Source organism: Melanostigma gelatinosum (genome assembly GCF_949748355.1).
Source record: "Melanostigma gelatinosum genome assembly, chromosome: 3".
Lineage (NCBI taxonomy): Eukaryota > Metazoa > Chordata > Actinopteri > Perciformes > Zoarcidae > Melanostigma > Melanostigma gelatinosum.
In genome coordinates this window covers 15,504,932-15,626,827 of record NC_136636.1, presented here as the reverse complement: position 1 = coordinate 15,626,827, position 121,896 = coordinate 15,504,932, and the positions used below count along the sequence as shown (strand labels likewise).

The window sequence follows — 121,896 nt, the reverse complement described above, 5'->3', positions numbered from 1 at the left end:
TTATAGTTTATAGAATAAAGAGTTTTTATGAAGAGAACTTGACATATATATACATATATAGACATGACTATGTAAGCACAAAGAGTAATCACAAATAATATTTGCTTAAAGAAACGACTCATTACAAACAATGGTTGCAATGTATCTTTTTGTTTGTCTGTTTAGAAAAAATGAATAGGAAGACTGGGCCGGTCTCCAGCTCCACCTTAAGACGGAGGGCCCGTCAAGATGTTGGAAAAAATACTTGAACAATTTAGGGATGACTGCACAGATTTGACTGACTCACCAGCTAGCTGCTCAACCCCATATGATGACCTTAATGGAGAACATGAAACACCAGCTAGACCAATTGATTGCCAGCGTGAACTGTCTCGCCAGTAAGCAACACACAACTGACCAAGAAGTGGAAGTGACTGACGACCCAGTGCAGTTTCCATTTACCTCAGTGGAGGAAGTAGCGCTTTTTGAAGAACAGCTTCAAAATCCCTCCAACTCTCAGCTGAAGAAGAGTGTGGTGAGATTTTTTATTTTTTTTATTCAGCGTCTCAATCAAATCTGATTTAAAATCACTCTTGATTTGAACGATTGTATTTAATTAACACTGGATAATACCCTGTTTGATGAAAATGTATTTTAAAACGTTCTGTAAAGTATCAGATATTAACGGTACTTTTTAATCCTTTTTAGATTTCCTCCCTGGCAACCATCGGAGGACATGACACAAAACGGGTAACGTGGAACATCCTTGCCCGCAAGTTCAGCGATGTTGCCAGGAGGATCAACTGGAAGGGGATAAATGGAAAAAAGTCCTTTAGCCAGATGACGTCGAAGACTTTGCTCCTGCATAAGTAACTGAAATATTTAATGAAAACAATTTTAAGTCACCCAGAGGTCTTAGTGTTCAAACTTACAAATTAGCATGTTTCCCAGCTCTTCTCCTTTTTAACGGTGCTTAATTCAATATTTGAACAGCAACTTCATTCTCTGCTCGGGTAGATATTACTCGACTGTATCTTTACATAGATAATAGTTATATGATATATTAGCTCTGACTATAGCATAGCAAACCTTTTAAATGCCAGACAGCCACACGCTTTTAGACTGCATGTCTGTTATATGTTGCACTGATCATGAGATTTTGTATGATCTGCTTGTGTGACTACAGATGCCGTCAGAAAGAATCATTTTACCTGTGCAGCCACAGACAATGAGATTCTGAAACACACAATTAGGTGGTTCAACCTAGCAGCAGACCGGGGAAGCTCCAGGCGGCGTGCCACTGTCAACATCCCCCCCCCCCCCCCCATGTGATTGTGATCACATGTGATCCCAATCCCATGTGATTGTGTACTGTTTCCGATATTATTTATGGTTGCATTTCTTTTTTCCATTGATGCATATTCAATATATATGCCACAGTGACCTTTTTTAAGATATTCTTTTGCCTTTTATTAGATGGCCAGGACAGAGCTGTGATTAGAACCCAGGGAGCTGCTGAAAGGACTGTTTCTGTTTTTTAATGGTGGATTTTATTTGTACTTGCAGAGTCCATTGTTTGATATAAATGCACCCGGGATTTTACACAAAGTATGTATTTATGTTCTCCAGTGTAATTGTAGATTTTATGTCTTGAATAAATTCAAGATTTTATTATTAATGGAGTATTCACACTTTTATAGAGCAACCTATAAAAGAATCACAAAGTTATAGCTGTTTTATAATTTAAGAGAAACTGATTTGTGAGTTGGGATTCAATCGTGGGATGAAACTCGTTGTCAACAAAGAGGAGGATGGAGTTTGTCCAAGTGATTAGCATTTGGTAAATCAACTGAGTGTTTTTCTTACATCTATCTGAATGGCCCTCGAGTGTAGCAGAATGAGTGTTGCTGCTGTTTCCCTGTTAAGCTAGTTAGCGTAGCGTCCCAGAACACTTACAGTGCGCCAGCTGTTTTTTATTGTAGTTTTTTTTTTTTTGTTCCGGTTCAGAGGTCACACAGACTGCTACATGAGCGCAGAAAACATATTTCCCACAATTTAAGCTTCTGCATTTTCCAAATGAACTGGTATTATTCAAACCTAATGTTCGCTTTGTGAGCCTCATACCGAACGGTTTAATAAGAATACGTATACAGTTACAGCCTTACTACTATCTATTATATCACATTTTGTCCTATAAGGTAACGAGTGCGATATTTTTTTTTTATGTGCACTGGGAAAAAAAATGAAATGCGACACAATCAATGTAGTTGCTTTTCATTGATATTTCCCAGTCTGTGGTGAAAAATAGAATTGACCAGGACTGAAGTTGGTTGATAGATCAACTCAGTAAAAGTGTAAAGTAGCTTAATATTAATACCTGGTAGTTTTTTTACACCGATATTTTTGTCATCTAAGCACATTAGAACAAATTTCTTAGGGTTAATTTTACTCTGTGATGTGCACAACTCTAAAATCATTCAATAAAAGTGAATCTGTAAAACAGCCTTGCTACCAAAAGAGGTCAGCAGAATCCTTTTTATGGCCCAATCAATGATCATTAGAAAAGAAAATGTAATTAAACTACAATGATTACAATTCAGTAATCTACACTACAATTGTTACGTCTATTTCATCACATTGAGCGTTGGTTAATTACTATTTCAGTCACAATATTAAGTGCTGATTTATTACAAATATTAGCTGTATTATTTGAAATCATATGATTGTACTTGTCTGTTGATGCAGCTAATGTATGAGACACAGTTCAATCATAGTCTGTCTGTGTCAACCAGATGGTTGTTGCTCGAGTGTTCTTGAGGATTTCATCATATAGGCTCACAGGTTAAGTCATTTTAAATGAAACATATCAACGTAATGAGAAAAGGTTGATACAATGTTGAAGAAACACACTTCAGTTACCACAGCCACACAGGTTTGGGGGAGGAAATAGGTTGGTGTAACGTACGTTCAAATAAATCCAATTAATTAGCTCACATTATTATACACCCATAAACATTGTACATGAATTCAGATCAGTTGTATTTTCCTACTGACTTTACGTTCCCAGTCTGCCACAAACCAGCAACCTGGCAAAGGTGAACAAAGGTAGAAAATAAAAACAGTTGTTTCTCTTACTATTATTATTATATATTAGGATGACAAGTGAAACACAAGTTCAAAAATCATGTTTTAAGATCAGTTCTATTAAGTGACTATGTGCTGAAATCATTGCTGTTCTGGGAAACATGCCTGTTTTCAGCTTTTTTACATACATGTTTGAGATAATCCAATAGGTTTTTGAATAGTTCATATAATTTAAGAAGTATGACGATTTTTTCATTTCTCAAAGCAACCCCAAATCCTTGTGTTTATCTTAAAAAATGTATAACCGCACAATTACAAGTATTTCTATTTGTTTAATAATTCTGATGAAGCCTTATTAAGAAAAAAAATAATGTCCTTATGGTGTTACTATAGAAAGTAAAAAAAACAAAAAACTGTTCACACATTCTTCATTGTATTTACAGTTGATTGCAGTGTTTGTGAACAAATTGTAGGGGTACAGTCAAATCTCAGACTCCTCCCTGGGGAGGAGGTCTCCTGTCAGCCCTCCCCTACGCTGAAACAGTGGCTCTCTTTTTCCACGTCTACGTCAGTGGCATTTCAACCCCGATGATAAAAGCTGTCGACACTGTGTGGAGTAGGACGTGACATCTGTGATTTTTAAATGTGTATGGTTATATTTGCTCCGGTAAGTGTCATTTCTACATTTGGCTTATTGTGATTTCTGCTTCTAGACACTGCATAATACATTGTATGAATTACAATATCAAGTCGGATCTTGATGTTTTGACTTGCTGATTGGTGAAATAATTTGTCAGGTTTAGACTGCAGCTTGTTCCACACACATAAAAGTAAAGAAAAATCGATTCAAAATAGTGAACACAGAGTAAATCTCTCATTCTTGATATGAATATTCTGCATCAGAACTATAAAGATAAAACCACTCACATCTTCAGATTCAATCTGTACTGCACTGCTGTGGCCCCCCGTCAGCACACAGTAAGCAGCGCCGTTAGTTGTCTTCCAACCTATAAATTATTCACGTTTTTCAAACCAATTATAGATGTTAATAGCAGTCCAGTAATGTATTGATGTGTTACATTATGCAGACCTAATACTGGATCAATCAAATGTATGAATTATAAACTGATCCTGATCCTTTTATGACGTTTTTCTTCCTAGATTTTTGCCATCTGTGCTTTTGCAACATGTGGAGGATACTATGGTCACCTCCAGGTTAAAGTGGACTGTGCAGACAGGAGGCAGAGTAACCTCAGCATCAACATTGATTTCGGCTATCCTTTCAGGTAAGGTACTTCATTGTGCATTCCTTTGCTTACATCCTTTGATTAGGTTAACTTGTGAATATAGAAAGAACAAATATTAATTGCCATGAAATTGGGTTTTATGACATTTTGTATCGTTTGATCTTTCAATGAATCTATGAACACGCTTAGATTTATTTAATTTCAAAATGTGAATTAACAGAGTTGACAAAGAGTGAAGATTTTACTGGCCACCCAACAAGATGATTTCAGACTAACCAGACACAGACAATCATCATATTGTCATCAGGGAAGAGCTGCTCTCTCCAAACTCGCTCAATTTAAAAACAGGAAACCAGACAGCTAAGCAGACGGCCCAACAATAATAAGATGACGACAAATGTGAAGATACACTGTTTAACTGAATGTCTTCCACAATTAATTAATAATTAATATCCTGAAGAGCGTCTGGCCACCATTACATCTGGATGAGGAATGGTGGGGTGTGTCTGAGCTCTTTCATGTCGTACTGCAGCAGTGCAGTTGTGTAGTCGACAAAACCCAAACTCCATGCCTCAGAGTAAGTGATGGCCACACTAAACTGTTAATTAATTGTCCAATTAGAGTAAGCTGACTCATCTGACTTGACACTGGTGTCAGTGTGTTAGTTCAGTGGTCATTTTTTTTGTTCATTTATAAAAAGCAGATAAAAACGGAGCCCCACACTAACCAGTAATGAGCAGTTTTTAATTGACTTAGATCATGCAGCATGTATAGACTCCACGCACCATATGGCCAAAGAATTTATCATTTATAAAACAAAACAAGACAAAAATATATGTATATCCAAAGATAAATTGTTGTCCAGCAGTTGCAGTACAAAGTGGGAAAGAGTGGTGCAAATATTTTCATAAAAAAATGAATACACTACAGGAAAAATAAAAAATGCCAAAAGTGTGTATGTATGTAGATATATATACACCTTTAAAATGTTTGCGGAGGTGTATTTATTTTTTATGTATATAATCTAAGGTAAAATGGCCAGGAAAACCCTGCCATTGAATGTCATGATTAATCCTGTGTGACAAAAGGAAAAGACAAGTTGCAGAACTGCTTTTTAGTGCCAGTGAACAATGGGCGGCTAAAGTGACGACTTTCTTCCACACTGAAGCTCCTCACATGCCAGTTTTAATAGCAACCTGTTTTTATCCATTCACTATAAACCTCTTCTTTCTGTCTTGTAGATTACAAGAAGTGCATTTCCAGGCTCCCTTGTGTGAGGGAAAAAGGGAAGAGGTTCTCTTCCTGGATGGCAACTTTTCCTCATCTGCTCAGTTTTTCCTGACTGTGGGTGTTTTTGCTTTCCTCTATTCTCTGCTGGCAACCATCGTCTATGTCTTCTACCAGAACAAGTACATAAGGAACAACAGGGGCCCGCTTGTGGTCAGTGAGTTTATACCTTCACCCAAACATTCCCTTAATGTCCACACCTGAATCAGACCCAATATACTGTGATAATGTTTCCTCTCTACTCTTTTGTCCTGAGAAGGATTTTGTTGTTACAGTCATCTTCTCCTTAGTGTGGCTGGTCAGCAGTTGCTGTTGGGCCAAAACTGTTTCTGATATCAAGACAGCCACAAACCCAACTCAGGTGCTACTGCTCATCTCAGCTTGCAGAGCCCAGGAGAACAAATGTACGGCCACCCAGGAGCCTCTCTGGTCACGGCTTAATACATCTGCGGTAGGTGTTAAGTCTACAAATGAAGCATTGAAACACAAAACTGCATAAAACAGGCTATTCACGCCTTCTTCTATCTCCAGGTTTTTGGTTTTGTAAACGTCGTCCTCTGGGTTGGAAATATTTGGTTTGTCTTCAAAGAAACAGGCTGGTACAAGACAGGTCAGAGATATCCAACCAGGAGTGCTTCTGCGAAACGCACCAGTGAAATGCGACAGCGGCTCTACAATGAGAGCAGTTTCGAGCAGCCGGAGGAGGGTTTTGGTCCACAACTCTACAGACAAGACAGTTTCAATCAGCAGGTCGGCAGACAAGATAGCCTCAACCAGGCACAAGTAAGCTTGAGCTTACCGCCCGCATATCTTGGCAAACCGGTAATTTATAACGAAGAGAATAAAGTGGCTTCTCAAGTCCCGATGATATTTGTCAACGAGATGTGATTTAGCTGTTAGTATAGTGCTGTACATGGGGAATGAGATGGGGGAATTACTATTACCTAAAATGAAAATAAAACACCAGTGGTAAATATTTGGCAAATATGGCCTTCATAATGTGATGTAATATTTGTAGTATGACTTTTGAAATTAAGAAATTTAAAGTCATTACTCAATGCTTTGTTTGTTCGTATTTATTTTCAAGATGAGCTTTGTAAATAACCAGACATAGTCAATGCAATTAAGACAATTAATAAAAGAAAAATTGTAAAAATATGTTGTAATATTATTGCCATCAAACATTATGTCCCAGTCATTGATAAGGACATCACCAGGACAAAAGGACAAAAATCATTTCACGCTGTTTCTTAATATATAATAATTATGCTTGATGAACAATGAAATATTGACATGATATAAAACAGCAGTGACATAGTGGTTGCAAAATAAAATAGAGCCTATAATATAACTGCTGTAGTTAAGAGAAAATGATACAACACCTAATGATGATGTCATATTTTTGTGTATATTATGTATGTATATTATGTTGGTATGGTGTAATACAAAGTATTTACAAGTATCCATTGACTGTGTTAAATAAAGGATTTACTCAAGTGATGCAAAGTATTGTGGTACTCGGTCTGGTTTGCAGGAAAATGCTCTGTGGTGGTGCAACTTAGTTTAATTATCTACGTTATTCATTATTTTTAATAAATAGATGATTTATAGATGATTTTACAAGCTAATCGTTTTATAGTTCATTAGTATTTCCCTGTGTCACAGTATGATTTTATCTTGACCATCAATTCCAAATCCCTAAAAAGCCATTAAAATAAAATTTCAACGAATAAATGCCCAGTGATCTAGTCGTTTTTTGCATGGTCTTAGGACTTAAACAGTGTTGATATTTAACTAATTTCACTTGTTTCATTAAACATCTTAATTTCTTACCTCTACATCAATGACCTTTTTCTCATTTCCTTTTTCTGTTATGTTACACATTCCGCACTACAAAGTTTGACAGAAAACGTTTAGTATCAGTATCAGTTTGGAAATATCTCGAACCAAAGTGTTCGAGTTCTCTCTATACATATCTAATGTTTGATTGTAACAATCCCTTTGTCATTACTGATGGATTATGATCAATGTGGCACTCCGGTGTCTTTATTAGTCCTTACCTTTTTTTTAAATATTGATTTCAAATGGATACTGAACTTTTTATTTTGTCCGTATTTATATGTATTCGCATTTTATGATACATAGCTGAAGAATTATCTTCTAAAAACATATGTTGCATGTTGACGCGCTCGTGTTACACTCAAACCTTTTTTGTCACAGTCCTCTGCCCACTGCGGGACGAATAAATGATTATTTTATCTTATCTCATCTCATGATAATTAAAACTATAATGTCATACAAGAAGATGATGCCTGTATAATTCATAGAATGCAGCTCAAAATATGAACAGTATTAAGCATTTAAGTTCATGTCAGGTATTACATTGCGTTTGTTGTTTTAATTGTAGTGTGGGTGAAGTGTTGCTTTGCATGCTCTTTCAGTGATTCTCTGGTTTTCTGTAACTGACATCAAAGTGAGTGTGAGCTGGTGTTGCCACGGTTTTTCCTTTATGGTGTCAGCCTCTTAATCTCCATGGAAAAAGGAATAGAGCAGAGGAGACTGAAAGTGAGGAAATGCTAAAAAGAAATGTGGTTAACCGATAGATAGAGAATGAGTAATGAGTGTTGACTTTCATGGAGACACCGGCATAGACGTTAAAGCATGTTTCACACGGTGTATCATGATTGTCTCAAAGGCTGAAGGGATAATCCCTCAGAGTGTCCTTTCTAAAACAGTTAACATACTAATGCACAAAACCTCTTGCCGCTCCAACTATATCGTACAACCTGTAGAGTTTGAAATGAGTATGGTTTACTTACAGTAAGTGACAAATGAATCATCAGTAAAGTAGAGAAGTAATTCAAGAGTTCACAAAACATGAACTAAAAGTTCTCTATACGTAATTCAGAGCATATGTATTGTCTCCACATGGCTCTCAACATGGAGACGAAACATTAAGTTTAACACCTTTAAGGATTTTATTTTGATCATTTAAATTTGGAATGAACAAATGAGAGGGGGCCACAAATCGTGGCTTTATTTAGTTACATTTTTAATGTTAAAAGTCAGTATGGTTCCAAGTAAAAATATTTCTCATTGAATGAAAGCTGTGTTCATCATCCTTGGTGACGATGATTATGATTATGAATTATGAATTTCTCATTGACTTAAAGGGGCTCTCCACCAATTACTCATCATGAATATTGCAGAGCCGGTGAAAACAGTTGTGTAATGTCGAGGGTTAATGGTTTTCAGGGTTTTCTCTCATCTTTTTTTAGACTGTCCTAGTCGACGGTCTGAAGATGTACAGATTTTAAAGATGCCTGAGGAAGGCAAATTTATGATTTGAGGATATATAATAACATTTGGTTGACTTCTTTGAAAAATGACAGTTTGTTTTATTCTCAACATCACCTGCTGCTGATGTTTAGAAGCTTGAACTGAATTTCTGTAGCAAGCTGATATCAGACAATTGTTTGATATCTGTAATCTGTAATAATCAGACTGAATTTGTTGTTCTCTGAATTAATTCATTGTTCAACAAAGCTTGGACTTCGTGTCCAAACATTTCAGTTATTGGATGACATAAAAAGAGGAGGACATCAAATCACACACATCTAAGAACACGTGAAGGTAAACTGACTATTTCCATGATGGACGTTAACGTTTTACGGAAAGCTTACATTTGCAAATTTCCCAAATGTAATAATTTGACCTTCTTTATGTGCATTTTAAATGATTATTAGTATTAAGCCCCAAACAACCAAAATAAGTAAACAGTATTGACAACAATTGCATATTTATTATTAATATGAATAGAGCTCATACATGATCTCATCAATAAAGCTTCTTGTAGAAGTGTATCTGTCTTCTTCCAGGCTTTTCATGGTGAACATAAGCCTGGAAATATATCCAGAGCATCCCCAAGTTTGTTCTTAAAGCTTCTGTTTGTTCCGATCTGATCTGAGCAATTAGAACAAAGAGAGCCGACGCTTGTCTCAGCCCCGCCCCTTGACAGAGACACTAAGCACATGCAGGTGTCCAGAGCAGGCTCTTTAAAGAAAATTACAGTGCATGTGCCCACTGCATGACAATTAGGGTCAGGTTACCAGCAGCAAATAAAGGGTTACATCGTGAGATAAATGGCCTATCTGAGATGGAACAAGGGTGCATTTATATGTAATTAATCCATATGAGCAGCAACATGTTACACACTGGTGTGTAATATTTATCTTTGGTTATGTCTGTATTTCCCACCAGCAGAGCATGAAGCAGCCGTGGCTTTTATTTACAAATGGAGGACAATCTTGAGCATATAAAGCAATTGCTCACTTCTTTGCTGACACCTGCAGGGGGCATCATCTGCCAGTCGTATCATCTGAAAGCGCTCCAACTGAGGATTCAGCTTGTTGAAAAGGATAAAAAAAATTCACTAAGCTTTTGTTCACTTAACTTGACACATATGTCATAGTTTATTCAACTATAGAGCAGAAGCTATGTGTAGTTTTCCACTTTTTAAAATGTATGCTTACACCTGAAACCGCATGCTGCACTGCAGATATGATGTCCGGGTGAACGTAATGATGGCCTCAAGGGGATGATGGCATAGTGTCACACCAGAAATGCAGCATACATCAGTTTGTCTCTGGATCTGCAGGATAGCAGATGTAGCATGATGAGGTGTGATAAAATGTCTTCCTTCATGGACTGCAGGACGTTTTCCTTTAAATTGTCAACATATGAGCTTCCCTTCTTTACACGTTCTCTTTAACTCTGAGATGAGAAAGAATCAGTTGTAAACTAATCAGTATTTATTTCACATTTTGGAATTACACGTAATTCTCTAAGGTATGTGGTCCGCAGAGGTGAGAGAGAGTTAGTTATTTACAACTTCAGATGATGTCAATTTAACATTTGGCTGTTGTGAATTAATAATGCTGCTTTGCATTTGCAGGATATGACTGTTAGCTAAATGTGTCCTTGCTCAAATCATAACTCAATTAACTAAAATCGCAGATAAAACTGTATGTCATAATGCCTAATCCCACAGGACACTGGGTATCTAGAAATGTGTCGAATCTAACTGCTATATATTCTCAGAGGACCCTGTACTCAGCTTTGAAAGAAAGGTAAAATCAGACCTTTACCCAGACATATGATTCCACCTGTAGACCTGTGGGAATTTTCCATGAGTGAGATACTTTACTTGAGAATATTGAATCATTCAGTGTCTTGTGACTCTGTGATGTATCTAAACAACGCTGAAATCAATATGCATGTAAGAAATGCATCACTTTTCTTGATTTGTGTTTTCCAGTGCGCTAAGAGTTTAGAACAATTCAATTTGTATTTAATAAAGTGTTCAATACTAAGCTTTCACATACTGTCTTGTGCATTGTCATAGCTCATGACATTTCTGTTGCTTTAAACTTGCGTTCATGTTAACCAAAGTGACAGTTACTGTCAAGCAATTACTCTAAATGTTCAAAGGATTTACAAAAGATCATAATGAGGGATTAGAGTGGGATTACACACTGTAACGGGATGCCGTCTGAGTACTTCTCTATCGTTTGAGAGTGACACTGACTGCGAAATATTTTACATTCCCATTCAAAGGAAATATGACATTTGCAGATGAAAAGGAATCCACCAGCGGTTTTTCTCCAATTCAACGTGTGTGGAAATTGTATTCTGTAGATATTCTAAAGCCTTTGAGGCTGACTTTTTGGTTTTGGGGCTATAGATATTGAACTAGCTTGACTTCAAATACAGGGAAAACCACACTAATAAATATTGTTTGTCGGATTAGACTTATCTCTTGCTCACACAAATAAACAACGACTGGTAATTGACCTAAAAAATACTCTGTATCTGAAATCTTTGAATTTATACTTTGGCTAAAACAGCAGAGTTAGCGATAATTCAGAGTAAAATTAATACAGAAGTACATTTCTTTTCATGCATGCATTTATTATCTAGTTCATTTTTTTTAATATATTTTTTCTTTTCATATTATCCATGAAAATGTTGCCACTGGTAGCCCAGTAAATCACATAATTAAAAGAAAATACCCGATGTGCGACACAATCAACATAGCAGGAAGTGTTGTCACATTTCAGCAGGTTTAGATTGACATGACAGTTGAGGTGTTTTGAGGGTCATCAAATCCTGCATGGTGAGTCACATTTCATTCTCTCTTATTCACTCACTCACTCATATGCTCTTGCGCGCACAGACATAAATGCTGCGCAAGAAAACTGCCAGAACAAATATATTTCATTACATTTGTTAGTTTGTACATATTAACAGATTGATTTCCTCATTGTGTTCGATCCTGAGTCCGTCCATCAAATCCATTTGGCAAAAGTTTAAGACTTTTTTTTCACAGGGTTGTTTTAAAAATCTGAAAGTGATCAGTAAGAAAAATGTCCACAGATTTGAGGACGCCATCATGATTAAGAAACAGAGGACACTTCTGTCTTGCTGGCAGAGACTGAGGATTCATCCTCCACCATGCCGCCCATTCCAATAGTGCTCAGCATGCAGTTATGGAACTGAAAATGAGAGCAAAGACAGCAACGTCAGACACAAGTTCACGGCATACAGATTGAGCAAAGAAGAAACGCAAATACTAGAAACCTGAGAATAAACTGAGCCAACCTGTTTGTTCAACAGCACGTAGATAATAGCGTTATACAGGGCTGAGCTCTTTGCAAAGAAGGCAGCGATAGCTGCTGTCAGGGGTGAGAAGTATGCTCCCTTGTTCAAGAAGATCCAACCGGCAAAACTGGCATATGGCACCCAGGCTACTAGGAAGCTGAAGACCATCAAGATGCACATACGTGTCACTTCCCTCTCAGCTTTCTGGGTAGACTCCGACTCCTGCTGCTGCTGGGCTGCGGCCTGAAGTGTTTGATAAAATAAAATATCAGCTCATAAGTTTGTTTGAACAAAGTAAAGAAGCCTAAATGGTGTATAAATGTCCTAAACTTCACTTCCAGCTTTGACTGTCAGCACAAGGCTTCCATAAGTGAAGAAAATGATGAAGACAGGAGTGAAGAAGTGGACGACAAACATGTACATGACGTATGATTCATTGTTGTAGCCTGGAGCCAGAGTGTAGTAGTCTGGTCCACAGGAGCACTGCAGGCCCTCAGGAAGGTACCTGTGTGAAGTTTAAGAAGATACATTATTGCAAATCATTGAGCAATTCAACAAGCTCTGCATCTACAGTATCTATGCTTCTACATTGGCATTCTCTTAAGCCTGAATGTTTTGTTTGAGTAGTTCTCAATGTTTTTAAATTGTAGCTGTCAGGTTCTAAGGATTTAAAGTCATATCTATTGCAAGTGAAATGCAGGGTAATCACCTGGACCAGCCAAAGAGAGGGGGGGCAGCACATGACATAGCCATGATCCAGGTGATAAGGACTCCAATTCCTGCATGAGTACCAGAGAACTTGAAGCTTCCCATGGGTTTGCAGACTACGATGTATCTTTCAACAGCAAGGACTACCAGGGACCAGAGAGCAACTTGACCTGTCGAGAGAAAATACATCTTACACAAGAGCTCCACAAAAAGACGTCTAGGTTGCTGGATGTTTCAGAAGTTAGCTGAATGCCCAATTTATGTTACATCCTTTCATGCAATTACAACTGTAACGAGTACTGAACCGGAACTTAAAGGACCATTCTAAGAAGCAATTCATTTCGTACCTCCTAGCGTAGCCATGAATCCCTCAATAGCACATGTAGTGGCTCCAAAAAGGAAGTAGCCGTTGACAGCAGATACGATAGTGATGGTGAATCCGAAGGCGCACATGACCAGTCCAACCACAGCCAGGTTGACCAGGATGTAGTTGAGAGGTTGCCGGAGCTTCTTGTTCTGAACTGTGACGAACAAAGTCAGACCGTTGATTGGAGTTCCAGTGCAGATCAGGAAGAACATGTAGAAGGCTAGAAGCTTGAACATTATGGGATCAGCCAAATAATACTGTTGGTATTCAAAGGGACTTCTAACAACCCCAGTCCTGTTGGACATGGGGATGTAGAAGTTCTTGCCCTCTGTGCCATTGGCCTCGTTTCCTCCTTCCCAAACCATTTTCAGTTGCCTTTTCTGCTGGAGCTTCAATCGATGGACAGTGGCGAAGTGTGTAAAGTCACTCAGTCACAAGTGGTGTAAGCCAACTTCCACGGCTTACGCTGTCCTGGGTGTGGTTTTTTATACCTACTCCGTGTTATCCTCAAATTGGCCAAATTAGATTACAGGAGTACTGTGAGGATATGGACAGCTCAAGCCTGATTGTTAATTGACTTTAAGAAAGTGCAAATGGCAGTGACGTTCATTACAAAGAGATTTGATTATTGGAGGATTGTGAGGAAGTGGACAGCTCAAGCATGATTGTTGATGGGCTACCTTCTGGTGACGAGCGACCCCCTTTTGGGGGTCGAGCTAGACCGTTTAGAGTGGTACTGTGGTTCCGAATGGACTTTTCATCAAGAAATATGAAAAATCGTTCAGACAAAAAAAAATAGTCCGGGCAGAATCATCATGCAAGTCATTTTACGCAATTATACACAAACTAATTCAATACACTAGAACAGCGGTTCCCAAACTTTTTAGGCCATGCACCCCCTTCTACATCCCGACCGGGTTCACGCAACCCCAATCCACCACACCTTAAAAAAAGAAGCAACAGAGCCTATATCCGCATAGAAATCGGACCAATGAGAGAACAGTTTGCTCGCTCGTGGCGTTTATTTACAATATTTAGTCCACTGTTAAATGTTGCAGTGTGATGATTAACTGAAAATCCATTGATCCACACAAACTATATCAACATTGATGGAGAGAACATTCCTACAGCAGATGCCTCATTCATAATGCATGTTGTGTTAGTTTCTTCAAAAAAGAATGCGCTTCCATCCAGGCTGCGTGTTGCTCCCGAGGTCACCTCTAAGCTGTGATTAAACCTTTCCATCTGGCTGTCCTTGTGACAGTTCACGGTTTACCGTGTAGGATTAGGAGTAAATCCGAGACTCAGGAGCAGACTTAGACACAGGACAGAAGTTGAGGTGAATTGCAAGGCTCTTTACTGGGCATCAAGCAAACAAAAATAGAAACCAAAAACAACTCCAATGAGAAAAATCCAAAATAAAAATAAAAGGCAAAGTCACAAAAGGGCTTGGTCACCAAAAGCACAGACACAAACTGTGGGGCGAGAGGGTCAACACGAGGGAATAACCATATAGGAGAGCGAAGAGTCCACGGGAAGGGAAAAGGAACAAAGGATAATCCGGCAACTGGAACAGGGCAAGCAGGGGAGTCTAAGTAGGTGAGGGTTGATGAGCCGATTGCCAGAAGGTGAGTAGAGATGACTGGGGTTTGGAAAGGGAAAAGCCAGGGGCAGGTGATTTGGCACAGGTGGAGAGAATAAGCATGATCGGGAGACACACACACACACACACAGACAAACACACACCACACTCACACACCGCAAAACCCAACCGTGACAGTCCTGTTGCCATAGGAACTTCTGGGATCAGTATCTCTCTTCTCTGGGCAGAAGCGTTTTCTTCTTTTTGCGTTCATTGCTCATGATAACATTAGGAATTTATATATTTTTGACAAATGTAACGTAATTCAGGGATAGATTCACCCGTTGCACTATGATCCTTCCCCAAAATTGTTCATTTTTCTTGCTGAACCAATTAATTCATACAACATTTTTCAACCTGGACCTTATTTTCCTATGTGTTTGTGTCTAAATGACAGTTTTTGCAATTGTGTCAATTAGCTTCCAACATTATGGAAAGGACCCAACAGAAACTAAATGCTTTTCCTTACCTTTGAAATTGATCCAGTTTGTTTATTAATGTGTCAAATACATTTGCCTGTCCCACTGGGTGGGCATCTGTGGCCAGCTGAGGACCACTGTTTCCCGACTCCTTCTACCGGCAACTATTGCTTCCTAACAGGAATCATCACCGGCTTAGAGCCTTGAATCGACCCCAACTGGAGCAGAAAAACAAAATTCTGAGCCCACAGCAAAGTCTTGTGGAACTACACTGCAAAAAGTAGGAAAATTAAATCTTACTATGTTCAAGAGTAGGTGTTGAATAGCGCTCTGAATTATTAATATTTACATTTATAATTTGGAGTAGCATCGGTATCTTCAATAAAATCACATCCTTCCTTCACTATCCCAAATCAAAATTTATTTATTAATTAGTATCCTTGTTCCTTTGTTAATCCATTTATTCTTTAATTTGATTTTATTATAAATAAATCACATATCTATCGCTAAGTCATTGTCTGTCATATTCTTTCAAAGCGGGAACTAAAGATCAGTGAACTCAGAACTTACCACTGAGATATGAGACGGATTAATTGGTTATCAACCTGTTGTATTCCTTTTTATTTATTTTCCTCCAGGAGGAGGTGGTGCCCCAAAATGACACAGAGAGACTTAACTACGACGAATATTAAACGACTAAAAGAGAGCAAAGCAACAGCAAAGAGAAACAAATTGTTTACAAAAAGACACCAATGAACTACAAATACACCCAACATGACGACAAGAAGATAGAAAATGACCACAAAGACGCATACAATGACTCCAAAGAGACATAAACTGACCACAGAGAGATACAAAATGACCACAAAAGGACACAAAATATTTACAAAGAAACACAAATGAACTACAATTAGACACAACGTGACTACAAGGAGACAGAAACTGAAGAGATAAGAACCACAGAGAGATGTGTAATTACTGCAAAGAGACACAAAACAACAACAAAAATAATCCACCGACGCCTATCAGTCACCATATCTTGTACTTTACCTCCATGTGTGGTTGTGAATCCCTGGATAGTCAGTTATTTGGTTTGGTGAAGATTACCCCAAAGCAGCTCATCTTCAGTCCTCCCACAGCTGAGCTCATCGGGATATAGATGAGAGGTTGTTTGATCTTGGTTCAGGAACAATGGAAGTCCAAGTTCAGACCGAAACAAACATGCAGAAACGTATGACGATTTACCAGATAAAACGATGGTTACTCATAAAGACTTCTCACACTCGCTGTTGGACACAAGAATGTAGAAGTGCTGATCCTTGATACTTTTAACACCTTCAATAATTGGATGGACAGGATGAGCTTGCTTGTGAGTGTGCATAATCACCCGGCACTTAATTAAATTAATTACAGTTACTTAAGTCAACTTAATGGTAACAAACATTTAAGTGCCCTTCAATTAATCCAAGGACACTTGACATGCAGGAAACAAGAAAAGAAGACATATTACGTAGGTGAAAAAAGGCGGTCCTAGAAATTTGTTTTAAGTGGGAGTTAAAGTGAAGCGTTACCATATTGGTTTTACCATACCTGTTTGTTCATCAACACATAGATGATAGGATTGAACAATGCTGAGCTCTTTGAGAAGAAAGCAGGGACAGCCATGGATGCTGCTGAGAACGCAGCTCCCTTGTTGAAGAAGATCCATGCAGCAAAGCTATGGAGTCCAGGCCACCAGGAAGCCACACACCATCAGGATGCACATACGTGTCACTTCCTTCTCAGCCTTTTGGATGGATACAGAGTCCTGCTGCTGGGCTGCGGCCTGAAAAGTATCATCAGTTATTCAATATTCTTTAACATTGATAAGGTTCAAATCAACAATGTAAAAAATCTCATTAGATAAAGTTACTGTCTCTTACGGCCTTCACTGTGCACACTGAATTTCCATAAGTGAAGCAGATGGTGAAGACAGGAAGACAGAAGTGGCAGGTGAACATGTACATGACGTATGATTCATTGTTGTAGCCTGGGGCCGTGGCATAGTAGTCTGGTCCGCAGGAAACCTGAATACCCTCAGGAATCTACCTACAATTACAAAACATGCAATGTGGGACGCAACATAAAAAATGTTGACATTACATGTTGCAACCTTTCTGTGTCTAACCTTTGAGAGAAATCAGGAAAAGAATAAGAAAATAACAAACTGCAGTTTCAAGTGGGACAGCAATTGTGCAATGTTAAATGTTAAAGGCCATTGTACAGTGAAAATGCTCGGATTGTTGTACAAGCTTTAAAAAAAAGCATAATGGCAGTGGCACCAAAAGTACCGTGTGTGTTACCATGTAATGACAACTCCGAGGAATCCTGATTCCAGAACTATGGGAAATGAGTGAAATGTCATAATCAATGGATTGTCCCTTTAAAATACTAATCAATAGGTTTTGATGCATGCATTGTTTAAAGCAAAGACAATCACCTTAAAGTGAGACAGCCAATACGCATCTGCAAAGGCTACAAAATGCTAACCAGATGCTAAGGTCTAATAAGTAAAATAGTGACAGCAAATGTTGTCAGTCAGTAGCCTGTCATCAGTGTTGATTAAAATCCTTGAACAGATGAACTAATTCCCTCTAGTAAGGCAATTTGTTCCCATGAGAAAAAAACAAGAGCAAATCATTTGATTTGTTTGGTAAATATGAAACTACAGCATAAAGATTGGAGTCATTTGATCCTCTGAAATGTTATTTGTGGCTGAAGTAGATTTAAGAAAGCTATAAGAAAGCTAGCCTTTTTGTTTTGGTTTATGTTGTTGTTAGATTTGTTGCTTGTTTACAAACCTCCATCTGAAGATCATCTTTAACATTGTGTTGAGAAAATGAAGAAAAAAACCACCCGAGCTGCGTTATGATCACCCAATGTATACAACTGTACGCCTGCACAACTTTGGGAGTTTGCTTGGTCAAAGTTGAACCAGAGAAATATGTTGAATGTTTTCAAAAGGCAATTTGTCTGATAACCTTTACTTGTACTGTTGTTTCTTTTCTAATCCAGTGGTGTAAATAACATGGTTTACCTGGGTGTTTGTTCTACTATGCGATCATGTGACTGTGTTGTATCTCTACTAAAACTATTCGAGTAACAGCACTACATCCCAACACCTTGGTTAAGATGTTGGTGAGTAAAATGTTTGCAGACCAAATTGGAAGAATGAACAAGATGAAAAAAATAGGTTGCTAATTAAGAGTGTGGTAAATTCTGCAACGAAAGACTTATCCATTCTTTGTTCTTCCACCTCTAGTTCTGGGGAATTACCTTGACCAGCCAACGAGAGGAGGGACAGCACAGGAGGCAGCCATGATCCAGGTGAATGCACAACCTGTTCCAAATATCTGGAGAAAAATGATAATACAACCATGGTAATGCCCTGGATGTACAAACAGGAAACCATCTATCACACAGCTTTCATAAGTGTGCCAATTCCCGCAAGTGGGATTTCCAAGGAGCTTGTGTTTATCTGCTTAGCATCCAAAAATTGTCACTAGCAAGCTGTTAAACCGGAGGGGTTTGGCCCATTCTGATCTTCAATCCGTAATTCAGAGGCGTTGAGCAGCTTGTCTGGGAGTCAGGGCACACGTTAGAGGTGGTACCTGTCACCTTCAATTCACGTAGTCTTCAAATGTGATTACAGCGGCCACATACTAACTCCAGAGTTCAAGGACCTCAAAGTGGCCTGTGAGGCAAAAAAGTCAGGTATATTTTATCATGCTCCTCTCATGATGGTAATGAGATTGATTCTGTTTCGGGGACATATAGAGGCCAATATTGCCGCTAATAAATATAGGTACAATAAAATGTAATGCTGGCTGCTCTGTTTTTGTGATTTAAAACATGCACGTCTAATTATTTAGACGTAATGGTAGATACTGGAAACAACCTACATTGTGTCTCCTTGTCAGTGGCAGAACAAGTATTCTAAAAGCACAAGCAGCAAAAATATATAATAAATAAAAAAGTTAAAGTATTTATTATAGTCTACAGAATAGCCAATTACAAAATAATGTATGTTATATTACTGAAATATAATTATTGATGTTTTACGTTATGTGTCTAACTGTAAAGTTGCAGCAACAGCTAAATGTGGGGCTTATTTTTGACTTCATACACTGCTATATATATATATATATATATATATATATATATATATATATATATATATATATATATATATATATATATATATAGTCAAAAATCAGAGCTTATTGGAAGCATTGGAATGTATGCGGTATATTTGTGTATTTTCTAATATCTGTCCCGAGTAGAGTTGAAACATTTTTGTTGATCAGGAAAATAATAGGCAACTGTTTTGACAGCTGTTATAATCAATTTGAAGTACAATAGTGGTTGTTTGGTTTATTGGATGTTTTCTGTTGCTGTTTCTGCAAATAGCCTGCAAATAGTGGAGTTCAACCTTAGGTGTGAGGGAAAATAACCATATACAAGGACTGAATCATATTTTCATTTGCTGCTGTAGCACCCTCTGGTGGTCTATTATATACTGCTCAGAAACGTTCAATATTAGCAAATGAATGATGGTAGTTGTTTGATGCTGTTTTGTAGGGTATCAGCATTCGTGCCAAATATAGGAACAGCATTCAAATATGTATCTATGCTGGCTCTATTATTGGTTCAAAGAGTCCAAACCACCATGTTAAATTACCTCAAAATTATGCTTCACAGGACTGCATGGGATATGTGTTCGTTTTGTCTAATATTTGAATGTATTTTTGACATAATGTTTAAGGTTTCATTTGATATAAATTGCCAATTTTGGGTGTTTTAAGGGATTCATTAGGGTTTGCATGTTACTAATTGACTGAATGTATTTCTACTGTTTTGTTTTTGTAAAAAACTACAATATTCTTCATATTCCCAGGTAGGAAGAAAATGTTGAAGTGATACATTGCGTATGTGCATGGATATACTCCTACAAAAAGGGACCAGACCTTGGACACCTTATTGCAGCAGGATATATCCTGCTGCAATAAGGTTTTAATAACAATGTATACATACATTGTTATTGAAGCGGAGTGTTTCGAACAGAGACCTGCAGCGCCTCCCTGTGGCCAAACCTTGAATAGGCAATGGACAGATATGTCTGTTTCTTGTCTTACACAAGGTACAAAAATAACGTTGCAGGGTAAGAAAGAGATAAATGTGGAAAATGATCACCAGGTAGACCTACATTTGACTAAGAATTACACGAAGAAATTTAGAAATATGAAGTGCCTTGGGTAAGGGGTAAATTCATCAATCAAGTTTATTTATAGGCGTAGACTTAAAGTGCTTCAAAAATAAAACAAAGGCAAAGATCATCCATGACGAAAATATATAACTAGAGAGGTGAACTCAGTTGGGCCCAGGTCTCTGCCAGGTGTGTCTGCAACGACCGCTGTTGTATTGTGATTGAATACAACCAGTGATGTAAAGCGTTGTCAAACTGACTTGATTCAAATAAAAAAAGCAAGCGACTCAAAGTCATCGTATAATACTATCGTGCCAAAAAACAAAGGCAAACTCATTAATCTATAAAAAAAAAAAACATACAAGATAGAAACATTAAGATCAACAGGTATTATAATAAAAAGGGAATACAATAAGAGGGTGTTATTATAATTGTTGAAAAGATGATAATAATACAGATTATAGTGACTAATTCCAGCAATAGCCACTCGGCTGGGTGCGGGAGAAGACCATGTTTCTTACTCGCTTCAATAAAGAGATTCCAGGCGCTTTCACTTTTGGGTGAGGTTCCCATTTAATTTGGTTGACAAAAAACTGCGGTTGAGTCGGACAGTTTAAAGCCACCTTCAAAGAATAAACAGGAAGTCACAGTGATTGATTCTGCGCAGGCCTGGCTTATCTCGAACGGGCCTATTCGCTGTCTGTTGCACCTGTGCCCATACATAAATTACCTGCCACACTAATCCGCACTGCCACCCGTGGTCAACCTGAGGTAGGCTCCCAATACACTGTATATAAATATCGTACACACAGACAGAACTAATGGCTCCTACACAGATTCTAAAACAAAAGTGTTACCTCTTAACCACACACTAAACAGAACTAAAAGTTTTGGGAAAAAAGATATGTTTCTTGTTTCCTTTAAAAGCAGACAATGTTTCCTCAAGTAAGCTCTTCTTTGTATTTATAGTGGAAATAAGACACGGGGAGTTGCTCAAGCAAAAAGCAATGCTTTACAATGTAAAGCTTAAAACTGGTTTATTTATAACTGAATTAGTTATGTTGATAGCTTCTACACAAAGCATTTTATATTGCTGCCCACACTATTTGTATTTACACTGTAATTAAAGTGTAAGATGGCTGAACAATGACACTTGTTACACTGAACACGCAATGTGTTGAATTACAGCCTGCATACCAAGTTTTCCCTCAGTTTCAGGTATTAAGGCAAAGAGGTGTGGTCTCATAAATTACACAGTTGCATTGGCAGGTTTTGCACTCACCTAACAATATTATTTACCTCTATACATTATTACCCATTTTATATTCCCATTTTCCCTATGGATGTTACTAATTTACAAACTGCTAAATTCATTAGAATGCTTTCTTTCTCAGGCTTCCATGTGTTTCTGAATAACTATAGTTATGTACCCAATAGTTATGTATCAAACACTATTTAAAACTGTAATATTTAAATTACATTAGGATTTGAAAATGAATGATACAAAAACGTATTTAAGATATTGCCATTATTATTAATATTGTGAACCAGTTTGTCACCACCTTGTGTTTGTCAACCTATAAAGATACTATAACATAAGTATTTAATAGCATTGCAGTAATTAAGTAACGCCTACTGACAACGTTCCCCACCAACATACGCAAGACATACTCTCTATAAATGTGTATGGTCAAAAGAAAGTTTTTCCTTTGCATGAACACAAAATGATTTTGTAGCTCAATTCCTGATGAAACCTCTTCTACTAGACTTCTTGTTTTATACCCCCATATCAATAGTTGTAATAACAATAATGGACATTTAATAAGGTCATCTTCCAGTGTGATTTCCAAAAGCAACTGCACTCCTCAGGGCTTTTATTATTATTTCAGTACTTTTTCTTGCAGTTTAGACAATGGATGATCGCTGAGCTCTGTCACCTTTGTCATCAGGACTTACTGTTGTGCGCAGTGTGTACAAGCCCGTAAAAGTACGAAATGCTTCTTTATTTGACGTTGCAGTGGGTAAGTCCTTTGCTGGAGTGCAGAGAACTTTCAGTCTCTGTGTGGAGAAAGAAATGACAGTTACTAAATGTTAACGGTGGTTAAATAACAAATCAGCTGAACTATAATCACGTTTTCTCATAATAAACATCAACTGTCAGAAAAAACGACAATACAGTTTGTCTTGTTTTTTTAAATAAGACCACAGCATGCCTAATTGCTGCACTAAAAACAGTAAAATCCGGAGCAACAGCAGCAAACACCACAAACTTTTTGAATTTTTACAAACTGTTCACTTGAAATACATTTACTTCGGAAAAACTTAGGAATAGGCACCAACTAGCAACCAAACGTTTGGTAGAATTTGAACTGAAAACTAACCCTGCAATAGTGTACAATTGTTTGTCGTCTTTGTAAGAAGTTTGCCCTCCTCACAACTCTGATCTACTTATTCTCACAGACTGAATTTCACTCAATACAGATACATAGTGGTGTGGATGTAACCTCAGTTATCATATTACAGACTCTAAACTGAGGTATTCAGTAAGCAATTCATACCTTTATGGTTTTTATTTTTTATTTTTGAATCTACCTTTGTAACAGTGACATGTGACTGTACCTGTCTCAGTGTTCCTGGAGTTACACTCACAGCATACAGCATCCACAGAGGAACCACGAGGGTTGAAGAGAGAGTGAAGAGTCCTCCAATGGTGTAGCCCCACCAGGGATATTCATAAGTGTTGTTGAAGGTGAGCGGAGTATAGTTGACCAAGGAGAAGAGAAATGTCAACTAAAGAAAGACCAGCAGAGTAGAGAAGGCATAAAAACACTCAAAATGATCAGATTACTCATTCTTGTGACAAACAGAAAAGAAAATTCTCAAACTAAGTTCTATAAACTTAGTTCAGGAACAAGGACCACGCCCCGAACATATCTCGTGTCCTCCGCACAAAGTATTTAAGCACAAGTGACCCATTGACTTCCTCGGCCGGAGAAGCCCAGCCATCCACATCAGTCCCTTAAGATGGTTTTGTCCAAAAAAATCACATAATAATTTATAGAATTATAATAGAATTATTATAATATATTATATATATTATGAAACATTTCTTCAGGAGGAATAACCCAGTGATTAAAAATGACATTAAATAGAAATACAATATCCCATCAATGTTGGTCTCCATCTGGTGGAGATATAGACCTTTAGGACAGAAGCCTCTGGCGGCTGTCAAATACACTTGTTTGTTAGTAAAGCATGAACAACATTACAAGGCAGGCATGTCTTCGTCTCCAATACTTACAGTACAGATAACTGGTGTAAAGTACTGCCAACAATATTTAATAAAAGGCCATGGTTGATATCCAATCATGTCCTTTATATTTTCATACTGACGATCTGCACCTGAAAAACCAAAATGTTAGTTACGTCAGCGTTATGGCCATCAACTGAAATATTCCCAGTGCTGTATGATTTTGCATACGGCTCCTCAAAATTCAGCTTCACATAGTTGGAACGACAGGAAATTTCGGGATCTCATCTTGCATTCATATTATTAGTTACACAGGTTCAAACCAGGGTTTCCCCAACCTTTAGGCTTATGTTTAGATGACCCCTTTGAAATGATAAATCTCTACATACAGTATAACTATGAACAGCTTAACAAAACCCATAACGTTTCCCTGTTTTATGTAAACAATCCAATCCTCTTAACTGCCTTGCAAACTCTCAGGTTTGGAACCACTGGTTTAAAAATAACATAATTTTATAAAGAGGGATTCAACAATGGCTCCGTCACATTTTACGAGGTTAAAAGTGCACCTCACCATAGACCCATCCAATACAGAGAGACTGAAGAATAGCAAAGAGCAGGAGTGTCATCCCACTGCAGGCATAGTAATCAAACAGCTGGAAGATATAAAGGCCTCCCTGCAAACAACAACAAGAACCAGGTCCTTCAGTTAAATTCAATACAAGGTCCTCATTGCATCATCGTCACTCTGTTTGTCCAATATATTATTGTAAAAGTATTTATCATATACAGCTACATATTAAATATTTCCTTGAGGTCATACTGTAAATGAATGCTTAATTAATGCTAAGTAATGCTAGTCGCATGTCGATGTGTCCTTGAGCAAGACACACTTAACCCCAAAAATTGCTCCTGTAGCTGTGCCTACGGTGTAGAAATGTGATAGAATCTGAATTGTAAGCCGCTTTGGATAAACGCGTCTGCTAAATGACTGTAATGTAATGTAATGTAAATCAATATCAGAAAGTTTAAAACTCACCTCTGTGACCATCAAAAGGCCGACAAAGAAACTTCCAACTGAAATGGCAAGAAGAAGGAGTTTGCGGCGACAATGGTTTTGAAAGAAATCAGGATACATGTCCGTGATGGTTGTAACCAATGCCTCCTGACATACAAACTATGGCGAAAAAGAAGACAGCTTTACACAAAATGGTAGTTTAAATCTGATTATTACATTCCAAGCAGACTTGTAGTCCTACCTCACTATCTAATCCTAAGAAGATGATCATAACGAAGAACAAAATAGCCCAGAGCTGAGGAAGTGGCATTAGAGCCACAGCACGAGGATAAGCAATGAAGGCCAACCCTGGCCCTGCAGATGTGATGGGAAAAAAATTGTCATATTTTCTTGAACGATTCAAACTGTATCTCTCTGGATTTTTGTCAGGCATTATCAATGTTCCATACCTGATTCAGCCACCATTGATATGTCCACACCTTGCTCCTTCGCCATAAAACCGAGGACAGAAAAAATGGCAAAGCCAGCTACAAAGCTGGTTAAACTGTTTAACAGGCAAAGGTAAACACAGTCTCTGTGAGAGAATAGAAATATAGGAACATTAGCACACCTCTGCTCTAATCCAAACGAATCAAATTTTGAGCACAGTCTGCGGATGAAAGAAATACAAACCTGTAGCAGTTGTTGTTGTATTTGTTGTAACTTCCTAAAGATGTCAGAACACCTGTGCAAACTCCATAGGAGTAGAAAACTTGGCTTCCAGCATCCATCCATACCTGAGGAGTTTGGATGTGTTTATGTTCAGTTTAGGTTTGTAGAGATGCATGTATTTGCCACGTTACAAAATGTTCACATGACATCACTTTGATTCTGCCATTGCAATACAGTATCCGCTCGAAGCAACTTAACCATGATTTACATTTTTAGTCATTGTGCTGCTTTTAAACGTACTATTTTAAATTAGCCACAAGTCACATAAGTTAAAAAGTGAACTTAATAAAGGCAGTTACACATTACATAAATTTGCATTGGTCAAAGATGAACAGTCTGGGATTACTAAATTAATACCTGAAACGCTTTTGCCTTGAATTTTTCTTAACGTGTGTAAATAATTATCAAACACATTTGAGGAATGCCATGCTAAAAACTTTTTCTATTGTTTTGGTAAAATGTTTGCTACCTAGCACTTTCAGGAGTAGCTAGCTCTGTTCACTAACTGCCTTTGAGACTTGTAGCTGTATTAGTTGCCAAGCCTACCATTATGCTAATAAAGACTGGGAACATGGTTAACGTTATATTTACTAAACATCAGAAGGTTATCAGTGACACTATGAGCATATAACCATGCTGATATTAGCATTTAGCTCAAACGTACAGCCTCACAAAGCAGCTAGCCAGCTGCAGCCGCTTTTGGTTATAATAAAGCACTCTCAGCACTTGGTTCAGGTTTGGTCGTACCTCTGGATCAGTGAGGCGGGATGGGTCTGGGTAGAGGAAGAACATGATTCCGTCTTTGGCCCCCGGTAATGTAAGACCCCGAACAAGCAGAACCAACAGCATTACATACGGAAATGTGGCAGTGAAGTAGACCACCTAAGACAGAAGCAACAGCTTTTGTGTTACCTTTTGAAGTTAAATATTTTAAGAAGAGGGTTTACATGAATTCATTGAAAATGAACATTAAGATTTTACTGTACCTTTCCTGTGGATTTCACTCCGTTCCAGACACAGAAGTAACACAACATCCAGGCAAGAAGGAGACAAAGTGCCAGGTCCCAACGAACATTGCCAATTTTTTCAATCCCACCGGAGAGGCCCAAGATTCTCCTTCTGTAACAAAGTGTATTAAGGAAAACACAACAAAAACAATACCTGCCCCGATATAATGCTTTCATTCATGCTACTTACTCCCAAAATTCTACAACCGAAGACGTGCTATTTCCATACAGGTGCAGAGGGGAAGTTTGATTGTGACCATGCTCAAAGCAGCCATCTTACATGAAAAGATAAGAAAGGTTGTGAAAACTTCTTTCAAAAGTGAGCACATTGCAGAGTTTTATGAGTCATTATTGCTGAGAAATAAAGTCTGGACCTGTGTTCCAGCTGTTGCGACAGGTCGCCCATGGAAGCTCTGAGCTGAAGGATAAAAACAGGTAGAGAAACGCCCAAGCCAGGATGATGATGTAATACACGCCAGCGTACAAAACCACCACCTGGCTTCCGTAACCTAAACCTGCAGAGAGATACAGATGTCAAATTGTAATACCATGAAAAATGACTATTAATGAGACATTTGTACCTTGCTTACTTACTTTTTAAAATAATTTATAAAAGCATATATTAAGATAAAATACAACTCATTGTTCAGGATTAAACTTGCATTTCCCAACCTTTTTGATTTGTGAAAAGTAAAAGTATCCAATGTTTAAAAAAGAGAAGACAATAAAAGTTAGTAAAAGTCCAAAAAATGTAGACCAATTTGTGTAGCAGAACCGTAGGTCAACACTGCTCTATGTACTGTGAGTGATCCCTGTCACATACAAATAGTCATTTTAGCCATTGTTTATATAAAAATATGAAGAATCTAGCTTTGAGTAAATACAACAGTGAGATAAATTTAAAAAAAAACACACATTGTAAGCAGAATATATTCAAATGAAATCATCTTTTACTCTTAAAGTCAACCCAATCTCCGACAATCTGTACTCGTATGCAAACATATTAATTACACAGAATCGTTTTGAGCTGATACAATAAAGTGCCGACAAACACTATAAAGACTAACCTTCAAAAAGAGGGCAGATTTTCCTCCAACATGTAATTCCACCCTGACTGGTGTACTGGCCCAAAGATGTCTCCAGGAAGAAGAGGGGGATGCCACAAGTGAACAAAAACAAAACATATGGTATGAAGAAAACCCCTTTAAAATAAAAATGAAATATCTGGTTAAAATATTGATAAATATGCATACATTTGTGCACACAAATAATGATTTGTAAAATGAATGCAGTTAAGCGGCGAGAAGAAACAGGTGTCATTATGTTAACATTAAGAAATCCTAGTTACCGGTACTTTATAACAACACTGAGTTGTAAAGTTGAGTTGTAGGGTTTCTTTTGCTAAATATTGTCCTAAAAGACAATCGTAATCCCTTCTGGCTGGCTATGACACAGTCATTTTTACACCTGGCCACAACAACAACGATTTACCTCCTCCATTTTTGTAGCAAAGGTATGGGAATCTCCAGACGTTTCCCAGACCGACAATGTTTCCGACCACTGCCAGGATGAACTCAATCTTACTGCCCCACTGCTCCCTCTCCTGAGGTTTGTGTTGAGCATGTCCTGGTCTTGACCCACAGTTCATCACATTTAGTTTCACCTGTGAGTTCTGTCTTTGGTCCATGTCAACCTTTAGTAACAATTGCATTTTGTCAGTGATGTTGGAAACACCAAACAATGGCATGACTTTGTGGTAGATTAACCTGTAGTGAATTCAAGATATATATGTTTTAGGGTCAAATACATTTCCTTTCTAGAAAATGAAAAACATTGAAAGATTGCTTTTAATACCTTAAACAATAGCTAAACAAGACCTACACTGTAATCAAATAACAGTCCAATAAAATCAGTCAAAGTCAAACCTGAAAGAAGTTTGAGTATTTCCTCCTCTGACAGTTGTATTCTGAAAGAAAAGGCCAGCCTCTCTCCAGGAATAAGCTGAACGAAATGGGTTTCTGTGAGGAGTGGCCACTGAGACTAACTTAACCAGTCTTTTATTTGGAAACCAACAGAAACCACCAGAGCAGGGCTAGAGCATAACCATTATATATAAATGCAGCTCATCTGTTGTTCTTGTTGTACATTTGAAAAAGTATCATGGTTGCTGTAGTTAGTTTATCATAAATCAATAGACGCATTGGGAAACACGACTAATCTACCTCGATAAGTATTTAAAAGTAGCCACTTCGATCAGCTACAACATTACAATTATTTGATGCACAAGTATTACCAATCTATTAATATCAAACAATAAATACGACGATTGTCAACAACGAGCACTAACTTAGTTTTGATACTTTGAGAACATTTGAGCTGATAATACTTCTTTGCTTAAGGTTTTAGATTTATTCTACTTGAAAATTAATATTTCCACATTGTGGTAGGCCTATTAGTAATGTGTTTATGTTATATGCTGTTCAGATAAAAATACACAAAGTTCTGTTTCAAGCTATATTTTCACCTGAGTTTGAAGGCTATCTTGGACAGGTTGTCCCCTTCTTGGTGTCACATTGCATAACAAAACTAACAAAAGCAGCTAATCTGAGTATAAGATTTCTCACCTCTCTCCGTCTCATTGTTCTTCCAGAAAACCAAAGCCCGAAACCAGTCATTTCTATTTATGATTTTTGGGTTTGAGGCTTGGATCTTGTGGTGTTTTTACATAATTCTGCATACCTGACGGTTGTACCAAATAGAGTACATCGTGGTCAAATAAAAGAGATATCTTGCTTATTTTTGATGTGATGCTGCCAAGTGCTTTTTAATACCAGAGACAAATGTTTTTGGTATGCACACTCAACACCAAAGAGACTAAATGACGACTTGAGCTTAAAATGTTGATGTTAAAGACAATTTGTGATCTTTTGAAACCCACAAACTATGAATGTGAAAACTGACCACTTAATTGTGTAAGAACATCCGTAAAACCAGCCTGCCATTTCGTGTATTTTAATGGTGAACCATTGATGCCCAACCGTGAGGGGTGAACCATAGTGTCCAATTAAGTGAAATTGGATATTTTCCCACGGCACACCTGACGATTAATTCCCTCCATTCCTTACTGCATGTCCAAACAAAGTCAAATGCTGCATGTACTGTATGTAGGCACTAGAGGGAGCCAATGATCTGCTCTCTCTTAAAGTATACTCTATCTTCATTGTGCATGAAAGGCCTATTATACATGATACTAATGCAGACATATGCAATCACCACATGTTATCATGTTTATTACACAGCTGGATGAACATCATCTAATAGTTTGCAATACAACATTTTTGTCAGTTTGCTGGTGCACTTACCTTCGAGTTATTGTACAGTATACATGTATTTTGTATTTTCAACTTCATTTTAGTACTTGCCTTATGTTACTTGCATTTCTATTTTGTCTTTGTATGTATTTCCTGTCTGTCTGTAACTTTGTGTCGTGTTGTGTCTTAACCAGGCATCTCTTGAGAATGACATGATGTCTCAATGAGCATATAACCTCTAAATTAAGGTTCAATTTAAGTAAAGAAAAAGAAGAAATCACTGAATCTCCTGACGGAGACTGGACAGCTCTTTTTCTGCACCCATCCCCTGTTTCTAATAAGTTGTTATGCTTACACAGAAAAATAGGTCACTTGTCAGTGCCTTGCAAAACAACCCATATGAGCCAAAAAGGCCAGAAATGTTGTGGTCATGGTTAAAAATGTGCTCAGGGCAGGTAAGGGAAAGGCGGTGGGGAAGGTTAAAAGAGGAGCTGGGATAGAAACCACAGTCTCCCGTGTCAGTGTCAGAAAATTCAGGCCCAACTATCCAACAAACTGCCTTCACAGAGAGAAAGAGCTTTTGTGTCTGGACAACAACAAGAGGTTGCTTGTCATGAAACATCTACATTCAGTACTGTGGGTCATTTTAAGCATTTGAACAAATATTGTTTCTGTCCCTCTGTTTTACTTTTTGACTGTCATTCAAATGGATCCTATTTGTTGGAATGCTGTTAAGCATTCCAACTATTGTTATCCTGTTTCTTTATTGTTGGAATGCTGTTAAGCATTCTCTCTCTCCTCACAAATTCTTTCTTCTCTCGCTCTCTCACAAATTCTTTCTTCTCTCTCTCTCTCTCACAAATTCTTTCTTCTCTCTCTCTCTCACAAATTCTTTCTTCTCTCTCTCACAAATTCTTTCTTCTCTCTCTCTCACACAAATTCTTTCTTCTCTCTCTCACCAATTGTTGGAATGCTGTTAAGCATTCCAACAATTGTTATCCTGTTTCTTTATTCAACTTCTATTTCTTCCATGCCCCTCTTCTCCTCCTTCATTTTTTAAGCTACAGAAACCGTTCAACTATTAAAATGTTCAGCTCTTTCACCAGAGGTGTGCTATGACTTTTTATATTTCTAACCTTTAAACTTTTTGAATGATTAAGCTTTTTATTTTTTCAATAGGATCTCTATGGAGAATATTTTCAAATGGCTTCAGGCACACAGGTGTTCGCGATTAAGCCAATTAGTGATGTTGATAAACTAGAAGGTTTTTCAGCAGTGCAGTTTAAATGCTTTCGAGCTTCAACATTTTTCAAACAGATAGTCTCCCATTTCTTAATTTTCAGCAATGTTTTCACAATTAATTTCAGCTTTCAGCATTCCAACGCATTTTCAGCAGAAAATGCTTTTTCTAGTTTGTTCCCTATCACCTCCTGGCAGATGTTTGACAAGGACGAAACACACCCAGTGTACTGAATGTCAAACCGCTCCTCTTCCTGGAATGAAGCAAAGCCTGTAAACCCCTCCTTCCTTTGTGCTCAAACACCGAGTTCTAGTTGGTCCAAATATTTTCTACTAGTACTGCTACTACTGCTACTTCTTCTACTGCCATTATTATTACTATTACTTCTACTGTTATATTAAATACTACGACCAATACTACAGCTATTACTGCTGATACTACGTCTTCTACTACTTCTTCTAATTACTAATACTTCTACTACTAATAATACTTCTCCTACAACTACAACTACAATTTCTACTGCTACTACAAATACCACTACTGCTACTACTAGTACTTATTCTAATGCTACTAATACTTCTACAAATAATACTTCCACACATTTTTACAGGATCTGTTCTTCAACTCACCCTTCCTCTCATTCATTAATATCGGAGCAATAGGAGCTACGGTTATGGGAGTTTTGAGGATTTGTTTCAGAGGTGTTTCCCTGTTTTATCTCCATGAAAAAGCTGCAGGGACACAGGTGTTCGCGATTAAGCCAATTAGTGATGTTGATAAACACACAGACTCACAGACACACGCGCACATACTGTTGTGGAATATTTCTATGAATAGTCGGGATAAGAGTGTCAAAGTGTTATCAAATCAATGTCAAATGAAACAGAGTCTGGATGAACGATCAAAGTTGTAATAGTCAATTTATTTGCTTGCAAGCAAAGAGAACACAGTCTCACAGATACATCACCGTCATCTGCAAGAGGTGATCTGACGACACAGTTAAATGCATGGACATTTATACCCAACCAGCATGCTGTTATCTCGGTTCGCAAACAAGAATAAACAGAAGAAGGAAACCAGTTAAGGCAGATGTTTTTCTTTGAAGCATAGTGTCCTGTCTTTACGATAACCTGAAGGCACTTTATGGCCTGTTTACAAATCCCTTTGTTATCAGTTTGCCCCACAATAAACCATGGATACACCCAGTCAGATGCTTCCTTTGATGTCACTGTGACCTGGTCAAAGAGTTAAGTCACAGTATTGCAGAGACGGAATAAGCCTGTGAACCATCACACATCATATATGCCTGCAGAGGGTCATGCCCTTCAGCTGATGCCCATCAAGGGAAATACCGCAATCATGACCCCTGTGTGTGTCCCCGTCTTTAAAGACAGAAACAATGCACAGGAACAAACAGATAACAAGATAAACAAGGTTTAGTGCCTGAACTTCTAAAACTTACATTATTTAACCCTAAAGCAGTAGACTGACATATTTTCCCATAACAATACACTCCTCTCCCTCTCTCTCTGTGTCTCTCTCAGTCAGTCATTCAGGTCTTAGGGATCTTTAGAGGTCTTTCCCCCCTCCTCCACCCCCCCCCCCCCACACACACACACACACGCGCCATTTTAAAATAAAAGCCCCACCGAATGAATTCTAACTGAAATGCTTGTGATGAGCCTGTCATTTAATAACCGGTTTGTGTTTATCTAACATTATGATTCTGTCTCCTTTCCTCTTCTCCCCCACACCCCACACCCCATTTCAAAATAAAAGCCCCAGAGAGTGAATTCTAACTGAACTGTTTGTGATGAAGCCTGTCATTTAATAACCTCTGTTTATGTGTGTCAAACATTATGATTATGTATCCTCTCCCCCTCCCTCCCCCACCCAGCCCCACCCTTTCAAAATAAAAGCCCCATGGATTAACTGTATGTAAACATTAAGCTCAAAATTCGGCTTTTTTGTTGAAATAATGAATGCTCTTACTAATACTGCGACAACTACTACTGCTGCTAATATTTCTAGTATTACTACGACTACTGCTGCTACTACTTCTACTACAACTTTTGCTGTTGCTACTATTACTAGTGCTATTACTGCTACCATCAATATTATCACTACCACTACTGCTATTACTACCACTACGACTATTACTTATACTACAACTGCTACTACTGCTATCCATGCTACTACCAGTACTAATACTACGACAGCTATTAGTACGACTGCTACTAGTACTACTACTACTGCAATTCAAATACTGCCATTACTTCTACTACTACTACTGTTATATTAAATACTACGACCACTACTACAGCTATTACTACTACTACTGATACTAGGCTACTACTTCTTCTAAATACTACTACTTCTTCTAAATACCAATACTTCTTCTTAATACTAATACTTCTACTACGAATGATACTTCTACTACAACTATGACTTATACTACTACTGTTACAAATATCACTACTGCTACGACTACTACTTATTCTAATGCTACTAATACTTCTACTACTAATAATACTTCTACTTCAAATACAACTTCTATTACTACAAATATCACTACTTCTGAAATTTGTTTAAGCTACAGAAATTGTTCAAATATCAAAATGCTCAGCTCTTTCAGGAGAGGGGTGCTTTGACTTTTCATATTTGTAATCTTTAAACTTTTTGAATTAAGCTTTTTGCAATTTTCTTTTGAATGGGATCTCTATGGAGAAAATCTTAAAAATCCAGTTATACTTCAACTTTCAAAGCCTTCTTCTTCCTCATACTTTCAGCTACAGACACCATAGTTAGACATTTCAACTAGAAGGTTTTTCAGCAGTGCAGTTTAAATGCTTTCGAGCTTCAACATTTTTCAAACAGATAGTCTCCCATTTCTTAATTTTCAGCAATTTTTTCACAATTAATTTCATCTTTCAGCATTCCAACGCATTTTCAGCAGAAAATGCTTTTTCTAGTTTGTTCCCTATCACCTCCTGGCAGATGTTTGACAAGGACGAAACACACCCAGTGTACTGAATGTCAAACCGCTCCTCTTCCTGGAATGAAGCAAAGCCTGTAAACCCCTCCTTCCTTTGTGCTCAAACACCGAGTTCTAGTTGGTCCAAATATTTTCTACTAGTACTGCTACTACTGCTACTTCTTCTACTGCCATTATTATTACTATTACTTCTACTGTTATATTAAATACTACCACCAATACTACAGCTATTACTGCTGATACTACGTCTTCTACTACTTCTTCTAATTACTAATACTTCTACTACTAATAATACTTCTCCTACAACTACAACTACAATTTCTACTGCTACTACAAATACCACTACTGCTACTACTAGTACTTATTCTAATGCTACTAATACTTCTACAAATAATACTTCCACACATTTTTACAGGATCTGTTCTTCAACTCACCCTTCCTCTCATTCATTAATATCGGAGCAATAGGAGCTACGGTTATGGGAGTTTTGAGGATTTGTTTCAGAGGTGTTTCCCTGTTTTATCTCCATGAAAAAGCTGCAGGGACACAGGTGTTCGCGATTAAGCCAATTAGTGATGTTGATAAACACACAGACACACGCGCACATACACTCCTCTCCCTCTCTCTCTCTGTAACTTCAGAGGTCTTTCCCCCCTCCTCCACCCCCCCCCCCCCACACACACACACACACCCCATTTTTAAATAAAAGCAGCGCACATATGATTTGTTGCAGCTGTTACGTGTTGCATCTCGGCCAATCAGACATGAGGATTCTGATAAGTTTCCTGATTCGAGTGACATTTACACACACCGCGACACAAGAGGGAGAGACGAGGAAAGACATGGCAGAGCAGGACAACAGTCATGTAAGCTGTAAAAGATAAAACATTGGACAATCTCCAAATGAGAAAGTTTGCCAGAGATATCAGCGCCTCTCTCTCTGCCTCTCTCTCGCTCTCTCTCTCACAAATTCTTTCTTCTCTCTCTCTCACAAATTCTTTCTTCTCTCTCTCTCACAAATTCTTTCTTCTCTCTCTCTCACAAATTCTTTCTTCTCTCTCTCTCACAAATTCTTTCTTCTCTCTCTCGCTCTCTCTCACAAATTGTTTCTTCTCTCTCTCTCTCAAATTCTTTCTTCTCTCTCTCTCTCTCATAAATTCTTTCTTCTCTCTCTCTCTCCTCACAAATTCTTTCTTCTCTCTCACAAATTCTTTCTTCTCTCTCTCACAAATTCTTTCTTCTCTCTCTCTCTCACAAATTCTTTCTTCTCTCTCTCACAAATTCTTTCTTCTCTCTCTCTCACACAAATTCTTTCTTCTCTCTCTCACCAATTGTTGGAATGCTGTTAAGCATTCCAACAATTGTTATCCTGTTTCTTTATTCAACTTCTATTTCTTCCGTGCCCCTCTTCTCCTCCTTCATTTTTTAAGCTACAGAAACCGTTCAACTATTAAAATGTTCAGCTCTTTCACCAGAGGTGTGCTATGACTTTTTATATTTCTAACCTTTAAACTTTTTGAATTATTAAGCTTTTTATTTTTTCAATAGGATCTCTATGGAGAATATTTTCAAATGGCTTCAGGCACACAGGTGTTCGCGATTGAGCTAATTAGTGATGTTGATAAACACAGACTCACAGACACACGCGCACATACACTCCTCTCCCTCTCTCTCTCTGTGTCTCTCATACAGTCATTCAGGTCTTAGGGATCTTTAGAGGTCTTTCCCCCCCCCCATACACGCCATTTTAAAATAAAAGCCCCACAGAATGAATCCTAACTGAAATGCTTGTGATGAGCCTGTCATTTAATAACCGGTTTGTGTTTATCTAACATTATGATTCTGTCTCCTCTCCCCTTCTCCCCCACACCCCACACCCCATTTCAAAATAAAAGCCCCCAGAGAGTGAATTCTAACTGAACTGCTTGTGATGAAGCCTGTCATTTAATAACCTCTGTTTATGTGTCAAACATGATGATTATGTCTCCTCTCCCCCTCCCTCCCCCACCCAGTCCCACCCTTTCAAAATAAAAGCCTCATGGATTAACTGTATTTAAACGTTTCACTCAAAATTAGGCTTTTTTTGTTGAAATAATGAATGCTCTTACTAATACTGTGACAACTACTACTACTGCTAATATTTCTAGTATTACCACTACTACTACAACTTTTGCTGTTGCTACTATTACTACTACTGCTACTGCTATTACTGCTACCATAAATATTATTACTACCACTACTGCTATTACTACCACTACCACTACTATTATTACTGATACCACAACTGCTAATACTGCTATTCCTGCTACTACCAGTACTAATAACCAGTACTAATACTACTACAGCTATTAGTACGACTGCTGATACGACTACTTCTACTACTTCTTCTAATTACAAATACTTCGATGACAACTTCTACTACTACTGCTACTACAAATATCACTACTGCTACAACTAGTACTTATTCAAATGCTACTCATTCTGTCACGGGAGTTCACAGATAGGACCCAAACGCAAGACCACAGGAGACAGAAGTGAATGTTAAACAGGCTTTATTTATAGACAGGTGGGTGCAGGTGTGGAGCCCGTGGTCCGACACCCGAGTGGCAGATCGACAGTGTGATGTCCCGTGGCTCGACACTGGAGAGTTGACAGATCGACGGTGTGAGTCCCGTGGCTCGACACTGGAGGGCTGGTGAGTTGACGGCGTGAAGTCCCGTGGCTCGATACTGGAGTCGACAGAGTGTAATCCGTAGACCACAACGAGAGCAGAGCGGCGGAGCGCATCCACAAAACACAAGGAGGGCAGAGCGGCGAAGTGTAATCCACAGACACAAGGAGGGCAGAGGAGCGGAGTGTAATCCACAGACACAAGGCGGGCAGAGGAACCACGGGGTTTCAGCGGGAGAAGACGGTACGACCTGACACTCCCAGACTGCAGGACCAGAGTTTATATAGTGGCAGGCTACTCATTAAGGGGCCCCGAGTCTGGTGTGTCAGGCTGCAGGAGGTGATCAGCTTGAGTGTCCTCAGCCGTGCACGATTAAGGGTGCGGCCCTGGGAGGTGTCTGAAGGCAGAGGACAAACAGAGCACATGGCACACCACAACAGACAGGGGAATCCTGGATCCTGACAGTACCCCCCCCTTAAGGCACGGATTCCAGACGTAACACAAGACCCAACACAGGGCGGGTGGAGGGGGTCCGGAGGAGGGATGTCCCCACAGCTATAAGGCCGACTAGGGTGGGCGGCGGGGGTCCGGAGGAGGGGTGACAGGATCTGACCCGCCACGGGGCCGCCGAAGAGCGTCGGCCCCCGGTGCTCCGGCGGACGGCCGGGAGGGCAGAAGGGCTCCGGACACGGGTGCTCCGGCGGACGGCCGGGAGGGCAGAAGGGCTCCGGCCACGGGTGCTCCGGCGGACGGCCGGGCGGGCGGAAGGGCTCCGGCCCCGGGTGCTCCGGCGGACGGCCGGGCGGGCGGAAGGGCTCTGGAGAATAGGATGCTGGTGCCGCAGTGGCAGGTACTGGAGGCCTCCGCTGCTCCGCGACGGCAGCGGGCACTGGAGGTCGCTGCTGCTCAGAGACGGCAGCGGGCACTGGAGGTCGCTGCCGCTCAGAGACGGCAACTGGAGCTGGAGGTTGCTGCCGCTCAGGGACGGCAACTGGAGGTCGTTGCGCCTCTGGGACGGCGGCCGGGTCTGGGAGAGCCTGCGGCACGGAGGCGGCGGCGGCCAGGTCCGGGGATAGCTGCGGCGCTGAGGCGGCGACAGGAACTGGAGTGGACTGCGGTGCTGAGGCGGCAGGACCTGGAGCGGGCTGCGGCGCTGAGGCGGCAGGAACTGAAGCGGGCTGCGGCGTAGAGGCGGCAGCAGCAGGAACTGGCGTAGAGGCGGCAGCGGCAGGAACTGGAGCTGGCGCTGCGGCGGCAGGAACTGGAGCGGACTGCGGCGTAGAGGCGGCAGCAACTGGAGCTGGCGCTGCGGCGGCAGGAACTGGAGCGGGCTGCGGCGTAGAGGCGGCAGCAACTGGAGCTGGCGCTGCGGCGGCAGGAACTGGCGTAGAGGCGGCCGCGGCAGGAACTGGAGCTGGCGCTGCGGCGGCAGGAACTGGAGCTGCGGCGGCAGGACCTGGAGCTGCGGCGGCAGGACCTGGAGCTGCGGCGGCAGGAACTGGAGCTGCGGCGGCAGGAACTGGAGCTGCGGTGGCAGGAACTGGAGCTGGCGCTGCGGCGGCAGGAACTGGCGCTGCGGCGGCAGGAACTGGAGCTGGCCCTGCGGCGGCAGGAACTGGAGCTGCGGCGGCAGGAACTGGAGCTGCGGCGGCAGGAACTGGAGCTGGCCCTGCGGCGGCAGGAACTGGAGCTGCGGCGGCAGGAACTGGAGCTGCGGCGGCAGGAACTGGAGCTGGCCCTGCGGCGGCAGGAACTGGAGCTGGCCCTGCGGCGGCAGGACCAGAGAGCGGCTCTGGCTCCGCGGCCGCGAGGTCCGGGGATAGCTGCGGCTCCGAGACCACAGCTGGGACTGGAGGTCGCTGCTGCTCCGGGACGGCAGCGGCAGGACCTGGAGGTCGCTGCTGCTCCGGGACGGCAGCGGCGGGACCTGGAGGTCGCTGCTGCTCCGGGACGACAGCGGCGGGAACTGGAGGTTGCTGCTGCTCCGGGATGACAGCGGCGGGAACTGGAGGTCGCTGCTGCTCCGGGACGGCAGCGGCGGGAACTGGCGGTCGCTGCTCTGGGACGGCAGCGGCGGGAGCTGGAGGTCGCTGCTGATCTGGGACGGCAGCGGCGGGAACTGGAGGTCGCTGCTGCTCCGGGATGACAGCCGCGGGAGCTGGCGGTCGCTGCTGCACTGCGACGGCAGCGGCGGGACCTGGAGGTTGCTGCTGCTCCGGGACGGCAGCGGCGGGAACGGGAGGTCGCTGCTGCACTGCGACTGCGGCGGCCGGGACTGGAGGTCGCCACGGTATGGAGACAGCGGCGGCCGGGACTGGAGGTCGCCGCGGTACGGAGACGGCGGCGGCCGGGACTGGCGAAAACTGTGCCGCAGAGGCGGTAGGAACCGGAGCTGGCGGTGGTGAAGAGGTGACAGGAACAGGAGCTGGCTGCAATGCAGTCTGACTACGGGGAGCCGGAGTCGGCCGGGCCACCGAGTGTTCCGCTACCCTTGCATGGCTCCGTCTCCGGCTGAGAAGGTGCTTGACCATATACTCAGAGTTCCCCAGAGGGTCAAAAACTCTCATCAGAGCAGTCACAAAGTCCACATACCCCACAGTATTAGGCTGGTCACTGCTCACTGTGTACATGGCCCAGTCCAAAGCCCTTCCCCGCAGTAAGCAGACCACGTAAGACACCTTGGACCTGTCTGAGGCGAAAGTCAGGGGCTGTCGGTCAAACACCCGTTGGCATAGCAACAGGAAGCCTTGACACTTCCCCAGTGTTCCATCATAGGGACTCGGAGCCGGCACGGGGGATTCCCAGACCGGCGGAGCGAGGACAGGCGGGAATAGTGCGGGTGCTGGAACGGGTGGAGACTTGACTGTCCGGGCTAGTTCCTGCCCGCACCAGCCAACCCGAGAAACCTCCGCAGCGAAACGTCTCATCTTCGCCAGGGAACGTCTCGTCTCCTCCAGCAGCCTGGTAGTGCTGTACAGCGCAGCTGCTCCTGTGGTTGCTGGGTCCCCCTCAGAGACCTCAGCTTCCATGGATTGCAGGGCTTGACGCATCTCCATGAGCCTCTGCTGGTGTGCCTCCAGCTGCGTGCTATATCCGGCCAGCGTAGCTGCTCCTGTGGTTGCTGGGTCCATTATGGTCAGGTCGTTCTGTCACGGGAGTTCACAGATAGGACCCAAACGCAAGACCACAGGAGACAGAAGTGAATGTTAAACAGGCTTTATTTATAGACAGGTGGGTGCAGGTGTGGAGCCCGTGGTCCGACACCCGAGTGGCAGATCGACAGTGTGATGTCCCGTGGCTCGACACTGGAGAGTTGACAGATCGACGGTGTGAGTCCCGTGGCTCGACACTGGAGGGCTGGTGAGTTGACGGCGTGAAGTCCCGTGGCTCGATACTGGAGTCGACAGAGTGTAATCCGTAGACCACAACGAGAGCAGAGCGGCGGAGCGCATCCACAAAACACAAGGAGGGCAGAGCGGCGAAGTGTAATCCACAGACACAAGGAGGGCAGAGGAGCGGAGTGTAATCCACAGACACAAGGCGGGCAGAGGAACCACGGGGTTTCAGCGGGAGAAGACGGTACGACCTGACACTCCCAGACTGCAGGACCAGAGTTTATATAGTGGCAGGCTACTCATTAAGGGGCCCTGAGTCTGGTGTGTCAGGCTGCAGGAGGTGATCAGCTTGAGTGTCCTCAGCCGTGCACGATTAAGGGTGCGGCCCTGGGAGGTGTCTGAAGGCAGAGGACAAACAGAGCACATGGCACACCACAACAGACAGGGGAATCCTGGATCCTGACACATACTTATACTGCGAATAATACTTCTACTACTACTACAACAAATATCACTACTGCTGGAATTCTTTTAAGCTACAGAAACCATTCGAATATCAAAATGTTCAGCTCTTTCAGGAGAGGGGTGATATAACTTCATATTTGTAATCTTTCAACTTTTTGAATTATTCAGCTTTTTGCAATTTTTTTTAAATTGGATATCTATTTTCAGCAATGTTTTTGAGATTCATTTCAGCTTTCAGCATTCCAACGCATTTTCAGCAGGAAATGCATTTTCTAGTTGAAGATAAGATACAAGTTATAAATAAATACTGAAATATGTCAAGTGAATGCCAACACAAGCATAAAACATCTATTGCTAGTCCGATTAATATTCAGTCAGGACTAGCTTTTGAATGGCATACTGTTTCTATGTAGAAACTACATGTCTGTCTAACTCAGTGTCTCAGATTTAATACATCACCTCAGTCGTCTTGACTGGAGTTAGTTTAAACATTGACATGTACACTACATAGTATAAGCTCTGGGGGGGGGATATATGTATATATGTATAAAAATAGTTATTGGAAAAAGGTTAACATAAAAAACACCATATAAAGTTACACTTTAACATTACAAGTATGTGTAAGTTTGATGAAGAATTAAGACTTGTGTTGTTGCCACAGGTGGCAGCTGTGTTTCCTTGAACTCAAGTACCCCTGTTCAGAGTCACTTTGACGAAGTTTGCCAAAGATAATTCATTTACAACCAGTACAGTGTTTTGTCCTGTACCTTATACCTTCTGCAGCCGGCACACTTGTTGCAAGCGCCTCTGTCAGAGATACGCAGAAAGACTAAAGTGGAGACGAGTATTTTGAGATGGAAAAACCTGAAACAAAGTCAGAACACCCACTAGGATGTCAATCTGCTTCAGACAATAGCAAATGGTGACTATACGAATCATCTGATTTCCCTTTTTATTGATTAGCAACTTTGCTGTTTTACAAACAAATATTCGTGGGAAAAAAAACAGGAAAAGACAGAAACAGATACCGATAAAGCAAATACTACCAATATGTCGATAAAATATGCAAGAAAAAAACATGTTAAACTAAATGCACTCATCAAGAACCAGACACAGTTGTGAGTGTGTGCGTGTGTGTGTGTGTGTTTCACATACTGCATACATTTGTGGTATTTCACACAGCATGTGTTGAAATCGTTTGTGGTGAATGTAACGTAACGTTGTGGTGGAGGGCTGTGAATGCTGGACCTTTAGGGTGCCTGTGTGGGACAGAGACTGGCGCAGAGGGAGGGAGAGAAAGGATCATCTTGGGTCACCAGCTGTGCTTTTGTGTCAATAACAATCCTTTTTGTGGCTGTCAGTAATTATTTACCTTAACTTACTTTCAGGTTTATTATAAATATGTGAAGTTATAATCATACTGTTTCTGTTCATCTTCAAGTATTCCCTTTTGTGTGCTGTAGTTTTGTTGTACATTTTTTTGTGGCTACAGTTTTTAATTGCTCTGGAATTCATCTGTTAATGACTGTTAATGTGTCATATTAGAGTATTTGGTCGCAAATTAGTGTGTTCCCTGTTATATTATCATACAATAGAAATCTGTTGTTCCAGTACAATGTTAGGCAAAATGAAGAGTGAGCGATCCATAAAAAGACTGCAACCAACCAACTCTTCAGTTTCACAGCTTTAACTGTGTGCAGGTGTGCAGTCAGTGCAGTCATTATTGAACTCTTGCTAAGGAGCATTGACACCACTGGCATTCTTTTTTCATTTAAAGCCTCTATGTGTATGATTTGCTGTCTCTCAGAATAAACTGAAAAAGTAGAAGTTTAGGATTTGCATTTTTTCCCTTTGACTTGCATTGAACAAGGTTAGCTTAGGTAAGCATAAAAAGTGAAAAGACATTTCACAGAATACCGAAAACGTCAACCTGCTGGTGGCGTTAGATTAAATAAGGCCATGTACACACTACTACGTTTCCATTTTAAAACGCATGCTGCGTTTACACTGAGCATCCATGCTAGGCAGGAGTTTCAGAGCACTGAAAACAGATAAGTTTAAAGGAAGGTTTAACAAAGCGGGTGCTTGAAGTCACGGTTTGCGGGTTTGAGGAGGGCGATGGACACAAAATGGAGGAATTTCCTTATCTTACTCATGCTTATTTTGTTCTGCACAACTATTGTGAAGTCCACACAGAAACTGTAAAACAACAAAAGCATTAATTGCTCTCCAGTGCGACAGGGACTTCAGGCATCGACAGAGCTACGAGTGTGGAAACAAACAACAATGTGTGTTGACCAAATGTATTGACCCATAAACTTTGATTTGTAAGTGTTCATTTTGAAGTTAATTTGATGTATGTGAGAGAGAGACAGAGCAAAACATGCAGCCTTGTAACTAAGTCTGAAAAATACAACTTCTAAACTTTCCACAAAATTTGTCTATTTCAGTTTGTAGAGGAAGATTTTAGATTAAGATCCGAAGTATCAAGCACTACCTTACATTCTTTTTTCTGTCTGGAGCTCAGTGTTGAACATACTGACAGACATAAATACCCACAGAGCCAAATCTCCTCTTTACTGTTGGACCTCGTGGTCTCCATGAACAGTCTCCGCCTTAAGTTGCTCATTCAGAAACACATAACATCCTGGACCCTCCTCTCTCACTCTGTCACTCTGTAGCTGAGAAGAGCACTTGTCCTGGAGAGACTAGGGGATCTAGACTTGTATTTTCTTCAAAAGGCACCAAATGAATCCTACCTAGGGATAAATGGAAACATAACCACAGACTAAAGACAAGAAGCAACCATTCGCAGGTACTCTTAACCAATACCTTTCCCTTTAGGTCACAAGCAGGTTTTTCTGTCTTTATTATTTATTATTATACATTGTGAGTGTACACTATATTCAATAGGAAACAAATAGTATCCTTGCAGTTCAGAGACAGCTGGGCTTTGTGGTTGCATTTGTGCTTGGCGCCTGGAGCTGTATTATGTAAGGCAAAGGTTACTGACTATGCTGCAGGGAGAGCAGCTATTTCCCTTGTTTAGAGAGTTTAGTGTGACACATCAGGTTGCTCTGGGATCATTGCTGCCGAAAGCTCGCATTTACAACAAACATATGACAATGTGTCTTGTGCAAATATTTTAACAAAGCAGCATCATAACAGACTCTTTTAAAAGTTACTTATAATTACACTGATATTAAATGATTGACTGCCTTGCTATGATTGTTTGCAGAAAACAAAAGGTGCATGCATCAATACAAATTATTCATTTGTCAGCAAATTAAGTCCTAAAAGCTATTGATGGTAATTGATAGCAGAATAAAAACATGGAGGGCTGGTCAAATAATCAAAAACAGAATATTATTTACCAATGAGCCCACGTCTCCCTGTTAATGGCGGACTGGGATGAAAAAAGAAACATGACTAACAACTATTCCTTACACTGCCAAGGTTTGGTGGCAGATTATTGTTGTGTGTCCCATAATCATCATACTAATTCTGAGCAGGTTTTAGTGTATTCATTGTAGAATATTCAGTAGGGTACTGTTTAACACCCCTCCCTGGACATTTCGATAGCTCTACAAAATTATGTACACAAAGTTGCCTGGGCTTGAAGCCCAGTTCAGGGTGAACAAAAATGTGTCTGCCTATGATGAGTATGACGGTTTGAAATGCTGTTTAGTTTTGTCCACGGACAATGAAACACAAATCTGTTCAACAGCCATTACCAACTGTAAGCTCTCACTCCAACTGACAGTTTGTGCAAATGTGTTCTTCCACAGCATGTCTGATTTAATGAGGATTGAAGTCTTGCATCTGAAAAGGCAAAATAATAATATTTGTATGCTGATTAAAATCAGTTTAAAACAGCTACATTGTTTATTTGTTAACCTGTGTACAGCTTCTTATTTGTGCACAAAATAAGATATTTTCTGACCACATATGAATGAATAAGACCCATTGTGAGTGTACATGCTCTTCTTGTGTGTTAAGCAGTACTGTTTCAATAGAGTGTTATCTTCAAGGACAACAATGACACCATTTATTACAACCCCGGAGTTTTAAAAGTCCTCCGACCTCGGGAGCATTTTTAAACTCCTCCGTTTATGGTGCTCTAAAACTCCGGCGTAGTGTGGACGCTCCGTGTAAACATAGCAAAACATATGCGTTTCCAAAGAAAAACGGAGTAATGTGGACATGGTCTTAGTCTTCTTTTAAAGTTTGTTGCCTTACATTTGTGTGCTCCAGTATACTTTGGATCTAAGCTCTGAAGTTTCTCCCGATACGACATTGTTTCTGAGAGCACCGGACAGTGCGACCTGCACATTCTCATCCCTGCTCTTCACATGCTAAAGGAACCTTGGCGTCTGTTACGGTCACAGTAAACATGTGGTTAACAGTTTGAATTTGAACAAAAACACTTGTTTAGGTAACAAAACCACTTAGTTAGGTTGAGGAAAAACACCACGGTTGGGCTTGAGATAAGTATGTAAACTAAGTAAAACATAAACAACGTAACATAAGTACTGAAAACACATAACTTCAAATTAACTGCACTTTGAGACACTAACATTAAATGCTCTGTGTTTGTTTGAACCATCTGCCTCCCCTCTCTTACACCTTCTGTGTGGTTTTTCTTTGTAGTACGCCAGCGGTTCCCAAACCTTTTAGGCCGCGCACCCCCTTCTACATCCAGACCGGGTTCACGCACCCCCAATCCCCCACACCTTAAAAAAAAAGAAGCAACAGAGCCTATTTATAGGCATAGAAATCGGACCAATGAGAGAACAGTTTGCTCGCACGTGGCGTTTGTTTACAATATTTAGTCCGCTGTTAAATGTTGCAGTGTGAACACAAACCGAACAAAGGGGCAACTGCAACATTGTATCATATTAATCCCTGAATCAGAACAAAGCAAACGAACTACGGGTGTGAAAACGCCCTGAAACACTGCAACACTTGCACTGGCATGCTTGGTGTTCAGCTTTTTGACTTGCACTGGCATGCTTGGTGTTCAGGTGGCGACGTAAACAAGAGCTTCAGACTGTTAGCCAGAACCTCACTGCACACCACGCACTGTGGCTTTGGCAATCTGCATTGCCAATCCAAGTGAAGCCCAGACCAGATCATTTATCATATTTCCTCTTGTTTTTCCCAGTCTGATGCTCACTCTCGTTTCCTCTTTTTTCACCTTGACTCCGCGATGGGCCGATGTGCTCCCGATTTGTCTGTGCTATCCCTTCCTCCTTCCTCCGTCTCATCTTCCTCTGACTCCCGTTCGACTTCTTCTCCCGGTCTCTCCCCAACACACCTCTCCGTTCCCCTCTCTCTCTCTCTGTCCCTCTCCTCTTTTATGACTGATAGCTTCAGATGTCCCACCTGACAGTTTCCCAGATTTTCAGCCAGTTTATCATATTTGCATGAATGTTGCTGAATGAATGAAGTTAGCTGTTAGCTGACGTTAGCTGCACAAGCTAGGCTAGCTAGTGTACGTAAAAGACAGTCTGGCGGCAGGAGCTGAAGTGCATTTATTTATTAAATTGTACGTCTTTAATTTTAAATTGAAATCTTACAAGGGGAATTTTTATAATTCATGTAACCGAGCGTCTTGGGTTCATGTATAAGGGCACTTATCATACAGTAATAACTGGAGTCGGGAGATTAGACATCTTGTATGAGCCCACGGCTACTCTCTTTATTATTGTTTTCTCCTTTGGCCAGAGGCGGGGGTTGCGCCTTCGCTACGGCAACCCTCAAGGAACATATCATCGTCAACACCAGAACGACAAACATGAGACAGTCTGTGACATTCATGTTTTTACTTTGTGAAAATTATATTTAACATTAATTATTACACCATTAGACCACCATTACATTTTTCCTCTCGCGCACCCCCTAGAGGCAGCTCGTGCACCCCCAGGGTTGCACGCACCACACTTTGGGAATCCCTGTAGTACGCCATCACTCAGTAGAGAATTTTCTCTGAGTGTCTAAAAACGACGGACAAAGCGTTGTTATTTGAAGCCCTAGGAATGAAAATGGGCTGGGACATGCTATATATTCGTTGTGAGGCAGTTGAAGCGCATTTAACCTCCTTCTCTCTACAACCTCTACAGCATCTTGTACAACGTCTGAAGTCAACAGTGTTCTAAACATCTAGCCTGGTGAAAAGCCTGTCGTCATAGAGGGGGGGGGGGGTGAGATGTCAAATAAGGCCCACACTGAGGCAATCTGTTTTGGTCTCCATTGTGTTGGTCACTTTGGAGATGATTCAGAACCTGTTTAACCAACAAGCACACAGGTGGAACACAGTTCCTGTCAATTGCCAAAAGAACATCCGATGGCCGAAGAGCAAAACCTCCTATCTGAAAAATGCCTAGATCATTTTGCAGATAGGATCTTTGCAATCTTTCCATCATTTGGTGCAAGTTGGAAGAGGTTCTACAAAATTATGCTCTAAATTAAGTTTCAATTTAATTATTATTTATTATAATTATTTTAAAACAGACTGAATATGAACAGCCTTCTTTGTTCTCATCATCCAAAATGAAATCCGGCAATCAGAAAATTCTGCAGATTGGAGGTTTTGTGCTTTGGCCCTACGCATGTTGGAACATGGTGAGGATGCCAGGCATATCTTGTTGCAGAAGATCATTTGTGTCTATGAAAGTCAGTGAGAGTCTTTAGTAACGTTCCCACAGATGAATGATATGAGAAGGCAAATAGGCCTCCCATTTATTTGAATGCATTGCGACACAAGCAACTGACAGTGTTTATATTCCTTCTGATGGGTGACAATGCCTGACTGTATCACAACATTAAATCGATATGGCCAACAGCTTTTACACACCGATTTACATTTACACACTGCTTTACCACCTGAGCTACGGCTTTCTTAATATGCCCTGATAAGTTTGTGACCGTTAAAATGCGGTATAGTAATCTGTGTGTCAGAAACACATGATAAACTTTGATGTTTTCCATATGACACAACCTTTTACTGCCCACTCATTAAACTCTGCAATGTAAATTAGTGTGTACACCTACTGTCTACTGCAAATCACCTCTTTTAAACAATATAGTAAGCCTATACACTGTATACACCTACATTTACATAGCCATCTCCAACATCTTTGATCAATTCATGTAACTTGTCAACAGCAACTCAAGTTTCATCAAGGGTTCATTTTCCAGTTTTTTTCAATAGTTGTTGCTTACGAACACAAGCGAAAGATTCAAAATATATTTAACAAACAGTACCTCACTTCTCATCTCTGCACTTGAAGGCTCATCTTTAATTTTGCAGAACTTTTACTTGCAGAGCTTTTTTATGTGGTATTTATGCTTTAACTTGAGATCTAAGTACTTCTCCCACCACTGCCAAACATGGGCATCTTCTACAAAACGAGAACCAAGTACTTACGATGAAATAGGGTTAAAGAGTTGTCATCTGCGGAAAGAATTTGGTCTTTACAGAGGTACTACTTCTAAGTACTACTTCAATACAAAATATTTTACTCAGATAGAATGGAAAAATTATAAAGCTAAGTTGAATTTTGAAAAAACTAAAAAACAGTAATAAACTGCAAAATGCCCAGCTGCAAAACCATTCACCATTACAGTGCATATAGTTTATCCACCAGAGTGCTGACAAGTTTAACTGTAAAATACCTCGTTCACTACGTATCTTGGTCACGATTAGAAAAATAAATCGAATGTGTTTATGTTACATAAGATATCAGACAATTGATAAAATATCAATTTAATACTAGGCATCCAAAACCCAGTATAGGTTGGGCTATGCTATATCCACTGATGCAATGTCATTAGTCAAACGTGTTGTACACAAGCAATCATCCAGTCCTTGTATTTCAATTCAGTATTTATTCAGTATTTGCACAATTTGCACTTGACTTTTACATAGACATTTTCTATCTTATTGTATTGTTGGTCATTGCTCCTTTTTATTAATATTCATATAATATTCTTTTACATCTATATGTATCTGTCCAGCTTGTTGTCCTTGTCCATATTATTTATATTTCTTTGTTAGTAACTTGAGAGAGATGCAAAAAAAAAACCCTGAGTCCTTGCATGTTCACTCATATACTTGGATACTTTTCATAATTCTCCTCTCACTTAATGATCCTGAAAACACTTCAGGAAAGTTGTTTTGAGCATTTAAACAGTCGTGTAGTAACACACATATTTTCCAGTCCATTTGCTCCAGTCCCACATCAAATCCGAGGCAGCAACACAAAAGGAACATTGATGAAAATATTCCTCTCATGCCAAGAGGTACTGATTCTGCTGACTTAATACAACAAGACTGCTGGCATTGTGTGGATTGTGAACATTAGTAATAAACAGTGATTAAATCGTGCCACCGTGCTGTGGTTAATGTGTATGTTGACGTCTAAACTGAGAATGTGCTCTTTAGTCACAATTTGCTACTGCAAAATGAAATCCACAAATAACATGAATAATTACTTTGAAAATGTAGTTTATATCATTGTGTGAACATTGCAATTTTGTCACTGAACGCCACTTCGTTGACCCTCTTGTTTCAGTTCAATGGCGAAGCATTGTGGTCCAGAGGTCAAGTTCATCCTGGATTTGAGCACAGCACATCCTGCACCCAGCACCCTGACCAGAGGACAATGGTCGAGCAAAATTGAGTTCCTCTTGGCTGTTGCAGGACAAATCATAGGACTAGGAAATGTGTGGAGGTTCCCTTACCTGTGCTACAAAAACGGAGGAGGTAAGTTTCGTAATAGTCAAAGAAATTGGGAACTACTTTGTTCAAAAGTATATGCAGAACGTAAAAACAAGTCCAACTGGGTTAGCACTTGATGGCAACTAGAAACATATTGGCAACAACAAAGAATTGAAGGCTGCAGGAGCCAGATCTTTTTTAAACCGTAAAAATGATCATGATTCTTGTGGCTTACCATAAGTGCTCAACCTGTAAAACAACTCATGTGGAGTAACTTTCTGTTTTCTCAAGGGGTGTTCTTCATTCCTTATGTCCTCTTCCTCTTTACCTGCGGCATCCCCCTGTTTCTCCTGGAGACGTCACTCGGCCAGTACACCAAACGGGGAAGTATTACCTGCTGGAAGAAAATTTGTCCCCTTTTTGAAGGTAAAGATGTAGAATCACTTTCAGACTATTAATGTCACATCAAATAAATATTAAATAAATAATCTAATTAAAACATGTTTATATGTGTTTATGACATGCTCAAAAAATTGCTGCCTGGGCCTTTAAGTAATGAAGAAAACAAAAACAAAAATGAGGTGCAACCTCTCAGTTCTAATCCATCGCACAACAAATTGTAAAATTCATGCAACTCGCATTTTTCTACAGTTGCTGCAGTGAATGTAAGACAAAACATCCCTACATGTATATGTGCTAATCTGAACTATATTCTGCAGGGCAGCAACACTGTATTATATTTTCTCAAATTCTCATGAAAATATATGTTTCTTCCTCTTCATAAGAAGGTCAATGATTGCTGTTGCCGGATATACAACCTATCACTTGTGACTTTCTGCAAATGTTGTTTTGTGTGCTGACACTTTTGCTACAAATCTTGGAGGGATACGTGATGAAAGTGATTTCACCACCTTTCAAATGCAACCTATGTCAGTTTTGTGTTTAGAAAAAACTTGTCCACCCACTTTTACACCATCTTTTCTGAGAAACCCAATAAACTGTGTCAGGTTTGGTAACCCTGTAACAAACATTGTAACATTGACATGGTTCACATTGGTTAAATATTGCCCCCTGTGAGCTATTACATTCGGCTAAATTAGTTACCAAATTGGATGTCTATCTTTCTCATGTAAGCATGGAGTCAATCTGTCATATCTTTAGTAAATCTACAACTGAAAAAATGTTTTACATTGTATTTACTCTGCAATAACATTGTTTCTTTGTTTGTCTGTTTTTGTCAGGGATAGGTTATGGCGGTCTTGTGGTTGTTTTATACGCCAGCATCTATTACATCATCATATTGGCCTGGGCTTTCCTGTATCTCTTCAACTCTTTCAAAGCTGAACTTCCCTGGGCGACTTGCAGTAACAACTGGAACACAGGTTTGTCCCAGATTGCATACAATGTGACTGAAATAAAAATACATGAAAACAAACAAATAATAAGATTATTATGAATCTTTATGATTTTTTGGCTCATTTGAGGATCTGGAGATCCCCTCCAGACACATCTCCTGATATTGTCCATTTCAAACATTTAACTGCCATTCTCAGTGAGTGTGGGCAGGAGGTTTGAAGTTTCCACACCAAACTGGTTGACATACACATCTTAAACGAAGATTGTAGGTGAACATAGAGGAGCTTCAGAAACCACATAGTTAAAATGGTATTTAATCCATTTACTTTTGTCATTAATAGACTGGGGGGGGGGGGGGGTAGCAGCCCCTACATAGCGCACCTGAGCTCTGGCCCTTGTATACTCTGCAGTAGAATACTGTGCTGCTGTCATCATGTGGATGCCTAGCTTAACACAAACACACAAATCATAACCAGAACTATTCGCTCAACACAAGTCCCCTGGCTCCCTCTCCTATATCCAACATAACACCCTCACCCCCACATATCCAACCAGACTTACTCAAAGGATTATCCAAAAGGTCCAAGATTCCTGGTGTCTACCAATTCAGGTTTAGTCACCCTCCATACAGACCAGGAGGCAACAAGGACGTTGCATTCGCTCAGTAATGAATAGATTAGGCTCTTTGGACATGATCCCCCTTTCCATTTATCAAGTTAAATAAGAAAAAAAATTAAATACAGGCTTTGACAAAGGCAGAATGTTATAATGTGTGTAGTTGTCCTTGAATGCATTGTTTAAAGCAGTGATTCTCAACTGGTGTGTCGCGGACCCGTTTTCAGTGGGTCACAGGCCTTTGCCTGACAAAAAAAAAAAAGAAGTTGTGATTTTATTTTGAAGGGCATTTTTTTTATGCAGCGGAATTATTCCAGCATTTACGGCATTTGTTCAGTGGTGCAGGAAAAACACCGACCAATGCGTTGTGAATCACATCACGTGATGAAGCTCAGCCAATGAAATATGAGTATTCTGACAAGTTTCCTGACTTGAGTGAGATGTACACACACCGTGACACACGGGGGAGAGACGAGGATACAGAGAGCAGAGCAGGACTGTTGTGGTGTGGGTTGTGAAAGTCAAATCACAGGACGATCTCCAAAAGAGAGAAATGTCCAGAGAGACCAGAGTCATTAGACTCTGACTGGACAGACTCATATAGGTGAATTCTTCTAATGAAACACTAATTTCTCTTTTTGGAAGATGAGAAAAATATAATATTGTGGATTTTTCACTTCACCCTGAATGGACTGAGTTTAAAGCTGCATCGTAATTCAGTGAAAATATTTTTTCTAAATTGAATTTCATTACGTAATTTATTTTTTAATCCAGCTGTTATTTTACTTGAAATGAGAAGAACATGTATTCATGTATTTCTAATCCATCCAGTTAAATTTGAAAAATTAGAATAATATTTGTTAAAATATAATTGATGTGTGCTTTCTTTATTTGATTTGACAGTTGTTTACTACACAGAGACGTTACTACCACTAGATGTCTTGAATATAGATATACCCAAATTATATATATATATATATGTATATATATATAATTTGGGTGGTGGGTCCCGGCTTGTCATTAAGGGGTGATGGTGGGTCCCGCAGCCAGACCAGTTGAGAACCACTGGTTTAAAGCATCCTGTATGTCTTTGCAACAGAGACCTGTGTGGAGTTTGATCGAAGAGCTGGTTATTTGAACTGGACTGCTCCTGAAAATGCAACGTCACCAGTGAAAGAGTTTTGGGAGTGAGTATGCAAACTAAACCTAAATATGGTACTAAGTTCTGAAAGTGATTTGACTTCCATGAACAATAACAAAACATTTGATTTTCAGGAGAAGAGTTCTGAATCTTACAGGAAGTATCCATGATTTAGGCAGCATTCGATGGGAGCTGGCTCTGTGTCTTCTGTTGTCCTGGGTCATCTGTTACTTTTGTGTCTGGAAAGGAGTAAAGTCCACTGGGAAGGTACGACAAGGACTTTAGAATGATTTATTTTTTACCAACTCTTAAACTGTTAAATGATGATGATTCAGGACAAAATGAAATTATTGTAAACCTATTACCGGTACTTTGCCAGACACACTGCCTGAAACCATGATGTACTTGTACAAAGTTCATGCTTGAATAGTATAAAATAAAAGAACATGAGAGGGAAGAAGCCACTACACAGGATATAAACTTAAATTTCAGACATGTAAGATATGATTCCTTAACTTTTCATCTTTCATAAAAGCTCTGGGCATTTGACTCAAAACACGCTCAAAAATGATATTCAAGGCAATGTTGAATATTGTTTCAGGAGCTCCACAGTCTGGTGACCGCACAACATCCATCCTGGCAACACAGCTATCAAAGGCCACCATTCTGCCACAAAATAACCCTTACTCTTCCACAGGTAGTTTACTTTACCGCTACATTTCCATATCTGATGTTGGCGGTGCTGCTTGTTCGTGGAGTCACGTTGCCAGGGGCCATAGATGGGATCAAGTACTACCTCTACCCAGATCCATCCCGCCTGTCTGATCCACAGGTGTGAGCACTCTTCACTACTTCTCTGTTTGAATGACATGTGACTCTCCTGAACCTACCACCTCTATAACCCTCGTTAACAAATGCATTTTGTTTGTAGAAGCACTGTTCAAATGTTGTAAATCGCCAAAGACATAAAGCTGAACGATACAGAAATGTGTATACATGTGTTTGGTTTCATCATATAATAGCAGTCAATTTAAAAAATAATAATAATGTAGCTCAAATGATGTGCTGGAGCAAGGAAATGCAAAACAATGACATATCTTAAATTGGCTACACTTTAGTGGAAAGTGTTGTGGAATATTTCTATGAATAGTCGGGAGAAGAGTGTCAAAGTGTTATCAAATCAATGTCAAATGAAACAGAGTCTGGATGAACGATCACAGTTGTAATAGTCAATTTATTTGCTTGCAAGCAAAGAGAACACAGTCTCACAGATACATCACCGTCATCTGCAAGAGGTGATCTGACGACACATTCAAATGCATGGACATTTATACTCAGCTAGAATGCTGTTACCTTGGTTTGCAAACAAGAATAAACAAAAGAAGACAGAAGATAATAAAAGATGTCAAGGCAGATGTTTTCCTTTGAAACACAGTGTCCTGTCTTTCCGATAAGCTGAAGGTGCTTTTAAGGCCTGTTTACAAATCCCTTTGTTATCAGTTTGCCCCACAATAAACCATGGATACACCCAGCCAGATGCTTCCTTTGATGTCACTGTGACCTGGTCAAAGAGTTAAGTCACAGTATTGCAGAGACGGAATAAGCCTGTGAACCATCACACATCATATATGCCTGCAGAGGGTCATGCCCTTCAGCTGATGCTCATCAAGGGAAATACCGCAGTCATGACCCATGTGTGTGTCCCCGTCTTTAAAGACAGAAACAATGCACAGGAACAAACAGATAACAAGATAAACAAGGTTTAGTGCCTGCACTTCTAAAACTTACATTCTTTAACCCTAAAGTAGTAGACTGACATATTTTCCCATAACAAAAGTTAAGGGGAAGTCAGAGTTATGGAGATTGAAAGGATTGGTTACCACACCGTAACTGCATTTGCAGATAATTGCTATGGTGATGTCACACAAATCGACCACAGAGTAAAACATTAAAAAGATCTGTATCAGGTGGTTCTGTCTAGGTTTACTGCAGAGTTGCAACACATAGTACATTTCATATTTCATATGTCATTGTGTAGATAAAAACATGTCCTTTATTGTCTTGCAGGTGTGGATGGACGCTGGCACACAAATATTTTATTCCTATGCTATTTGCATTGGGTGTCTAGCTTCACTTGGCAGTTATAACAAGTACAACAACAACTGTTACAAGTAAGTTCGATTTAATATGTATAATGTGTTTTTAATTTGGGTTACGTAGATTCACAGATACAAACAAGAGCTTTTGAACTGTTAGCTAGAACATCTTCAATGCCCATTTTAGGCAAAAATAAATTTGAAGTAGCTTATACCAAGAATACCACATCGCTTTGAAGTATAGTTTACTCACAAAGTATTTCTTGTGTATTCAGGAGCCTTGCCATGAATATAAAAAGCCATCTTTGGGCATTTTAGGATGTGCGTCCCAAGTACAGAAAGAACAATGTAAAAGTGTCATAGATCTAATTCAAAATAAAGGGAGTATAAAATGTATTTGTGTCTTTTTGTTTTTAGGGACTGTGTGTACTTGTGCCTTCTGAACAGTGGGACGAGTTTTGTTGCTGGCTTTGCCATTTTCTCTGCGCTTGGATTCATGGCATATGAGCAGAACACAGACATATCAAAAGTGGCAGAGTCGGGTAAGAATGTAGAAAATGTTATGAATAAATAAATCAAGGAATTAATGAGAATTGTACGTTTAGGGTCAACAATAGCACAAAAATGCATTTCATTGCCATACAAGTGAGATATTTTGACTCAACAGCATTAAAATTTGCCCAATATTTTATTTTGACCATCCCATTGTGACTACAGGTCCCGGCTTGGCGTTCATTGCCTATCCTCGAGCAGTTGCCATGATGCCTTTTCCCCAAATCTGGGCGATATTCTTCTTCATTATGATCATCCTGCTGGGACTGGACAGTGAGGTGAGCTGACTCTCCTTAAGCACTGAGAGAACCAGAAACAGCTGTTTTATTTCCCTCTTGACTAAAGTTTTCCTTTGAGGATAGTATATTTTTAATGATCATAGAATAACATTATGAAATGCAGATCTTCTGTTCACGAGGACCTGGATAGATTTTCTTCCCTTTATCATATGCATACGTTGCATAACAGTCTTCATGAACATGTGGGAGGTTTGGCTTTATGATCTTTGGCTCTTGGTTGGAGGTCTGTGGGTGTCTCACCGATAGAAAGAGATCAATGTATTACCTCTAGATGTGTTTTGGTCTTGTTTGTTTGTCTGTTTGCATATAGCCAACAGATTTACCGCACTGTGAGAAAATGTATTAACATCATTATCATTGACTGCAGCAATTACTAATGTGAGAAAAAAAATCTGATATCCCATGATTTGGTCACTTTGTGTGTCTTGATTTAGATCCAGATCCGAATGCATACAAAAATGTCTTATCTTAATCTTTAGAATAAAAAAGAACTAGATTAGAGGATTGTGCAGCCTTGGCAGAGGTATTCACTCTCTGAGTACCAGTACTTATTCAATTATTATGAAATTATCTCTTCAAAGTTTGTATGTTTGTGTGCAGCATATGTGGAGTTGTGTAACCGGTAACTCTGTTTCAGTTTGTAGGTCTGGAAGCCCTCGTAACATCAATTTCAGACACGAATCCTTCCTTCTTCCATGTTGGCCATCGACGTAAACTTCTTCTACTTGCTATCAGTGTTGTCAGCTTCTTCATTGGACTTGTGATGGTTACAGATGTAATATCATATTAAAATGTCACGTCACATCTTTTACAATAACTTTGTTTTCTTTTGTTAAAAGAACAACTAACTGATGTCTCACACACAGGGTGGACTGTACATCTTCCAGTTGTTTGACTACTATGCCTGTAGTGGGATAACTCTACTTCTCTTTGCCATACTGCAGTCTGGTTGTGTTGGATGGATATACGGTGAGTTAATAAACAAGAGGAATGTGCATGGTTTCTTCACTGTGATGATGAATTCCTTCACCACTGCTTTTCCATCTACTTACAGGTGCAGACCGGTTTTATGATAACATAGTGGACATGATTGGATACAAGCCTTTACCCCTGTTTAAGTATTGTTTGAAATACGTCACTCCAGTAATATGCATGGTGAGTTGGAGAAAGAGTTCACTCAGTCAGTATATATGTCCCTTCGCTAAGTCCCGCCCCTTGAAAACATACTGTCTAATCATAGCGCAGCATCGGCCAGCTCCTTTTTTAAAGGTTCTCTATAATAAGAGCAAACAACTCTTTGAAATGTAAAGATATAGTGGAGTAATGTCTACCGGAGCAGAGAATAAAGTTGCCCGCCCTCTGTGTGTGTTGTAATCACAGCATTGCTGTGCTTTGTTGACATAGCTGGGCCGGGCCGGTTTTTTAGCGCATGTTAAGTGCATGTTGGTGCATGCTCTTCACTGCCTTCACTCTGTGGTTCCAGCTGATAACGCCATATTGACCGAGGTCGTTGTTGCGTAAGCGTCGAGCCCACCATCCGGTCTCCCCTGTCAGCACTGTTCCCGATGATTGCAGTGATAGAGCTGTTAACACCGTCAGCCGCAAACCACCAGCTCAGCCGTCGCCATGTTGAGAGCCGTGTGGGGGCAATAGATATACTCTGAATTTAACTTTGTACACCTTTAAAGAGGTTTCGATTACCAAGTTACTCATATTACATGTTGATTTATTTATTTTTAAATTCCACATTTACTTTATCGTAGCGAGGGTTGATTTGGGGAACATTTCTGACATTTTGTACATTGTTTAACCAATACTTTCTCTGTGACTATTTTCAGGGAACGTTTGTTTTCTCCTTAACCAAATACACTCCTCTGAAGTTCAACAACATAACTGAGTACCCGTGGTGGGGTTATGCTCTTGGCTGGTGGTTCACTCTCTCCTCTACACTCATTGTTCCTCTATTTATGTTGTACAAATTGAGCACCACTCCCGGTACACTGCGACAGGTAAGCTGCTTGTACATCTAAATGGGTCAACACCTATGTAATGTAAGCTATGTAATTGTGGGTTTTATGTTTTTTATTAAAACCTATATTCTCCTTTGTTAGAGGATCTCCATCTTATGCACTCCAGCTGAAGACCTTTCTTCGAACAAATCAGACAAGAAAGGACTTGAACTGCACGACTTGTCCTCGTCTCCTGACAGCACGGTGTACTAATGACGACAACAAACTGGAGCACCTTCACATTTACTGATCACCATGAGGCATAAGGAAAAGCACGCCCTCAATACAGTCCTCCTACTCAATTTCAGGAAAAGTTCAAAATCTTTTTGGACCTCTTAAACAAAGCAATGTCTATTTGTTGCTGTCATCCACATTTAATGGTCACAAATATATGCAGCTGTCTCAGATGTCACTTGAACTCTTATCGCTGACAGCTAGCGAGTAGGGCTGCAACCAGTGGCGGCTGGTGGAACATGTTCTAGGTAGGGCCAGCCTATCAATTTCAGCAAACATCCCAGTATGATTTAATGCAAAAACAATAAAGTATCAAACATGCATTATTACTTGGCAGTTCAACATTTAACATTCATTCCAACACGAAAAAAATCAGTAAATAACACTTATATAATATAATATAATACAACATGTTCACTTATTGAGATGCCCCTATGGACCTTGTTATCGGAGGTAAAGATCAGGAGAAGTAAACATGAAGTGTAATTATGAATACTGATGTTAAATTAAGCTATGATGAGTTTTCACTGTTAATTTAACATCTCTATTACATGTTGATGCCTCCATGACCAAGTTAAGCAGATGAGACTGAGGACAGCTATGTAGAATAAAAGATGTTCACTTTGCCTAATATGTAGCTTGACAGAGTTCTCCATATGTGTCCTGGTGTTCTCATGTTTCCTTACCTCCTCATCCCTCACGCCCTACCCTGGTGTTCTCATGTTTCCTTACCTCCTCATCCCTTACTCCCTACCCTGGTGTTCTCATGTTTCCTTACCTCCTCATCCCTCACTCCCTACCCTGGTGTTCTCATCGGTGTTCATGCCGCAGATCGGCAGAGATCTTTTCCCAGACGTGGTTTGTGTGCGAGTAATTGCAGAATTGCGGCAGTGTATGGTTGATTGCGTGCCGCGTAATGTCTCAGGGAGACATCAATTATTGTTTCAATGTATGTTTTAAATCTCCTTTACTTTTTACTGCTGAATTTTATTTCTTACACTGTTTCTTTCATTGTTTTTAAATTTCTCTTTTCATTTGCCTTATGTTTTGATGCTTTTAATGGTTTTATGTGAAGCACTTTGAATTACCTTGTTGTTGAAATGTGCTATACAAATACACTTGCCTTGCCTCATGTTTCCTTACCTCCTCATCCCTCACTCCCGTAACTGTCCGTGCTGGATCCGTCCCCGTTGTTTTAAAAAGCTAAATACGGTATTAACATGACGTCATCCAGCTAGCCAAACCTGTCTGGTGTACAGCTAGTACAGAAGCTCCGCATGTACTGCTTCCCTTTCCCGCGAGTCTGCTGTCTGATTGTGAGGTCAGGCTGATCTGATATCAGCTCTTTGGCTGCAGAATCTCCACCAAAGTTCTCCTCTCAAACGGGGCTTGGAGGAGGAGTGCTCACGAGAACGCGCAGCTATGGGCCAGATCGTTCTGGCCCCACGCTGAATCTATTTGAGGGTGCTGATTGGCTCAATTGTATGTCACTCATTTATATCTTTAATCAGCAATTGGCTAAACTGCTTCATAGACCCGCCTCTTTTGGGCCAAAACGATTAGGCCCCCCAAGCTGCGCGTTCTCAGAGTGTCGTGCACACAGACAGAGAGCACACAGGCGGAGAGGACGAACAGAAAAAGCATATATTTTGCGCAGATATCACATTTTACACATATTACTGGGTACATTCCATCGTTCAAAAATACTTGTTTTCAAATGTCAGTAAATAGTGACAAATGCACATCTCAATTTCCCAGAGCCATGAGTTCAGATGTTCTGAAGACAATGAATTAACTTTCAATTTATATAAAATGTATAAAAAGCAGCAAATCATTGACAATCCTCACGTTGGTGATGGATTAGTATTCTTTTGATCAATTGATTCATCTCTTTGTTGTTTCAGCTCTATTTGCAAGTTAACCTTAAAGGTTATCGGTCATATTGATATTTTAAACAGTTATTTATGTGAAGAAATATTGTTTTGTTTTGTTTAACCAGGTGGTATAACTATCTGGAGTAAAATAACACTGATAAACACTTGCGAGTTGAATTGTGGTGATGACGTCCATCACCACAATTCAACTCGCTGATGTTTTGGTGCTTCACCAAATGCAAAGAACAGAAACACAGAGCAAACCTGTTGGTTGTAACACTTAGAATCACAAAGGGTATGTCTTTAACAGAGTTATATTTTTTACCGTATACTCTAAGCTTGTTTATTGTAGTTATACAAAAGGCGCAGGTCGATATTCATGTCATGTTCTGTTGTTTTTTGTATCATGTATCATTGAAGTTTGTGGCATTATTCCTTTATGTAACACGTAAATGCTGTAACATGACATTTTTCATGTTTCAAGATCACTCGATACTTTTTTTGTTTTTTAAGAAAATGTTTTCAAAAGATATCTGTGGAACACATTCAATGAATTGCAACCCTTTGTCATAATCCACGACAAAATAGGTTTCCCTCTAAACATATTTCACAATACAGTTTTATTGGATAGAGAGAGCTGATGAACTTGTGTTTAAATTGAGAATGTTACATTTTATATTACCAATTGTTATCAGTAAATGCATTATGATCAACCAGTTTGCTAATATTTAATTAATGAAAATGTTTATGTGATTGAAATAATCATATACTGTTACATAACACGTTAAACTTCATGGTTTGATTATTATTAAACAATGTGCCATTTGTAAATATTACACATGCATATAGCCATCTGGTATTCATGTGATAAATTACTAATCGGCCTCAGTAAGCTGGTGGCTCATCAGTATTGATTATTTCCTTATTTTCATCTCATTATTTTGTCAAACTGACCAAAGAATCAGAATCAGATTTAATAAAATAAATGTCATTAATTTAGAAACATTCTGTAATGATCAGTTACCAGTTTGTTGTCGAATGAACGTTTTTTGACCATGAAAACTATGAAATCAACAATCTGTAAATTTTTAATAAAAATGTTAACAATTCATATTATTTGAAATAAGTCACAATTATTCAGAAATGATTTGTTTTGTGAGTACACTAGAGAAACAGGTTCTTGTCTGGGTGGTGTAGTTTTTAGAGCCCAATAAAGGAATCATAATTCATAATTGCTTGTCTTTGAATGCACCCACACAAGGAGATTTGGAAATAATGTACTAAGCTACAATACAGCAATAGCTTTCATAAGTTCTGTGGCTCAGATCACATGACTTCCCTCAACAGATGGAGTTGCATGGACAAAAAGTCCTTAAAGAGCTCAGACAAATGAACATTTGAACAACGACAATTACATGACAACCGAGCAAACTCCATCTGCTGATGACGATCATGTGATATAACCAAAAGCTCCAGACCAAACAGATCTTGTGGTAGATTCCAAGGGTAAGAATTACCTTTGATTCTCAGATGAATTAGGAATGACCTGAAAAAACAGTTACGTGGTAAATCAATGTAATGTATAGCTACCATGCATGATGGGCTCCACCTGAGTGTAAACATAACCTGTCAGTATAAATGAGTAGCTCTGATTCTGCAAAGCCAAAAATGGCTTTTCCTATATCTGGTTATCTCCTAAAATACCATCCAGAAAAAATGCAAAAATTCACAAGATCTGTTCTTGTTTTCGGAGAATTAAATGTGATGTTTCCGCTAAGAGTTAGACTGTTTGAGGAGGAAATATTTGTAAAATTAAGTTTAAAGAATTAAGAAATTAAACTAAAGTAACAATTTAAAGATGTTGGTAATAATGGTGCTGAAGGGTGGAGCTATCCTGATACACAAAATCAATTTTGTCAAATCGTGTACAACATTTTAAACTTATTTCTTTATGATAGTTACCATTTAACCATTTGTATGACAATACAGCTAGTGTCAAAAGCAAACGTTAAAGATGTTACCACACGGTAGAAATATTGACCTATAACTTGAAGAATGACATATTTCTTTAAATGCAACTCTTGGATTTATTACATGCTTTTAAAGTGCAAAAGAAAATAAAAATATATATATAAAGAACACATGAACAAAGGTACCTTGTGCATTTGTTTGTCTGAAAATATGTCTTTTGCATAAATGCCATTTTAATACATTGATAACAATTTTGCTTTACAAGGTGAAGATCAATCGAATACATGTAAACATTTTGTACGACATCACAGTTCTAATTCAATCTCACATTGGCAGTGCTGCAGTTTGAGCTGCATTTTATCCTGCTTGTGTATGTACATTTTTTCCAATTTATTCCTGTCAAGTTATCAAAATCAATGGAGCACTAAGAGGCTGGGAATTTTTTTTGTAGTTGACAAAGAGGCATAAATATGTTCTATATACTTAAATGCAATTTATAATTGCTAGAAAAAAAAGTACTTCATGCTCATTTCCACTGTACGAAATGTTTGAATGTTTAGAGCCAGCGGTACTTGAAAACATAAAGCAATAGGCTGTTTAAAAACCTTGCTAATGTACAACAATATATATTAACACACATACACACTGTTGATTTATTTTTACATAAAATATTTAAGACAGCTAAGGTTTTCATTCTGAACCAACCAATGTTTATAAAACATTTTAAGATGATTGTCAAGACCGTATCTAGACATTTCATGAAAAGATAACAGCGTTGGTTTGACAGTCACCAATGTGCAATCTAACATTCACGCATTAACATTTAAAATAAAAAATAAAAAAAATGAAATAGATGCAGTGAAATAAAGAGACACCAGTCCTGGGACTGAGGCAAAAAGACCTACACAGATGTAAAATCACGTTGATCACGTTACCAGACTTGATATTTCTGAAAGATTAGACTGTGGTTGTGATGCTTTTAAAGCTTAATTGTGGTTTCTGTGTCTCTCTCCCACTTGCACTCACAAATACAGAGGTGGGAATAGGGGTGATGTTATGATCAAATGCCTCCTTTTGTAAGAGGTTATCATCGTAATTATAAGGATTTTTGACAGTCATCTGTTATTTGAAGATTTTATGTGTGTTGAGGATTGTGCCATGCTTGTTTATGCAATAAGCTGATAGATAAACACACAATAAGTGCAACAGAAGAAGAAAGTCATCAATCACTAAAATCCACCAAACCTTGGGAGTAGAAACAAATAATTTTATATATATATTTTATACTTTTGTATTTTTTTCCATAAAGGTTTTGCAGCTGCCGCCTTAAAATGTAATCAGTCCAAAAGGATGTTGTCATCTGTTATCACTCCCATAGATCATCGTTTTACGACAATACCAGACTGGCTTCTCATAAAAAAAAACTTGTGTCTAATGGATAAAAAACAAGATTTCAACAAATTAAAAATGACCTATCACACATGCATTCATGAATAAATTATTTTAGTGCAGGGTCTTATTCATTGTAAAACAACACTTCATCTTTGCCCAAAACAAGGGGCTTAATTTGAATTATATTTCTGGGAATAATTTCTGCACCACAGTTTATGTTCTGTTGTAGGCTTTTAAAAAAAATACAAATTTCCCTGTATAGGTAGCAGCTTAATGTCACAAAAAAATATTCAGCTGTTACTAGCAATAACCAAGTACAGTGAATTGTGATTTTGCCAGAATGCCAGAATTAACGATTTATGTTTTGGTATAATTTAGTATCTGTAGTTTGTGCTTGTGTCAGATTCTACGCTCTACCTCTGCTGATCGGAAACTTGAGGTTTCTATTGTTGATTGAAGCAATATTGGAGATTCATGTTTGGAGGACAATTGTTTTTAAGTCCTGGATTTCTAACACTTTAATATTTCTGTATTTTCAGTTTTCCCAACATTACTTTACATGAATGCAGGCGTTATTATATTTTTATGAACAAAGTTATGCGTTTTTATTTTTTCTTACTTTTGCAGGGAAAGGTTTAAAATACCACTGAGCTTCTGGGACTTGATGAGCCTTTTATCCAAAGTCCATAATGGTATTGCAAAATTCAAAAATAGCAAAGTTTCAAGTCTGAATCCCAAACACCTCGTGATGTCTGCATGCAGCTGCCCAAGAAAAGGCTCAACAGCAAATACAAGCCTGAGGTCTGAAAATCAGCACGTACAGTTTGGGAATATGAAACACACTGTGGAGGCACATCTGAACTCTACACTGTAGCCCAATGACAAATTCAATGGAATTGCTCTGTGTTTTTAAAGAAATAAAAGATGGGCGCTAGAAATGTTCACCAATCTTAACTCACTGATTCTGCGTTGCCAATTCCATTTGATGGCAGTTGCACAGGCCATGTGACAAGGGAAATGTTGTTTGGCTTGCAAACGTCCCTGTTTACACTCTGCTTTGTATGCAGGAATGGTGATGTTGGATTTTGGGATGAAGAGGTTTGGATTAGAGGCTTTTATACCACTTTGTTCCTGCCCCTGCTTCCTGGACATGGAAAGCATGTCTTTCTTTTCCTCCCTTTTAAATGTCTCTTTTACGATGGGCAGTCCTGACTCCTCCGCCGTCGTTTGTTGCCCACTTCACCGTTCATGCTGCTCCTCACGCTCTCATCCTGCCTCCTCTTCATCTTTCCAATCTGTTGATAGGAGATAAAGCACACATGACTACAGTTGTTAAAAAAAAACGAAACATTGTTGATAAGGAAAGTCATAAAACAATAAAAATAATCATAGATTTGACATGCCCTATGTCCAATTTGTGAGAATGTGCCTCCTCTTACAACAACTGAAAATGTAAATAGATTTGTCATTAATATAAAGAAGTTGGTTTAATAATGTTTTGTGTTGTTTCTTTTTTACTCTTGAGATAATAGCTCCTTTTTCTTTTTTTTCAAGAGAAGACCATCAATAGGTGAGAAAATCAACATATCAATGAATGAACACTAGAGGTCAGTGTAATACTGAAGAAAGCACAGTAATGCACAGAACGCGGATACAGTTTTACTATCAAAATGTAATTCAAACCTTTGAAATAGAAAACATAAATCAGCTGTATTATTGTAATATATTTGAATGAAGGGGTCCTGCTATGAATATCAACATTATCAACGTTACAGGACATTGGGCTGGTATCGGTGGGATGAAGCTCCATCAGTTGTATCAATAAGTCTTTAAATTTAAAATGGTTGACCATTAGTTGAAAAAAATCCCAAACCGTGTCAATTAACTAATTCATTTATGGGAGTCAGATGTAATTTCCAGAGCTGAAATACATCAACGTTTCTTCATAGTTCCTAAAAATAACACATCCACGTCCACGTCCTAACAATTGTGAAGTCTAGTCCCTAAACTATTCATTGTTCTACTTATCTTAAAATAATGAATGCAGTGGGCCTTAATCTTGTAATTATTGTGGACCTGATTTGTTTTAATTTTGTTGTTAAAACAAATCTGGTCTACCTCCCTGGTTTGGTAGGTCATACAACTCTGCAAAACAAAATGATTAGTAGAGTTGTAATTGTTTCTTCTAATTTAAGACAATTGTTAATATTAAATTGTCTTCGTTGAAGAAGACAAAACACAAACATGTCCAGCTGCCTGTCTACATTTAGCCAAGAACAGTAGGTGGACAGACCTTGGTGTCGCGTTCGGCAAATTTCTGGAACATGTTGGCGTAGGTCTTCTTGTCCTGTTCATGATGTTCCTTAATCTTGCTCTGGCAGATGGAAATCTGACCATGTGCCGCTCGATTTGAAGGGTTGACTCGCAGCACTTGCTGAAAGTCTTCCATGGCCATGCTGAACTCGTTACGAAGGAGACGGGCTTCCCCACGACGATACAAAGCCTTCTCGTTGTCCTCATCAAGCTCAATCACCTTAAACACACAAAAGAGTAATTAGGTAAGACGCAGAGAGACAAAGTAGTGCCATTAAATGGTGTTTGAATGTGGATAAATATCACCAGGGTGTTGCAGCTCACCTTGTTGCAGTTGTCCACAACTTGTGAAAACTCTTTCATCCGCAGGAAACACAACGCTAGATTGAGGTGTGCTGTCAACGTAAAGGACTGTGTCCTCTTCTGCTGCTCTGTCCCAGCACCACACTCCATCTCCAGCCAGGAAACGATACGCTGGTACTGGATGACTGCCTGGTGGTACAGACCTACCTAATACAGGAAGATAATAGCATTTTAGGAACATGTTAACAATACAATATCACTTACTTTTGTTTGGACAAAAGATGAGGAATGTACCTTGAAATACTGATTCCCTTTGTGCTTAACTCCAGCAGCCAAATCTAGCTTTTCAGGCAACTCCATTTCCCAGGTTTCTTTAGCCTTGTGGAAACACAATTAAAGACACGATTCAAATAAAGGGAGTCAACATTGGTTGTCATTGTCTTAGTGTCAGCTGAACTGATCTACATAACTATGCAAGACTTGTTGAACTTTGCTCAAAGTGTACTTATTTGTCTTAAACAGAAAAACAAACCAAAACGAATGTCTATTTCTTCAGACATTGAAGAAAACAATGGGACTCACCTTTTGAAAACTTTTGAGGGTAACTTCGTATATCAAGTCTCTGTCTGGTCCAACTTTGTACTCAGGTTTACCTTTGCTTCCAAAGCCATACCTGTACAAAACAAAAAGGACATGAGCCGGAAGAAGAAATTCACGAGAAGAAATGTCATAGATATTACAAGATGGGATTACAGTTTCTTGAAAGGGAAGACGTAGGAGTAGCAGAAATGGATAGTTCTAATCCCTAAGAGGAGTAATTAATGTGGATTTTGGGGATTTAAATTGGAGACGCATTATGTAAAGAGTAGTTTCTGCTTTTGTTCGTTTGTGTGTCTTTATTTTCTTATTTCAGATTCACTTTCTGTTATTACTACTTGGCATTTACTCTTAGTTTGCTATGAATTTGTGGTACTTGTCTCCAGCCACTACTTGGTATTGCTTTTGCTTGAGGGGATAATTGGTTAGGCTTGTGTGCGAGGGGTTAAGAGAATTATATTATGTGGTTTGGGCAATACAATACCTTCTTTTTACCTTCGTAATAGCTCCTTATTTCTGACCAATATGACTTTTCTTTATCTTTTGGATGACTCATTCAGGTGTTGGGGACCCAAATCACGCATGTCACCCTTCAATATTGATGGATTTTAAGCTTTTTAGAAATGACTCTGACAAATAAGGGATTAAATGTACTGTTCATTTAGATGTACATCTTTTTGAACATTACAGCATCTTGATAAACCCAGGCAAATGTTAGCCTTTCAGTATTCAGGTTACTGTCAGTGAGTGCTTTCCCATGAGAAGACAGATACAATACTGTACAATAATATTTAATATATCTGAGTCCACACACATGTACAAAATATATATATTGATAATAGTAGCATCAACAGCATTGCTGAAAGATTAGATATTTGTAAATGTATGGGTTCTTCTGGTTATGGTATTGGTCTTCAAAACCACATATCAGAGAAGAAAGAAATGCATATAATGCATAAAACAGAAAAATGTGTATAATTATTATCTGGCTCAGGGTTTTCAGTAACTTACTTTGGTTTTAAGTAAAGTACACAGCACTCTCCTTTCTGCATCTTGTCCATGGCTCGGTCCACTCCGAGAGGAACGTCTTTATCCTCAGCCTCGCCGACAATAAAGCTGACGTCCCTGCAGTCAAACAGTCGATCGCCACACCTTCCCTCCAGGTGCACTGTGAGACAAACGAGACAAATCATGACACAATTTAACCTCTGATATAACAGTTTAATGTCCTGGCTATTTGGTACAATATCAGTAATTATCCATTAAGAAAATAATGACCTTACCTTCAACGCTTGAGCCATCGTTGGGATTAGTGTAACCGTCACCTTTGACCTTTATTCTTCTTACGATGCCGGAATCGTCAGTGAGAATCTCTCCTTCAAACTTGAGGAGCTCCATCTGTTTAGTCGTAAACGTGAATTCAATGATTGTTCATTACGAAACAAATACAAGATTACAGCTCTGCAGAACTGGCTGTATGCTGTTATATGTGTGGGAGGGGGAAAACAAATTCATAACAAATAACAAGTAGGAGTCATCACATCAAGTCATGATTGAAAAAAATAAAGATAAATAATGACTGTTAAAGTAACAGTACAGGTAGAAAACTATTAAACCCACAGTTTTTATGGCTGCACTACTCAAACAAATAAACATTTTTTACAACTTGTACATCATTTTAGACAATATTATCACACTGTATTTTATTATATTATCAGTCACTGTCTGTGTATACAGCAGCCTACACTTACAGGTGCAGGAGGATGGATAGTTGACAAAAGCGTTAATAAGCACTTATAGCTGCATACAATTGCATCACCGTATGTTATAATGCATTTAACTAATGTTTATATATGGCTTATGAATGCTAAATAAGGGGAGTTACAGTAATTTTGCCAAAATGTCAATACCTCTGTTAAAAATTAATGAATAATCTGAATATAGTGAGCAATCACATATACCATTGAACACCCGATTGTGTGGTAACACCTGACACAGTTAGGTAAGATTGGGAGTATTAACAAATTAATTAAAATTCATTTTTATGACTAACATGTGCCATGGGGGGGGGGGGGGACTTGTAAAGCCGAACAGTTGGCTAAATCTCTTTAGATATTTCCCAGAGCTGAATCATAATTGTAATTGATTATAAAAGCCAGAGAAAGCCTGAGTAGTATCCCTCAGGGTGACGCAGAAATAATGCATGGCACAAATGGCAGCACTGACGTGGCACACCTACCTCAAACACAACTGACGAGTTGGGAGGAATTTTTTCAGGATTTCCCGCAGATCCATAAGCGTACTCTGGTTTACACAGTAACGTGCACACCTCGCCCATCTGCATAGACAACACACCAATATCCCAGGCCTTGAGGACTTGTCCTGTGAGTGGATGAGGCAAATAAGAAAACCTATTAGCGATGTTGCTGGTTTATAAAACGGGTTTAAATGCTGTGTCATCATCTTAATTACATTGATAAGAATGCAAAGGAATAGTTTGACATTTAGTGACTTATTCACTTTCTTGCCCATGAGTTTGATTAGAGAACTGATACAACTGCCATATCTGTCCAAGAAAGAGTCCAACACATCACCACATAATCCCTAAACCCCGACTTGTTGTTTTTACTCTTTGTTTTGTATGGATTAAAACAATGAGATATAGCGTGTTAATTGGTGAGCTTTATAGGTGCGGGTAAGTGAATAGAAGTGTTAAGAATCTCATCTAACTCTCAGCAAGTAAGCACACTTTCCAAAATATAAAACTATTCCTTGAAGTAAGATACAACACTAAGGCACCGTCATGTATGACAGTAATGCATGAAGTCACCTACCTTTGCCCACATTGAAGCAAAAAGCTTCTTTGCGATCTTGACTGCAGTCAAACTTCTCCCCGGTGAGCAGCTTCCCAGTGTAGTGGACGGTCACTTTGTCCCCAATCATCGGTCTCTCTCCATCGAGCCCATGACGCTGCACAACCTGCAGACAGAAAGAAAAGCTTCCAGTTCAAGTAAGACGCCTTTTTAAACAAAGAACATAGAAGAGATAAGATCATGGAAAATCATGACCATGCCATATGGTGGAACAACGAGTCCTACTGAAGCCTGAACACCTGCAACAAAACATTACAATCTAAAGCAAAGACAATAAATACCTTGATAACTCCTTGGTCTTTACTAGTTGTTACATCAATGCCCTTTGCAGCGAACACGGCTGTGGCTGGCTGGCCATCCACAGTCAGATCCTGATCAGTGGTCATTTCTGTGTGTGGGCATCACACGGTAACACTGTAAACATTATGAACACAAGCCTACGCGTTAGCAATCTGAGCACCATAAATAACATGTCCTCGTGTCTCATGTTTACACTTTGGGGCCAACTTGCAACAAGGAAAACGGCTCATGAAATAAATCCCATTTGTCGAGCCGGACTGGAAAATCACAGTCTCTGACAAAAAAAAAAAAAGATCAATGCAAGATCTCCATAATTCACACAGTAAATATGACTTTCTCCTCCACATTATATAACTTGTAGATATTTAAGGAGAGATTGTTCGAGTAGCATGTACTGTACTGGAGATATTTTTACAGTTTTATTGCAAAGGCCACAGTAACATTGATCGCAGCTGTACGAGTACGGGCAACATTGCTTTGCACCGCAGAACCTCGTTTCAATATTTTCAGTGTTCATTTTGTATGGAGGATTTCAACATGAGTCTTCTTGTCTGAAAGCCTCATAGGCGTAAGTCTGGGCTAGACTACGCTTACTGAGAAAGCTGCACCTTCACAAACACAGTCATGTAATCTCTCCGTGTTTGTGATGAGGCAGGTTATTATCTTGTATTTGATCATCACTCTCACATTTAAAGGTTATACATTGATATAATATCTTATCCAAATATGAGGCTACATGCTGTCGAGCTTTATCTGGTGATGAGGTGATAGAGCTCAAATGTTGTCTCCTCTGTGTCTCTCAAGCTGGATTACTGTTAAGTCATGTGTTTTTTTAACAGTATTTGCATACTGCTACCTGCATGACCGCCATATCAGAACAACTACTGATCCCTTCTTCAGAATTTATATTCTCATCCCAAATACTCCACAGTATATTGTCACCGTATCAATTTTAAAGCATTCTGTCAAAAACATGGATTGTTTTTCTTTTCTTTCCCTTCCCTTCAAAACAATGACAGACAAGACAGATAGATTGAAATAAAATAAATCTATGACGAATCAAAACATTTTGGTATCTTACTATGAGACAAACAGATGGATAGACAGACAGAGCAAGAGAGAGAGACACAGTAGATATATATAGAGAGAGAGAGAGAGAGAGAGAGAGAGAGAGCGATAGATAGATAGAGAGAGCGATAGATAGATAGAGAGAGAGAGAGAGAGAGAGAGAGAGAGAGAGAGAGAGAGAGAGAGAGAGAGAGAGAGAGAGATAGATAGATAGATAGATAGATAGATAGATAGATAGATAGATAGATAGATAGATAGATAGATAGATAGATAGATAGATAGATAGATAGATAGATAGATAGATAGATAGATTGATTGATAGAGAGATAACTGCTGTTGTTGCTAAATGTTGAGTCTCTCTTCACAGTAGTAATCTTTGTCGACACGCTCTTTGACTCAATAAACGTGGCTGGAGACATTTGTCAGTCTGACCTGGCAGAATAGTCTTGACCTTGTTTGAAGACAATGAAAAAGCTAATTAGCTGTTAAGCATGTTTGCACTATTTGGTGATTATTATCACATGCACCAGCTAAGACATTAACACTTGCTCGAATAGCCTCAGCTCAGTGCTCTGAGAATGTGCCAGGATGTTACCAGAGGCCAGAGTTGTGAAGTAACAATTACAAATAAAAATGTTCTACGATGCGATGAATGCATTCATCTGTTATGCTGTAATCCGACCAACAAGTGTTTTCTGATTCGTCCTACACTGTGGAATGTTCCCTTTAACGTTCTTTTTTCTAACTTTATTATATTCAAAAGTGCAACATTTCAAACCTAAATTGCCTCTTCAGCAGGGACAGGGATAAAGGCAATACTATAATGTAATTAAAGTTTAAAACAAGTTTTTAAAGGAGCTTTATACATACAAGAAAGATATGCGTGTGTTTTGCACACTGACTAACAAGTGTAAACAAAGAAAAATGTATATATTTAAATTGTTGGTTGTATGCTGGTGAGCCACCAGGGAAATAAATATTACATAACTGTTTATGAAGAACTATATAACTAAAGATAGTCTCTAAACTTTTATGACATCTTATTTTACTGTAACTCTCGCTCATCTTTCGTGCTCCCTGCTCTGGATATCATGTAACATTAGGACAGGTTTGGGTAGTAGAGATTTTCTCGATTCCGCTGAGCCAAATTGAATCATATTTAATTTGTCAATCTGAGTAAAATCCTGTTCATATTAACTGCAAAGCCTAAGGACAGTACTGTGAGTGATAGGTCACGCAGGGTGCTGATCAGACGGCAGTCTTGTGGCCACTTAACGTTTCCACAGAGATGGCTTCACATTAAAGAGGAACGGCAGTTCTCATTCCCTGCATCATTTTCTAGATTTTTCCAGCAGTTGTCCTGTACACTAATAACATCCCAGATGTTGTTGATGACCATGTACAAATATTAGGATATTATGCCGTGCTGACTATGTTCTGAGCTGTTCTGAGCCTGTAAGTATAAAAATGAAGCAACAGAGCTCGACCTGATTAGCCCCATTTTGAACAAACTGTCCTTGTGTGAGGACTGACATATGAGGTAACAACCCAAGCCATGTTCTTCAACCCACAGGGTACAACCATAAACATCTGTCTGAACCGACATCTGCTCAATTTATTCTGCTTCTTCAATTGTGTGCCACTCTCAAAGATCAAGTGACGTGAACTGAACTCCTCAACACAAGCGCAGAACAAAATGTCCGTCTCTTATGCGGCAACACCTCTTCAGTTTAACACACTATTTATTTTAAATTTCATGATTTCATTTTAGATGTAATTCATTTCACGTGCATGTGAGAGTGTGTGTGTGTGTGTGTGTGCGTGCGTGCGTGTGTGTGCGTGTGCATGTGATGTGTGTCTGAACACAATGTTCCTTCTATTCACAGTTCCCCGCTGGCAAAGCCTGACGGTGTTCACCAATCTGATACCCCCTCACGTACAACCTAACTTTAATTTCTGAATGAACATAAGCTGATTTTAATTATTCAAATTGACCAAATTACATTTACATTAATGCAACATTCAAATTGAGATAAAGCAAGTGGGGTTATAGTGTGATAATAACCATTAAATTCCCATAATTAAAACATATTCATTCCATGAAGTTCATCGTTTTTGCTTTACCGGTATGAAAGAATTAAGTATTAAACACTGAAGGAAACCAACTGCAAATAGTTATGACACAGATAAAATGGCATGTAGGCTGCATGTACCTAAACTCAGATGCCCTGCGGAGGAATGCAGGAACAGAACACAATGAGCCAAAGACCACATCCACAGATGCACAAGTTTCATCTGTACACTCTGTCTCACATCCGTACTCTGCTGCTGATTCATATGTGAACATGTGAGCACACACTGTGCATGACAGACCCATAGCCTGACATCCTGGGCAGAGCATTGGCTGGCATGGGAGATTATTTTTAAACCTGACAAAAGACATGGAGTTATAAGAATGTATGAAAGAAAAGCTGCTTCATATGGAGAGCACTTTTTGCAACGCTGCTACAGTGGCGTATTTACTGTTAACGTGAATTGAATTGAATTTTTTCATAAGGCAAAGCTGAAGAACCAATCACCCTTTACTTAAGTATCTTTACGTGTCAGTGTATTTCAACATTAAGTTGTTTGCAACCATTAAATATCTCCTTCAGGCAGAATTTGCCTCAACTCGTGTGCATGTCAGCAGGCCAACTCTTCTTCAATCTCACCACATCTAGATCTACAGTACGTCATGTACCTTGACACCCATATATTTTAAGTAAGCTAGTCAGAGGTGATGTACAACTTCGTCCAAAATGAAAAGGGATCAGCACAGAATGAACTCCAGTTAATGTTACCAATTCTCAGAAACAGTGTTACAACCTGCACTTTACGAAGATACACCTAAAGCCCAAAAGGGATTCTGGATGGGAACTCCTGTCCTCATCCGCCTCCATTGGGAACCACAGCCAAGTGACACACACACACACACACACACACACACACACACACACACACACACACACACACACAAACACACACCTATAAACACACTGGGAGTCTTATCAGCCCTTAGTTTTCCAGGGTACAGTGGGATACAGCTGGAACCTCAAATGCACCCGAACGTGTGACAAATTCAACATCCACCCTAGATCAGTTTACAATCAGACAACCTCAACTGTTGGGGATCTCTTTTAATCATTAACGTTTTTATGAGACCGGTTTTGATGTTTTACGATGTATAACAAGTGTCCCCTTCTACTCAGCCAGACAGAAAACACTAGAAAGCCGGTAACCTTTATGCATTAATTAACGAATTAATTAAATCTTTTATCAGGAGAATAGAAGGGATACAGTAAAAGACTCACATTTCCTTGCGCTCCTTTTTGTAGTTTTTCCCCGTAACGGCCGGTTACCCGCTGAAATTCTGCCGGTAGATTTTTTTTCTCCACCGCGTCTTTACCTCCTCATTCAAGCCCGACCCGCTCTCCTCATGTCCAGGGTACTAAATGTTCTGTCCATGTGGTTATTATGTCCCGTGGTCCCGTCACCCCTTTCCTCTCTAGTGGCGATGAACGTGTCGGTGAAGCAGCCACATGGATCCTAGACTTCAAAATGACACTGGTGAGGGAGGCTGAGGCACACAAGCGAGAAAAAGAGAGAGAAAAAGAGAAAGAGAGAGAGAGAGAGGGAGAGAGAGAGAGCAGAACAGAGTAGAGTAGAGTAGAGTTGTGGGAGGGCGTTTAGTGTAACATTAAGGGGCAGGTCTTGGAAAGCAGCCACAAAGTAACACAATGTTCCGGCTGTACTGTAGCTGTACCGTTGCTGACGAGAACACTGTGTTCTAATAGACACCCTGACCTGTAACCCGTTCCGTGCCGATCCAGGCCGGGAACAGGCTGTACCGCAGCAGGCTGTCCTCTCCGCTCAGATGACAACTATCGTCAACACTGCCGTGTAGTAGCTGAGCCCTATTGCCACACAGACAGGATGCGAGAGCACCGAAATACAAGCACACCCCACTGGCCGATAAGACGCGCGGTGAGATAGATTAGGCTACCGTAAAGAGACGGTAGAAACCCCGCCTTTTGGTTTTGGTCTACCGGGGGATGTTCAGGCTATGAGTACAATTGCTGTAACGTTTCTTTAACTTATTTCAAGATCGGGATTTGGACAAATGCGGATAAATGTATGATTGTTATGATTATTTGCTAGCTGCCTGGTAATTGTACTTTATTGTGACGGGTGGATGATTTGTCAACAACCAGTATTACTGCGGTGTTTACAGTGGTGGAACAAGTGTTACGCAAGTCCTTTATGTAAAAGTAGCAACACCATGACGAACAAATACCGCAAATAAGAGTCATCGTTTTCTATATCAAATAAGCTAAAGAAATGTAGTGGTAAACTACATTAAATAATTCAAAGTAAAAGAAGGCCACCAATAATCCTTGACTTCTATAGCATGAGTCGTCTATATGTAAGTAGTGATATGTGTTGTTATTTATTTTAATTTTGGGAAGAAGGTACAAAACATGTGTGAAATTAAACTTATAACCTGGTGCATGTATCATTTGGGGAAGTTTATTGCATCATATTTTTGAGCTCTTATGTTACAACTCAAACATCATTCTGCAAAGAAAAGGGCTATGCCGCTGTTTGAAGTAGGAGGCTGTGTCATAACTGTAGCCCCTCGTTATTAATGCTACTCTAGCTCATACCTGGCCACACAAATGAAAGCACGCACATCTCTGAGTATGTGGCGTGTTAATCAGCTCACGTGTTTTCCACTCATTCATCACCGTCTGTTGCGGTGGCAACAAGGCCATCTGACCGCGAGAGGCGTCTATTTCCCCGCAACTTCTTTCAGCCTCTGGGCGTGCGTCGGTGCAAGCAGAGATCGGGGACAGACAGGCCTACATAGCAGTGTCAAACAATCAGACATCTATATCATACTAATAACAGCAATTCATTTGGCAAATAGTAGCCAATAAATAGATTCTAAAACATACAGAGCCCTACACTTTGTTCGGCAAACGATACAATTCTATTTCAAAGGTAGCCTAATACAAATCCTGATTAAAAATAAAATTGTATTTTCAAAAATTCCAAATTGGTATTTTTATTTGTCATCATATGTCCAATAAAGCCTTTCATTAGAGCCTGTCATAATCTTATAATAATGTATGTATTTGTACAGCTGTTTTGCAGCAAAATATACACTAGTTTTCTCTGAAATGTAGAATAAAAAATAAGTATAAAGTAGCCCATCAACAGGCCTTTGTCAAAGCTGTAACTTGACATAGTCTTACATTTCCTAACTTACTTTTATTTTTGACGAATAAACAAGGGTTAAAAGTATTAGACTCACCAGTGGAATACAAAGAGGGCTATTGAAAGTAAAACATACTTTCTGTAAAGCATCAAAGTCACAAGTGAAAGTAAAAAAAGCTGGCCCAGGTGTGTTTACATGTGTGGTTACTGGTGTACGGCTCACTTCTAAAATCACCGACTATGATCTGAGGTTCATTGACTCCAGCATGTAATTATCTGATCAGCACACCTTGGACAGAGTGGTGTCAACACATGCCAGTGTAGGTAATACATTGAGTACATATTTCAAAAAGACAACGGCGGCTTAGATAACCATTGATGACATTCTGTTTTCAATGTCAGTACAACTATGAGATATACAGTATTACGCAAACAAACTTAATAAAAGTATCAAATGTATTATCTTTTGTGTTTAAATAAACAGCATAAGATGTTAAACATCAGGTTCAGAATGTCTTTGGCTTTCACTGAAGCAACACATATACATGGGGGGGGGGGGGGGGGGGTTCCCATAAAAGTTGTAAAAGATTTTTTTATGGCTTTGCCTTTGTGCTTTTGTGGCTTGAGGATACTGGTATATTATTATGGCCACATAGGATGTTTACAGTATACAGCATGTTCTATGGCTACTGCTTCTATTTTATGTTTAGCATATTTTTGTTGAGATGTTGAGAAAATGTGTCATAGATTCTTGGTGTGAGTATATCTTCCTCATGGCTTGAACCGAGGTGCTCAGATAGTTAAAACTTTATTGCAGGTCTCTGGTGGGTGAATCCTGCAGTCAGAGGTGGTGAGGACACTGTCGGATCACGCTGCTGGCAGACAACCAGGCAGCTATTGAAGGGAACATGATGATCCTGTTAATAATAAAGGTGACATAACACAGGTGAACCTGAGTGTACAAACCCACACGGATGTTATCAACTGGCTGAGTGATCTTCTGAGCGATCAGTTATTTTAAGAATGTTTACTCATATATTAGAACATTCTATTCACATTAAAAAGAGAAAATAGTACAGACGCAGAGTGACTGGTGTGGTCTCGTGAGCTAATAACACAACCATCCAAGCTATTAACAATAAATACATATTTTGTAGAAATCATGAAGGCTCAGGCAGAGATTTGTTTGTTTTTCCGAACCCCCGACTGTACTGCGGTGTCCTGGTAGCTTTGTTGGCACTTCACCCTGTCTTGTATGCGTAAATGGAGGTCAACGATGAACTCAGCTGACCTGAGCTGAACTGAAATGCATGAATACATTTCTATATTGACACACAGCCTGAGATGGTCTTCCTTCCTGAAACATCAAGAACATCTTGTTGCTGTTGTGGTGAAAGCAGCAACCGGGTAGAAAATAGGAAAATTAGATGCTTGTAAGGTTAAAGCAACAGTAGATGTTAAATATAAATATAAACATATTTATATACTTATTGATCATCAGCCTCTTACAGCTCTGAGAAGGAGCTCAACACTCAAACAAAAAGTTGTTGTTTTTTGTTAAAACAAACCAAAAAATAGTATTTATTAATAGTAATTTTCTTGATGATTGGCTTACAGGATTACTAAATATTGTATGACGTACTAAGATCTGACAGACTGTGTCAAGAATACGTCTTTCTGAGTGAGTGTCTCGTGTAACCAGAAGCACGCGGGTGAGTTCATTCAGGGATACAGGCTGCACAGTCATCAGGAAGTGAAACAGAACAGAATGTGCTGTACTAATCTGATTGAAAAACACTGCCCTGCGTGGAGGCATGAAAAAACAAGGATGTTTCATTTAAACCGCTAAAAGGAGAATCCTATGGCAGCAGGGAGATATGTACAAACCATCTGAGCTCAACTCTTCATTTGTTGATTTTAAAAGACAACTGGTGAGGATAAGGTCAGAAAAGCAGTCGCTCTCACACAAACATGCACGCTGCACTAAAATAAAGCTGGGCAACATAATGCTCTTTGTGTTCTAGGCATCCGTGTTACGTACATGGGAGTAATCTCCTGAGAGATCCCTTTTATCCCTGAACTTTTGCCCCCTGAAGCAAGGGTTCTTTACTGCTGTGTCTACCAAGGACTCTAAATGAATTATTCCTCACTGCCGCTGATGCAGAGAAACACAGGACAGATCTTTTCAACCTGAACCTTAAATGACTGTTTTAATCTTGACAAGATTTGGTGCTCATTTTAATTCCTTAGATATTCAGTTAAGATTAATTTACTAAATAGATAAAGTTGACAGAAGCATTCACATACTCTACTTAAGTTAAAGTTGCAATACAACTGTTTCAAAATACTGCATTACAAGTAATGCAACGTATTATAAAATGTATTTAAATTATAGTACATTAATATTCACATATTGGATTATTAAGTGTAAGAATAATTGTAATGCTGGATAATTGGAGAATTCAAGTAAAGTACAGACATACTTCAAAATTGTATTTGACACATACACGCACACATTTGGAACGGTCAAAAGGTTCGTTTAGGACGGTTTTAGACATACAAATTACCTGTATTCATATATAAATATGATTTCCCTGGATATCGAATTTTCCCCCTCACTATTGTGGGAGTTTGTTTATTTAGTAGCCTCTGCACTGAATTACTCGCATGCACGAGGGGAACAAAAGAGTGTCAAGACTGCTTTTGTTAGGTTATTTTCTCAGTTTATACTCCGGTCATAAATAAATATTATTATTAAGGAACTTAATTCTGTTTGGCACACTTATTTCCGTATTTGGTGTGAAACAATGCCTCACGGTCATTTCTGCATTTCGTCACCGTCATCCAATGTGGAAATAAAGTTTGTGACAAAGGGAAAATTGCCACTTCATTTTCTACAAAATGCAGATTAACGAGGTCAGAACAAAAGAAAAAACAAATATGAAGGAAGAAAATAGACTTTGGAGGTGTTTTTAAACAGGCAGCAGTGGGGTTTGCGGACCCTAAACAATGAGGAGGTAAACCCAATGTCACCTAAACACAAGTGCTAAACTTTAAACTGCTGCAAAGAACTCTTTCCTTTCACCAAACCTAGGGTGTTATTATTCTTCATTAAATGACCAGTCACAGGGAAGTAAACAGCAATTCCATAGTTATCGGTCATGTCAGACAACTATTATTCAAAGCTTTAGACAAAGAGTGATGGCTTAATTACTAATTTGACTGGTCACAATGGCATTTTGAGCCCTATCCAAACATTAAACATCGTCTAATTACGGTACCTCAAACAAGGAGCATCTTGGTAGCCAAATGGTTACAGCTAAGCCATTTAACCACTTAACATTGAACCATTCAACATCTGTTGTGTTGTTTGATTCTGGCCTTAGTTGGGACCTTTGTTGCATGCCCTTCATACCCCGTCTTTCTCCCACTGTCCTCTATCACATGAGGGGACAAATGCTCCAAAAAAGAATGTTAACAAACATATACAAACCAGAGTAATGATATGTTTGGTTTCCAAAATAGGATCCTTAAAAACAAAGTAAACCGCACCATAATCTAAACTAAATGTTTTTAAAGACTACATTTTGGATAAGTGCAGAAACATAAGATGATTATTAACAAAATTAAATTAAACACACAATTCTATATCTACAACTGTATGCAGATTTCCACTTCAGGCATGGATTGAAGAAATCTTCTGTCGTTTTATGTTTAATTTTCCGATGTGAGGAGTGAGAGGTTCAGGGTCAGAAAGACTTCTGTTACTCACACCACTTCCCCTTCTTGAATGTGTCTATACAATGTATAAATACAAATGTATACATACAGTCTTCAACCACACATCTGAACACTTACAAGGGGTCGTTTGTGGTGTTTTCTCCCGTTGAGCAATAACCGTCGTGCTCGGTTGATTGATTTATGTTCCGTCTGTACTGTAATCACTACATGCAAGCAGTAACTGCATGAATAAAGTTTGTTTCCTGTCAACATGAGACACAACAGCTAAATTATGTACTGTCTGCTTCTGTACCAGCGATACATTTGATGGAACAAGACGTAAACATGGCAGGGAATTTCCTCAGGCTCACTATTCAGGCTATGGATTGTTTCTTGTACACAGTGATAGTGATTAGTTATTTGCAGTCAAATCTCAAAAATGTAAACTTCTTGAAATTAAGCAATTGTCTTATTCCTCTAATGAGTGGTGGAAAAAGGTACTCAAATCCTAATAAATAGACATTTTATAAGCTAAATTTACTTGAAGTATTATAAATAATACTTGTTTTGAACAAAATCTGCCCTTTGTGATAGATATAAAAAACATTATTAATACTGAGGGTGTAACTAGTTTTAAATACTTGATAGGTGAGGTAGTTTAATCGAGTGGTTACCAAACCAGGGTTCAAGACCCTCACTAAGGGTCACAAGATAAATCGGGGGGCTGGTGAGATAATTAATGTGGTAGGAAGAAGAAAAAACAAAGTTTTGCTTTACATACATTTGGATTCGAAATATTGACGAAATTTACCTCTTTGGTCCTTGAACATGTGGAATGAAAAACAATGTGAGAAGTATATCTGGAGAATCTTTTTTTTGGTGAAACAAACATCTCAAAGACATCTTAAACATGACAAGGGACCCCAACAAGACATTGTTTTCTTGTGAGGGGTCCAAAGCCAAAAAGGTTTGGAAACACTGGTTTAATCTTCAACAATTCATTGTACTCGATGAACTGATGTGTTTTTAGTGGAAAGATTGAATCTACATCTATAGCTGCCAAACAAATGCAGTGGAAAAGAAAATATATTATTATAATATATTCATATTTGATTCTGAATTGTGGAGTATTATACAATGTTTTTTTCCGTAGCAAAAGCAAGGTCTGAAATGAATGTCATCAATAGAACAGGATAGAAATAGAATAGGACAGAGAAAATAGTCAAATGTAGAGGATGGCACAAGTAAACAAAATATGTCTCTGTAGTTATAACACATTGTAATAATGCATTATTGCAGTAAAGTGAAGTGTATTACTGTGCCATCATGTACGGTGTGCATTCAATACACATACAGTATAACACTGTAGTTTTTACTTTACTCTAATTGATTGAATAATGTATGGCTTGTATTGTATTTTTGCTTTCATCTCTTCTATTTTGTAATGTATGTGACTTAGACAGCAATTTCCCATTGAGTTTAATAAAGTAGCCTCCTCTATCTTTTTATCGATTTATCCACAGTGTAGTGGATGCTTATATGCTGATAGAAATAGGGAACATTTTTTGCCAAGTGTCTAACTTTGTCGAGGACAGAGATGGTGTTTGGCTGAATGGTTGTTGCCCCTGCATGAGTACAACACATAGGCCTTCTCTACAGTATGTAAAATAGCATAGATTACATTTTTTTTCTATAACTTCAACAGTAGGTTGTTGATTCACTATTTTAGCCAGAATATTACACTATTTGTCCCTTAAATAAATGCAGAGTATAGTTTAAAACGATTGTTAGTGGAGATGTTCCAGAAGTACCTTCTCTCCAGGAGGTGGTGTTGTGAACCTATTACGAAGAAAACACAGTTGTTGAAACATTTTCTCAAAATATGTCTGGTTAAAAGTTTATGTTTTAGGTATGATACACTTTAATGTACTGAGTGTGTCCACTCACAGTAGATCACGGCATTTGCATTGAACATTGGTTTGCAATCCACCAACACACAGAGAAGAAGAAAGGCTCCACCTAACCCATAAACGCTAAAACCTAACCACTCCAGCCAACGAAGCCAACGAGTACTAGCCAATCAGAGGCTGAGTAGGGCGGGCCCTGCCTACACCATCCTGGGAAAAATATTTTCTCAGTAACATTACAATACTTTAAATATTACAATACATGAGCACAGGCAGTATTGGGGAAGAATAACTTAACAATAACTCGTGAAACACAAAACATGAAACTGTGAGTCTCTTAGATCATTAAAGTAATTTGAAACCAATAATTACTAGAATATGTGAAGATACAATAATCAAGCCTCCTTTTTGCAGAGAGGACATAACAGGGAAATATCAAGTCTGAACTTGTGACTGAATTAAAATGTCTTTAACTTTACTGAGGAAATTAAAAATCGATTAAATTCAGAACAAACATTACTGCTACAACACAGCTCACCGGGGACATGGATATGGTGTACTGATATGCTGCAGATTAAATGTTTGTGGTCTGCCAGGTGCAACGCTTTGCTTGGAATCATCAGGCTTTCCTTGTTTTCAATGTTAGCATGTGACTAGCTATCACGGAGGTATGCTGGTACAGCGAAACACAAGCCAAACGGTTACGGCATTAAACCATCAACTCAATCTTCTGGTGATGGCGAAGTGAATATTATCGTATGATTTGAACAAGAACATACACGAGAAAATAGATACAGTAAAGACATTTTACTGTATCTACAGAAAATTGTGGAGCATTAGATTATGCCTGTATTCTTACAAGTGTTTTTTTTTTTAAATAATATGTTGGATACTTTAATTACAAAGCATTAAATGATGTATATGGAAGCTCAAATATGTAGTCTACTTCAATAATGATCCACCATACCATCATCATATCTTGACAACTAATGTGTACCTTTTTCTTTTGTTATTCTTCAGATCATGCATTACTTCATAAACGGGACATCAAAGGTGTGGGCCTACTACCCGCATCTCAGTGGGAGAACAAAGCGCAAAATTGCACAGATGATAAGAGGCAAGTCGACTTCAGTTTTTCCAGAGAAACATCGAAATACATCTGTGCAACCCTGAAGCTTGCACTACAGCGTCAAGACACATCATTGCACTGTACAAACTGGCTTCAACTACCGACAGGACAGTGTGAAGCCTGTTTGCTGTGAGTTTTTGCACAGTTTGTAAGGCTATGATGTCACACCTCGGGCCTATATTAATTCAAACACCCAACAAGGTAAAGCTGGCTGAGAAGTTAGATTATCTTGAGGACAGATTCTTCAGTTTGTGGGTGCGATAGATGGTTCTCACATCCTTATACACAAACATCCACTGTAACATATTTCTATGGAACAGAAAATGTCGACACTAACATCTTATTAAAAGCTGTTGTAGATGTGAAAGGGATTTTCAGGGACATAAATGTTGGACAACCTGGACGGGAACGTAACGCCAATGTGATCAGAAAATCACATCTTTGGTCTTTGGACAGCACCACTAATTCTTCTCTGTCAGAATTAGAAACATGTGGTACTGATGAAGGCTATTTCATTATATGACTGACTGCAGAGAAACCCCAGCCTGACACTGGTTGCTAAATAACTGAAAAAACAAGTTGCGCTTGTGTTGTTGAACATGCTTTTGGAGGGTTGAAAGGGAAGTGGAAATGTCTTTGTAAAGAAACGACTGCAGTGTAATGCTAATGGCAGCTGTTCAGACAGCAGCAATATAAACTGTCTGTTATGGACATTACTCAAGTGTTTCATTGTTTAAATAAAAAAACGATGAGCACTATGTTCAACATTTGACCATGCAGTACATTATAAACCCCAAATATGCCCTAAGTACTCTTTAATAGGTATGTTTCATATGAATAATACGGGGACAACTAATGTGGACATAAAAACACCAATATTAATTTGATAAGAAATGTTTCTTTTGGGACAGGAATAGGGATATTGGAGAGTATTTCACAACAAACTATTAATTGGAGTCAGTATATCTAGAGACTACGGTAGTTATTTGCATGTGCTAACTGCAGACAGAAGCTTGATAAGCATGTCAAATTGTCAATGTGCCCATTAAAGCAAAGAAAAAGGTGAACTCAGTCAACCATTTACACGCAGTGCTCATCAAAGCACACAATACAGATGTATTTACATAAAGTGACAACATTTGCAAATGAGATTGGGAGATTTCTGCATCATGAACACTTATGAGAGACACTTACATGAGTTTGAGTGGTGGCTGCTCTATCTCATACAGCACTGTAACTGTTGTGAATTAATTGTTTCCCCCCCATACTCGGTAGTGGTAACTAAGTAAGTACATCAACTACTTACATACTTTCACTCTAGAAAGCTTTTGATGTCAAATGTTTACATGTAGTGGATCACTTTCTAAGTGTAGTATTAGTATTTTACTGAAGTAGAGGATTGCTCCACCATTGGCTACCAAGTACAAGCCAGTGGGAACCTGTTTGCTGTGAGTTTTTGCAGTTTGTAAGGATGTGATCACACACCTTAGGCCCTAACTTAACAGCCGGTTGGTTGGTGAAAGTAGGACTTTTCTTGAAAAACCAATTGTGCTCAGTGTTCATCACAGCAAACAAAAGGGGTGCATTTACAACTATTAACACAAAGTATTTACATGTAAGTCTGTCTGCTAACTGGGGCTGGTTGTCATTTAAAAAATACCAATACCGGTACCCTTAAACTGATATCAATACCAAGAGAGTGCTGCATTCGATGCCCATCATATGAATGGAAATTGTGTGCGTTTGTCCCACTGGATTTGCTTGCCGTCGTATTGCACAGCGGCTACCGCTGCAAACACCGCCCTGCAACAGAGAATGGCGGGACCACGTTGCGCCCTCTGTCAGCACTGTTGCGGTTGTTAGCTGTTAGCACATTAGATGGTCCTTCTGCCTCATTTCCCTCGTGCACTCAAGCAACTCTCTTGTTGCCTGACTGGATGTTTTGCACTTGCCACTCTCACTCACAAAAGACTAACCATTTGGCATCACATCGAGGACAGTTTCTATGCTCAGGTGCAACATGTCCAACTCAAAGCTTGTTTTTTTTTGTGCAACCAGCACAAAATGTAAACTCACTCAAACCTCCATGCTTTTTTGTCATTTGTTCTGAGGGCATTACATCAACGAACTTTAAAAGGGTGTGCTCAAGATAAGGGGACTTTGATAGCATTGTCGTCAATTTACAGAGGTATAAAACAGTACAAACAAAAGCAATGCTTTTGAAAAAAAAAAATGCCTCATTGCAATGGCACTAGTAGCTGCAAAACAATACACAACATTCAGCCATGTGGATTTGTGATCAAACCTCAATGTTCCCCACTTAGGCACAACCCCAGACAAGCGAATGATTGACCGATCTGTGGATAGCCTTCATGGCCTCTTGGAAATAGATGGACAATCATGTACATTTTTTCTTACATTCAGCAAGAGCTAGATGGCAATTTCTTTTTTTTTTTACCAAAATAACAAAGGCAAGTCTTAACTTTTCCCAAGTGGCAAGTTTATTTACATGTATGCATTTGGAAGATGCTTTTATACAAAAAGATTTAAAAAGTCAATGACAATGTCACAAGAAATAAACACTACAATAGCAGATGCATGTAGAGAAGTCAAGGCAGTTTTGTGTACATTATGGTTCAGAATATTGGTCCTTGAAAAGTGGTGAGGAGGGCACACACTGTCCAGACTTTGTTTATAGACCCCAAAGTGGGTAATGTTCTATCAAAAATTTGGTACTCTCTAATTCTTCCAATGGCCCGTTCAACATGAATCCTAAGGCGAGCAATCGCTTGTGTCTGCAACTTCTCCTCTGGGGTAAGCTTCCTATTAGGCTTTGAGAATGCTGGCGTTACAAGACGGACATTAATGGGAGACAAAAGGTCCCCAATAAAGAAATCTTTGTCTGCCATTACCTCGTCCCCTTCCTCTAACAAAGAGAGAATCCCAGACGACTGTGTGATTTCTTTGTCCGATATTGACCCCATATACAAGTCACTGACGAAAGTAAGTTCACCATATGGGCTTATGCCCACTAAGGACTTAAATGTGATTGTTCCTTTGTAATAGGGGTATTTTTCTGAATTCAGTACTTCTGAAGTGTCCCTTTTTACATGTAATTCTGTACAGTCTAATATCACTCTTGTACGTGGAAAAGTATTTTTGAAAGAAAGAGGCATGAGTTCATTTACTTTTTCTCGTGAAGGCCAAACAAGGACAGATCCTAACATGCAATAGAGAAAGTTTGTCCAAGTGATACAAATTCTGCTGACAGTTGCATGTGACACATTGAAACGAGTAGCAAGGTCCTGTACTAAAAAGCCCTGCCTCAAATGGCACAGAAAGAGAAAAAACTGGTCTATGAGAGGTAGGCTTTGCTCTTCAAATCCCTTTCTTAGAACGTGTTGATCTGCTCGTGATTGGCCCCATCCTAACATGCTTTCAGCTGTAGGTTGCAAAGCCATAAAAACAGCCATGAGAGTTATATAATCTTTAAACCCCGTGTAGAACATAATTAGCCTGTCATCACATTGGAATCGTTCAAGAAAGAACCGGTTCTTTCTTAGTTTCAAAAGCTCTTCTTCTTGGCATGCATTGGTCTTTTGGGCCTCTTGAAGCTCCTCCTCCAATGACGGGGGTCTTTGGCTGTAATCATGATCTGCATACGGCACACTTGTCGCTACTATTCTGAAAGTGCAGAGTAAAGATGGAAAGATGTTTTATGCGGCCATTTTAGTATTAGCTTACATCTTCCACGAAGATCTTCACTATTAAAGCTCTGCAAACATGACAATTAGGATTACCTTGATTTACAGCCTACGTCCTTCTCAGGTGCATCCTGTCCACAGGGAGCAGCATCTGCATGACTGAAAAACAGAAACATGACTTTGGTTAAATTAGACAATAGGGTTCTGCATTTGATCAGAGAATTTAATTTGCAAGTAAAATATTGGATGTGGCGGGTAAACAACTCAGGTCACCTGCAACCATGAACATTATTGTCATGATTATTGTTATTCTTTTCTGGCTGGTATCACTGACTCTGTGTTTGTTATTTTAAGGCTGTAATGATAGATGACAAAACATTTCAGTGAGAGGTAGACATGTCTACTGGCAGGTGAGAGACACTCAAAACAACATACCGTACATTGAGAACGAGAAAAATGAGATGGTGAGGGAGAAGGCGTAGGAGAGTAGCAGGATGGCTCTCTTTACCTTTTTAAATGACGTGTTGGCGAGCAGAATATAAGTGACATTATATGATGTTACACACTCTTGTACAGTGGGTGGCAGTTTTGCACCAGCAAGACGTTTGCGGTAAACCTTGATCTGATCCCTTACCTCCCTTCAGACTTGGTGGTGGACCTCACAAATGAGGACGACACATTCCCCCCCTTCTGCATCTTCAGTCGTAGAATGGTCTTGGTGTAGCAGTCTTTACTTAAATGATCCCCACACACCCTAATCTGTAAAGATAAGATTTTGATTCAACGTCACAACAACCATCAAGATATTACTGTTTGCTGGCTATAATAAAAGGGCCACAACAGAATTACCCAAATGCTAGTTAGCTAACGTTTGAGCCACAGCATACAGTTTAAATGAAAGTCAAACCGTTCATTACTTCAACAACAACAACCTACACGGTAGCTGGTAAATTTAAGGGACCCAGCTAACTCATGTGTCCTATCAAATCCAGCTTGTCTGGTGGGTTTAACTGGATACAGAGCTAGAAGAAGCAATGAAACTCACTTTGAAAAGGTGGTCAAAAAATGACGGGATCGCTCCTTTCTTTAAACAAGTTGTCTGTCCAGTTCTGTCGAAGTCTTCTGACTGGAAATGGCAGCTGCAAATAACCGAGCAGTCAGTTGGCTCAAAGTCCTCTCTCTTCAAGGCTACCATCCATGCCCGTCTTTCACACTTATTTTTTGGGAACCTATACACAAAAAAAATCCATTTGAAAACACCATTTCATTTTGCATGCTTTTGTTGATTCAATTCTGGCACTTTGTATACGTTATCGCCATGAAACTGTTGTGAACTAACCATTTAGGACTGCTTTACTCAATAACACATGATTGATGAATATAATTTTACTAGTACAGGCTTTTTTCTTGTTCATATTTTTCTCTTGACCTGACATGGGCTTAACGTTAACTAACTTAAGCACAGTCACAAATGCAGGCCCTACACTAGAGAATAATTGGGTATATTTTGGGCATGATTTTACCCTCCCGACAATGGTGGAGGTGTTGTAGATTTGAGAATGGTCTGCAAAGATTATCTGCCCAAATGATCCTGTTGTGCGAGAGCTTTACAGACATAATCCCACTTTTACCGACTGGATCGGAGTCTTACGATAAATACGATACAAAACATGTTTTATGTGTTTGAATTGAAATCCTGTAGCGTCAAAATAACAGCAATGGAATATTGGTTTAGCACGCTACCAGTCCCAGCTGTGGCGACATTGGTACAGCTGTCTCTTTGTAAGGCATTGCTAGGCCGATGTACTTTTATTGTTTGTGTCTGTCTTTTTATGTATTTGTCTTCATTTCTTCTATTGGGGGCGACCGTGGCTTACTGGGTAGAGAGGGTTGTCCGCTAACCGAAAGGTCACCGGTTCGATCCTCAGCTGCACCGTGTCCTGTGTCGAAGTGTCCCTGAGCAAGACACTGTACCCCTAACTGCTCCCTGGGCGCCTGTCATTGGCAGCCCACTGCTCCCCATATATACAGGGATGGGTCAAATGCAGAGAATAATTTCCCCCCGGTGGGACTAATAAAAGGAATGTTTCTTCTTCTTCTGTGGACCCTGAGTCTGAAATAAAGTCTATCTATCTATTGACCAGAAATCCGCAACAGCCAATGAGAGTGAGCTGACTGGGAAGCACTACCAACCGGATGTTGCCTACTTGAATAATTTTTAATTCATAAGAATATATACATTTGTCTCTCATTGCTTAGTTCACAAACTAATTAGTAAATAAAATCACTGACCACTTATGAAGTGATCCGCACATACTCTAATGTACGCCAAATTCCATTCCTTTATATCTCGAGAGATGCGTGACAGACACTAGAGTATGTGCGGATCACTTTATAAGTGGTCAGTGATTTTATTTGCAAATTCGTTTGTGAACAGTATTTAATAAAGGAAATATAAATTAAACTTGGACATGAGAAGGTTACTGAAGCTTCATCGGCCCGTGACAGCAGTCGGTGCCAGAGACGTGTCGAGCGTGTACAACAGGCGAAACACAGAGATGCAACCTCAGCATTGCTTGATATCAGTTTAACGTCGGATCATATATATATATATGTATATGTATATATATATATATATATATATATATATATATGTGTGGGGGGGGGATGAAGTTAGGAGTTAGTTGAAAGTGAATTCCTACACACACGCACACAATGACATGCACGTACAATGTAAACAAACACACGTGTCTGTTTGCACTGAGTAAACATTGAATATTGCTAAATATCGGACCAGATCTGTATATATTTACCCTTCCAATGACGAGATGAGAATTCTCGACGACCGTTGCTTTGACGTCTCGGACCCATCCACTGACAAACTGATTATAAGCGTCGAGCCCTTTGTAGCACTCCAACTCGTCTTTTGTGTAAGGACTGGGGGTGTTCAGATACGTGTAGATGTTGGCGTAGTTTACCGATGGAAGATAAGTAGGATCGGCACTGAAACCATCTGCACTCATCGTATAGGGATCCAAGTTACCAATAACCTTCCATTTGGCCAGGTAGCGAACCTTTGATGCACTATCCAGTGATTCAAAGTATGGTATTTTCGCCGCACTTCCTTGTTTACTCGCCGCAATGTAGGATCTGTATGTACTCCAACATGGCCGACCGACCTCGTAACTAAGGAGATCGTGACGTCGGTGAGACCACTCCATAGTGTTGGTGTTATCAGCTCCTGTTCTGTATTGTGTTACTTGTTACATGGCGTGTATTGTTTTGCTGAATAAAGTTTTGGGTAAAAAAAAAAAACAACGACTAAAATTCAAGCATGAGCCATGTGCCCGTTATATTCGAGTATCTGTGTTCGCGACGTGAATATAACGTTAACGTTGGCATTAGCTTAGCTTCCTGCAGCGCCGCTAACGCTAACCTAGCATACGTTTATTTATTCAAGTTTCGCTGGAACCGCCTCTTTGAAATAATTCAGTACAAATACCAAGCATGTGGTATCCACATTAATATCAGTTACTATTTCAAAATCCTCTCGTGTGCAAAAGGGATAATTTTAGTTATTGCTATAACAAATCCACACGTTCGTCACGGTAGAATCAGCGTAGGATCAATTCTCACCTGTGAAATGTTATTTCCTGCTGCTTGGTTTTGGCATTTCTTTCATTATAGCATCCGAGGGCAGCACAAAAGTCGTCTTCTTCTTCTGTAAATTTGATTGGCGGGTCGCAACCAACTTGTATAGGTGCATACCAAAAGTCTGCCATTGTGTACTCTTTTAATTTGAGCTGTTCCCGGGCGGCGCTGCAGGGACAGACAACTTTATGATACGGGGCTCACAAACCGGATCTCCTTCTTCTTCTGGGTTTAAGGCTATTGGCATCCAGTTTATTGGTGCAATACCGCAACCTTCTGCTCCGGAGTGTGGATAAGGATACCCTCTCGACAATCAAACGAAGGAAATAAAACAACCAAACAAAATGAAACGAATAATAGAAAAGAAAGGGAAAGCAAAACATTTCAAATCCATTAGTCTTGTTGACCCTAAATATTCTTTTGTACATTAATTGTATTTTCCTCTCCAGTCTCTCTTAATCCATTCTTCGAAACTTCTCTCCCTGAATCGTACCTCTGACAGGACAATAAAACATGGTTCACAGTTTCTTCTTCACACAATTCACACTTTCCATGATTATGCTTTCCAATAACAGAGGGAACTGTTAAAACCAGTATGGCCATTCCTTGGTCTTGTTATAATCCTCTCTTTTTTCCTAACCTGTCCACTAGAGCTTGCATTCCTAACCAAGTTTATTTTTTTTAAATATATATTTCTTTACTCCCTTTATTCCATTCGTTCTGCCATATCTTTTTGACTTGTCCCATAATCACCACTTTGGCTTCTGACTTACTTATATTTACATTAATGTTATTTCTTCCACTCTTCAAAGCTCTTTTTGCTCCTTTATCCACCAACTCCAAGATGGGCATGGACCCACACAAAAACAACAGACACCCACAGTTGATGGATTCTGAATACGAATAGTGATTGTGGTATTTCTCACAATAACTCCTCTTTACTTCTGGCAACATTCCAAGCTCATTTACACTGCACATGTCTGATGCAATTACCACTCTCTCTGGTCCTCTACCCATTGAAAGGCAATAACTATGGCCATCATCTCACATGCAAACACAGATAAATCATCACCAATTCTCTTCCCACACTCAACATTGAATTATGGGATTACTGCTGCTGCTGCTGTTCTGCCCGTTAAAGCTACCACTACCTCCTTATTCACTTGTGCCTTCCTCACATCTGCTTCTACACATACTATTGGATCCCTTGTTCCCCTTCCTTTTCTAAATCCACTTTGATGTTTTCACCTAAGATTTCGTGTTCCCAAATCATATGTTAGTCTTTCTGTCATCATACGCTCCATACTTTTACACATGTGGGAAGTCAATGCTATTGGTCTTAGATGGATTGGTGGGATATGTTGCTGGTTTCCTGATGGGTACTATAACTGATTACTAAAACTGTTTCCCACTTCCTGGTAATTTTCCTTCCAGCCAAACCTCATTATATAAATGCAAAATCACTCTTTGGGAGATGACATCCTCTATGATGTTGCGTGTTACTGCTCCCACTACTGGCTATAACCATCCACTGTTGTCCTATTCCATTGTAGCCGATTATCGAGCCAGTCTGGTTGCGTTCTAAAACCCCCTTTCTCCCCCTGCATGGTCTCTCTACTGTCGATCACATCTTTAATCCTGGCCTCTCCTCGTATTAACTGACCCTGTAGCATTGTAAGCATAGCCGTTCTTTCCTATTCATACTTCCTCATGGAATTAGGACGCGCACTATTGTCTCGTTTTCTTGACACTGATTAGGTAATTAGTAAACATTTCACATACAAGGTCTTCACGATTCCTTGCGGATCCTGTTCTATCCCGAGTCATTACAGATCTGTATTTTACTTTCTGTCATCACTGCTGCCCATGTTTCATATATATGTTACTGGATCCTTTGAATCGTCTTTACAAAGCTATATTTGGGTTAATCACTGCATTTCATATCCCTATCACTGTAATATTCCTGAACTAGATTTTATATATTTTATTTCCATTTCAGTTTCTCCATGTCTCACAAACCGGATGTAGCGTGTCGGTCTATATGTACGTGGGGGTGGTGTCTATGGACACAATGAGTTAAGCTAGCAGTTGAACCGGACGGCGTGTTCTCTGCTGCTAACGTTTTTATCGAATAGCAGATACAAAAGGGTGAGCTACATGTCCTAAATATACCGATCTGCTTGTTTCCCCTCAATGTTTATATTATACGAGGTCGGTTAGTGTGCCAGCGGGCTCAGATGTTTTCTTTCTTTAACCGTCGTCGCGGTTATGCTAAATATGCTCGCTAATGCTAATACATGCTGCTAACAATGCTAGCATTACTGTACGCGGGGGTTGGGAGTCCTGGCTGCATACACATTTGGTAACTCTTAGCGTTAACTAAGTTTGACACGAAAGTATCAGGTTTGTCTACGTTAGTGAATATGTCAATCAGGCAAATCTGCGGTGTAAACTAACCGACAACATTAAACGGTAGTAAGGGTTATCTGGTACGTTATGACGCACAAGCTAACACATTCCAACTACATGCTAGCTAGCGTTAGCTTGGTAATGTGCACGTCTACGTTAGCATTTAAGTAGCACGTTATAACATTCACGTAGCCCACTTTATTTTGGCAATTGCACCAGTTAACCGGTTTGCAGTATTGTTTTAATGGCACGGGTTGAATTTAAATTACGATTTGAAATGTTGTTTTTGAACCCTCTCCTATAGAAACCGCTCTTTTAAACGCTCGCGCAAGATATCGATGTAGAACGTTCGCCAAACACGAGACCGAGATAAAATAGACATTCAATTGAATTGTTGCAATGTATTTCACACAAAGGTCTGGTATGTGGCTGTAATAACGTCTGACTGTCTTTCCTTTCAGGCACATCTGATTGTGGGACTCTAATAAAGAAGACATTTTAATCTGGTGAAATGAGTAAGTCACGTTGATTTGTTACGTAACGTTAATAACAGAGTGTACTATCTGATCCAGCTCCAAACACTACAGGGTGTTTCCCCAGGACGTTCTTCAGCTCAGGTGATAAACTACCTGGAACATGACGTACTCAGATTAATTATCAATTTACTAACTGAACTGTACGCAATAACATCTAGTAAGTGTATATGGCATTTTCTCATTGTTTTGTTTGCTCCTCTGTCTTTCATTTTTTGTTTGTCTGTTCTGTTTGTTTATGCACCATGTAAAGTGTCTTTGGGTACTTAGAAAAGCGCTATATAAAACTAAAGTATTATTATCATTATTCTAATTACAACAGTGTTAGCAGATAGGGGGGTGGGGTTGTTCATAACATTCATATGAACCAATTCAATTCGGTACATTTTGGTCATGCAGATTATTGTGATTTGGAATTTCTGTATCTAAAATGTTGAGGGTCATGCAAAGTCTGAACATTCATCTTGCAAGTCTTGGAAGATGCAGGGTAAGTTATCGTGATGCAACATTAAACATATTCCTCCATGTTTATTTCTTTCTATTAGGTCAAACTGACCAATTTCCCCTGGACTGCAAGGTGTATGTTGGGAATCTAGGAAACAATGGAAACAAGACTGAGTTGGAAAGTGCTTTTGGGTACTACGGTCCTTTAAGAAGCGTCTGGGTTGCCAGGAATCCCCCAGGCTTTGCTTTTGTAGAGTTTGAAGATCCCAGAGATGCAAACGATGCTGTGAAAGAACTGGATGGAAGGTAACAGTCTGCACATTTTTCAAGTAGTTGTTCCTTTGTAGTGCATGTTGCTTTGTGCTTTTCCACTAATGTGGTGATTTGTTTAGACACATGTGTGGCTGTCGGGTCCGTGTCGAGTTATCCAATGGGGAGAAGCGCTCAAGGAGCCGTGGACATCCTCCGTCCTGGGGTAGACGGCCTCGCGACGACGTAAGTCGTCGACGTAGTCCTCCGGTCAGACGCAGGTATGTAGTTCCTACTTAACTATTCTGTTTACTGTTTTTATTTACAGTCTCATTTGCACTGTTTTAATTGTTTTTAATTGTTTTTCAAGCACAATTGACAAAGCATATTTATATTCCCCACACACTATAAGCATTATTTATTACTCATCAAAATATTAGTTAGTTTGGCAAAGCTGTTTAAGTCTGTCAACTTCCCACAGTGACAAATATTTAACTCTCAGACCTATTAATGCTTAGTGAATGTTTAAGGCAAAATTAAGTAAGAAGTTTATCATAGCTGTGGCCTAAATTGAATTATCACTCTTAAGTGCTGTAAATCAATAAAATAATTATTAGCACACATACAAAATGAGCTCATCAATGGAGAATCTGTGTATCCGACTGCTTCAGGATTGGATGTATTGATGTCACTCACTTTTGTGTTTGAAAATATAAAACGACATTAACCAGAGTGACACTTTTAAACCAAACTTTCTTCATAGTTTCATTGTTTCCAGGGGTATTTTTTTAATCTTTGCTAAATTTACAGCTTAAGTCAGCACTTATGATCTCTTATAATGGTATGTCTGTAAGAAGACCACACTCTACTAGAGTGATATTGCTTTACGGGGACATCTTAGAGGCACTTCATAATCCATCCAACATTTTATAGGTAATTTCTAGAATTACATTCTGCAGGTGTACATTTTGTTTTCTTTCTGAGTTCAGTTGCCATCTATTAATAAAACTGAACCCCGTTGCAGAGTCACCACCACGCTTCTCACCATCTGAGTCAGTCAACTAGTCTTCTTTCAGCATCATGTGACTGCTGACCAGGGAGCCCCAATCAGCTGGGCTGGTGTTGTCACATGACCAAGGCGCACCGCCAGTCGTCAGGTTCCACCAACCGTTTGGTTCCTGAGCATGCAGTTCGCAACATCCTCCTCCTCGTCCTCCAACCTTAATCCAATCGACAGCAGCCCACTTCACATTATCAACCAATCAGCGTCTTTACTCTATTCTCCACACAACTACTGTATCAACGGGAACAGCCCTTGGCTTACATCCCTTCCCCCAAAAAAAGGCAGGAAAAATCTACATCTACCCCTTCCAACCAGCCACCAAGCAACTTCATATCGCCAACATTTGCATCATGTGGCAAATCCTCTCTGCAATTCGACTTCCCTCACCATCAGTCTGGCTTCCTTGCGTCATATCTATCTTGTCCAAATCCCCCAAAATAGTAAGTTGCATTTATCCTGCTCTTTGTAGTTTTGATGCTTACTCTAGCTTTCAAAGGTGCTTGACGGTTTTCGCTCAGCAGTTAAGTATTTCAGAGCAAGTGCAGAGCTGCACAAATCTACAGATCAGAGTTGTGGTCAAGGAACTTTGACGTTAGTCTTCTATTTTTATTTGCAAAGATGAACTACATTTATCTGATGTTCACCATGTAATTGGGCTACAGAGTGCATTGTCATGGTTCGACATTAAGCAATCTTGGGTGATAACTATCGGACTAGAGTGTACTTAGTTGTTTTTTTTAGCTTAAATGTTCTTCCCCTTTTTCCGTTATATTTTTACCTCTAGTGCTTCATTTAAAAAGTCATTGTTTTTAAAGTTATTTTGCATCAATCAATAGAGCCAACACATGTAGGTTACTCGTGGTTTTGATGCTACAGTCACAATTCAGTGGTTCACAAAATGTCTTGTATCCAAGTTTTTTGAACTGAAAGTAAGCCCAAAGTCTGTTTGTGATCCGGTCCACTGTGTAGAACCATTTACTTTTATCATGTACTCTGTAGATCACTGACAAAGGCTGTCTGCCGCCAGTGTTTTATAGCAGCCTTGCAGCAGACAGATGATCTAAGAACATGTTTTGCCCATTTGGCATAATTTAATTTGTAATGTAGTTGTGTGTGGGCAAGCCTTAATGTCGACCCCTGATTTTGTTCTATATTCTGAAATCTGGCTCCATGATTGGTGCTCATTGGACAAAGTTTCCTTTTAAATGAATTGATCTTGGTGCAGTTCATGGATGCAGATGGTCCTTCTATTAACAGACACTACGTGTAACCAGGTTTCCACGTGTTATCCATGTCTCTAAGGATCAGGAATACCAGCTTTCATTAGTGATAGGAGGGCAAAAATCGTTCCTAATTTTATTTTGTTTGCTTCGTTTTTTTTTTTTTAACTTGACGTACACTATAGGAGGAGGAGCCGCAGTCGCAGCAGGTAAGATTGTAACGGTTTTTATTTAAACTATGTGTTTGTCGATTAAATAATGGTAAAATTCATGTGACTTGTTTTTTGGTGTGGTTCACCAGGTCTCTTTCAAGAGACAGAGGCAGACAACGATCTATCTCCAGAGACAAGAAGTGCCCAAGATCCATCTCGCGGTCAAGGAGGCAAGTATTATTATTGTCATCATACTGGACTCCATGATGGCTGGAGTATTTTTGTTTGCAGTTATTAACGAGTTTGTTTATTTTACAGTCGTTCCCGGTCCAACGACAGAAAATGAGGACCTCGAGGAGCATTCATCTGCGGATCTTGCTGTTGTTGGGGGGAAATACTAATTTTTATAGTCATGTTTTTCTTTTCTCCTGGGTTGGTCAAGTTACATATTGTGTATTGGCAGTCTGTTGAATTAACAACAAAGGACTGTAGTCCTTTTCTCCGAAAGCAAATTCTATCGTACCCTGCATGTTTTGAAATGGAATACTGGATTTTTATTATTTTTATTTAGTTTTACATTACCATCCTGTTTTTTAAAAAACTTTTGAATTAAAGCTCATGTCATGTTTTTGTTTTGCTTTTTTTAAATTCTTGGTTGACTCTTAAATTACCGGCAATGGATTCATGTGAGATCCACCAGTAGGAGAATACATTATAGCAGTGATAGAAATCAAACTGGCAACAAATGTTGCTAAAAATAGCACTGTTATTTGCAGGTTATCCTTCAAGCCAAAAACATCTGTAATTCTGTGTTTTACCGATGTCACTTTTGCAAAAAAAAAAGAAAATGCATTTACTCTTCAACTTTGCTTGACTCTCTGAGCTGACAATTTGTGCTGCAGATAAACAACTTGTTCAATAAATGGTTTTCCAAGGTGACTTAACTTGCTTCTTTGTGTTTTAGATGGTTTCATAAACAAATAAGATTTAATTGTATGTAAAAAAAATCATCCTAATCCAATAATCAATAGCCATTTAGTAAAGTAAATACGGAACATAAAGCTTTATTCAGTTCAGGAAGTACTGGATGTTGTTGCTATCGCCTGCTAAAGCCACCATGTGTTACCCACACAGGAAGTTCTCAGTCATGGTTCCAGTAAAGGAACACTTCCTCCCTTTTGTGAAATGTATTTGCCGTTGAGCAGAGGCGGATGACCTGACATTGCAAAGCAGCTCATGATATGAGACGACAGAGTTTTGGGAGGTAAGTGTATGTGGCGGCGTAACCATTACGGAGAAGGCTTGAAATCTTGTCACATTAATTTGTTACTTCGACCAAATGTATTTACTAATTCACATAAACAATGTTTGTTTTTAAAGAAACTGAAGTTAGTGGTATGTTAGTTGTGGTAAATACCAAAAATGCATTCCAATGTTTTGTGTTTGAGAACAAAATTATTGTTGTGAATGTATTAATTGGAGACAGCAATTACTATTGTGTTTACTGTATTACATATGTAGTTAAAAGTCTGGATGTGTAACAGATGTAAACTTGATTTGAATGTCTCCGGCTTTAACAGAGACGATAAGAAGACATGTCTGCTCAAAGTGCAAAGAAAAAAAGGCTTGGTTCACGTCGTAGGGTAGCAAACCAAAATGAAATATCCAAGACTGATGACTCGCACCTAACGGACAGTACCTTTGTAGCTCAATGCCACATACCAGAAGAAAATACTGAATCTTTAAATGTATTGGCTGATTTTCACAATTCACAAACTGAAACCCAACATCCACCTTCACCTGAACTCTCGGGGAACAGAAGGAAACTGGGGTCTAGTCGAAGGCATAAAGAAAAGCATGTTAAGGACTCTGTGACTGAGATAACCACAGAAAAACACAGCAGCAGAGAGCATACAGAACCTGAATGTAGTGTTGAACAAGAGATATTGTCATCACCAAAAGAGGAGTTGCTCACAAATGAGGAACAAAATGAGATCTTCAACTTACCTAAAGTCACAGGTGATCAACATTCAGAGGTTGCTGTAAACAAACTGCATGAACAGGATGTTGAGCCAACAGAAAATCAAGAAACGTCTCAACTTGATTTCTCATCTGAAAATGTGATTCATGATGTCACAGAAAATTCTGAAAACATTTCTGGAAACCCGAAAGATCAAACTGAGGTCAGTGACACAGACCAATCAGAGTTGATTGTGAAAAGTAGTGAAAGCCAAGTAGAAAATGATATAAAACCCAGTGTTGAACAAGCAGGTTTTCAGGAGAAGGAAGGACTCTTCTCTGAAATAGAGGAGAGTGCATCTTCTCCACAAACCCTGCAATCAGAAATAAATGTTCCCTTTGACTCCCAACCTCAGCTAAATGACACCGGCTTCCACGCCATTGGGCACAGAAGAAAACTGGGGTCTAGCCGTAGAAACAAAGGAAGACAGCATGTCAAAGACCTTGTTGCTGAATCAGACCATGAACCTACAGAGGATGTTGTTGGAAATATCAGCGATAATGAAACTCTTGAAACAACAGAAATGACTTTATCAATAGAGACAGCAGTGCAGGAAAAATCAATGGAAACCTTGCTGGAAGGAACGGACAAATTTGACACTGCTCAGACTGAAGATGATGATCAAGTTAAAGAAAATGCACAAGTTGGCACACTTGTTGGCATCGCCAATATTGATAGTTTGCGTTTACAGTCAAGTTCAACAGTAAATCAACAGATGATTGACCAATCAAATGTCAGGGAGATGCCAGATGAAGAACTTCCCAATGTGTGTTCTGTAACAGAAAACGAAAACAAGGAACGAGACGAGGACACAGAATGGTTACGGCAGGATGGAAATTTACAGGACAAGTATTTGGTGAGTCAAGATACAGAGTCTTCGATCACACCGGAGATAACCACAGAAAAACACAGCAGCAGAGAGCATACAGAACCTGAATGCAGTGTTGAACAAGAGATATTGTCATCACCAAAAGAGGAGTTGCTCACAAATGAGGAACAAAATGAGATCTTCAACTTACCTAAAGTCAGAGGTGATCAACATTCAGAGGTTGCTGTAAACAAACTGCATGAACAGGATGTTGAGCCAACAGAAAATCAAGAAACGTCTCAACTTGATTACTCATCTGAAAATGTGATTCATGATAACACAGACATTTCTGAAATCATTTCTGGAAACCTGATGAACCAAACTGAAGTCAGTGACACAGACCAATCTAAGTTGACAGTGAAAGATATTGATGATTCTCCCACCAATCAGGACACTTCAAATCCTGATGACAAACAGGATGAACATCCTGCAAAAGAAAACAACTTTGAGGCCTTCGAACAGAAAAACAAGGATTTTCATGTTCATGAAAAGAAGGAACCACAAATTAGTGACACAGAAAGAGTTGACACTGCACTGGGTCAGGTATATGAGACTGAAGGCAGAGTAGAGGGTGATACAAAACCCAGTGCTGAACAAACAGGTCACCAGGAAGAAGAAGGACTCTTCTCTGAAATGGAGGAGAGTGCATCTTCTTCACAAACCCTGCAATCAGAAATAAATGCTCCCTTTGACTCCCAACCTCAGCAAAATGACCCCGGCTTAAACCCCATTGGGCACAGAAGAAAACTGGGGTCTAGCCGTAGAAACAAAGGAAGACAGCATGTCAAAGACTCTGTTGCTGAATCAGACCATGGACACAAAGAAGAAGATGTAGAAAGAACCAGGGGTAATGAAGCCTTCGAAACAGTACAAATGGTATTGCCACTAGAGAGAACAAGTCACGAAGAATTAAGTCAAGGGAGTCAGTATGATATCATGCCTTCGACACATGACGGCTATTTGTATTCAGCCATTATGCCTGATTGTTCTTCTGAGGTTCGGAGCCCGACTCTACAAAACTATACAGAGGCTGTCCTGGAAAGTTCAAGTCCTAAAAGTGAAAATCTTCAAGAAGATCATGATGAAAGAGAGAATGACTTTAAAGTGGAGGTGTCTGATAGATCAGTGGAAGCCACGCTGGAAGGAGCAGACAAATCTGACACTCTTCAGAGTCAACAAGTCAGAGGTGATCATCATGCAGGGGACGCTTTAAATACACTGCATGAACAGGATGTTGAGCCAACAGAAAATCAAGAAATGCCTCAAATTGATTTCTCATCTGAAAATGTGATTCATGATGCCACAGAAAATTCTGAAAACATTTCTGGAAACCCGAAAGATCAAACTGAGGTCAGTGACACAGACCAATCAGAGTTGATTGTGAAAAGTAATGAAAGCCAAGTAGAAAATGATATAAAACCCAGTGTTGAACAAGCAGGTTTTCAGGAGAAGGAAGGACTCTTCTCTGAAATGGAGGAGAGTGCATCTTCTTCACAAACCCTGCAATCAGAAATAAATGTTCCCTTTGACTCCCAACCTCAGCTAAATGACACCGGCTTCCACGCCATTGGGCACAGAAGAAAACTGGGGTCTAGCCGTAGAAACAAAGGAAGACAGCATGTCAAAGACCTTGTTGCTGAATCAGACCATGAACCTACAGAGGATGTTGTTGGATATATCAGCGACAATGAAACTCTTGAAACAACAGAAATGACTTCATCTATAGAGACAGCAGTGCAGGAAAAATCAATGGAAACCTTGCTGGAAGGAACGGACAAATTTGACACTGCTCAGACTGAAGATGATGATCAAGTTAAAGAAAATGCACAAGTTGGCACATTTGTTGGCATCGCCAATATTGATAGTTTGCGTTTACAGTCAAGTTCAACAGTGAATCAACAGATGATTGACCAATCAAATATCAGGGAGATGCCAGATGAAGAACTTCCCAATGTGTGTTCTGTAACAGAAAATGAAAACAAGGGAAGAGACGAGGACACAGAATGGTTACGGCAGGATGGAAATTTACAGGACAAGTATTTGGTGAGTCAAGATACAGAGTCTTCGATCACACCGGAGATAACCACAGAAAAACACAGCAGCAGAGAGCATACAGAACCTGAATGCAGTGTTGAACAAGAGATATTGTCATCACCAAAAGAGGAGTTGCTCACAAATGAGGAACAAAATGAGATCTTCAACTTACCTAAAGTCACAGGTGATCAACATTCAGAGGTTGCTGTAAACGAACTGCATGAACAGGATGTTGAGCCAACAGAAAATCAAGAAACGTCTCAACTTGATTACTCATCTGAAAATGTGATTCATGATAACACAGACATTTCTGAAATCATTTCTGGAAACCTGATGAACCAAACTGAAGTCAGTGACACAGACCAATCTAAGTTGACAGTGAAAGATATTGATGATTCTCCCACCAATCAGGACACTTCAAATCCTGATGACAAACAGGATGAACATCCTGCAAAAGAAAACAACTTTGAGGCCTTCGAACAGAAAAACAAGGATTTTCATGTTCATGAAAAGAAAGAACCACAAATTAGTGACACAGAAAGAGTTGACACTGCACTGGGTCATGTATATGAGACTGAAGGCAGAGTAGAGGGTGATACAAAACCCAGTGCTGAACAAACAGGTCACCAGGAAGAAGAAGGACTCTTCTCTGAAATGGAGGAGAGTGCATCTTCTTCACAAACCCTGCAATCAGAAATAAATGCTCCCTTTGACTCCCAACCTCAGCAAAATGACCCCGGCTTAAACCCCATTGGGCACAGAAGAAAACTGGGGTCTAGCCGTAGAAACAAAGGAAGACAGCATGTCAAAGACTCTGTTGCTGAATCAGACCATGGACACAAAGAAGAAGATGTAGAAAGAACCAGGGGTAATGAAGCCTTCGAAACAGTACAAATGTTATTGCCAATAGAGAGAACAAGTCACGAAGAATTAAGTCAAGGGAGTCAGTATGATATCATGCCTTCGACACATGACGGCTCTTTGTATTCAGCCATTATGCCTGATTGTTCTTCTGAGGTTCGGAGCCCGACTCTACAAAACTATACAGAGGCTGTCCTGGAAAGTTCAAGTCCTAAAAGTGAAAATCTTCAAGAAGATCATGATGAAAGAGAGAATGACTTTAAAGTGGAGGTGTCTGATAGATCAGTGGAAGCCACGCTGGAAGGAGCAGACAAATCGGACACTCTTCAGAGTCAACAAGTCAGAGGTGATCATCATGCAGGGGACGCTTTAAATACACTGCATGAACAGGATGTTGAGCCAACAGAAAATCAAGAAATGCCTCAAATTGATTTCTCATCTGAAAATGTGATTCATGATGCCACAGAAAATTCTGAAAACATTTCTGGAAACCCAAAAGATCAAACTGAGGTCAGTGACACAGACCAATCAGAGTTGATTGTGAAAAGTAGTGAAAGCCAAGTAGAAAATGATATAAAACCCAGTGTTGAACAAGCAGGTTTTCAGGAGAAGGAAGGACTCTTCTCTGAAATAGAGGAGAGTGCATCTTCTCCACAAACCCTGCAATCAGAAATAAATGTTCCCTTTGACTCCCAACCTCAGCTAAATGACACCGGCTTAAACCCCATTGGGCACAGAAGAAAACTGGGGTCTAGCCGTAGAAACAAAGGAAGACAGCACGTCAAAGACTCTGACTCCACATCCGCTGGGGGAATGAGAACAAATAAATCAACTGTAAATGAGAACGAAAACACAGAAAATATGTCAGCGGATGACACAATGTTATCACAGAATGTGATGGGCAACAACACAATTATGTCAACAGATATTACTTCAAGCTCAGGCAAAGATGACTCCGTCAAATCCAATAAGAATGTGACCGAGGAGGAAACTCACCCCATAAAAGAGACTGAGGATGTTGACAAAGAAAGTACTATGCAACAGACAAATAATGCACCAGAAACTGTTGGAAATGTCACAATTAAAGACTGTAAAACACGACCGGAGAGTTCAATGTATGTACACATTTATGGACAGGATGAAGATGGAGAACAATTTGAAGAGCATATGAAGAAAGAACACGAAGCCCAAGAAATGAATGTTTCAAAGGAGATCACGCATGTTGAACTGTTTTCTGCTCCACACAACAGAACTGATACTTTGGCTACATTTGACATTGGCCTTAAGGATGAAAACCTGCGAGCAGAGCCAGCTGTAGACGTGTCTGAGGAAAGTGGAATTTCCAGCCAGCAAGGGATACAAAAAAAAACTGATTTCGATGACACTGAAAATTTGCAAGGAAGATCCAACCAGAAGAGGAGAAAGATGGGCTCTACTCGCCGGACTCAACTCCATAAAGAACGAGAGGAAACGAGAGTAGAAACAAAAGAAAGTGACAAAGAAGCTGACATGAGAATTTTTGACACCATGGAAGTAGTGGAGGAGTTAACAATGATTGCAACTGCGGCGGTATCACAGAATGAAAATGCAAAACCGTCACTAAGTCTTGTGCAACAGGAAACCAATGAAACCAGCACCGTGAACGGCAAGGGGCAAAAGCTACAAAGCTCTGATCTGCAGAGCGAGGTGATTTCAGACATAGATTATTCAAAGGCTCTCCCTCCTGAGCAATCTGTGAGTAAACAAGAGCTGGACAAAGCAAATGAAGGAGCTCACAATACAAATCTTGAGACGAAGAATGCAAGTTCACATTTAGATTCAACCAGCAGGAGAAGAAAGATGGGCTCCACCCGCAGGAATCTCAGAACAGGAACCAAAGAAGAAGACTTGCATCAAAAGCAGGACGTGAATGATGAAGCAACAGAGACTGCAACTAATGTTAGAGATGTAAAGACTGAAAGTTCCTCAAGCATCATAAGAGATGAGCTACAACTTCACCTGAAACCCAAAGAGAGTGGCACTGGTGAGTCTCACAAACCTTTGGCCCACCAGACATTTGAAGAAAATCCCGTTTCTCAAGGCCAACTATTAGAAACAGAGCCTCAACTGACTCCCAGTTATCTCCCAGCAATGCCTTCCACTTCTCCCAAACATGATTTAATATCAGAATCAGCATCTGGTGGAAGAAGAAGAAAAATGGGATCTCACCGGAAGTCACATGGACACCAAACTGCCAGAGGGGACAGAATAACAGATACACAAAATGAGAGAGATGTCAGAAGTATCAGAGAAGAAAGTGCCATCAAGTCTGAAGAGCTGAGAGAAGAATGTTTGGGCCCGGACCAAATACCAAAGGTGAGCAGCAAACAGTACTTTTTCCTTTACAATCCAATAGTTTCTTGTAGGAATCTTCCATTATGATTGAACTGAACTGAAACTGATGAACATACTGCAGTTAGCTTATTAGTTATGACCAATTATTGGTGAACTTTCTAAACATTGTGCAGCTTTTTCTTGTATTTATTATTTTGAGCCTTTAGCCTGAAGTGAATGATTATGAATGAACATTTGTTCTTTCGCACAGTAAGTAAATGTTGTGCTGTGGTTTCCATTTGCAAAGATCTTCTTGCACACCGGTCAGTTGCGTGTTGCAAGACCAACAAAATGACCCAATGAACCAAAAATGAGGAACATGTGGCCCACACGAAAAGCTTCACATGCTGAAAAGGAGAACATAAACATGTATCTTGCTTCTCAATCTAATATGGGGTGTGTTTGTAAGGCATTCAGCTTGGTTTTATTCATTTTAATGACAGCGAGAAGGCCGAATGCTTTACTAGTAATGCACATACACAGAGTACATAGTATTTTAAAAAATACCCTTTTTATGTACACGTATTAAAATAAGCCTGGTTACTTTTCCTTTCTGTAAAATGTCATACTTAAGTGGTTGTAACATGAAGTCATTGTACAATCTTATAATGTCCTTCGATACAACGCCTCACTCTGTGTGTGCAAGAGCATTATTTCTGGGAAACCTGTCAAATCCAAAGTTTGGGTAAGCACTGTCCAGAACTTAATATACAACAAATGAAGACTAACATTTTATCATTTGGAAAATAAATGAGAAAACAATATGCTGATAATCTAAAAGTCATGGATTGAAGGTGAAATCTGCAAATCAAAGTAAAATCTCCCCTATTGTCACCTCATGTTTGAGATGTTTTTGTCTGTTCAGGTTGATGAAAGTCACAAGAATCCATCATCCAACCGCAGCGCCTCAAAGGAAAGAGAGCACTCGAGGCCTGTGAGGTAAGACTGACACTGAGGAGCAGAGATCTAAACAACGAGCCTCGTCCGGCTAGCTAGCCGTTGGGTTACTATCAGATAAGATGCTTCATTCATATCAACATGGGCCAAATGTCGGTAAAATGATTACAGCATAATTCATTTTATCAGTTTTTGTTTAGAAATCCAGCCTCCTAACAGGCTGATTAGCACATCACAGGGAGTTCACTACTGGTCTGAGTAAGGAGACGAGAGAGATGCGTGTTCGTCGGCTTTTACATTATTAAAGTGGGCCTTTTCTGGGGGAGGTGTGTTTTGAAAATCCTGTTTTTAAGTGTGTTAGCTTCATGTTTTATGGTTAAATCAGTATAATAATTATAATATTCTTTAATATGACTTGAGTTGATAAAGATGACACATTACAGTATTCTTCCCTTTTTTGTAGTTTTTGTTTTTTAGCTGAACTTCAAATATAACATGTGGTTTGGTGGAGGATACAGATGTCTGACGACTAAAAACACACCTGAATGTGACATTTTTTTAGTTAGCTGTGTTTAGTTTGAACTGTGTTTGGTTGTCTGTTCAACAGTGAGAAGACACCTGAACCAGTGACTCCAGTTCAACACCATCATGCTGAAATCCAAAGCCAAGAGAGTCCACAGACGTTTTCTCTGGGTAAACAGGACATTCATACTTACACACACAGCAGTCAGAGATAATGAGAGAGGGAAGTTTAAGTGGAGAAATAGAAATACAATGTGTGACCAGCTCTTGTTTGCAGGACGTCGAGCAGATTTGAGATCAAACGCTTACAATGTGATGATGGTTGGAGACAGCAGTGTCGGCAAAACCTCCTTCATGAAAAGAGCTCAAAGTGGGAAGTTTTCTTTAGATTTACCCGCCTCTGTTGGTAAGATCCTGATCATTATCGTGTCACATTCCCACAAATGTGTGTAAATATGCAGAATAATGTTACATAAAGGCATTTTGTAGGACTTGATTCCTGCATGTGGACCGTGGTAGTGGAAGGAAAGCCTGTGGTGCTGAAGTTGTGGGATACAGCGGGTCAAGAAAGGTAAGGATCCTTCTACAGCGCATTAATGGGGCACTTCTTCCACTTATTGCTGTTGTAATCAAACATGAACTATAGGTGGAAGCGCTTTTTTGTAATAAATGAGACATTTTTGCAATAGGAAATAAGAGAGGTGTACAACGGGTTAAACTACATCCAGCATTAATAATAACTATTTTGGTGTTTCGGGGTCCCTCAATCTGTCCCTATTGAGGTAGATTACAGTTGAGCAAGCTGCTTTAAAGACGGAAATATAAATGTGCCTCATGACTAATGTAATGAAGCTCTTCATGATGACTGGTGTTGTTGCTACAGGCCGGTTGTCATTTGTTTAGCATTTGGATAGAAGCACTTTGCCTCTCTGGTGGTCTGGGACAGGTTTCCTCATTGTCACCCAATCTGAAGGCAGCATCCCGGGTTCTCAGCAACGAGCTGAGCACAGATATACTGTACATATGAGTTAGCACTGGCAGCAGCCTTCCAGAACATGTGCTGACACTGCGCTCCAAACACACAAATCTCCCTCAGGCCAGTTTGTAACCTGTTTCAGAACTGGTTTTGCACACCCCAGCACACCCCAGCAATGTTGTGTATGCTGGAATCAAAGCACCAGATGTTGACAGTGAAAAGGCTGTTGGGGATGCAGAAGTTCACTAATGTCCCTATAGAGTCCACAGAGTCCACACAAATCTTTGTTATGTAAACTTAACCCAGAGTCAATCATTTCATTTTTCATAAGCAGATATTAGTCTGAAAATGCAAAGTTTGACACCAACTTTGTTGCCGTATATAATAACGCGGGTGTATGTCGAGTGAAATTCCCTCGACATGTTATGTGTGTTACATTGTGGAGGCAATTGTGCAATTAGTGTGTCCCTTCAGGAAAGGTGTCCAGAAGGCACACAACTAAACACCTTTGGGCTGTTTAGACCCGGTGTTTCTCACCGTTGGTGGCCTCTGCTGATTAAAAAAAAGTTGTCACTTGGCAAACTGTAATCAGATTACATTCTTTCTTATCCCTTCAAAGGTTTCACAGCATCACAAGGCAGATTTTCCACAAAGCCCATGCATTTCTCTTGATGTATGACATCACTTCCTCCCAGAGTTTTTCTGCAGTCAGCTACTGGGCAAAGTGTATTCAGGTATGTTGTCACTGGTTTTGTTTATAATGTTGTTTTTTTGTTACAGTTATTATTCAAGGCCAGACAAACTGTAAAGTTCCACCTGTGCTCTGTAGCACTCATGTGCAGTAACTACAAGCAATATGTTATAAAACATGGATATGGATGATGATGGATATTATTTTCAGTCTTCACTTGTGTATTTGACAGCAAACTAAATAACAGCTTCATAGGGATCAACAGCACAACGGACCTAGTTGTCTGAAACATGTAAGCCAGACTAGAGTCAGATTGGTCTGTAGAGAGATGTTTGAATTGATATCCAAACAATTTTGCAGGAAGGGGCTGCAGAAAGCGTGACCATTTTACTTGTTGGAAATAAGAGTGATCGTGCAGAGCGGCAGGTCAAAACTCAGGAGGCGGAAATCCTTGCAAAGGTATGGATCTGTGATCTTGCGTCCTTGCACACTCTTACCTCAGAATTTACCCACATGGGTCTGATCAAACAGCACTAAAGATGGCCGTTTCATTTCCACAGGAATACAACTTTGAATTCATGGAGTGCAGCGCTGCCACAGGTGAAAATGTGGTTCAGTCTTTGGAAACTGTGGCCAGGTAACACACAATGTTCCCTTTGTCCCGTGCCAGGTCACGCCTCTATGACCTAATAATGTTCTTTGATATTCTTTGTGCTGAAACGTTGCTTGCCATCCATGCGACTGATCGAGTTGTTCTTGGGTTATTGCCAGGCTGTTGAGTCAATATGTTGACACAAGAGATGATGCCATGGTGTTACACAAAGAGCCCCAACGAAAAACATCAAGATGTTGCTGAACAGGATGAAAACTCCCTGAAGTGGAAATACAACCATCTTTTAATCAACACATTGTATTAATGTTTGCAAGTTGTATACAAGTTTAACTTAGTTTTCACATCCCTGATGGCTGTTTTGTTATTTCTACCAAGCCTTACGAGTACATTATTGATTTAGCGCTGTGTTTTCAAATGGTGCACTATGGGTGCTTTGGAGTACTGCAGGGCTAAGTAAGATGTATATGTTTTGTATTGTTAGTTACTAATGTTTATATATATATTCCTCAAATAATTATACTACAATAACAATGTAAATGTAAACCGCTTTTGCCCCCTTGTTTTTCACCCAACATGTTTTTCACTGGTCAGGGGGTAAAACATATTTCAAAGGAACATTATCGAAGTTTGGGAACCACTGATTTATAGTCAAATGTAAGAGTAAGATATTACTCTCACATTTTCCCAGTAAGAGATCAAATATCCTCAAAATGGAGCATTTACGGATGAGCTTGATATGTTTTGATGTGTACTTTCTGTATACCTCCATGTATATACTATACTGTATAGCTGGTGCGGGCTCACTTTAGAGGCAGGTCAGTGAACAGGTGTAAGTGATCAAGCAAATAGTTATTACATAATGAACAATGGTATTTTTTCAAATCATTTTGCACTGTTTTATCTTGTTAGACTGATTTCTCTGCAATTTGAAATGAATGCTTTAAGTCAGTATTTGCAGTCATCGTGTTCAGACTGAGGTAGTTGCATTTAAAGATGAATTAACTAATCTCACTGAGAAACTTACATTTTAATACTTAAACACTTTCTGTTCAGACATCTCTCAGGTCCTTATATTTAAAAGAAAATAGATTTCAACAAAGAGAATCCTCCATATTGTGCAGCTATTGAGTATATCGTCTATCTTCTATATAGTTTACTTTACATTTTTACTTTAATGAAACAAATATATATTATGTGTATCATTTAGCTGTTGCTGAATCTTAACTGGAAAGTTACAAAACGCGGTACCACATTGATTTCATCAAGGATCTACCAAAATGAATACTTTTTATAATAAATATGACTTTGTGGAATATTTCCGTGATTCGAAGTATCTTGTGCAATAACCTTGTGAACAAAAGCATCTTTTCATTGTTGAAGCGGTTTCGTGCAGTGTTATTCAATAATTACGTTAAGTTTATTTTGATTTTGTACGTTTGGCATCTGTTCTTAATGAACGGCATCATTGCAGTTGTCACACAGCTGCCAGATAATCATAAATACATTTCATGCATCTATAATTGAAGACAGAGGTAGTAAAATAACTATCAGTTAACACATTGTGTTTGTCTGTAACGTGTGTGGCTTAATGCCTTCGATCAAATTGTTCGGTCTTGCCTCATGCTTAATAAACCTCCAGAATGACGACTGCATGCTCGCATAGTTCATTTGTGTCCTTGTGAAAGTTGAGTGTTTCCAGACAAAGACAACATTGTTCCTGCGGAAACAAGTCATTCAATGGTATGAAGAGCATGACAACAATGGCGCCACTGCAATAACCTCATAACCTCCCAGAAGAGCTTTTGTGGGAAACAGAGTTGTTGAGAGCATCTTCCAACATCATCAGAGGACACAAGACATTTACACTGAATCCAATATTAGTAGTTTACCCAGCAGGAGAATGTATCTTGCCATTAAGTTATTCAGATAATTCTGTTTTAGACTGGAACATGTAAACATTGTCACTTTGTGCAACATGAGAAGTTGCTTTATGTACGACGTAGGAACACATATTTAGAAAAGCGTTTTCAATATGAATATTCAATTCATATTTACCGTTTTCAAAGAATGTCTTATTTTCCCCGTAATTAGTGTCACATTTCAAGTTCTTTCCAGGAAACCCCCTAAAAATGATGGGGAACTACAGACATGTGAAATGAGTTGTTTCAAAGACGCAATGCATGGTGGATGTTAACGGTGGTAAAGCTGGCTGGCTGTTGATTTGACTTTGTTTTAAAGAGAAACAACCACAGCAGAGCTGAGGTTGTTAAACAGGATATGGCAAGTTGTAAATGGCTTGTGGGTTTTTTTTTGTTCTGATAAAATATGTGCATCGTGTCAGCCAACAGACCTTCAAAAGTGTTGATTTAACTTTACTTGTCATACAAAAGCCACTTTGTACTAATTCAGTTTAATATATTGTCTACAGACACAAGCTCAAATTGCAGCAAAAACAAACAGATTTCTTAAAAATGTTGGTCAAATTCTTTTTTAATTTCATCAAAAACAAACTGTCATAATGTGATTTTGTGATTAAGTTAATATTACATGCACAACCGTATAACATGTTTACCTGCATAACAAAGGTGAACACTTTGGAATATATATATATATATATATATTCCAAAGTGTGTATGTGTCACACACACACACACACGAGATGCAGGAAGTGTCTTTGTGGATGGAGAGGACTTTGCATATAAAACAAATACCATTTCTCTTTCAGGAACCAGGATCTGTGTTCTTTCACATCTCTTTTCCAACTGAAGTTGTGAGCCGCTCTGTGACTTGTATTAACTGCTCCTCACAGCAACAAGTTATTTAAGTGTACCGACTGCTGCTTAGTTGCTAGTTTCATTGCATTGAGTCGTCGTACTCTCTCCTGTTGATTGAAATGCTGGGTCCTTGATCTGTGTGTGAGAATATTTCTGATCTTTTTTAGAGTGGTATTGTCTGATGGCCTGTGTAACATCCGAAGCAGTCCAGTGGTGATGGATCAGAGCATCCTGCAGGGTGAAGGGTCCGTCTCTGGTCCGTCTAATGCCTTTACATGCTGCTGTGCTGCGCAGCTCGAGTCCTATCTCGTGCACGACTTTGCGCAAATATTTCTGAGTTTCATTTAAACACTGCACCTCTGTAAGAGCAGAGACAAACACATCAGTCGGTATCCCTGAATATTTGCATATTTCAAATCATGAAAAGAGGTTTTCTGTGTGTTCAATTGAAGATTATTTACCGACAGTGAAGTTGGGGGGCTGGAAGCGAACGCAACGCAAGCCTGTCATAATAGGCTGTGATTTCCCCTCTGGACCCAGTAAACCGTGCACAGCCATCTCATAGGCTTCCTGTGAGCGCATGTCCACGTTGGAATACCTTTATACAAAAACAAAAACAGTCATCTACCTGCTTGTACAAATAATAATAATTAGGCACTTTACTGTGGCTCTGCTAAAGTAACTTTGTGGACTGATCACATGTGCATGGAGTCAGATTCAAGAGTAAAGCACAGCGAGAGAAACAGTCCAATAAGAAGGAACTTAAGAGCAAAACATATTTCATTCATTTTAGGTTTATAGAAATGTAAAAAATATTCGGTTTAGTTACATTAACAAGGCCTTTTGATTGGCTCCCTCCAGCATCGCTAAGACTCTGTCCATCTTATCCTGTGTGATGTGACCTATTGAACACAGCGATATTTAAGGGTGAGAAACAGGACAAGGAACATTAACTGATAAAGTGAGCTTAAGCTTTGTTTAGCTTGTGATTAGTAAATGAAGTGTCCTACATTTTAAAGATGTAAATGTAGCAAAGGCATGTTTACAAATACTAGTATGCTAAATAGATACTAACTAAAAGAAAAAAAGTTTGAATGCAATTATTTACAGGTACAGTATAACAGAGTGAAAGGATACGAGACCATATTATTGAATATCAGTAGTGAGCTAACGTCATTGTGTTGCTTGCGATAAAATACTTTGTCTAAATTGTAATGATCTAAAACTATGCGTCATGAACAGAATCAACTGTTGAAACTGAAAACTTTCTGGTAAAAAAGGTAAGCTATCATACCGTAAGTGGATCTTTCCACAACTCTGCCTGTGTGAGAGAAATCATCTGTCGCAGTCCCAAATTCACCCTCCAAAGTGTACCCCTGTAACAACAGCATTACACGTGTATATTGTATCCTCATTGTATCCGATGTAAAACCAGCAGAAATCTTAAATTACCCTTGTGACTCGTGTTCTGTAGAAATCATTCAGAGCCTTGTTTCCGTTCCCGACAGCAAGAACTGAAGTAAAAAAAATGGTGTGAATATTCGGAAAGACTTTGTAACTTAAATACAACATGGTCGGGAAAACAAAAACTCAGCTGTAAAATCATACCCAGAACACCAGAAGAGAATGCATCCAGGCGATGTCCTACTCCAACTCTAATATGCTGGAATTCAGGTCCAGTGACTAAAACACACGAGAGGAAACACATCTTATTCACTTATATACAGTCAATGTGCACAGACGTAACAACTGTCACTCCAGCTAATATCAACCTGCACTTCTGAAGTCACTAATGAGCCATCAGCATATACTTCATATATGGTTTATCTTAATATGTCTCGGAAAATAAAATAAATAATGCAATAGATATTTTTTCAGAGAAGCCATTTTGACATGTCCAACAAGTGCAACTAACATTACAATAAAAAAAAAGTGTGTAGTTTGGGAAAAGTTAAAACTACATTTAATTTTTGCAACATGCGTGAGAAGAAACAAACCGTTCATGTCCTTGATCAAAATACTTGACAAAGTATTGTTAACAGTTGAACATTTCTGTCTTCTCAATTTATGAGTAGGGGGTGTTCATGGTTTTGGCTACTGAAGAGGTGCACGATGACCTTGCAGTGAATTGATTTATTCAATCAATTATGAATATATTCCTGCATGTCTGCATTTTAATAACGGTAGAACGTTGGCTCACCAGACAAGATAATATTAACCACGTCATGATTTTTGCTCACATCAAATTGAATTACTTGAGTGATTCAATAAACTACACATGGGATAAGTTGTATGTGAGAGATTTTTTTTAAACACTGTAGCAACACATGTTAATTATTTGAGTCCTTAGGGCAGACAGCATTACATGAGAAGACTTGTGTGCTGATGTGTGTGGACAGTAAGCAGCTGACCCAGGAGAAGTCGACACACACACACACACACACACACACACACACACACACACACACACACACACACACACACACACACACACACACACACACACACACACACACACACACACACACACACACACACACACACACACACACACACACACACACCCAGAGGATGCTTGGACAGTACTGGCACAGAGGCTGCAGACAGTGAGAGTCCCTTGGGTGCTTCAGTCTCACTGACTGGGTGCGCCAAGAAGCGGACCTCCTGAGGAAGTGGCTGGGACGGTGCAGCGTCTAAACCTGTAAGAGGGGACACACAGAGGGCAGGATACAGTGTGCAATCCAAGGTTAATAAAGAGAATGCTGAGTGTCTGGTTGTTAATCTGCACATTAACGGTATCATGCCTATCAGGAGGCAAATAAATGTAATTGCGAGTGTTTGATGGACCGCAGGGTACGATTTTAAGGACATGTTGTGCTCACCTTTAAGAAGATTTGTCTCAATGGTATCCCGAACGAGTTTCCAGTGGACACCAGAGGGTTTGTACACACAAAACAGACCCTCTAACCTCCGAAACATCCGAAGAGCTGGAGTTGCCATTACGTCAGTAACATCAGGTCTTTCCTTCTTCTTGAACTCGTGAAACGATATCAGGTTAGCTAGGCGACATCGCTTGATACTTTGCACGCGTAGGAGTTTGTTTTCGGTTGCTTTTGCTCCACTAGACTGCACGCGTGGTAACTTCTGCGCATGCGTACATCTCTGGTAGTTGACATTTTTGATCGCCACTGCTTTGAACATACCGCCGCCTGCTGTACTGGATGTATAAAGACAATGCTACTACTACTCAACCAGCCACATTGAAAGCAGACACTGGGATAACAATTAGCGATAATATGTGATTGGTTTGTTAATTGACACATTTTGGGGAGGGTGAATTAAACCAGGGAGTGGACTTCAGAAGAGCTAAAACTCCACACCACTGCAGACGATGGTATAACAGCTGCCGTAAAAAGAACCAGCGAAGAAGAAGACGAGGAAGTTTGTTTACAACACAGCCGCTGACAGCTCTGAAGATTTGACTTCGGTAACTTTACGTACTAAACTTTAAAACCTCTGTAGTGTGTTTGCTTGAGTAATGTTAGCTTTCTGTGCAAACGAAGGCTGACAAGTAGCTAATATGGAAAACGAAACGAATGTGATAACACAGAGTACAAGGACATTTTACGTAACGTTAGCCAGGTATGATATTTGTTATTCTGGTCAGAACTTGTACCCAACAGCATGTAGTTATAGGTGGCGTACCGTTGTACGTGTGTGTGTCAATGAGCGTCAGCAGGGATTTAACATTAACCTTCTGTGATAATGTGTAACGTTAACATAGCACAGGGTTGTCCGGTTCACTGTCAGTTCAGTTCACGACAGCAAGAAATGTCCATTTAAACCAAAGCACCTTGTGTCTTGAAGGGGTCAAAGACGTGTGAACGTGTCTGTAAATAGTATTAATGTGGCTGAATTACATGTAGTTGCTTCGTTTTCAGGGTGCTGGTATTGTCAATGCTGATATCACTAGGACACCTGAGTGGAACCGCCATTCTTAAAACTACTAAACATTCATGGTCGATGCACGCAGGTGTTTTCCATTCATGTGCAACTCCAGGTCTGAGTCTGACCCACTACCCACTGATAAATGGGGGAAATAAAGAATGGTCAAAGGACTAAGAAGGGGGTGTGGATGTCTGAGGCCGGTGTTGCTCAGTGACATCTCCTGGCCTCTTTATTAGAGGATGTTAACATTCTTTTTTACATACATTACATAACATTGATAAGTCCCAACTCTGTCAGCATTGGCCTTGCAAGGTTCAGGGTTAGTTTAAAACAGCAGATGGTGTGTTGAGCCATTGTCAACTCATGAAATGATGATTTATCCTCTCAATTTGACTAGAAATGTCAATATTAACACCAGCATTGATGTTTCATTACAGTACAGTCATATAGTTAAGCTTACAGTTCTAAAATGTTTAAGTGTTCAGTATCTATTTTAGCTACCTGATTATATATCACCTTTTGTGGCAGGAAAATTTACACTTTTATCATTTTTATTGGTGCTTAATGTAGTAACACCTGTGCTTTTCCTACTATGACAAGTCAAAATGTCTGAAAAAGGCCTTTTGTACAATACTTTTTACATTGCCTTACATTGGTGTAATTTTACTTCACTATGTAGAATTTGATTAACACGCGCAAGTTGAGTCATTGACATAGAAACAACCTGGGGAGGAATCATTTGATTTGAAGAATCTTTTTGCTTTGATACTACTCTGTCTTGTGTCTGTGGTGTTCCCTCTCTAGGTGTAATGCGAGCTCCTCTGCGCTGGGTGTTATGGGATGTGAAAGACACCCTGCTGAAGGTGCGTGCATCTGTGGGAGAGCAGTATTGCAAGGAGGCTGAACGAGTGGGCTTGAACCTCAGTCCTGTGGAGGTTGAAGCTGCTTTCCGCCAGGCATATCGACATCATTCCAGCAGATACCCAAACTATGGCATCGCTCAGGGCCTGGATGGACGGTCCTGGTGGATGAGGGTGGTGCGGGACACTTTCTGCCAGTGCAGGGTACAGGACCCAGCCCTGCTAAATACAATGGCTCACAACCTTTACCAGAACTTCTGCAATGCAGAGAACTGGGAGGTAAATTGCAGATGACACGTGGCATACACATAAAATAAATAATAATGAATGAATAAGTTACTTTTGAAATCAACACCTGATTTACGATTACAGTTATCGTCAAACGATTCTTTGGTTGTGTTTTAAAGCATTTTTTGTGCATTACTACTGTTTGCTTTTTTTATTAATGTTTACAGTCGTGAATGAAGAAGCACAGAAAATGTCAACTTACAATTGTGTATTGTCGCTTTGTTTTAGGTGTTTCCAGACTCACAGAAGACCCTGGAGAGATGCTCTTCTCTAGGACTGGAGCTGGGTGTGGTATCCAACTTTGACAGCCGCCTAGAAGAGATTTTACGCGTTTGTGGCCTGCTGTCTCACTTCAGGTTTTTGATTACATCAGAGGAAGCGGGTATAGCGAAGCCGAGTCCAGCCATCTTCAATCAAGCACTGCAGAAATGTGGAGTACTAGCTGCTAATGTAGCTCATATTGGGGACCACTATGTGAACGATTACCTCGCCTCTAGGTCTGTGGGCATCCACGGGTTCCTTTTAGACAGACACGACAAGCACAGCCAACCTGACGTTCCTCAAGAGCATCGGCTCAGCTCTCTGGAGGAGCTGCCGTCACTGCTTCAGCAGCACATGCACTAAGTCCCAACAGGCATGGACTCCAAAGCTACTCAGCCTGACTGCTTTAGTTACTGAACTAATTTCAGGGATGTAGGATGATGACCTGAGTGAGCGGTCAACCACTTTAGAGCTCCAATTAAACACTCCTGCTACTGTTGTCAAGAATATGGATTCAGCTTGTTTAATTATTAATTTAAAACAGATTTAAGACTGATTTTCGATACACCGGTACCAGCTGCGCATTCTATTTCTCTATTCTCTCCAACAGTGAGTTGACACACACACACACCGCTGCAGTACACTACCCACGCTGCTGTTCTCTGCTGCTAGTCAAGACAAGTCGTCGTCACATGATAGCCTCATTATATTTATCTCAAACTTCGTGCTCTTAATGTTGTCAATTTTTCTCCAAGGAATCAAAAATGCTGTCAAATATGGATATTTTTCAAGGTATTGTATCAAAGTTAGAAATTCTAGTATTTTGACAAGAGATATTTATAGAAAAGAAAATGATGGGTTGTAATATAAAAACTGTAATTATCATGCTCTTTTACTAATGACTGAAATAGATTGAGAGAAATAAATATATATCAATTGTAGAGTTTGTCTCAGAACTGCCCCGTTGCATGTTTTCATTTGAGGACAACATTAAAGGATTTTGAGACAAAGTTGATATTTAACAACACTACAATCTTCAGTGCTAATACATCATCTAGCACTAACAAAATATGGTGTTTAAAAAAAACAAAACACCTTTTCCAAAAAGTGCAAGAATCTGAATGACAACAATGCAATGTAAAAATGTACTCCTCAAATGATTCAGTTACCTCTGGTGCCGCATGGATGCGGGCTGTGTTGTCCTGAAAAGACACTACTGCCATCAGGCTGTTTCAGCATTGATCACTCTGAATAACCGTGTATTGATTTATAGTGACACCTGCTTCTTAAGGGAACAGATGGAACTTCCTGTATGAGGCATTTGTTTGATTGTCTTCTAATTTATTCAGGGCCTTTGGTTGTTATTCTTAAGTTGTTTTGGGGTATTTTATACTTTCATCACAAGTCGATAGTAGAGGTAACAGGAAATGAGGGGGTAGAGAAGTACAAATCACTAATATATATATATATATATTTTTTGTTCTGTTTCCTTTTAAATATATAATCTGAGCACAAAGGAACAGGGAGGTTGTCATAATTGGTGGCTTGAACTTAACAATGAAACACTTAATCAACTTTAAGGTCAAGTTGACTTTATTTTGTTAAATCAATTTTAAAATAATATACGTTCATATGAACATTGTTATTGGCTAATTTAAATGTTCATCCGTTCCGGCCCTGAAGAGTCTCCTAATGTGCTGCCACTGTAAACAATGGTGGACAACGGTCAGCCCTCATTCTTTATACAAAACAATAGAATGAAGGTCAGCTCTCGCTATGAGGCTTTAGCTGCCCGAGGTCGTGAAACCAAGAGTGTCTTGTTACAGTATTTTCAGAAGGAGATTTCTCTCTACAGCAAGTAAACATTGTCCAGGGGAAACAGAGGGAAGTCTGTACTCAAAAAGCTGCAGCTCTGGACAATACCAACTTGATTTATCTAACTCAGACTGTTGAAGCCTCATTAAGTCTAGAAATGGATGTAAAACTCTGTAAACATATGCAAACGTCAGTCAATTTACAAATCATGAATCGAAATATCATGACATCACATTCATGTTGTATAAAATGAAGTAATTTGAGCGGCCCTTGAGGATCAGCTCCCATGTACAATGACCTGTTTCATGTGATCTGGGTGAACTGACCCTTTAACTGAAGCGCTGAGCTTTCATCATAATTTGTGTCAATGCTTAGCAGCGGAGAGAACAAGGCAGGGTTGCTTAGCCCTGATGCCTTTGTAAATACTCTTATTTCAAACCATCTGGTCAGAGGCAGATACTGAGGACAGAAGAGGAAGCAGAGGGAAAAGGACAGAATGTCATTGCAATTCAAAGCAGAGCTCCAGCCACTTATGGGGAATAGGGATTGACACGTGTCCAAATCAGATTTAAAGAGTTCAAGAGAATTTCCTGATGTTGACAACACATCCTTCCACTTTGTGTCACAAAATGCGAATCAGAGTTTAACAAGTTGATTTTTCTTTGCATTTTCTCCCCAGTTGATTGGCTTTGTTTCCCCTTGCATGTTAAAGGCTATTGTGCATCTTGAGGGAAGCGCCCACAAAAGCTGCTTAATTCAAAGCTGGTTTAGGAGCTCAGCCAGACGGCTCTAAAGAGCTCCACAGAAAGCCGATTGCAGACATAATGGGATTGTAAATCAAAACGAAGCTCCTCATGCCAGGAGCGAAAGGGAAGGAGCAGAGGAGATGCAGCATGTCAAGAGAGAAGACCTCAACCAAAGGACATACAATGGACATTTAAAAAAAGATGTATATGGCGCAGTCCTGCACATGGAACAAAGGCTTGAACATGAACAGGTGTAGATTCTGCTAACTCAAAAAGACAAATAAATAAACTGAATGGCAATGTGGAAGAGGGCTAAACCATTTCCTTCAGCTATAAAAGCAGTTCGGCTCTTTGTTGCAGTTGTGCCCCAGGTTCAGAGTTGCCATTTCTGTGTCTTGAAATATTCAGTGGAAGAGGAAAGAGAGCGAGAGAAAAGATATTCAGAAGTGAAAAGGTCACGCGATGAATCGGGTAACAGACTTAAGATACCGAGCAGCAGTAAATAAGCAAATAAAAAAAAAAAAAGAAATATGCACACTTTCATTTTTAATTTCTCATTGGAAAACAAACAGAGTAAAGGCTTTCCAACTGTGAAAACATAAATCTGGAAAAGTAAGAGGTTAATGCATGAGGGGATCACCCTTTCCAGGGGATTTTGTATTGACACATTATATATATATATATATATATTATATATATATATATATATATATATATATATATATATATATACACACACACACACACACATTTATTATTTAAGTCTTTTTTTGATATTTACACATAAGAGCAAACAATAACATATCCTGAATGTAAATATCCTCACATTCTGTAAACAAAGACAAGTGTACAACCCCCTCAGAGTCTTTTTGGCATATAAATACCTTCACATTCATTTTATGTTTTTTTTTTTCTTTCTCAAAAAGCGCATATACACTTTATACCCCAGTGAATTTGCATTCACTATTTTGTATTCCCTCACCAATTATTATTAAGATGATTAATTATTATCAAATATGTTTTAGATGAACCCTCAGAGGCGCTTTCTCTCTTTAACAAGTATTTAAATTCAAAGCAGACACAATGCTATAACCACTCACCACTCTTGAAATTAAAAAAGTGTTTTGTGTTCTTTAAAAATATAAACCGTGATTTTAGAGCATGCATGCTTAGATGTACAAACTGCGTGCCTCTTCCCTTCACTGCTCCTTCAGGCAAAGTTAGAAAGTGTATTTGGCATCTCTCATTATGTGGACACTTTTCAAGTGACTACATTATACAATAAGTGCAGTTTTTTTTTCATGAACAGTGAGCAAAGCTTGCAGAAGAGTGAACCAATACAATAGGACTGTGAAATAATGTGACTGTGGAGTAATGCGACACCCAGGATGTTCATGTGTCGATACAGTTATAGCTTGCGAATCAAAAACGCCTCTGATGCATGAACACGTTCAAATACAGCTCAGGAATGAAAAATTTAACTGAGAAATATTTCAGCTTCAGTAGCAACGCTGGAGGCATCAAATCATCAAAACCATATTGGAACAATTTTAAGTTTTGCGTGTCCATGGATTTTAATCCATTAGCAGTCAGTCCATGTAGCAATTCCTTCTCCTGTCGCGTGAAGTGAGTTCCTTCTTTCAAAACAGACACTAAAACTTGTGTAAAGCATCAGTTTCCCCCCACCATCATTTCTTAGAAATCTCCTCTGTGCTTGTCGAGTTCTGATGAAAAGTGCTCAAAGTTATTAAAAGACAAAATAGGAATTGGGGTCTTCTGACTTAAATTAACCATTATTGTCCCGCAGACCAAAATAAGCACCTTTCCTTTTCGACATCCACGCAGCATGATTAATGGCTTCAGATATCATTTCTCGCGTCTTCTAGGCCAGTCATAAACAATAATCAGGACACGCAGAGCTCTTCCCATGGAGGATATGGAGGCAGCTTCATCCTCAGAGCGTCAAACAAGCAGTTATGTGTGCGTGTGTGTTTCCACAGACTCAAAGAGTGAAGTAAACATGTCCCTACGGTGCTTTAGGTCCACAGTCCCAGTTGGTGGAAAAAAAATAAATAAAAAAAGTCATGGAACATTTAACCAGCAGGCCTACCTTCGCCACATTGACGATAATAGTTCTTAGCCACTTGCCACGTCTGCTTGATCTGAACATGTGTATTCCTCTTTGGATGCAATCCTCATGATTTGTGGGCCGGGCGGATGTGTAAAACGAAACACGCCACGATGCAAACAGCTCATGTTCCAGCAAGATGTCTTCTCAAACCACTGAAAGGGAAATAATAAACAAGTACGTTGGTTGTTTCCCATAAGGATCACAAAGCCTTTTAGGAACAGGTCTGACAGTATTATAGATTTCTATTATTGTCAACAAATCTCATCCGTCTCTGTGTATCCAACACCTGATTCATCTGTGCCATAGAGCTCATTCTTTCTCCAAAAGTATGTTTGAAAAAATAAACATGAATTAGCTACACAATTACCCTAGCACGGTAACACATTCCTTCAGTATGATTATTAAAAATGTGCAGTGTAGTTTATTTTGAGTGAATCCCACATTTACTGCCCTGCTGCTGTAAATACTCACTAGCGCACCACATGTGGATTAATCCGCTGCTGAAATTAGTCCCCAACACATGCACTATTTACTCCTGTTTGAGTAGTGTTTGGAGTAAGTCTGTTAAAAACTAGTGCCCAGCTGTTTGTTTTTTTAATCTCTTTCTTTTTTTTTTGAATAATGAAACAATATATTTGTAGCCTGTTACTTAAGGGTGACATCTCCATTAGGATAAAATGGGCGTGGCGCGCTGAGAGAGAGCAGGAGAGTTGGACATCTTTTAATTTTCTCGTGAGATTTGCTGACAACTAGTAAAATATAAACTGGCCTTATACCTGAATGTGTATATCATAAATAAAGTACCACTCTCAGAAAGATGTCCGGATGCTCTGTGCTTCTCTGTGACGCAGTGATGTGCGTGGCTCCGCCTGCGACAGTCCTGCCTCCACCAGCAACTGCACAACAGAAGACTCACAAACTCAAAATCCTAAAAAGAATCCTAGTCACGTTCATCACTTCATCACTGAGATAAAAAAACAACAACTTGTCTCATATTGCTGCATGACTGTTCCTCAATACAAACAGTTTATCAGCCATGATCCCAGCAAGCATGTATTATATTTGGTCAAATGTAAAAAACATGCCACAAAATGTTACTCACTGTAAAAGTGTACACAGCATCATGATTAGAACACACCCAATCACAAACAACACCAGCATTGTGGCAACTGTCTGTTGTCTGTGATTAGTTGCTACTACAGCAAGCAGGTCTGCATGCTCACACCTCATCCCAACAAAGCCTGGATGACACCTGCAACAAGGAGGGAGAATAAAATTGGGTCAGCAAAGTATTAGTAGAAACATAAAAATAGCAATTAATAGATTATACAAGTAGCTCAAATCACAGTGTTATTGGTTGAGAGGGGAAGTCCCAACACTTCTAGCTTCTTCTAATATCAGTCCAACTTTGTTGATGTCATGTAT

The 121,896-nt window shown here is 39.5% G+C and overlaps 10 protein-coding genes and 1 pseudogene across 13 annotated transcripts; 5 read left to right on the top strand and 6 right to left on the bottom strand.

Annotated features, from left to right (window-relative positions):
- Nucleotides 1-3,706: 3,706 nt before the first annotated feature.
- synprb (synaptoporin b) lies at nt 3,707-6,485 on the top strand (the record flags this gene model as incomplete). The annotated part of the gene is made up of 5 exons (XM_079265772.1): nt 3,707-3,730; nt 4,225-4,349; nt 5,552-5,747; nt 5,854-6,048; nt 6,129-6,485. 5 exons carry the CDS (start codon nt 3,707-3,709, stop codon nt 6,483-6,485), a joined length of 897 nt encoding a protein of 298 aa, XP_079121898.1.
- Nucleotides 6,486-12,052: 5,567 nt separating this feature from the next.
- On the bottom strand, nt 12,053-13,697 carry LOC306797630 (green-sensitive opsin-like; the record flags this gene model as incomplete). The annotated part of the gene is made up of 5 exons (XM_079297005.1): nt 12,053-12,151; nt 12,258-12,500; nt 12,597-12,762; nt 12,967-13,135; nt 13,313-13,697. 5 exons carry the CDS (start codon nt 13,695-13,697, stop codon nt 12,053-12,055), a joined length of 1,062 nt encoding a protein of 353 aa, XP_079153131.1.
- Nucleotides 13,698-16,473: 2,776 nt separating this feature from the next.
- On the bottom strand, nt 16,474-22,426 carry LOC306775647 (green-sensitive opsin-like; annotated as a pseudogene). Its single transcript has 5 exons — nt 22,421-22,426; nt 18,709-18,785; nt 17,316-17,481; nt 16,984-17,218; nt 16,474-16,569 (listed from the first exon to the last, which is right to left on the bottom strand). The product of its transcript is annotated as a green-sensitive opsin-like (transcript).
- Nucleotides 22,427-22,543: 117 nt separating this feature from the next.
- On the bottom strand, nt 22,544-28,311 carry slc6a22.2 (solute carrier family 6 member 22, tandem duplicate 2; the record flags this gene model as incomplete). The annotated part of the gene is made up of 14 exons (XM_079266106.1): nt 22,544-22,696; nt 23,258-23,428; nt 23,940-24,040; nt 24,463-24,565; nt 24,928-25,065; nt 25,148-25,260; nt 25,356-25,480; nt 25,579-25,682; nt 26,365-26,499; nt 26,604-26,736; nt 26,815-26,899; nt 26,999-27,139; nt 27,692-27,826; nt 28,116-28,311. The coding sequence occupies 14 exons, from the start codon at nt 28,309-28,311 to the stop codon at nt 22,544-22,546; spliced, it is 1,833 nt and encodes a 610-aa protein (XP_079122232.1).
- Nucleotides 28,312-43,314: 15,003 nt separating this feature from the next.
- On the top strand, nt 43,315-60,734 carry LOC306775088 (sodium- and chloride-dependent GABA transporter 2-like). The gene is made up of 15 exons (XM_079265314.1): nt 43,315-43,456; nt 49,218-49,408; nt 49,655-49,789; nt 50,605-50,745; nt 52,434-52,521; nt 52,610-52,742; nt 53,173-53,307; nt 54,543-54,646; nt 54,989-55,113; nt 55,289-55,401; nt 56,060-56,197; nt 56,289-56,391; nt 56,477-56,577; nt 57,261-57,431; nt 57,534-60,734. Exons 2-15 carry the CDS (start codon nt 49,222-49,224, stop codon nt 57,642-57,644), a joined length of 1,785 nt encoding a protein of 594 aa, XP_079121440.1. The 5' UTR covers nt 43,315-43,456; nt 49,218-49,221; the 3' UTR covers nt 57,645-60,734.
- Nucleotides 60,735-61,615: 881 nt separating this feature from the next.
- On the bottom strand, nt 61,616-73,939 carry fkbp5 (FKBP prolyl isomerase 5). Of its 2 annotated transcripts, none has more exons than XM_079265316.1 (11): nt 73,707-73,939; nt 69,270-69,402; nt 68,950-69,094; nt 68,355-68,497; nt 67,399-67,513; nt 67,127-67,283; nt 66,101-66,191; nt 65,813-65,896; nt 65,540-65,725; nt 65,196-65,435; nt 61,616-64,197 (listed from the first exon to the last, which is right to left on the bottom strand). In XM_079265316.1, the coding sequence occupies exons 2-11, from the start codon at nt 69,372-69,374 to the stop codon at nt 64,096-64,098; spliced, it is 1,368 nt and encodes a 455-aa protein (XP_079121442.1). In that variant the 5' UTR covers nt 69,375-69,402; nt 73,707-73,939; the 3' UTR covers nt 61,616-64,095. The 2 variants fall into 2 exon arrangements, with proteins under 2 accessions (XP_079121442.1, XP_079121443.1); XM_079265317.1 differs by having other exon boundaries at nt 69,270-69,376.
- Nucleotides 73,940-84,868: 10,929 nt separating this feature from the next.
- Nucleotides 84,869-89,869, bottom strand: LOC306775089 (uncharacterized protein). Its single transcript, XM_079265315.1, has 5 exons — nt 89,709-89,869; nt 87,118-87,301; nt 86,707-86,831; nt 86,169-86,231; nt 84,869-86,052 (listed from the first exon to the last, which is right to left on the bottom strand). Exons 1-5 carry the CDS (start codon nt 89,852-89,854, stop codon nt 85,005-85,007), a joined length of 1,566 nt encoding a protein of 521 aa, XP_079121441.1. The 5' UTR covers nt 89,855-89,869; the 3' UTR covers nt 84,869-85,004.
- A 1,901-nt stretch (nt 89,870-91,770) lies between these two features.
- Nucleotides 91,771-96,732, top strand: srsf3a (serine and arginine rich splicing factor 3a). 2 transcript variants are annotated; one of them, XM_079265325.1, is made up of 7 exons: nt 91,771-91,871; nt 92,594-92,647; nt 93,211-93,415; nt 93,502-93,639; nt 95,827-95,850; nt 95,943-96,023; nt 96,112-96,732. In XM_079265325.1, exons 2-7 carry the CDS (start codon nt 92,644-92,646, stop codon nt 96,137-96,139), a joined length of 480 nt encoding a protein of 159 aa, XP_079121451.1. In that variant the 5' UTR covers nt 91,771-91,871; nt 92,594-92,643; the 3' UTR covers nt 96,140-96,732. The 2 variants fall into 2 exon arrangements, with proteins under 2 accessions (XP_079121451.1, XP_079121452.1); XM_079265326.1 differs by lacking the exon at nt 95,827-95,850.
- A 4,557-nt stretch (nt 96,733-101,289) lies between these two features.
- Nucleotides 101,290-109,276, top strand: rab44 (RAB44, member RAS oncogene family). Its single transcript, XM_079265303.1, has 9 exons — nt 101,290-103,931; nt 104,815-104,888; nt 105,454-105,539; nt 105,646-105,774; nt 105,858-105,939; nt 106,964-107,078; nt 107,396-107,494; nt 107,596-107,672; nt 107,807-109,276. The coding sequence occupies exons 1-9, from the start codon at nt 101,370-101,372 to the stop codon at nt 107,889-107,891; spliced, it is 3,309 nt and encodes a 1,102-aa protein (XP_079121429.1). The 5' UTR covers nt 101,290-101,369; the 3' UTR covers nt 107,892-109,276.
- Nucleotides 109,277-110,120: 844 nt separating this feature from the next.
- trub2 (TruB pseudouridine (psi) synthase family member 2) lies at nt 110,121-113,554 on the bottom strand. Its single transcript, XM_079265319.1, has 8 exons — nt 113,305-113,554; nt 112,987-113,121; nt 112,031-112,105; nt 111,875-111,936; nt 111,717-111,798; nt 111,252-111,324; nt 110,884-111,020; nt 110,121-110,781 (listed from the first exon to the last, which is right to left on the bottom strand). Exons 1-8 carry the CDS (start codon nt 113,420-113,422, stop codon nt 110,489-110,491), a joined length of 975 nt encoding a protein of 324 aa, XP_079121445.1. The 5' UTR covers nt 113,423-113,554; the 3' UTR covers nt 110,121-110,488.
- Nucleotides 113,555-113,831: 277 nt separating this feature from the next.
- On the top strand, nt 113,832-116,624 carry hdhd3 (haloacid dehalogenase-like hydrolase domain containing 3). Its single transcript, XM_079265322.1, has 3 exons — nt 113,832-113,909; nt 115,175-115,509; nt 115,747-116,624. Exons 2-3 carry the CDS (start codon nt 115,180-115,182, stop codon nt 116,140-116,142), a joined length of 726 nt encoding a protein of 241 aa, XP_079121448.1. The 5' UTR covers nt 113,832-113,909; nt 115,175-115,179; the 3' UTR covers nt 116,143-116,624.
- Nucleotides 116,625-121,896: the final 5,272 nt, after the last annotated feature.

What these genes read in the sequence shown, in the direction of transcription:
- LOC306775089 (XM_079265315.1), bottom strand. Translation starts at nt 89,854, where the DNA reads ATGGCAGACTTTTGGTATGCACCTATACAAGTTGGTTGCGACCCGCCA. An exon ending in CAGGAAATAACATTTCACAG is followed by an intron (nt 87,302 to 89,708) that starts GTGAGAATTGAT and finishes TTTTGTGTATAG; the next exon opens with GTTCCCAAAAAATAAGTGTG. An exon ending in GACGTAGGCTGTAAATCAAG is followed by an intron (nt 86,053 to 86,168) that starts GTAATCCTAATT and finishes CTGCACTTTCAG; the next exon opens with AATAGTAGCGACAAGTGTGC.
- fkbp5 (XM_079265316.1), bottom strand. Translation starts at nt 69,374, where the DNA reads ATGACCACTGATCAGGATCTGACTGTGGATGGCCAGCCAGCCACAGCC. An exon ending in AAGACCAAGGAGTTATCAAG is followed by an intron (nt 69,095 to 69,269) that starts GTATTTATTGTC and finishes TTCTGTCTGCAG; the next exon opens with GTTGTGCAGCGTCATGGGCT. An exon ending in TTGCCGAACGCGACACCAAG is followed by an intron (nt 64,198 to 65,195) that starts GTCTGTCCACCT and finishes TCCTATCAACAG; the next exon opens with ATTGGAAAGATGAAGAGGAG.
- LOC306775088 (XM_079265314.1), top strand. Translation starts at nt 49,222, where the DNA reads ATGGCGAAGCATTGTGGTCCAGAGGTCAAGTTCATCCTGGATTTGAGC. An exon ending in CAGTAACAACTGGAACACAG is followed by an intron (nt 50,746 to 52,433) that starts GTTTGTCCCAGA and finishes TCTTTGCAACAG; the next exon opens with AGACCTGTGTGGAGTTTGAT. An exon ending in TACAACAACAACTGTTACAA is followed by an intron (nt 54,647 to 54,988) that starts GTAAGTTCGATT and finishes TTTTGTTTTTAG; the next exon opens with GGACTGTGTGTACTTGTGCC.
- rab44 (XM_079265303.1), top strand. Translation starts at nt 101,370, where the DNA reads ATGGAGGAGAGTGCATCTTCTTCACAAACCCTGCAATCAGAAATAAAT. An exon ending in GAGCACTCGAGGCCTGTGAG is followed by an intron (nt 104,889 to 105,453) that starts GTAAGACTGACA and finishes TCTGTTCAACAG; the next exon opens with TGAGAAGACACCTGAACCAG. An exon ending in AGGCGGAAATCCTTGCAAAG is followed by an intron (nt 107,495 to 107,595) that starts GTATGGATCTGT and finishes TCATTTCCACAG; the next exon opens with GAATACAACTTTGAATTCAT.
- hdhd3 (XM_079265322.1), top strand. Translation starts at nt 115,180, where the DNA reads ATGCGAGCTCCTCTGCGCTGGGTGTTATGGGATGTGAAAGACACCCTG. An exon ending in GCAATGCAGAGAACTGGGAG is followed by an intron (nt 115,510 to 115,746) that starts GTAAATTGCAGA and finishes GCTTTGTTTTAG; the next exon opens with GTGTTTCCAGACTCACAGAA.
- trub2 (XM_079265319.1), bottom strand. Translation starts at nt 113,422, where the DNA reads ATGGCAACTCCAGCTCTTCGGATGTTTCGGAGGTTAGAGGGTCTGTTT. An exon ending in ATTCTCTTCTGGTGTTCTGG is followed by an intron (nt 111,937 to 112,030) that starts GTATGATTTTAC and finishes TTTTTACTTCAG; the next exon opens with TTCTTGCTGTCGGGAACGGA. An exon ending in AATCAAAAGGCCTTGTTAAT is followed by an intron (nt 111,021 to 111,251) that starts GTAACTAAACCG and finishes TTTTGTATAAAG; the next exon opens with GTATTCCAACGTGGACATGC.
- srsf3a (XM_079265325.1), top strand. An exon ending in AGGAGCCGCAGTCGCAGCAG is followed by an intron (nt 95,851 to 95,942) that starts GTAAGATTGTAA and finishes GTGGTTCACCAG; the next exon opens with GTCTCTTTCAAGAGACAGAG. An exon ending in TCCATCTCGCGGTCAAGGAG is followed by an intron (nt 96,024 to 96,111) that starts GCAAGTATTATT and finishes TTTATTTTACAG; the next exon opens with TCGTTCCCGGTCCAACGACA.